This window comes from Salmo trutta, chromosome 4 (assembly GCF_901001165.1).
Source record: "Salmo trutta chromosome 4, fSalTru1.1, whole genome shotgun sequence".
NCBI lineage: Eukaryota > Metazoa > Chordata > Actinopteri > Salmoniformes > Salmonidae > Salmo > Salmo trutta.
In genome coordinates, this window is record NC_042960.1 from 37,118,038 (window position 1) to 37,262,216 (window position 144,179).

The following is a 144,179-nucleotide window of genomic DNA, read 5'->3' on the forward strand; positions in this document are numbered from 1 at the left end:
ATCAGTGACGTCACTCGCTCTGAGACTTGAAGTAGGGTTTCCCCTTGCGTTGCAAGGTCTGCGGATTTTGTGGCGCGATGGGTAACGATGCTTCGTGGGTGTCAGTTGTTGATGTGTGCAAGGGTCCCTGGTTCGAGCCCAGGTTGGGGCGAAGAGAGGGACGGAACCTAAACTGTTACATTTACCAAAAGGCATGTGGGAGACTCCCCAAACATATGGAAGAAGGTACTCTGGTCAGATGAGGCTAAAATTTAGCTTTTTGGCTATAAAGGAAAATGCTATGTCTGAAGCAAACCCAACACCTCCCATCACCCAGAGAGGTCCATCCCCACAGTGAAGCACGGTGGTGGCAGCTTCATGCTGTGGGCATGTTGTTCATCGGCAGGGACTGGGAAACTGGTCAGAATTGAAGAAATTATGGATGGCGCTAAATACAGGGAAATTCTTGAGGGAAACCTGTTTCAGAGATTTGAGTCTGGGACAGAGGTTCACCTTCCAGCAGGACAATGACCCTAAACATACTGCTAAAGCAACACTGTAGTGGTTTAAGGGGAAACATTTAAATGTCTTGGAATGGCCTACAAAATAGGAAAAAATAGGCAACAAAATAGGAAAAATGCCAAGGGAGGTGAATACATTTGCAAGCCACTGTATATGTGGTAGTGGTGGAGTAGGGACCTGAGGGCACACGGTCTGTGAATGTATTGCAGCTAATGGGGATCCATAATAAATACAATTACAAATACTCAAGCCATGGCCTGCTCATCATTGGCTGGATTTCAGTCAGGGTCAAACATCCCAAGCGATTAGCACCAATCAGATTCAGGCCACAACCCCCAGCTTTGCTGCTCAGCATGAAGATGACCTCTGGGCTTTGAGAGAGAGAGAGTGATGTCATGTAAAAACATGTGATCACAAAGACCCTTATACACTGAACAAAAACATAAACACAACATGTAAAGAGTTGATCCCATGTTTCATGAGCTGAAATAAAAGATCCCAGAAACGTTCCATACGCACAAAAAGCTTATTTTTCTAAAATATTTACCTTCCTGTTAGTGAGCATTTCTCCTTTTCCAAGATAATCCATCCACCTGACAGGTGTGGCATTTTAAGAAGATGATTAACTTCTTTGAGATAGAGGGCAGTATTTTCACGGCCGGATAAAAAATTTACCCGATTTAATCTGGTTACTACTCATGCCCACAAACTAGAATATGCATATAATTAGTAGATATGGATAGAAAACACTCTAAAGTTTCTAAAACTGTTTGAATGGTGTCTGTAAGTATAACAGAACTAATATGGCAGGCCAAAACCTGAGAAGATTCCATACAGGAAGTGCCCTGTCTGACAATTTGTTGTCCTTCTGTTGCATCTCTATCGACATTACAGCATCTGTGCTGTAAGGTGACACTTTCTAAGGCTTCCATTGGCTCTCTAAAGCCGCCAGAAAGTGGAATGGGGTGTCTGCTGTCTCTGGGCAAAGTACAGCAGCAGAGTTTGTAAGTGGTCAGCCTGGGGACAGTGAGACTGGAGATGCGCATTCACGAGACTTCTCAATTTTTTTCTTTCAGTCTTTGAATGAATATAACGTTGCCCGGTTGGAATATTATCACTATTTTACGAGAAAAATAGCATAAAAATTGATTTTAAACAGCGTTTGACATGCTTCTAAGTACGGTAATGGAATATTTTGAAATGTTTTGTCACGAAATGCGCTCGCGCGTTACCCTTCGGATAGTGACCTGAACGCACGAACAAAACGGAGGTATTTGGATATAACTATGGATTATTTGGAACCAAAACAACATTTGTTGTTGATGTAGAAGTCCTGGGAGTGCATTCTGACGAAGAACAGCAAAGGTAATCCAATTTTTCTAATAGTAATTCTGAGTTTAGGTGACCCCGAAGTTGGCGGATGTCAAAATAGCTAGCCGTGATGGTCGAGCTATGTACTCAGAATATTGCAAAATGTGCTTTCGCCGAAAAGCTATTTTAAAATCAGACATAGCGATTGCATAAAGGAGTTCTGTATCTATAATTCTTAAAATAATTGTTATGTATTTTGTCAACATTTATCATGAGTAATTTAGTAAATTCACTGGAAGTTTTTGGTGGGTATGCTAGTTCTGAACATCACATGCTAATGTAAAAAGCTGTTTTTTGATATAAATATGAACTTGATTGAACAAAACATGTATGTATTGTATAACATAATGTCCTAGGAGTGTCATCTGATGAAGATCATCAAAGGTTAGTGCTGCATTTAGGTTTTGGTTTATGTGACATATATGCTTGCTTGGAAAATGGCTGTGTGATTATCTGTGTCTATGTACTCTCCTAACATAATCTAATGTTTTGCTTTCGCTGTAAAGCCTTTTTGAAATCGGACAATGTGGTTAGATTAACAAGAGTCTTATCTTTAAAATTGTGTAAAATAGTTGATTGTTTGAGAAAATTGAATTGTGGTATTTTAGTTGGTTTTGTTTTTTGCACCGTGCGATGCTGTTGGCTAGGGGTTCCGCAGGCGGAACGGGGTTCCGCTAGCGGAACGTCTGTCCTCAACAGGTTAAACAGCATTATCATTTCACAGGTCCACCATGTGGTCCAAATGCCCTCACAACCGCAGACTACGTGTAACCACGCCAGCCCAGGACCTCCACATCCTGCTTCTTCACCTGCGGGATTGTCTGAGACCAGCCACCCGGACAGCTGATTAAACTGTGGGTTTGCAACCAAAGAATTTCTGCACAAACTCTCAGAAACGTCTCGGGGAAGCTCATCTGCATGCTCGTCGTCCTCAACAGGGTCTTGACCTGACTGTTGTTCTGTGTCGTAACAGATTTCAGTGGGCAAATGCTCACCTTCTATGGCCACTGGCACCCTGGAGAAGTGTGCTCTTCATGGATGAATCCCGGTTTTAACTGTACTGAGCAGTGGCAGACAGAGTGTATGGCGATATGTGTTTGCTGAAGTCAACGTTGTGAACAGAGTGCCCCATGGTGGCAGTGGGGTTATGGTATGGGCAGGCATAAGCTTCAGACAACGAACACAATTGCATTTTATTGATGGCAATTTGAGTGCCACGACGAGATCCTGAGGCTCGTTGTGCCATTCATCCGCAGCCATCACCTCATGTTTCAGCATGATAATGCACGGCCCAATGTTGCAAGGATCTGTACACAATTCCTGCTTAGTTGAAAATGTCCTTGTAATGTCCTTCCATGGCCTGCATACTCACTTGGCATGTAACCCATTGAGCATGTTTGGGATGCCATGGATTGACGGGTACCACAACGTGTTCCAGTTCCCACCAATGTCCAGCTTCTTTCCACAGCCATTGAAGTGGTGTGGGGCAACATTCCACAAGCCACAATCAACAGTCTGATGGGGCTTGAGGCTAATGGTGGTCACACTAGATAATGACTGATTTTCTGATCTACGGCCCTACCTTTTTTTTAAGGTATCTGTGACCAACAGATGCATATCTGTATTCCCAGTCATGCAAAATCCATAGATTAAGGCCTAATGAATTTATTTCAATTGACTGATTTCCTTATATGAACTATAACTCAGTAAAATCTTTGAAATTGTTGCATGTTGATTTTTACATTTTTGTTCAGTGTATATATGTGTGTGTGTATGTCTGTGTGGGTGTGTGCATGAGGTGCATGTGTGCTAAGGTGCAGAGAATCAGAGCAGGTGGTCAGTCCAGTTCAAGTGTTCAGCAGTTTGATGGCTTGTAGATAGAAACTGTCTCTGAGCCTGTTGGTATGAGACCTCATGCTCCGATACAGTCTGCTCGATGGTAAGGGAGAGAACAGCTCATGGCTGGGGTGTATGGGGTCCTTGATGATGCTGCGTGCCTTCCTCAGGCACCATTTCGAGTAGATGTCCTGGATGTGTGGAAGCATGGTCCCAGTGACGTAGATGTACATGTAATCTGATTTCCAAAAAAACTGTAACTGAAATCAGTTATGTTACCAGCAAAAATATTATAATCGGATTACAGATACTTTCGAAAAATGAGATGATTACTTCTTGGATTACTTTTCAGTTCAGAAAGGAGGTTTGCTAAAAAAAATACATTATGACACCTTTCTTTTTTCTCAACGACATTCAATTCAGCATTGAAAAAAGGCCCAATTTGAAAGTTGTTCCACCTGAGTGAGTCTGACCATAAGTCAGAGACCACTATGATGACACACCAAATGCGTTTTAGGGATGCTTTTTGTCTTCTAATGTCTCTTAAGGGGAAAGTTATCCAAAAGAAAGTAATCAGATTACATTACTGAATTTACAAAGGTTACATTACCGAAAGGCAAAAGGCCTCCTGCAGGGATGGGGCCTGGGATTAAAAATAAAAAATATTAATATAAATATATGACAAAACACACATCACGACAAGAGAGACAACACAACACTAAATAAAGAGAGACCTAAGACAAAAACATACCGTGGCAGCAACACATGACAACACAGCATGGTAGCAACACAACATGACAACAACACGGTAGCAACACAACATGGTAGCAGCACAAAACATGGTACAAACATTGTTGGGCACGGACAACAGCACAAAGGGCAGGAAGGTAGAGACAACAATTCATCACGCAAAGCAGCCACAACTGTCAGTAAGAGTGTCCATGATTGAGTCTTTGAATGAAGAGATTGAGCTAAAACTGCCCAGTTTGAGTGTTTGTTGCAGCTCGTTCCAGTCGCTAGCAGCAGCAAACTGAAAAGAGGAGTGACCCAGTGATGTGTGTGCTTTGGGGACCTTTAACAGAATGTGACTGGCAGAACAGGTGTTGTATGTAGAGGATGAGGGCTACAGTAGATATCTCAGATAGGGGGGAGTGAGGCCTAAGAGGGTTTAATAAATAAGCATCAAACAGTGGGCCTTGCGACGGGTATACAGAGATGACCAGTTTACAGAGGAGTATAGAGTGCAGTGATGTGTCCTATAAGGAGCATTGGTGGCAAATATGATGGCCGAATGGGAAATAACATCTCGCCGCTCGAGAGCACTCTTCTATAAATTATTTATCCGTAATTTAGCATGGGTAGGATGATCATCTGAATCAGGGTTAGTTTGGCAGCTGGGGTGAAAGAGGAGCAATTACGATAGAGGAAACCAAGTCTAGATTTAACTTTAGCCTGCAGCTTTGATATGTGCTGAGAGAAGGATAGTGTACCGTCTAGCCATACTCCCAAGTAATTGCGTGATGTGACTACCTCAAGCTCTAAACCCTCACAGGTAGTAATCACACCTGTGGGGAGAGGTGCATTCTTCTTACCAAACCACATGACCTTTGTTTTGGAGGTGTTCAGAACAAGGTTAAGAGTAGAGAAAGCTTGATGGACACAAGAAAGCTTTGTTGTAGAGCATTTAACACAAAATCCAGGGAGGGGCCAGCTGAGTATAAGACTGTATCATCTGCATATAAATGGATGAGAGAGCTTCCAACTGCCTGAGCTATGTTGTTGATGTAAATTGAGAAGAGTGTGGGGCCTAAGATTGAGCCTTGGGGTACTCCCTTGGTGACAGGCAGTGGCTGAGACAGCAGATTTTCTGACTTTATACACTACAGTCTTTAGAGAGGTAGTTAGCAAACCAGGCCAAAGAACCCTCAGAGACACCAATACTCCTTAGCCCACAAGAATGGAATGGACTACCGTATCAAAAGCTTTGGCCAAGTCAATACAAATAGCAGCACAATATTACTTAGAATCAAGGGCAATGGTGACATAATTGAGGACCATTAAGGTTTCAGTGACACATCCATAACCTGATTGGAAACCAGATTGCATACCAGAGAGAGTACTATAAACATCAAGAAAGCCTGTCATTTGATTATTGCAAAGTTTTTCTAACACTTTTGATGAACAGGGCACAATAGAATAGATTACACATGTTTTGACATGGTAATATTGAATGACAAGTTGAATGAGGCAGTTTTATTCAGCAGTTTTATCATGATCAATATTTTATCATTTGTCTAGCTGTCCCCTTTATGCCTTTATTGTTGACATCTGTTGTCTTAAACCACAATTCACAGAGTTGGAAAACCCTAATTAAGTAGCCTTGCACCGTTGCATGAGCCTTGGCTTGTGCGAGCCGAAACGGCTCATAGGAGCAGGAGCCTATCCCCTGTTTCCGTAGCGTGAGGCAGCTTGATGTACCTGTACACCCTCTGGACAGAATTCTAGTCTATCCCAGGACCTTAAAGGGGAACCTAACAGTCCCAAAATGCTTTACATGCCAGCCGTCAAGTTCTCAAGTTATTGGACTTTCAAGAAGCAAAGTGTCACTGGCCTCGTCATTTTGATGCAAAATGCCCTAACACATCATTAGGTTGGAATAAAAATGTGAAAATGATTTTTGTTTCTTTTTTACCATTTTAATTTAAAACAATCACAGTAAGGTACTTAATTGTAATCCAGAAATGATTTGCTATTGAGACCAAAACAGCAGCATTGGACCCTTAATTCTGACTGCTGAGCAGAGACGCATCAGGTCCATTTTTACAGTCTTTGGTATCACTCGGTTGGGGATCAAACTCCCAACCTTCTAATCTCTGGACACTAAGGCCACTGAGTTGGCCCTGGGAAATCCTAACAAAGACAGATTTCCCCTTTTACTAAATTGATTGCTAGCTTTAGATTATGTTACTCCAAGTGTAGAAAGCGTAAATATCTTCATCATCACGTTCATCTCTGTTCTTTGGCATCTGTACCACGCCTGTGTTAACCTGGAGTTAATTGTTCCAAGGGCCTGTGCAGATCTCCCATTCACACTGCTGATAAGAAACATAAGAGTTTCCATAAACTCTGCAAGGTTTTTCCATAGCCTCCTTTTTATCCTTTGTAAACCAGGACCAGGAAACATTGGGGCAGGGCAGAGATGGGTGAGGTGAAGTGAGGTCTAGGTAACCACTGGCCTGGCCTGCTGACAGTCTGTTGTGCGTCACAAATGGTACCTTTTTCGCTATATAGTGCTCAACTTTTGACCAGGGTCAATAGGACTCTGGTCAAAAGTTGTGCACTATGTAGGGAATAGGGTGCCATTTGGGATGTAACTTAAGGGTTTCCTAATCATTATGTGTTTTATCGTGGCCTGTCTGTCTCTCATGCAAGAGAGACAGATTTGGGCAGGTGAAAGGACAGGTGATAAGATCCAGGGTCACGGTCCTATTTTAGACACATCTGAGTCATTATCATTATCACTGACTGAGTCTATAGACTGTAACGTAAACTCACCCCATTCCGTACAAATGTGCGCAACCATGACATTCAAACGAGGCTGCAAATAAAACTAATGGGACTGTAGCGACTGTGTTGACTTCAAAATTGATTGACATGGTAATGGCTCTATAGTATTGGAGAAAAGTAGAAAAACTGACCCTTCGTTACATCGTGACGTGTCATGCCGTATCGTACAGCACGCATAAAGCAACTATTTCTGTCTTACAAACTCTCTCCACCAGGTGTAGCACTTCTCTCATCGTTTAAAAACAAGAAATGGACAGTCCCAAACTCGGTCTTGGGGCCTTCCCAGGGTGCAAATTTAGTTTTTTGCCCTAGCACTACACAGCTGATTCAAATAAACAACTCATCGTCAAACTTTCATTTTTTTAATTAGCTATGTAGTGCTAGGGAAAAAAACGAAATGTTCACCCTGGGAAGGCCCCAAGGAAACCCCGGATTAGACCATTGAATAACAACCATGGCAGAATGTAGGCGGTAACTTCATACACATACACCTATCAAAGGCCTTTCATGTGATATAACCATTCTGATCACCATTGCATGTCTTCACAATAGGACCAACTTTGGGAAACCATACTAAGCGACAGGGCCTCAATTGAAAAAGGAGTTCCCACAGGAGTTTGTAGCGAAGCGCAGAACTGACACCACATACTGCACGTCTCTGTAAACTACTACACAAGGCCCGTCTTGTTCTCTTATCCAACAACATCAAACTATTGATAGGCCTTTTCTTTTGCATGAACACCTTTACCGTTAAGACCCTTTTTTAAAACCATATGGCAAAGAGGCCCCTGTGTTGCCCAGTAATTCCCCACTCTGTATGACAATGTGCCATGGTCTGTCTATGCTACAGCACATTGCATGACTGATTACACCACACACAGTCAGAGGGAGGACCTGCTCTTAGAGGTGCATATCTATATTCTGATCTCTACTTACCCCTGAAGAGAGAACAAAGTGTACTAATAATATCACACAGTCACAGGGCAGGCGGCCAAACAACTTGAGCTGCAGGCAGGTGGTAAATAGCACAGTGTTTTCGGAATGAAGAACCTGCTTCCAGCCTCCACTAGCAAGGGTGGCAGGTAGCCTAGTGGTTAGAGAATTGGGCCTGTAACCAGAAGGTTGCTAGATCGATTCCCTGAGCTGACAAGGTAAAAATCTGTTGTTCTTCTCCTGAACAAGGCAGTTAACACACTGTTCCTAAGCAGTCATTGTAAATAAGAATTTGTTCTTAACTGACTTGCCTGATTCAATAAAAAAAATGGGTTGTTCAAAGAAAAATAGGTTCTTTTATGTTTTAGATAGAAATTGTGCACAAATATTTAATTTGAAAAGCCTGTTATATTAAATGATGTGCTCTTTAATATAGATCACATGGAGAATTCAATAAATCTTATTCTTAATCAAATCAAAGTTTATTTGTCACATGCACCGAATACAACAGGTAGACCTTACAGTGAAATGCTTACTTACAGGCCCTAACCAATAATGCAAAAAAGGTATTAGGTGAACAATAGGTAGGTAAAGAAATAAAACAACAGTGAAAAGACAGGCTAGATACAGTAGCGAGGCTATAAAAGTAGCGAGGCAACATACCGGTTAGTCAGGCTGATTGAGGTAGTATGTACATGTAGATATGGTTAAAGTGACTATGCATATACGATGAACAGAGAGTAGCAGTAGCATAAAAGAGGGGTTGGCGGGTGGTGGGTGGGACACAATGCAGATAGCCCGGTTAGCCAATGTGCGGGAGCACTGGTTGGTCGGCCCAATTGAGGTAGTATGTACATGAATGTATAATTAAAGTGACAATGCATATATGATCAACAGAGAGTAGCAGCAGCGTAAAAAGAGGGGTTGGGGGGGCACACAATGCAATTAGTCTGGGTAGCCATTTGATTACCTGTTCAGGAGTCTTATGGCTTGGGGTTAAAAACTGTTGAGAAGCTTTTTTGTTCTAGACTTGGCACTCTGGTACCGCTTGCCATGCGGTAGTAGAGAGAACAGTCTATGACTGGGGTGGCTGGGGTTTTTGACAATTTTTAGGGCCTTCCTCTGGGCCTTCCTCTTCCGCCTGGTGTAGAGGTCCTGGATGGCAGGCAGCTTAGCCCCAGTGATGTACTGGGCCGTACACACTACCCTCTGTGGTGCCTTGCGGTCAGAGGCCGAGCAATTGCCGTAGGCAGTGATGCAACCAGTCAGGCTGCTCTCGATGTTGCAGCTATAGAACCTTTTGAGGATCTCAGGACCCATGCCAAATCTTTTAAGTTTTCTGAGGGGGAATAGGCTTTGTCGTGTCCTCTTCACGTCTGTCTTGGTGTGTTTGGACCATTCTAGTTTGTTGTTGATATGGACACCAAGGAACTTGAAGCTCTCAACATGCTTCACTACAGCCCCGTCAATGAGAATGGGGGCGTGCTCGGTCCTCCTTTTCCTGTAGTCCACAATCATCTCCTTAGTCTTGGTTACGTTGAGGGATAGGTTGTTATTCTGGCACCACCCGGCCAGGTCTCTGACCTCCTCCCTATAGGCTGTCTCGTCATTGTTGGAGATGAGGCCTACCACTGTTGTGTCGTCTGCAAACTTAATTATGGTGTTGGAGTCGTGCCTGGCCATGGACTCTTGGGGGAACAGGGAGTACAGGAGGGGACTGAGCATGCACCCCTGGGGAGCTCCAGTGTTGAGGATCAGTGTGGCAGATGTGTTGCTACTTACACTCACCACCTGGGGGCGGCCCGTCAGGAAGTCCAGGATCCATTTGCAGAGGGAGGTGTTTAGTCCCATGATCCTTAGCTTAGTGATGAGCTTTGAGGGTACTATGGTGTTGAACGCTGAGCTGTAGTCAATGAATAGCATTCTCACATAAGTGTTCCAGTGTGGAGTGCAATAGAGATTGCATCATCTGTGGATCTGTTTGGGCGGTATGTAAATTGGAGTGGGTCTAGGGTTTCTGGGATAATGGTGTTGACGTCAGCCATTACCAACCTTTCAAAGCACTTAATGGCTACGGACATGAGTGCTACGGGTCGGTAGTCATTTAGGCAGGTTGCCTTAGTGTTCTTGGGCACAGGGACTATGGTGGTCTGCTTGAAACATGTTGGTATTACAGACAGACAGGGAGAGGTTGAAAATGTCAGGGAAGACACTTGCCAGTTGGTCAGCACATGCTCGGAGTAAACGTCCTGGTAATCCGTCTGGCCCAGTGGCCTTGTGAATGTTGACCTGTTTAAAGTTCTTACTCACATCGGCTGCAGAGAGCGTGATCACACAGTCATCCGGAACAGCTGATGCTCTCATGCATGTTTCAGTGTTGCTTGCCTCGAAGCAAGCATAGAAGTGATTTAGCTCATCTGGTATGCTCGTGTCACACGGGCAGCTCGCGGCTGTGCTATCCTTTGTAGTCCATAATAGTTTGCAAGCCCTGCCACATAAGACGGACGTCGGAGCCGGTGTAGTATGATTCAATCTTAGTCCTGTATTGACGTTTTGCCTGTTTGATGGTTCATAGCAGGTCATAGCAGGATTTCTTGTAAGCTTCCGGGTTAGAGTCCCACACCTTGAAAGCGGCAGCTCTACCCTTTTGATCTAATGACTCTGCCTCCTCACAGAAAAATCTGCAGAGCTGGGAAGATTGCACCCCCCCATATATAACATTGTATTGGTTGCAAGAATTTTGTATAGTAATTTAAATTGATAAATTTGTAGTTTTGAATCCGGCGTTGTGTTGCGTGTCAATTCATAAATCATGTGCCATGTCAATGTGTACATCAAAAATCTTTTCCAAACTATTTAGCAATTTATATGGCACAGCTGTCAATTTTTTGGTCCTTAAATTAAATTGGTATATGTTTTTATTTATCACACTTTTCTTTAACCATTTATGTTCTTTAATGCAGGGCCGACATACAAGTTCCTTACTTTTTCCCCTTCTACTTGCCTCTTCCATTTTTGTGGTAAAGCTGCAATTAGTTGGTTGTAATTTTGGGTAGAGCAGACATTTCCATATGTCTGTGTTAGCTGCATGTGTGACATAACTCCACCAGTCCTATTTATGATGTCGTTCACTAAAATTATAACTTTTTTAAACATTTCATCAAAAAATACGTTTTTTTTAAAATCAATTAGTATATTTGAGTTTAACCACAATATTTGTTGTATTATTTGTTCTGTCTTTTCAGGTGGATTAAACCGAAATTGCAACCAACTTTCTAAGGCTTGTTTAAAAAATAACTATATTTCCTTTTCAAACAACCGAAAGTGAGCAGTTGTAATCTGAATAAAGGGGAAAAGGCCATTCTTGAACATGGGGTGAGACATTCCTACCAATTTACTAGAGAACCAGTTTGGATTTAAGTATAACTTTTGTATGACTGATGCCTTTAGTGAGAGGTCTAATGCTTTAATATTTAATCATTTCTGCCCTCCGAATTCGTATTCGTTATATAAATAGGCCCTTTTAATTTTGTCTGGCTTGCCATTCCAAATAAAATTGAATATTTTTGTTCATATAATTTAAAAAGCAGGTCACTAGGTGTAGGCAAAACCATAAGCAAATAGGTAAACTGTGATATGACTAAAGAGTTAATCTGGGTGATTTTTCCACAAATAGACAGGTATTTTCCTTTCCATGATAGCAAGATATTATCTATTTTTGCTAACTTCTATAAAAATGTATTGGAGTGAGATCATTTCTTTCTTTTGGGATTTATATACCGAGTATGTCCACATCCCCGTCAGACCATTTTATTGGTAAACTACACGGTAATGTAAAATTTGCACTTTTTAGTGATTCAATACGTAATTTGGTTTTAATCCAGCGAGGTTAGCAAAAGTATCTAGATCCTCTATGAGGCTGTGGATGATTCTAATTGCGGTTTTAAAAGAAATCATGAATCATCAGTATTCAATGACACCTTCGTTTTTAAGCCATGGATTTCTAATCCCTTAATTTTATTGTTGGATCTAATTTTAACAGCTAACATTTCGATGCCGATAGTGGACAACCTTATTTTACTCCTCTAGATAGTTTAAAACTTTCTGAGATGTAGCCGTTATTTACTATTTTAAACCTGCTATACATAACTTTAACCCATTTTATAAGACATTCCCAAAAATTGAAATATTCTAGGCATTTATATATAAACTCCAGTCGAACTTTATCAAAAGCCTTTTCAAAATCAGCTATGAAAACCAGGCCTGGTATCCCCGATATTTCATAGTATTCTATTGTTTCCAGTACTTCTCTTATATTATCGCAAATGTATCATCCATGTAAAAAACCTGTCTGATTAGGATGAATAATATCTGACAATACTTTTTTAATTCTATGTGCCAAGCATTTAGCTATGATTTTTGCTTCACAACACTGATGTGTAAGAGGCCTCCATTTTTTTTTAAATGGACTGGATCTTTATATATACCACTTGGGTACTGTTTCAGTAAAAATTATATCAGACCTCCTTGTTGCATGTCCGATAATCTACCATTTATATAGGAGTGGTTAAAACATGCTAATAACGGTCCTCTGATTATATCAAAAAAGGTTTGGTATACTTCCACTGGTATGCCACCCAGCCCTGGACTTTTCCCAGCCTTAAATGCTTTAATTGCATCAAGAAGTTCCTCCTTTGTAATTTGGCCTACACATGAGTCTTTCTGTACAGATGTTAATTTGACATTAATATTAGGGAAAAAATCCATACAATTAGCTTCGGTCGGTTACTCCTTTTCTACAAACGACTGTGCAATTTATCTGCTTATTTTATCAGCATTGCTCCACGTAGACGCAAGAAAAAAATACTTACTTTCTAATTTGAAGCATTATGATGCCTAGACACCATTGACGCTCGCAGCCTGTCTGTTTTCTCTCATTCTCTCATGACCCTAAACATACTGCTAAAGTAACACTCGAGTAGTTTAAGGGGAAACATTTAAATGTCTTGGAATGGCCTAGTCAAAGCCCAGACCTCAATCTAATTGAGAATCTGTGGTATGACTTAAAGATTGCTGTACACCAGCGGAACCCATCCAACTTGAAGGAGCTGGAGCAGTTTTTCCTTGAAGAATGGGCAAAAATCCCATAGCTAGATGTGCCAAGCTTATAGAGACATACCCCAAGAGACTTGCAGCTGTAATTGTTGCAAAGGTGTCTCTACAAAGTATTGACTTGGGGGGGTGAATAGTTATGCACGTTCAAGTTTTCAGCTGTTTTGTCTTATTTCTTGTTTGTTTCACAAAAAAACATGTTTTGCATCTTCAAAGTGGTAGGCATGTTGTGTAAATCAAATGATACAAACCCCCCCAAAATCTATTTTAATTCCAGGTTGTAAGGTATAACAAAATAGAAAAAATGAGAAGGGGCATGAATACTTTCGCAAGCCACTGTATAGACGAGCTCGTTAAGAAGCAAAAATGTAAAGTTGCCTTTTTCTACAGAAACAGATTGTGCCTTTCTCTAAACAGTAGAAAGCAGATTATTCTGTCAACATTTTTATCTGTTCTTGATTATGGCGATATTATTTATCAAAGTGCAGCTGCTACTCTTTAACCTTTGGATGCCATCTACAATAGTGCCCTTCATTTTGTTACAGGTGACAGTTTGATACTCATCACTGCATCCTGTATCAAAAGGTTGGCTGGACTTTGCTATAGACTCGTGCTGTTATGATCAACCCTGTTCAAATCAAATGTGTTTATAAAGCCCTTTTTACATCAGCAGATGTCACAAAGTGCTGATATAGAAACTCAGCCTAAAAAGCAAGCAATGCAAATGTAGAAGCACGGCAGCTAGGAAAAACTCCCTAGAAAGGCAGGAACCTAGGAAGAAACCTAGAGAGCAACCAGGCTCTGAGGGTTGGCCAGTCCTCTTCTGACTTTATTTGCCACTTAATAGTCACTTACTATGGTGATTTTTATGAAGTTGAATATGTGGTCTTCATGATATAATGTTAAAATGAGGTGAAATCAAAAGTGACCAAGTAACAATTCTCAAAAGGCACTGAATTGGTGGAATAACCCAAATACATGGGAGAAACAAAGAAGCCAAATACGTTTTTATGATGAACCCAGATCTGCATTCAGTGTTTACTTAAAAGCCTTTTATTCCTATAGTAAGAACTAGTTATAAATATACAGTCACAAACCTTCCTTAATTAAACTAGGCCTATTGCAAATGTACAATATATGCCCCTTTCTATATTTCTATCTATCTAAATGCTCAATTTTGTCAGGAGAATGGTTAGGTGTATGTAAAGAAATACATATCAGGATAGGCAATACATTTTCATCAAGGTTGAAAAAAACTTTATTTCTTAAAGAGGTACAAAAATAGTGTCCATATGACCTTTTAGACATAACAATAACATCCATAAAAACAACATAAAAACAACATAAACCCGACACAAGTATGCAACGCAAGAATGCAATTAGCTATGCAGGAGGCAATCATATATATTCACTTTGAGTTCTGGGGCTGCACACGTTTGCATATTTTTGCTAAGGAACCACGCAGAATCACCATTTTGCTTAGCTAATTGTAGCTCTTGCATTGTGTACTTGTGTAGGGTATAAATTAGGGTTTAGAGCTACATCTAAAGGGAACAGATGTGTTTGGTCTCTGATACTGTGCCAGGGACTGGCACTCATCTCTCATATAAAAAGTTAGTGGATATACCTCTCTATGTATGTATGCGTGTGTATGCATGTGTGTCCATGTGTGTGCGTGTGTGACTTGCTTGGAAACATTCTTGCTCTTTCACAGAGAAAACAAAAGTAACATTTAAAAAAGCATACATGGCCATTTCATAAATAATAAATATCTGATATTTGTAAGAACAAGTGTATTACATGAAATACAATAAATAAATAATTTTGATGTAATAAATAATTTCCCTAATGTACAGTAAGGCGATAATGAGATGCATAGCATCTAACAGGGAAGTTCAGTTTGGACTTAATCAGTGAGTGAAAGCCAAGAAAGCCAAGATGGCGCCGGAGAAGAAGACTGACGTTTTACGTGTTCCTATCCAATTGAGTTTTTTTTTTTCTTTTTGTTGTTTGTAACTTCTTTTTTTACTCATTTTGCACATAATGTTGCTGCTACCGTCTCTTATGACCGAAAATAACTTCTGGACATCAGAACTGCGATTACTCAACACGAACTGGCAGAATTTTTTTTTTCCTTTAACGAGTCCGACGAGCCAGACGTGAATGACATACTGCTTTCCCAGGAACAGGCCCAGATCCCCATCATTTGCGCAAAGAGAAGGCTGAGAGAAAGGGGCCGGAGGGCGGGCTGCCTTCTGAGAATTCGTAGGTGATTGAATAAACCATCACTGCCTTCCATTCTACTAGCAAACGTGCACACTTTGAAAAATTAAATCGATGACCTACGTGGAAGATTAAACTACCAACGGGACATTCAAAACTGTAATATCTTATGCTTCATGGAGTCGTGGCTGAATGATGACATTATCAACATACAGCTGGCTGGCTATACGCTTTATTGGCAGGATAGAACAGCAGTGTCTGGTAAGACAAGGGGCGGCTGACTGTGTATTTTTGTAAATAACAGCTGGTGCACGATATCTAAGGAAGTCTCAAGGTTTTGCTCGCCTGAGGTAGAGTATCTCATAATAAGCTGTAGACCACACTATCTACCTAAAGCGTTTTCATCTGTATTTTTCGTAGCTGTCTACATACCACCACAGCCTGACGCTAGCACTAAGATGAGCTGTATTCCGCCATAAGCAAACAGGAAAATGCTCACCCAGAGGCGGCGTTCATAGTGGCTGGGGACTTTAATGCAGAGAAACTTAAATCGGTCTTACCAAATTTCTATCAGCATGTTAAATGTGCAACCAGAGGGAAAAAAACTCTGGACCACCTTTACTCCACTAACAGAGACGCATACAAAGCTCTCCCTCACCCTCTATTTGGTAAATCTGACCAAAATTCTATCCTCCTGATTCCTGCTTACAAGCAAAATTAAAGCAGGATGCACTAGTGACAATAAAAAAGTGGTCAGATGAAGCAGATGCTAAGCTACAGGACTGTTTTACTAGCACAGACTGGAATATGTTCAGGGATTCCTCCGATGGCATCGAGGAGTACATCACATCAGTCATTGGCTTCATCAATAAGTGCATCGGTGACATTGTCCCCACAGTGACCATACGTACATACCCAAACCAGAAGCCATGGATTACAGGGAACATCCGCACTGAGCTAAAGGCTAGAGCTGTCGCTTTCAAGGAGTGGGACTCTAACTCGGAAGCTTATAAGAAATCCCGCTATGCCCTCCGACTAACCAACAAACAGGCAAATCGTCAATACAGGACTAAGATCGAATCGTACCACACTGGCTCTGATGCTCGTCAGATGTGGCAGGGCTTGCAAACCATTACAAACTACAGAGGGAAGCACAGCCGACAGCTGCCCAGTGACATGAGCCTACCAGACGAGCTAAACTATTTCTGTGCTCGCTTCGAGGAAAATAACACTGAAACATGCATGAGAGCACCAGATGTTCCAGAAGACTGTGTGATCACGCTCTCCGCAGCCGATGTGAGTAAGACCTTTAAACAGGTCAACATTCACAAGGCCGCAGGGCCAGACGGATTACCAGGACGTGTACTGCGAGCATGCACTGACAAACTGGCAAGTATCTTCACTGATACTTTCAACCTCTCCCTGTCTGAGTCTGTAATACCAACATGTTTTAAGCAGACCACCATAGTCCCTGTGCCCAAGAACACTAAGGTAACCTGCCTAAATGACTACCAACCCGTAGCACTCACGTCTGTAGCCATGAAGTGCTTTGAAAGGCTGGTCATGGCTCTTATCAACACCATTATCCCAGAAACCCTAGACCCACTCCAATTTGCATACCGCCCTAAAAGATCCATATTTCTTATTCTTATTTTTTTAACTGCATTGTTGGTTAGGGGCTTGTAAGTAAGCATTTCAGTGTTGTATTCGGCTCATGGGGTGGCAGGGTAGCCTAGTGGTTAGAGTGTTGGACTAGTAACTGAAAGGTTGCAAGTTTTAATCCCCAAACTGACAAGGTACAAATCTGTCGTTCTGCCCCTGAACAAGGCAGTTAACCCACTGTTCCTATGCCATCATTGAAAATAAGAATTTGTTCTTAACTGACTTGCCTAGATAAATAAAGGTAAAAAAACACAAACCAGACATGAACTGAAGGCAGAATAAAGACTGGTAATTTTCTTTGTTCACACTTTGCCAGTCCCTAAATATAGTGCTGTGAACAATGAGAAAACACAAAATCTATGTGTTATGGTTGAAGCACATAGTTAAAATAGGATGGAAATCTCTCTCAGTACATGCTTTGGTGATGGGATCCGGGTAAAAAAAAAACAAGATTGAGACAGTGAATGACATCATGAAAAGAACAATAGCAGTGTATGGATACATCTTTCAATAGACTCTTGATTGTTTGTTACTGTGAATACAAACAAGTCTTGAAAGACTGATCATAACATTGCTATAATGAACGATAGTTCTCCAGATGATATCAAACTACAAAGAGATTGAGGAGATATATGTCTTTCCGCTAATGTAAAACATTACAGCATGGTCCTGAGAGAATGGTGCAGAACTATACAATGTACACAATGTTATACTACACACAGATGAAAATATAACCTTACTTTACGGAAATCTACTCTACAAGCTCCAACAGTTGAACAAAAATGCTTCACTTAAAAAAAGTAACACCACTTGATATAAATCAAAAATATAATGCAATATGTGTGATACATTACTATGCAAACCTTCGCCTTGTTTGTATATACCGTATCTACATGGCGTTTTATTTTCTCTACCATATGTCTCCATTTAATTGGTCAGGTGTGGAGAGGCAGCCAATCAGAAGACAATATGTACTTATGTATTACATTCAAATGTTCCTTTAACACAGCTGCAACAGAGTGGTGTAAATGAAAAGTTACATTTGTCCATCACATGGATAAACAATATGATATGAGATAGGATATATATCACAATAAAAAGCATTATAAGCACATTCAGAATAACAGTTGGCAATATGCTCAATTATCTTTGTAATCCAAAACCTTGAGTTGACTTCGGTGATATGCACATTCAGAGCTGAAAATAAACCATGTGTGTCAGGCAGCATGAGGTATGGCTGGTCCACGACTGACCTTGGCCCTGTGATGGCATCCTACAACACACTGTTTCTAGACATGTACAGTAAACAAGTTGGGCCAAGCTACAAACAAGTGCCTCAGATTCTGCAAGTCTTAATCTAGGTAGGTACAGTTGATACAGTTTTGGTATTGTTCTCAAGGCATGCATGAGTTCTGAGTTAGTAAAGTAAGAGTAGATGTGTGCTTAGTGACTGGAAATAACTGAATACCATGGTGTATGTCTATGTAATTTCATTCCCATAGCCTGTGTATAGAGACAGTGGGAGATGGGATTATATTGTTTTTTAATTATTTTCTACAAATTGCTCAAATCTACCTTGCTATGACATTAAGAAACCCTATTTGGATGAGCAGCCAATGAAGAAGTTAACATAAAAATGCATAAAGGTTATTTTGGTCTTATTAGAGAGCCTTCGAAACCAAACAACTTCACTTCTCACTTATACAGTCAGTTTCCCTGTAACACACAATGCTTCTCTTCTGGTTTAGAGTTATGGTCCAATGGTCCACAACTTTTGCAGATGAGGGCAGACACCAAGTGAGGTCCACCTTCTTATGGGGCATCTTGCTGTCAGCACAGGGAGTGAGTCATAGGGAGGAAGACTACTCCCAAAGCCATGTATTTAGAGAGTTGGGCCAATGCGGTTTCTGCATTTTGATGCATTTACATGACACTTCAACATTATATGGCAGCCATGTTAGCGCCACATTAACATTACATTGGGAATATTTAAACATTAATATGTAACTTAATGTCTAGAATGATAACAATATTCAAAATTCTAAAAGTTGGCCTAACTCTCTAAACATATGACTACTCCTAACCACCCCAGTCCCTGCCAAGGAGCTCCAGTCCTCTCCAGTCTCCAGAGCTGCGACTCCTGGGCTCTGACTGAGGATGCAGCTCCTCTGTTAGACATAGGGATTGACAGGAAAGGGGAAGGGAAAGGGGGATACCTAGTCAGTTGCACAACTGAATGCATTCAACCGAAATGTGTCATCCGCACTTCCTCTGAATCAGAGAGGTGCAGGGGGCTGCCTTAAATTGATATCCATGTCATCGGCGTCCGGGGAGCAGTTGTTGTTGAGGGCTAACTGCCATGCTCAAGGGCAGGGTGTATCTCTATTCTGCATCCGTGCTGTTTCCCGACCCAAGAATCCGGGTTTATCCAAAGTAGATCCACGTCAGGAGGAGAACCAAATTTTGGGCCAAGGCTTCGATCCAGGCTCTGATCCAGCCTTTTTACCCAACACGCACAGTGAAGGCATCTCAGAATCTTCTTCTCTTCACCCTAAAGCTTTTTTATGCATGTGTGTTCTGCAGGTAGTCTTCTTCTTACTCTCTGCCCATCACCCCACACAGCTACAGTTAGCTGCAGACAGCCACTTGATGGTTTGCCATATAGTCTGGGCATCCATGAAGGAGACAGTCTCATAGCGAGTGGGCCGGCAGCATGGGTGGGCACTCACTTTCCTGCCTGAGATACTTCCGTTTTCTGTCAGGGCCTTGAGGGCCAAGTCGTAGTTCTTACGGGAGCTCGAACACGTCCCCATACAGTACTTAAACAGGACGATCTCGTCTGAGTCAAAGCCCAGGCCTAGGTCTCTGACACGCATCTCCTTCTTCTCCATGCGGCAGTCCCGGCTGCTGTTCTTGGGCTTCTTGCGGGCGCCTCTTCGGGAGGGGTCGGGGTCTGTGGGCGAGCGTTGCCACCTGCCCGGGTAGCTCTTTCCATCATCCTCCAGACTGCGGTTCTCTACAGGAGAAAGGACATACAGTTGAAGTCGGAAGTTTACATACACCTCAGCCAAATACACTCAAACTCAGATTTTCACAATTCCTGACATTTAATCCTAGTAAAAATTCCCTGTCTTAAGTCAATTAGGATCACCACTTTATTTTAAGAATGTGAAATGTCAGAATAAGAGTAGAGGGAATGACTTATTTCAGCTTTTATTTCTTTCATCACATTCCCAGTGGGTCAGAAGTTTACATACACTCAATTAGTATTTGGTAGCATTGCCTTTAAATTGTTTAACTTGGGTCAAACATTTCAGGTTGCCTTCCACAAACTTCCCACAATAAGTTGGGTGAATTGTGGTCCATTCCTCCTGACAGAGCTGGTGTAACTGAATCAGGTTTGTAGGCCTCCTTGCTCGCACACGCTTTTTTAGTTCTGCCCACAAATGTTCTATGGGATTGAGGTCAGGGCTTTGTGATGGCCACTCCAATACCTTGACTTTGATGTCCTTAAGCCATTTTGCCACAACTTTGGAAGTATGCTTGGGGTCATTGTCAATTTGGAAGACTCATTTGCAACCAAGCTTTAACTTCCTGACAAATGTCTTGAGATGTTGCGTCAATATATCCAAATACTTGTCCTACCTCATGATGCCATCTATTTTGTGAAGTGCACCAGTTCCTCCTGCAGCAAAGCACCCCCACAACATGATGCTGTCACCCGCGTGCTTCATGGTTAGGATGGTGTTCTTCGGCTTACAAGCCTCCCACTTTTTCCTCTAGATGTAACGATGGTCATTATGGCCAAACAGTTCTATTTTTGTTTCATCAGACCAGAGGACATTTCTCCAAAAAGAACGATCTTTGTCCCCATGTGCCGTTGCAGACTGTAGTCTGACTTTTTTTATGGCGGTTTTGGAGCTGTGGCTTCTCCTTGCTGAGCGGCGTTTCGGGTTATGTCGATTTAGGACTCGTTTTACTGTGGATATAGATACTTTTGTACCTGTTTCCTCCAGCATCTTCACAAGGTCCTTTGATGTTGTTCTGGGATTGATTTGCACTTTTCACACCAAAGTACGTTAATCTCTAGGAGACAGAATGCATCTCCTTCCTGAGCGGTATGACAGCTGCGTGGTCCCATGGTGTTAATACTTGCGTACTATTGTTTGTACAGATGAACGTGGTACCTTCATGCGTTTGGAAATTGCTCCCAATGATGAACCAGACTTGTGGAGGTCTACAAAAATGTTCTGAGGTCTTGGCTGATTTCTTTTGATTTTTCCACGATGTCAAGCAAAGAGGCACTGTGTTTGTTTGAAGGTAGGCCTTGAAATACATCCACAGGTACACCTCCAATTGACTCAAATGACGTCAATTAGCCTATCAGAAGCTTCTATAGCCATGACATAATTTTCTGGAATTTTCCAAGCTGTTTAAAGGCACAGTCAACTTAGTATATGTAAACTTCTGACCCACTGGAATTGTGATACATTGAATTATAAGTGAAATCTGTCTGTAAACAATTGTTGGAAAAATGACTTGTGTCATGCACAAAGTAGATGTCCTAACCGACTTGCCAAAACTATAGTTTCTTAATAAGAAATTTATGGAGTGGTTGAAAAACGAGTTTTAATGACTCCAACCTAAGTGTATGTAAACTTCCGACTTCAACTGTATAAGAAAATCAAATGAATCATTATGATACACACTGTGCTCTTAACATATAGTGTTTTCAACTGGTACACAGCCCTATTTGGTAAAAGACAATTCCATATAATGGCAAGAACAGCTCAAATAAGCAAAGAGAAATGACAGTCCATCATTACTTTAAGACATGAAGGTCAGTCAATCCAGAACATTTCAATAATTTTTTAAGTTTCTTCAAGTGCAGCCGCAAAAACCATAAAGCGCTATGATGAAACTCGCTCTCATGAGGACCGCCACAGGAAAGGAAGACCCAGAGTTACCTCTGCTGCAGAGGATAAGTTCATTAGAACTAACTGCACTTCAGATTGCAGCACAAATAAATGCTTCACAGAGTTCAAGTAACAGACACATCTCAACAACTGTTCAGAAGAGACTGCGTGAATCAGGCCTTCATGGTCAAATTGCTGCAAAGAAACCACTACTAAAGAACACCAATAAGAAGAACAGACTTGCTTGGGCCAAGAAACATGAGAAATGGATAGTAGACTGGTGGAAATATGTCCTTTGGTCTAATGAGTCCAAATTTGAGATGTTTGGTTCCAGCCGCTTCATCTTTGTGAGAGGCAGAGTTGGTGAACAGATGATCTCCACATGTGTGGTTCCCATCGTGAAGTATGGAGGAGGTGTGATGGTGCTTTGCTGGTGACACTGTCGTGATTTATTTAGAATTTAAAGTACAAAACCAGCATGGCTACCACAGCATTCTGCAGCGATACGCCATCTGGTTTGTGCTTAGTGGGACAATCATTTGTTTTTCAACAGGACAATGACCCAAAACACACCTCCAGGCTGTGTAAGGGCTATTTGACCAAGGAGAGTGAGGGAGTGCTGAATGAAATGACTTGGCCTCCACAATCCCCCGACCTCAACTTAATTGAGATGGTTTGGGATGAGTTGGACCACAGAGTAAAGGAAAAGCAGCCAACATGTGCTCAGCATATGTGGGAACTCCTTCAAGACTGTTGCAAAAGCATTCCTCATGAAGCTGGTTGAGAGAATGCCAAGAGTGTGCAAAGCTGTTTCCAAGGCAAAGGGTGGCTACTTTGAAGAATCTAAAATCTAAAATATACCCTACCGTTCAAAAGTTTTAGAACACCTACTCATTCAAGGGTTTTTCTTTATTTTTACTATTTCTACTTTGTAGAAAAATAGTGAAGACATCAAAACTATGAAATAACACATATGGAATCATGTAGTAACCAAAAAATATATATCATACATTTTATGTATTTTATATTTCAAATTCTTCAAATAGCCACCCTTTGCCATGATGACAGCGTACTCTTTGCATTCTCTCAACCAGCTTCACCAGGAATGCTTTTCTTGAAGGAATTCCCACATATGCTTAGCGCTTGTTGGCTGCTTTTCCGACGAAAACCATCTCAATTTGGTTGAGGTCGGGGGATTGTGTGGCAGCGAAGTGAATATTACAATGACTAGCGATGAATGGTCCCGTGTGGCTCAGTTGGTAGAGCATGGTGTTTGCAACGCCAGGGTTGTGGGTTTGATTCCCATGGGGGACCAGTACTGAAAAAAAACAATTTATGAAATGTATGCATTCACTGGGTAAGAGCGTCTGCTAAACGACTAAAATGTAAATTAAATATTGAATCTTTCTTTGGAATCACATGTACTTAAAAGGGAATTTCGCCCTGGCTCTGCCACGGCATATGTGACACATTTCAGGAAACTAGGCATATGTTGCACTTCACTACTTCACAGGAGAAGCATTTGAACGTAAACATACATTTATTATCAAAATAGATTTTGTTGGCATAAATGCCTTCTGGAACATATGAACTTTCATGTGCCTTAATAAGAAACTTGTATTCCATCTGTAAACACACATACAATTCTTAAATTACGGGCCTAGTTGGTTTATCCATGGAAAAAGTGATTGGCTGAGATAATGGATGGGCTGGACATGCCAGGAGATATATTTTGGATTGGTCTGACATGTAGCATGCTTCTGGTTATAACGTAAGCTGCTCAGTATGTGTTGATAGTCCTTTCTACTGGGCCGTTTTTGAAATATATAACGTTAGCCATCGAGAACTACAAAAGTTTTTTTACTTTTCTCAACAACATTGATGCCCTGAATTTAGCAGGCGCTATCGACAGATCAGTTGGAAAAAGTAATTTGCTACTTTCTGCACACACCGCGGTCGGTGTGAACCGGAGTGACTTGACACAAACAAAATGGAGTTAAATGGTTCCAGCAGTATGTCGTGAAGCATTCATCCATGTATACGGGTAATAGTCTAACTCAATTTTCAGATATTATACATTTCTAATTTTGTCCGCAAACAATTTCATTGCAAGTTAAAGCGTACTGTTAGCTAGCTGGAAAACATTAACTTGCTGGCTCGCTAGCTAACATTACATGCATGATCTGTGTAGTAATATTATTTAAATCACAAATCCATTTGCGTTCTTAGTAATAGCCTAATGTTAGCTAGCTAACATTGAACCTGGTTGGTTAGCTTTAGCTACCTTGAGATTCATACTACACAGCTATGACAATGTTAGTAGTATGAGTTGGGATTATACAGGTTCATTGTCTAGCTAGCTAGCTAGCAAGCTACATGTCTAAACAAAACACTTCGCCAGATGATTACATGACCCATCAAGTTAGCCAGGTGTGTCTGGGGTTGATTATGCCATCTATTGTATTTCATGAACATGTGTACATGTCTAGTCAATAGTGACCCATCCACTTAGCTAGATGTGTCTGGGGGTTGGTTATAGCATTTCCTTCATATGACCCATCAATTTAGACAAGTGTGTCAGGTAAGCGTCATCTAATAATTATAAAATATCTATAAAATAATTTTATCTGGACACTTCCACTTTCATATTGCTACTATGCAAGTAACCATTTCACTGTATGTTTTACACCTTCTGTATCCTGTGCATGTGACAAATCAACTTTTAATTTTATTTGATATAGTGTGTGTTTACCAGAGACAGCAATGTGAAGAACAATATGACCTGCACCAAAGTCAGATTAGGATATAGGCCAAGGACAAGATAAAGTATATTTTTACAAGCATTTTTTTGTTATTGTAGTCTACTACTTTCACCACTTTTAGTCCTGAAATCTTTGGTTGTTTACTAAACGAATTACTCTGTTTAGCAAATGGCCTGTCATGTGTGCTCCCTCTCCGGCCTCTAGGTCACCAGGCTGCTTGTTATGGCGCACACCTGTCACCAGCGTTACGCACATAATGACACTCACCTGGACTCCATCACCTCCTTGATTACCTGCACTTTACATGTCACTCCCTTTGGTTTCTTCCCCTGTCGACATTGTTTCTGTTTCATGTTGGTGCGCTGTTCGTGTTTCTTGTTTTGTTCATTTATTTATTAAATGTATTCACTCCCTAAACTTGCTTCCCGACTCTCAGCGTTATATGGCCTGACATGTGAATCCTTCAATAGTTGGGTGGGGCTAAGGCTTAACAGGGTTTGCGCGACCCTGAATGGGTGTAGACAAAGAAGAGCTCTCCAGTAGGTGTACCAAAACATTCAAGGGCCATTTTGTCAAAAGTGGGGTTACAAGTTTATCAACTTTCAAAGCAGAATTACTTTCCCATTGTTCTTCAACTGTAGTGAATAATATACCAGTCTGTACTTTTATCCAATGTAAAAAACACCAGTTCCAATTTTGCTACATAAGACCGAATCGAGAAGGTCGGTCACATATAATCATTACTATATTAACAACATTATGTTTTTATCACAATTATCCAAACCTCAAGCTAGCACTAGCGCATTTTCATTTCACTGGTAGAATTGGGAGGTTTTGACTTCCTGTGTAGTCATATGCTCATAGTGAACCACAAAGTCCTGCATTCATATTGAATGCAGATACCGGCCGCTAAGGTAGATGGGGCGTGCCCACAAACATGGACGATGGCATTGTGTACTTCGAACGAACAACACAGAGCAATCTTAGAACTTCTGTTGGCAAGATTTCTTTTGACAATGTTTGCTTTTCACTAATGTTTGTCATCATGCCTATGTGGTGTTTTGTGCATGGCTGTGCTAATTACAAACAAGCGAGAAAATAAATTATCTATCATCGTTCTACCTACCAGAGATTTACCCAGATGCTGCCAGTGGTTTGCAGCTATCAAGAATGATGCGCCTTACGGTGACCAAATATTATCAGAGGAATTTTCAGGCTGAACTGATAGGGGAATCCATTTCGATGACACCTGAGAAGTGATGCGATAACATCCATTTTTTACTTCACAACAAAACAAAAGATTCTCAATTAGAGGTAATCTAACGTTAGCTACATAGCTAACTTACCTAAAAAGCTAGCTATCAATGTTGCAGTCCTGTATTAAATTCTGAAAGCCATCAACTGTCATTCCCTGATCTGTTTCACCTGTCTTTGTGCTTGTCTCCAGGTGTCACCAATCTTCCCCATTATCCCCAGTGTATTTATACCAGTATTCTCTGTTTGTCTGTTGCCAGTTCGTTTTGTTTTGTGAAACCTACCAGTGGTTTTCCCCTCGCTCCTGTCTGTTCTAGTTCCTGTTTTCTAATTTCTCCCAGTTTTGATCATTCTGCCTGTCCTGACCCTGAGCCTGCCTGCCGTTCTGTACCTTGCCACACCACACTGTATTATTGACCCCTGACTGCTCTGACCCTGAGACTGCCTGCCGTTCTAGACCTTTTGCACCCTATCTGGATTACTGACCTCTGCCTGCCATTGACCTGTCGTTTTGCCTGCCCCATACTAGTAATACACTTTTGTTACTTCGACACTGTCTGCATTTGGGTCTTACCTGAAACATGATAGCACGAACTGGCCATGATTGACCCAGCAGACTCAGACCAGCTCCGCAATGCCATCTCCTCTCAAGGAGCCACCATTGGAAGGCACAAGGAGTTTCTTCGTGATCTTATGGAAGGGTGCCAGACCTTGGTCAAACGCCATAACCAAGTGTTGCTTGTCATGGTGAAGCGTCCACATTGCTGGAGCAATTCCGCGGGTTGTCTGTTAGGCAGCCTACCATGACGGTAACCTCCCAGCCCCTCAGTAACCCGTCTGTTAGCAGCGCCGCCTCCCCGGTTTCCTGGGAAGCCTGCTTACCTCTCCGGAATGCTTCGATGGAGAGTCGGGCACCTGTCTGGCGTTTCTCGCTCAGTGTTCACTCATCATCGAGCTGCAGCCCTCCTCCTTCCCCTCGGCACCACTCTAAGATAGCGTACCTCCTCACGCTGATGTCTGGAAAGGCTCTCGTCTGGGCTACAGCCGTATGGGAACAATTGTCAGTCGTATGCTTTTGTCTGGAGGAGTTTGTGGCAGAGGTAAAGAAGGTTTTTGATGCTTCATTGTCCAGGAGAGAGGCTGCCCGGAAGTTACTCCAGCTTCGGCAAGACTCCCGCATTGTGGCAGCCTATGCGGTGGATTTCCACACGTCGGCAGCTGAGAGTGCCTGGAAACCGAAAGCGCTGTTCGACATGTTCCTTCACGAAGTATCGGAGGAAGTAAAGGACGAACTTGCAGTCCGAGAACTACCGACGGATCTCGACTCGCTCATCACCTTGACCATTCAGATCGATGGGCGACTACGGGAACGAAGGAAGTCCCCAAGGGCTCCATTGCAGAGAGAACCTGAGGCTACCCGAGTCCCAGAGAGTCTCCGAAGACTGCAGATTCACCTCTTCCCAAGCCTTTGCCACTAGGCAGAGCTAGGCTGTCTCCAGCTGAACAGCTATACAGGCTTCACAGACTACTGGTCATTTCGTCTTCACCTGTCCACTAAAAGACCAAGCTCACCGGTAGGAGCGAGTACTCTGGTGGGCCATACGGATAACTTTTTTTTCTCTCCCCTTACTCGTACCGCTTTTCATGCAATTTTGCTATGGGGGAACCAGTTGAAATCTCTGGGGCCGATGAGAGCTTCATGGACGCTACCCTGGTTTCTGAGCTGGACATCCCCACTCAGCCCCTCTCCATTCCCATGGACGTTAGAGCACTGGACGGGCACTCTATAGGCCAGATCACCCACAATAACACCCCCCATCAACCTACATGTGTCAGGGAACCACAGCAAGACGATCCAATTCCTGCTCATTAAGTCTCCTCAGGTTCCCGTGGTATTGGGATTCTCCTGGCTCCAGCGACACAATCCTCTCATTGACTGGTCTGCTGGTGCCATCAAGGGCTGGAGCCCATTCTGCCACGCCCATTGCCTGAAGTCAGCGCAGCCTGCCCCAGAACGTCTTCCTGGGGGCTCGGAAGTTGCCCCGGACCTCTCCGCCATTCCCGCAGAGTACCAGGACCTCCGGGAGGTGTTAAGTAAGGCCTGGACCACTTCACTTCTGCCGCACCGACCATATGACTGCGGGATTGACCTTCTCCCAGACACCACTCCGCCCCGGGGACGACTGTACTCTCTGTCGGGTCCGGAGACCAAGGCTATGGAGACCTACATTGAGGCCTCCTTAGCTGCAGGGTTCATCCGTCCTTCTGCCTCCCCCACCGGTGCAAGGTTCTTCTTTGTGGAGAAGAAGGACAAATCACTGCGCTCATGCATCAACAACCGCGGTCTCAACGACATCACGGTGAAGAACCGCTACCCGCTACCCCTCATCTCCTCGGCCTTCGAGCCACTCCAGGGGGCCACCGTGTTCTCCAAGCTGGACCTAAGGAACGCCTACCACCTGGTGCAGACACGGGAAGGGGACCAGTGGAAGACTGCCTTCAACAAGGCCAGCGGTCACTACAAGTATCTGGTCATGCCATTTGACCTTACCAATGCCCCTGCTGTGTTCAAGGCTCTGGTTAATGATGTTCTCCACGGCAGCTGCAACAATTCTTGGGATTCGCAACCTTTTATTGTCACTTTATCCTGGGTTACAGCACCCTGGCTTCCCCCCTGTCTGCATTCACCTCTCCCAAGGTTCCGTTCATGTGGTCCCCAGCTGCTGACCGGGCGTTCAGGGATCTCAAACACCGCTTCACCACAGCTCCCATCTTGGTTCATCCTGACCCGTCCCGCCAGTTCGTGGTGAAGGCCGATGCTTCGGATGTCGGAGTGGGGGCTGTCCTGTCCCAGCGTTCTGCCCTGGACCTCAAGTTACATCCCTGTGCCTTCTTCTCCCACCGCCGCAATGCCACAGAGAGGAACTACGATGTGGGGAATTGTGAGCTTATCACTCATTTTGTTGTAGATGGTACAGAATCTGATTCCACCAACATGCGCTTCCAACCCATAGCTCTGCAAAAGGTGAAGGTAAGTTGGCAAAAATATTTACAAGCTGATGGCTAAGATAGCTCAATTTACAGTAAGCATGGTATAAACATGAATTGGGTAGTGTTGTGTTTGTGTTATGGGGTTACAGGGGGTTAAAGGTAGCCTGAGGACCACAGTGTACTTTCCTGACCATGTAATCAATTTAGTCTACCCCTCTTCCCTTTTTTACCTTTTGTCTTTGTAAAACTCAGGTTATCTGGAATCATTCCACAGTGCCCTGCTGAAAAATACCCCTTCTTTAGCCCCCCAGCCATTCACTTTATTGACTTATCTTTCCTCTCAAAAGCAGCTCCCAATGTTCTCTCATTGTCCCGAAACAATTCACTTCCACAAAAAGTGTAAAACTCTAACACCACAACCTTGTCTATCCAGAAGATGTGCAGCACCAGCACAAAGAGTCTCAGCTTCCCCAGCCCACCATGCCAAACACCATTGTCAGTGTACCAAAGCCGGATAAATTACTATGGATGGTTTACACAGGCAGCCCAATTCTGATATTTTTTAAAATAATGGGTCTTGTGACCAATCAGATCAGTTCTGAAAAAGAGCTGATTTGATGAATACCAATTAGTGGGGAAAATATCAGCATTGGGTTGCCTATGTAAACACAGCTAGTGTGGCTCAGCATAAGACCATATAGAACAGGGGTCGCCAACCCTGTTTCTGGAGAGCTACCCTCCTGTAGGTTTTTGCTGCAATCCCAGTTGTAACTAACGTGGGTCATCTTATCAACCAGCTAATTATTAAAATAAGGTGTGCCAGATTAGGGTTGGAATGTAACCTACAGGACGGTAGCTTTCCAGGAACAGGGTTGGAGAGCCCTGATGTAGAACCACTATAAAATAAATATGGATATTTTCTATCAATCTTCTTTCTATAAGCTGCACAGGGCTCTGTAGCATCAAACATATGCGAGACATTCAAGTATCCAAAGAAACTATTTCATGCTAACTCAAGATAACTGGTATTCAACAAGAATGTTATATATGGTAAAAGTAACATACAGAAAAGATTGTATGAACAGTGTAGTGCAGTTCAGTGTGTCCGAGTGTGTCTCAGGTGTAGAGACACACAAGTGCAGAGAACTGTAGCTACAGATTGTTACACCAGATAATGTGATTTACTCAAAGATTTTTGATCGAGACAGGTGGGTGTCCACCCCAAAGTGCTGCATGTCATGATGACAGAGACCTCTCTCGATCAATAACAGAAGACTTGAAATAGACAAGACGGCAGCATACACATTGTTGGATAACTTCATGGAGCAAAAAAAGGTTTTGTTTAGAAAAACTGAGCATTTTCTAAATTCAAACTGACCCTCTGCAACAGGACACTGACATTTTATGAGACATTTCCCCAAAACGAGGACGAAGACAGCATCGCTAAGGTTGGTTAAAAATTCTCTGCGCTACACCAAACAGTACCTATCCTGTAACTCACAGTAATGGATACCAAAAATATTTGGTTAAATCACATAATCTGGTGTAACAATCTTTAGCTAAGAGAACTGGTGTTCATGAGGAAATTGGCATTCACAAATAAACAGAGTAAGAAAATCCAGTAAGATCAGTGTAGTAACGTTCAGGGAATACTTGTAAAGCTGTGGGATGAGTGTTGTCATGATCAAACTGCCATTCAGCTCCTGATGAGTTATCTGCTTGAAATCCAGCATAATGTCAATACAGTTCACAGGATACCATTCTGCTACAATGACACACGCAGGCAAATTAATTCTGTATCTAGAATCCACGGTATTGTCTGCAAGACAACAAAAAAAATATTGTAGATTGAATGACAGTTGAACTGTGTCAGCATAGCATCAAGATTAGGGTAGACTAGTTGAACATACATACTGTACATGTGCACAGGCACAGAGATTACATTTAGAACAATATTTAGCCTAATATGAATAAATATGGCATAACCCTCAATCTTTGCACAGTGACCAGACCGTACAAATATACCTAGGTAGGTAGGCAGACAGTATCTACCTGCAGCCATATCTATCAGGCATGCTTAGGCAAATAGTTTTATAGTAAAACCAGCTTCAGTTTTAGAGATTTGCAATAGTAAATTGTTGTATTATTGTTTCTCCTCACTGTTTGCTTGTAAGCCTAGCTAGATAGCTTTCTGGATATACAACACTTGTTATTTATATATGTTTGGAATCCTATCTTGCATCATGACTATAATTTTGTGAGATTTAAATGCATCCATGATCATAATCATAACCGACGTCAGCCCTTGTCAATTATGTTACATAGCTAGCTAGTAAAATTATTTACAGTTGCTGATGTTACACATTTGCTAACAAGTTACAAATGCGAGGCGTGGCACATAACAAGTTAGCAGGCACCAGGCTAATGTTAGCCAACTTCAGTCATAGGCTAATGTTTGCTGGTAAACCTAGCTTTAGTTGGCTGGTTGTAATGTTGTAGCTTGCTGTTTAGTAGCCATATGTACGACTTAAAAGAGAAAAGGTTTTACATTTGAGATACAAAAGATCTCCAATTGTAAAACCTCTTCTATTTTTTATCTATCCATCTCTTTGTTTCGAATCCTTTTCGCTATATTCCGGTTGAAACATGTATGGTTGAATGTCACCATGTAGCTAATAGAACATAAAAACATGTTCTATGGTCAAATTCCTGTTGGTGAGACGAATCACTTAAAGCCATTGCGTCTGTTCAGTTTTTTCAGTTTTGCCCGGAAAAGGATTGTGTCCACCTTTTCAAAAAAAGCCTGCTTTGGGGTGGGATGAGGGCCAGAGCACGAAGCACTGCCCAACACAAGTTGTAGTCTTTCAGAGACTGGAAAAAATGTGTCTGCTTGCATATGTAGCAATGATTCCGCTGGTAGGAATATCGCTGAAATACATCCAATGGCTCTATCGAACAAGGACAACCATTTTTTATTTTTTTTATTTTTTTGTATTTAACCTTTATTTAATCAGGTAGGCTAGTTGAGAACAAGTTCTCATTTACAACTGCGATCTGACCAAGATTAAGCAAAGCAGTGCGACAAAAACAAACAACACAGAATTACACATAAACAAACGTACAGTCAATAACACAATAGATAGAAAAAAATCTATGTACAGTGTGTGCAAATGTAGAAGAGTAGGGAGGTAGGCAATAAATAGGCCATAGAGGCGAAATAATTACAATTTAGCATTAACACTGGAGTGATAGATGTACAGATGATGTGCAAGTAGAGGTACTGGGGTACAAAATAGCAAGAGGGTAAGTAATAATATGGGGATGAGGTAGTTGGGTGTGCTATTTACAGATTTGCTGTGTACAGGTACAGTGATCAGTAAGCTGCTCTGACAGCTGATGCTTAAAGTTAGAGAGGGAGATTTAAGATTCCAGCTTCAGTGATTTTTTGCAATTCGATCCAGTCATTGGCAGCAGAGAACTGTAAGGAACCATATCTACATGCACAAAAACATATAGTACTATCTGTCTAACATAGAGCCTTCGCAAAATGCCACAAAACAGGACTACATTTACTTTTAGATCTTAACCCCCCCATCAACACACTGAAAGCCGTTATAGGGTGTATCGTTCAGCACAGACCTACCTTACTCCTAGACAATTATGTGTGAAATACATCTCACTGTCTGAGAAATGCCTCACCAGTACATGGTCTCAACCTATCAATAATGATCGTAACTTATATTAAAAATATTGGGTAGAAAATGTCCCATTATACCTACAAGGTATTGAACTGTACCATGTGAGTTCATGTGTGTACCTGTGAAGTGTACCTTTCAGTTTTTTGAACCTCAGGGAACAACACTGTACCCTAACCATACCCATACCCATAGCAAGATGGCACCGACAGAGATGGTCGCCTCTCTTTGAGTCCTTAGGAAACTATGCAGTATTTCGTTTTTATTTCTTACATTGTTAGCCCAGAAAATCTTAAGTGTTATTACATACAGCCGGGAAGAACTATTGGACATAAGAGCGACGTCAACTTTCCAACAATACGAACTGGAATACGACTTTCCCGAAGCGGATCCTTTGTTCGGACCACCACCCAGGATATTGGATCTAATCCCAGAGGCCGACCCAAAACAACGTTGCCGCAGAAGAGGTAGACGGAGCAGCCTCCTGGTCAGACTTCGAAGATGTGCACACCACCCACCGCTTCCGAGTATATTATTCGCTGATTTCCAGTCTCTAGACAACAAGGTGGATGAAATTAGGGCAAGAGTTGCCTTCCAGAGAGACATCAGAGATTGTAACATTCTCTGTTTCACAGAAACATGGTTCTTTCGGGATACGTTGTCGGAGTTGGTACAGCCACCGGGTTTCTTCATGCGTCGTGCCAACAGAAATAAACATCTCTCTGGGAAGAAGAAGGGCGGGGGTGTATGCTTTATGATTAACAACTCATGGTGTAATCATAATAACATACCGGAACTCAAGTCCTTCTGTTCACCTGACCTAGAATTCCTTACAATCAAATGCCAACCATATTATCTCCCAAGAGAATTCTCATCGATTATTGTCACAGCTGTGTATATCCCCCCTGAAGCAGATACCACGACGGCCCTCAGGGAACTTCACTGAGCTCTATGTAAACTGGAAACCATATATTCTGAGGCTGCATTTATTGTAGCTGGGGATTTTAACAAAGCAAATTTGAGAACAAGGCTACCTAAATTCTATCAGCGTATTGATTGCAGCACTCCCGCGGGCAATACACTGGACCACTGCTACTCTAACTTCCGTGATGCATACAAAGCCCCCCCCCCCGCCCTCCCTTCAGCAAATCTGACCATAACTCAATTTTTCTCCTACTGTCCTTCAGGCAGAAACTCAAACAGGATGTACCCGTGACTAAAACCATTCAGCGCTGGTTTGACCAATCGGAATCCAGGCTTCAAGAATGTTTTGATGACGCGGACTGGGACATGTTCCAGGCAGCCTCAGAGAATAACATTGATTTACATGCTGACTTCGTGAGTGAGTTTATAAGGAAGTGCATTGGAGATGTTGTACCCACTGTGACTATTAAAGCATACCCTAACCAGAAATTGTGGGTAGATGGCGGCATTCGCACAAAACTGAAATCACGAACCACCGAATTTAACCATGGATAGATGACCGTGAATATGGCCGAATAGAAACAGTGTAGTTATTCCCTCTGCAAGGCAATCAAACAAGCCAAATGTCGGTATAGGGACAAAGTGGAGTCGCAATTCAACAGCTCAGACACGAGCCGTATGTGGCAGGGTCTACAGGTATTTACAGATTACAAAAAGAAAACCAACCACGTCACAGACACCGACGTATTGCTCCCAGAAAAACGAAACACCTTTGCCTGCTTTAAGGATAATACAGTGCCACCGACACGGCCCACTACCAAGGACCGCGGTGCCCCCCCCCTTTCCTTCTCCGAGGCTGACGTAAGACATTTAAACGTGTTAACCCATCATATTTTCACGAGCTCATGTTGTCACATGTAGTTTTTTGGTATCACATGTTGATATTTTGCATCCCCATGTTGTCACATTTAATTCCCGAGATCGTGTTTTCACATGCTCACATGTTATCACGTTAACTTCACAAGATCACATGTGATCACGTAAAATGAATATGGTTTTTCCATAAGGGTGGTTAAAGCAACCATAACATTCTTTTGGAGAGATTGGAAACCCAAATTGGTCTACATGGACAAGTTCTGGCCTGGTTTAGATCTTATCTGTCGGAAAGATATCAGTTTGTCTCTGTGAATGGTTTGTCCTCTGACAAATCAATTGTAAATTTCGGTGTTCCTCAAGGTTCCGTTTTAGGACCACTATGGTTTTCACTATATATTTTACCTCTTGGGGATGTCATTCGAAAACATAATGTTAAATTTCACTGCTATGCGGACGACACACAGCTGTACATTTCAATGAAACATGGTGAAGCTCCAAAATTGCCCTCGCTAGAAGCCTGTGTTTCAGACATAAGGAAGTGGATGGCTGCAAACTTTCTACTTTTAAACTCGGACAAAACAGAGATGCTTGTTCTAGGTCCCAAGAAACAAAGAGATCTTCTGTTGAATCTGACAATTAATCTGGATGGTTGTACAGTCGTCTCAAATAAAACTGTGAAGGACCTCGACGTTACTCTGGACCCTGATCTCTCTTTTGAAGAACATATCAAGACTGTTTCAAGGACAGCTTTTTTCCATCTACGTAACATTGCAAAAATCAGAAACCTTCTGTCCAAAAATGACGCAGAAAAATTAATCCATGCTTTTGTTACTTCTAGGCTGGACTACTGCAATGCTCTACTTTCCGGCTACCCGGATAAAGCACTAAACAAACTTCAGTTAGTGCTAAATACGGCTGCTAGAATCCTGACTAGAACCCAAAAATTTGATCATATTACTCCAGTGCTAGCCTCCCTACACTGGCTTCCTGTTAAGGCAAGGGCTGATTTCAAGGTTTTACTGCTAACCTACAAAGCATTACATGGGCTTGCTCCTACCTATCTTTCCGATTTGGTCCTGCCGTACATACCTACACGTACGCTACGGTCACAAGACGCAGGCCTCCTAATTGTCCCTAGAATTTCTAAGCAAACGGCTGGAGGTAGGGCTTTCTCCTATAGAGCTCCATTTTTATGGAATGGTCTGCCTACCCATGTGAGAGACGCAGACTCAGTCTCAACCTTTAAGTCTTTACTGAAGACTTATCTCTTCAGTAGGTCCTATGATTAAGTATAGTCTGGCCCAGGAGTGTGAAGGTGAACGGAAAGGCTGGAGCAACGAACCGCCCTTGCTGTCTCTGCCTTGCCGGTTCCCCTCTTTCCACTGGGATTCTCTGCCTCTAACCCTATTACAGGGGCTGAGTCACTGACTTACTGGTGTTCTTCCGTGCGTCACTTGAGTGGGTTGAGTCACTGACGTGGTCTTCCTGTCTGGGTTGGCGCCCCCCCCTTGGGTTGTGCCATGGCGGAGATCTTTGTGGGCTATACTCGGCCTTGTCTTCGGACGGTAAGTTGGTGGTTGTAGACATCCCTCTAGTGGTGTGGGAGCTGTGCTTTGGCAAAGTGGGTGGGGTTATATCCTGCCTGTTTGGCCCTGTCCGGGGGTATCATCGGATGGGGCCACAGTGTCTTCTGATCCCTCCTGTCTCAGCCTCCAGTATTTATGCTGCAGTAGTTTATGTGTCGGGGGGCTAGGGTCAGTCTGTTACATCTGGAGTATTCTCTTGTCTTATCCGGTGTCCTGTGTGAATTTAAATATGCCCTCTCTAATTCTCTCTTTCTCTCTTTCTTTCTTTCTCTCGGAGGACCTGAGCCCTAGGACCATGTCTCGGGACTACCTGGCATGATGACTCCTTGCTGTCCCCAGTCCACCTGTCCATGCTGCTGCTCCAGTTCCCACTGTTCTGCCTGAGGCTACGGAACCCTGACCTGTTCACCGGACGTGCTTGTTGCACCCTCGACAACTACTATGATTATTATTATTTGACCATGCTGGTCATTTATGAACATTTTAACATCTTGACCATGTTCTGTTATAATATCCACCCGGCACAGCCAGAAGAGGACCACCCTTCATAGCCTGGTTCCTCTCTAGGTTTCTTCCTAGGTTTTTGGCCTTTCTAGGGAGTTTTTCATAGGGAGTTTTTCCTAGCCACCGTGCTTCTTTCACATGCATTGCTTGCTGTTTGGGGTTTTAGGCTGGGTTTCTGTACAGCACTTTGAGATTTCAGCTGATATACGAAGGGCTATATAAATAAATTTGATTTGATTTGATTTGATTTAATTCACTCTGCAAATGGCAGAGTGAATTTTTGCACGTGAACGTACAATTGGAGGGGGAGCAGTGAGGGGATGATTTGGGATTCAGTCAGAGGCTCTCCTCCCTCCTCGATCATCTGTGTGTGTGTGTGGTGTGTGTGTGTGTGTGGTGTGTGTGTGTGTGTGTGTGTGTGTGTGTGTGTGTGTGTGTGTGTGTGTGTGTGTGTGTGTGTGTGTGTGTGTGTGTGTGTGTGTGTGTGTGTGTGTGTGTGTGTGTGTGTGTGTGTGTGTGTGTGTGTGTGTGTGTGGTAGCTAGAGCAGAGCATGTGTGGCTAAATTGAAAGCAGATAGGTGCTGGTGTTGAAACTGGGAGTGAAATTTATTTTGTTATCAGCTGAATGGTGCAAAGTGTACTGTCACTATGTAGGGTGATTACCACCGGAGGAGAGGTGGGAGAGTAGGAATGGCTGGCAGGCTGGTCTCCAAAAGGAGGAGAATTAATGTTGCTCTGTGTGAGTTATTGGAAATATTTCAGCTCTAATTCGTTCCATAAACTTCCTGAATCCTATCAGTATGTATGATGGCATGAACACGTTGAAGGTTTTTACTTTACAGGTATAACATAGCACAGGCATTAGAGCTATTTCAACATTCATCTGAACTGAACATAGTTTTGCCCTACACTATTGAAGCTTTGTACAGTAGGTCAACTCCTTAATATGCTCATATGTTTTGGGTAATGGGTTTTCTTTAAGGGGAGAATGCTTTCTTTCAGTAAATGAGTTGATGGATGGAGAGTTACAGCAACCCGCTTGTTAGTTCCTATGCCGGCGCCAGAACGAATCAGTTGGACGGGCCTTTGATATTCATAGGTGGGCATGTTTTTTCACAGAACCTCTTATGTTTGCACGCACTTGTATGATTTTTATTTTTATTTTTCATGGGTGTTATTGTAAAGACCATACGCAGCTTGTGAGTTTCAAGTTTGGGGAAGCTTCCAATTTATCCTATCATTTCTACTAATCTGCAGGAAAATTATGATTATTTATATGTCCATTTTCGTGAAACAGTTTCATTTCAATAATTACGTTTTTGTTTCTCAAAATCAGTGTCACATGTTAATCATAAAAATCTGAAGTAAAATTATACAAATCTAAAAGTAAAAATTCAGCTAAGAATTGAGCACCAGCCTCTGCCATATGGAGGTGGTGATACACTGGGGACTATTGGTGGCTAAAGAAATGAGCGCATAGAACTCAGAGAGAGCCTATAGGCAAATGCAGCAGTTGGCCTATAACTTAAATCATCAACTAAAGTAAAGCATACTGAACAAAAATATAAACGCAACATGCAACAATTTCAAAGATTTTACTGAGTTACAGTTCATATAAGGAAATCAGTCAATTTAAATCAATTGATTAGGCCTTAATCTATGGATTTCAAATGACTGGGCAGGGGCGCAGTCATGGGTGTGCCTGGCAAGGCATAGGCCCACCCACGTGGGGGCCAGGCCTACTCACTGGGAAGCCAGACCCAGCCAATCAGAATGAGTTTTTCCCTACAAAAGGGCTTTATTACAGACATAAATACTCCTCAGTTTCATCAGCTGTCCGGGTGGCTGGTCTCCGACAATCCCTCAGCTGAAGAAGCCGGATATGTGGAGGTCCTGGGCTGGCGTGGTTACAAGTGGTCTGCGGTTGTGAGGCCGGTTGGACGTACTGCCAAATTCTCTAAAATGACGTGAGAGGTGACTTATGGTAGAGAAATTAACATTTAATTATCTGGCAATAGCTCTGGTGGATATTCCTGAAGTCAGCATGTCAATTGCACACTCCCTCAAAACTTGAGACATCTGTGGCATTGTGTTGTGTGACAAAACTGCACATTTTAAAGTGACCTTTTATTGCCCCCAGCACAAGATGCATCTCTGTAATGGTCATGCTGTTTAATTAGCTTCTTGATATGCCACACCTGTCAGGTGGATAGATTATCTTGGCCAAGGAGAAATGCTCACTAACAGGGATGTAAACAAATGTGTGCAATTTTGTTTTGAAAAATAAGCTTTTTGTGCGTATGAAAATGTATGCGATTTTTTTTTTCAGCTCATGAAACATAAGACCAACACTTAACATGTTGCGTTTCTATTTTTAATAGGAATTTGAGAGAAAAGCCTAAAGCCGACAAAAATAAAAACCGTAGAGCATATCCTAATTAATATTCTGGTTCTTTCAATCACATTCATCTCTCTACTCCGGATGTTTGCCTCCCTTTCTATCTGTCTTGACTTAAGCTATTGCTAGTAAAGTGCAACGTATCAAATCATCAACTGGATCTGGCCAAAGCTGGTGCTAGAGAACTTGCAACATAGTATCAACTAGCATATTCCGGGCCCTCAGAGTTTCCCGCATCAGTGAGCTCGAGACAGAGAGCTGTTTTTTATGCCGTTTCCACTGGATATATGGGATCATCAAATCATGATATTTTGTTCTTTCACACCGAGGCTTGGTGATTATCGAGACCAGAAGTGTTGGAAAGACTTTTCAAATCCTGAGGAAGTATAATTTGCAATGGATGTTAAAAAAAACAGACTTCGTTTACAATGTGTGCGGTGAAGAAAGAATTATTGAGAAGCTCAGTACATGTGATAGTTAAGACAATCATACATTGCCAAATAGGTACTTTCCCACATTTGTATGCAGCAGGCCAGGTAGGCCTATTTCTATGCGTGTTCAGGCATGCGTGTTCCCTCAACGTTATCAGGACAGAGAAACCAGACACAAGCTCATTGCTCATAGAGCATTCCAAACAAAAGTCAATTGAAAGATTTACAAAACTCGTAATGGTTATGACATAATCCCAAACTTGTTTCTCACAAGTGTAGCACATTGTGAACTCGGCAAACAATGTAAATTACTGTAATTAATAATTGCAGTAGTTTTAACAGAAATGTATGTAACCAAATGAAGAAGGATTATCAGTACATTTACTAGGCCTACTGCTGTACACATTCTGGAGAGCTGAGTGCATGCATTCTGGAGAGAGACACGTCATACACACCTAATTCTTCTTGTTAAAACATTTAAAATTATACCCAAGACACATTATCTTCACACATATTTTAGATGCTTTTCACTGACAGATGCAACTCAATCAGCTAGACAGCCACGCGTGCTGCCCAAATTGCGGGATTCCCAAATATGGATAATCCTACAAACTCGTGATTAGAAACGGTGGCAGGTAGCCTTGTGGTTAGCGCGTTGGCCCACTAACCAAAAGGTTGCTAGATTGAATCCCCGAGCTGACAAGGTGTAAATCTTTCCTTCTGCCCCTGAACAAGGCAGTTAACCCACTGTTCCTAGGCTGTCATTGTAAATAAGAAGTTGTTCTTAACTGACTTGTCTAGTTAAATAAAGGTAAAAAAAATTAACAATCCATATTAAAAAGGCTGATGATCCTCCGGTAATGTATTTTGAAAGTTTTTTTTTTTTAAACAGGAGTAATTATATAATTTTGACAAATCATACATTTACTTTAGGGGAAGCCAGCATCCTAACAGTGCACTGTGCACCAGCCAACTTGCGTTCCAATTTGCAAGAGATTGAAACCAGAGATTTGTATATAATGACGAGATGCCCACCGCCGCCCTTACAATGGGAGTCGGTGTCCCAAAGGCGGGAAGGCAGAATATAAGTTTAGGTCTGCATATTATGTCCATAGAAATGCATTGGGCTTATTCTGGACAGATTTTGGTAAGAGTTAGCCCTCTCGCTTAGCCTCTTCCTCACTGCTAAAACTCTTTCACTGGAGAAAGCAGAACAGCACCCCTCTGTCTTACTATATGAAGCCCATGTATCTGATGCTGTCTGTACAGAAATAGTATGACATGCCATACTCTTTTGGTCCAGAGAGAATCAGATACATGGTCTATACATACAGAGACAGAGGGGCGCTGTTTCTCTTGCTTTATCTGAGATCGATGCGTCTTTCTGTTGGCGTGCGTCTCGGACAAATAAATGATCAATATTTCAATATTTTATTTGGACGGGCAAGGAGATACGGTAGGGCGGGCCAGGCCCCCTAAGGCCCGCCCATAACACCGGCCATGGTCAGTTTATGTCTTGTTGTTGAAGAAATCAAAAGAATATGAATTTTAATAAAAATGTTCCTCAGGCAAAACAAGAACAAGGGAGCTGGTAGTCAAATCATTCCACATCTAGCCATGTTAAAACATGCTACAAGTGTTTTTAAAAATGTCATACAATTATCGAAGTATTCCACAAGGTTTAGGGAATCACTTCTAACGCAATTATAGTAATTGCGCAGTCAGTAAAGAGGAAAGAACAATGTAAAGAAAAGATTTGTACACATATATCTAGAAAGTATCTTGGCGTCTGAGTTACTCCTGTTTGTTTTCAACAGAGGTCAGTGGAGATCCACCCACCCAGCCCCAGGACATAATATCTACAGCAACATGACAGCATGACACGGAGTACATAAGAGTGATTATTTTTATCCCTGTAGTATGTGGGAGAGCACGCTTTATTGCTCCACTGACTAAGGCCGTGTCCTGCTGTTGCGATGAAAACTACCAGGCATACTTCCAGAAGTTCTATGAGTCATAAGAGTAGTGCACCCTATTCCTTATGTAGTGCACTATTTTGACCAGGGTCCATAGCGAGTCCCAGAAGGGCTCTGGTCAAAAGTAGTGCACTATATAGGTAATAGGGTGCCATATGGAAGAGATTCCCAAAAAATGTTGTTTCAGAGACCCCTTTTGTGATAGAAAATTCATCCGGGACCCCCTCATAGTATCAGAACACAAGTCCTACTTTAGAGTGCAATAAAAATAGCATACAATCAGTTGTACTATGACTTCTGCAGTGCATGGCTGGACTAATCAAGTCTCGGGCCCTGGGAAAGGGTACATTTTAAAGGCTCCACTCTTGGCATCAGAGAGAACATTTAGCATTTTTAAAGCTATTTTTCTGCAATTCTACACATTTTCTACACAGAGAGAAAATGTTGCAGTTGTATTGCTAATTTTGTACAATTCTACATATTTTGCCATGGGGCTGAGAGAAAATCTCTGTGCGCCTCCCAAATGTTGTAACAATGCGGAGGGCGCCGTACTGTATAGCTCCCCATTGACATGATTGGTTGATGGTAAGTTGGGCCGGGAGATCCAGTATAACACAAACTCACTTCCTTGACAACTTCCTTCACAACAGCTCTGCGAAGCGAAGAGCAAGAAGTACAAATGCCTGACTTCTGCTAAGGCCGTATCGAAGTAAATGCTGTACAGCCACTGTAGAAGTCTGATTTACCATGAAGAGCCTTTTAGAGTTAAGAACGTCAATTGTGGATTAGTAATATTACATATTACATCCTCTCAACTTTTTACACAAATCCCTTGTCCAAAATCCATTTAATCTGTTGTTGCTAGCAATGGTCATAATTATTTTTTTTATTTTTTTTATTGATTTTTTAAACAGAGTTTTTCATTTTGAGATCTGGTTGCAGACCCCATGCAGTACCTTCATGGACCCCACTTTGGGAACTTCTGCCATATGGGACAAAAGTGCCGCCTTTAGAGTTTTGGGTGCCCTAAGTGAGATTTGGTCGGGGCCCCGCCCACATCGCATTCAAAATGTTCTAGTGCAATTTTTCACATTTTGCCTTGGGGAGGAGAAAATGTTGCAGTTTTAAAGCCAATTTTCTTAAATTCTACCCATTTTGTCATGCCATGTTCATATTATACTGTATCTGTGTGAGAGTGACTAACAAAATCAATCGGGGCCCCCTGTCGGTAATTTGGTGATGATTAGGCCTACTACAAGGTTTAGATAGCTGGCTAGACTACCTTACCTAGCAATCAAAAACATTTTAGCTGACATGGGCTAATTAACTGACTGACACATAAGAAGTGGAAAACTGCTGATGCACTACCACATTTTGAAATTGCACCTTCTACTTTTCTACTCTCAACTGTAGGTTGAGACACCGACTGAGTTCCATTTTTTTTGGGGGGGGGGGGCCCTAGCAGCCACGGGGCCCTAAGAGCAGCACGTAGTCTGCGTATCGGAAGAGGTGACTCTGTGGGACACAGAGTCTCTTATTTTATGGCCATTACAAATCAGGGTTTTATCTTTGGATTTATGAATCATTGTTCTCAAAGAGACAGCTTGACTGCTCCAAAACAGATTAGGAAGGATGAGGAATAAGAACAAGAACGCCCTTCCCAATCTAATAAAAACCCAGCGGACCTTGCAGGGCAAGGCTGGGTATGTACTGTTAGATGGCTCCCACGCAGCAGCCAGAAACCTTGATATACTGTAATGTTACATGTTTTCCCATGGTGAACTGGGGGATACTTTGGCTGCATGACAAATAACACCCTATTCCCATACAGTGCACTTATTTTGAGCAGGACCCATTGCCTTTATGTGATGTGGTTTATGTGACAGCATCCAGTATGGAGGTCATGAAGAGTTCTGAGGAAGTACTAACCAAACAGACTGGGCCAGGAGGCCTGGCCATGGCCGTCCCTGTTCTCTCCCAGCTCGTGGATCTCTGAGTAGTGGTCTGGGAGCCAGGCCCCAGCAGTGGTGGTCCTCTCCTGGGCTCGGAGACGCTCAGTGTGGGCCTCCTTGAGGTCCTCCTCAGAGAACACCCCCTCTACCAGGGTTAGCAGAAAGGCCACTACCCACAGCACTATCTGGGAGGGAGTGGAAAAAAGTACATGTCACAACACCATTAGAGTTTACTACACCCATTACAACTCAGAGCATCATCTGGGAGGGCCAGGTGGAGAGTACATGTCCCTAAACCATTAGAGTTTAATACACCCATTACAACACAGAGCATCATCTGGGAGGGCCAAGTGGAGAGTACATGTCCCTAAACCATTAGAGTTTAATACACCCATTACAACTCAGAGCATCATCTGGGAGGGCTAGGTGGAGAGTGCATGTCTCTAAACCATTAGAGTTTAATACACCCATTACAACACAGAGCATCATCTGGGAGGGCCAAGTGGAGAGTACATGTCCCTAAACCATTAGAGTTTAATACACCCATTACAACTCAGAGCATCATCTGGGAGGGCCAGGTGGAGAGTACATGTCCCTAAACCATTAGAGTTTAATACACCCATTACAACACAGAGCATCATCTGGGAGGGCCAGGTGGAGAGTACATGTCCCTAAACCATTAGAGTTTAATACACCCATTACAACACAGAGCATCATCTGGGAGGGCCAGGTGGAGACTACATGTCACTCCACCATTAAAGTTAGTTAGTTACTATACCTATTACAAAACATTCACCTGAAGCATAATATAGGACAGACAGGGATACAGTATGTCACTACTGCAATTACTACAGTTACTACAGCCATTTCAACATACTCAATATAACTGAATTGATAAGCACAGAAAAGGCAGAGAAATATAGAAATGACAGAAACTATGTTAAATAAATAAACATTGTAAAATAAACAACATAGAGCAGACAAATTAAACGTAGCATACGTAAACATATAAACATAAACACAGAATCGTACTGTAAACACAAAAACAGACATAAAACTGTGGCTACAAAACATAAAAAAGGACACAGACATAACAACCACTGCTGGTGATAATGAAATGTTACCACAAGCAAAACAACTAACAGCAAGAGCAAGACTCAATCTAACATTTTGAGAAATAGATACCTTGTATATTGATTTATCTGGCTTGCAAGTCACAGAAGGCATGCAAATACTTTTTAATGAGCCCCTACATGTCCCCCCCCCAAAAAAAAATAAAAAAAATAACTGCACTTGTCTTCTCCTACTAGCAATGACTGCTGATAACTTCTTTATTGGGGAAAAATGTACTTACTACCACTGTGATGTGTGGCTGTCTCACCTAGCTATCTTAAGGTGAATGCACTAACTGTAAGTCACTCTGGATAAATTACTAAAATGTAATTGTAATGTTATCTCTGTGACAGCAGGCAACAACCCCAATAATGTTGCGTTGTTGGTTACGGAACACATCTCTCCTGTTATCATACTGTTGTTTACTTGACTCCTTGTATGCCCATCAATATTTGTCCCTTTGGGATGAATACAGTTTATTGAATTGAATTGAGTTGGTTAGAGAATACATCTCTGTAGGCCTGCCCTGCCTGTGGTCAATTTGCATTTGATTTGGTTATTGTATGTTACATAATCCCTGTGAGGTTGTGGGACTCCAAGCTGTTTTAGGTAAGGTGATCCAGATCCCTATCCTTACTGTCCCATCACCACCAGCCCCCAGCACCCTAGTCTGACATAGAGGCACTCCCTCCCTGGTCAGGCCTCTCTAACCAGGCCCAGGGCCCTCTGAAAGAGACCTGGGTTCAAATACTATTTTAAATCATTTTAAATCATTTAGCTGTGCTTGATTGAACATACCTGTTGCAATGGTACATATTGTAATGTCCCAAAAGTGAAAACCAAGCCTACCTGGCACTCCAGGAAGGCTAAACCAACAGCTCAAAAATATTTCAAATAGTATTTGAACCCAGGTCTGCTGGACAACCCACTGACAGGCCTGTGGGCCGGCTGTGGCCAACACATCGCCTCTGTAATTACTTAATTGACAGCCGACACCCCTCCAGGGCCAAGCGGGGGTAATGTTTTAGAGGCACTTATAAAATGAGTTTCACTGGAGGCAGCAGCATATGTCTGCTAGGCCAGCCAAAGGCCCAGATCAGTGTAGTGGAAACTGACAAGGCTGAAACATATACCTTTACAGCCATACTCTAAACCGGCTGCCAACAAGCAAGCAAACCCTCTGCCCCGCTTTTCATTATTTAATTGAGGAGGTTTTAGACACGTTACTTAATGTTGAGATTTTAAGGTGTCGTGTTGTTGTTTGTTTGTTTTTGTTGTTGTTGTTAAAATGGTAAACTCACCTTCCAGTTCCTCTGGTGGTATTGGGCAGTTGACAGTTCCTGCCTCCTCCACATCTTTCCATCTGTAAAAAAGAAACTGTGTCTGTTGAACAATCGCTACATACTTCTCTCTACATTCCTCTCCCTCGTTGTACTGTAGGCTTACAGTCGTGAGACTAACTACAACGTATTTTAAAATACTTCACAGGTATAGATTTGAATCCAGAACGAACGTGGAAGCAACATATTAAAGTAGCATGTTGATAAGCTAGCTTTCCCAAATGACACCCTATTCCCTATATAGTGGACTACTTTTGACTAGCGCCCTATTGGCCCTGGTCAAAAGTAGTGCACTACTTAAGGAATAGAGTGCTGTTTGGGAAGCAAACAAGAACAGCGGTTATTGGTGTGGAAGTGAAGAGTGGTGAATTAATGGATTCCTTGTTTCCCTTAGTAGGAGCACCTCATCCCATGCTGCAGGCACTTTACAGCGTCAAGGTTCATAGCCAGAGATAGAGAGGAGGTGTCAGGTGGAGTTGCCAGATGAGAGGTGAAAAAGAGGCCGGCTGTCAACCTCAACACACTTGTGACAGTCTGTCAAGGAGAGGAGCAGGAACCATGCCACAGGGCTGGGCAGGACTGGTTTCTATCTCATCCAACCAGACCATAAAGACAGTACATGATGCGCCTCACTGAGGGTTGAGGGTTGAGGCTTGAGATAGTGAAACGAGTCGCGGTTGAACAAGGAAAATATCAACTAGCTGTTTTTTCTATACACCGGCAGGACAGAACTGCAGCGTCAGGTAGACTCAAGAGGGGTGGTGTGTGTCTCTTTCTTAACAACAGCCGGTGTGCGATCTCTAATATTAAGAACGTTTCGAGGTTCTGCTTACCTGAGTTAGAATAGCTCACGATAAGATGTAGACCATACTATTTACCAATCTGTATTTTTCGTAGCCGTCTATTTCCACCACAAACAGCCCCTGGCACTAAGACCGCACTCAACGAGCTGTATAGGGTCAAAAGCAAACAAGAAAATGCTTAGCCTGAGGTGGCGCTCCTTGTGGCCAGTGATTTTAATGCAGGAAACTGAAATCCGTTTTACCTCATTTCTACCAGCATCTTACCTGTGCAAACAGAGGCAAACAAACTCTAGATCACCTTTACACCACACACATACAAATCTCTCCCTCACCCTCCATTTGGCAAATCTGACCATAACTCTATCCTCCTGATTCCTGCATACAAGCAAAAACTCTAACAAGAAGTACCAGTGACACGCTTAATACGGAAGTGGTCCAATGAAGCGGATGCTAAGCTACAGGACTGTCTGGCTAGCACCAACTAAAATATCCAATGGCATTGCGGAGTTTACCACATCAGTCACTGGATTCATTAATAAGTGCATCGACGTCCCCACAGTGACCATACGTACAGTTGAAGTTTGACGTTTACATACACCTTAGCCAAATACATTTAAACTCAGTTTTTCACAATTCCTGACATTTAATCTTAGTAAATATTCCCTGTCTTAGTTCAGTTAGAATCACCACTTTATTTTATGAATGTGAAATTTCAGAATAATAGTAAAGAGAATGATTTATTTCAGCTTTTATTTCTTTCATCACATTCCCAGTGGGTCAGAAGTTAACATACATTCAATTAGTATTTGGTAGCATTGCCTTTAAATTGTTTAACTTGGGTCAAACATTTCAGGTAGCCTTCCATAAGCTTCCCACAATAAGTTGGGTAAATTGTCGCCCATTGCTCATGGCAGAGCTGGTGTAACTGAGTCAGGTTTGTAGGCCTCCTTGCTCACACACGCTTTTTCAGTTCTGCCAACAAATTTTCTATAAGAGTGAGGTCAGGACTTTGTGATGGCCACTCCAATACCTTGACTTTGTTGTCCGTAAACCATTTTGCCACAACTTTGGAAGTATGCTTGGGGTCATTGTCAATTTGGAAGACCCATTTGCGACCAAGCTTTAACTTCCTGACTGATGTCTTGAGATGTTGCTTCACTATAGCCAAATAGATGGCATCCCCATGATGCCATCTATTTTGTGAAGTGCACCAGTCCCTCCTGCAGCAAAGCACCCCCACAACATGATGCTGCCACCCCCGTTCTTCACGGTTGGGATGGTGTTCTTCGGCTTGCAAGCCTCCCCATTTCTCCTCCAAACATAACGATGGTCATTATGGCCAAACAGTTCTATTTTTGTTTAATCAGACGAGAGGACATTTCTCCAAAAAGTCCCCATGTGCAGTTGCAAACTGTAGTCTGGCTTTTTTTATGGCAGTTTTAGAGAAGTGGCTTCTTCCTTGCTGAGCGGCCTTTCAGGTTATGTTGATATAGGACTCGTTTTACTGTGGATATAGATACTTTTGTACCTGTTTCCTCCAGCATATTCACAAGGTCCTTTGCTGTTGGGATTTGAATTGATTTGCACTTTTTGCACCATAGTGCGTTCATCTCTAGGAGACAGAACGCGTCTCCTTCCTGAGCGGTATGACGGCTGCGTGGTCCCATGGTGTTTATACTTGCGTACTATTGTTTGTACAGATGAACATGGTACCTTCAGGCGTTTGGAAATCGCTCCCAAGGATGAACCAGATTTGTGGAGGTCTACAATTTTTTTCTGAGGTCTTGGCTGATTTATTTTGATTTTCCCATGATGTCAAGCAAAGAGGCACTGAGTTTGAAGGTAGGCCTTAAAATACATCCACAGGTACACCTCCAATTGACTCAAATTACCTTAATTAGCCTATCAGAAGCATGTTAAGCCATGACATAATTTTCTGGAATTTTCCAAGCTGTTTAAAGGCACAGTCAACTTATGTAGGTAAACTTCTTACCCACTGGAATTGTGATACAGTGAATTATAAGTGAAATAATCCCGCTGTACATAATTGTTGTGTCATACACAAAGTAGATATCCCAACCGACTTGCCAAAACTATAGTTTGTTAACAAGAAATTTGTGGAGTGGTTGAAAAACAAGTTTTAATGACTCCAACCTAAGTGTATGTAAACTTCCGACTTCAAATGTACATATCCCAACCAGAAACCATGGATTACAGGCAACATCAGCACTCAGCCAAAGCTGCTGCTTTCAACGAGTGGGACATTAATCCGGACGTTTCTAAGAAATCCCGCTAAGCCCTCCGCTAAACCATCAAACAAGCAATGTGTCAATACAGGTCTAAGATCGAATCCTACTACACCGGCTCTGACACTCGTCCGATGTGGCAGGGCTTGCAAATTATCACAGTTTACAAAGGGAAACCCAGCCACAAACTGTCAAGTGATGCAAGCCTACCAGATGAGCTAAATGCCTTCTATGCTCGTTTGAGGAAAGCAACACTGAACCATTCATGAGAACACCAGCTGTCATAGACGACTGTGTGATCATACTCTCTATAGCTGATGTATGACCTATAAATAGTTAAACATTCACAAGGCCGCCGGGCCAGACGGATTACCAGGACGCATACTCAGAACATGCGCTGACCAGCTTGCAAGTACATTTACTAAGATTTTCAACCTCTTCCTGATCCAGTCTGTAATACCTACATGTTTCAAGCAGACCACCATAGTCCATGTGCCCAAGAATGCCAAGGTAACCTGTCTAAATGACTATTGCCCAATAGCACTCACATCTGTAGCAATGAAATGCTTTGAAAGGTTGGTCATGGCTCATATCAACACCATCATCCCAGACCCTGGACCCACTCCAATTCAGATCCACAGATTGTGCAATCTCTATTGCACTCCATACTGCCCTTTACCACCTGGAAAAAAGGAACACCTACATGACAATGTTGTTCATTGACTACAGCTCAGCATTCAACACCATAGCGCCTTCCAAGCTCATCACTATGGACCCTAGAACTGAACACCTCCCTCTGCAACTGGATCCTGGACTTTCTGATGGGCCGTGGAGAGGGTAGGCAACAACACATCCGCCACACTGATTCTCAACACGGGGGCCCCTCAGGGATTTGTGCTTAGTCCCCTCCTGTACTCCTTGTTCACTCACGCCTGCTTGGCCGCCCACCACTACATCACCATCACAAAGTTTGCAGACGACACGATGGTGGTAGGTCTGATCACCGACGATGATGAGACAGCCTATAGGGAGGTCAGAGACCTGTCAGGTCAACAACCTCTCCTTCAACGTCAGCAAAGACAAAGGAGCTGATAGTGGACTACAGGAAACAGAGGGCCGTGCACTCCCCCTTTCAGATCGATGGGGCTGTAGAGGAGCGGGTCGAGAGCTTCAAGTTCCTCAGTGTCCACATCACTAAGGACCTATCATGGTCCAAACACACCAACACAGTCGTGAAGAGGGCACGACAATGCCTCTTCCCTCCAATGCTCAAAAGGTTATACAGCTGCACCATTGAGAGCATCCTGACGCTACAGAGGGTAGTGCGTATGGCCTAGAACATCCCTGGGACCGAGCTGCCTGACATCCAGGGCCTCCATACCAGGCAGTGTCAGAGGAAGGCCGTAAAAATTGCTAAAGACTCCAGCCACCCAAGTCAGACTGTTATGGAGGCCCTGCCAAGTCTAGGACCAAAAGTCTCCTGAACAGCTTCCACCCCCAAGCCATAAGATGCTGAACGATTAATCAAATTTCTACCCACACTATTTTCATTGACCCCCTTTTTATTTTTTTACTGGCTCTCTGCACACTCACCGGACTCTACCCACACACTCACACATACTACACTGACACTCTAACACACACATACACACACACACACACACATGCAGATTGACGCCACACACACACACACAAACACACACACACACACACACACACACACACACACACACACACACACACACACACACACACACACACACACACACACACACACACACACACACACACACACACACACTAACTTTAACACTCTTTCACTCTCTTCACATGCGCTGCTGCTGCTCTGTTTATTATCTATCCTGATTGCCTAGTCACTTTTACCCCTACCTACATGTACATATTACCTCAATTACCTCAATCACCTTGTACCCCTGCACATTGACTCGGTACCAGTACTCCTTATATTGTATATAGCCTCGTTATTGTTATTTTATTGTGTTACTATTTTTCCAAATTGTTCTTTCTTTTTGAAAGTAAAGATTCACCCATTTTAAATGTTATCTTGTTTTTGTGTATCTTTGAGCAATGTTCTATCGATTCCCTGGGTAATTTCATCTGAGCTATTGCCATTCAACCAGGCAGAAATTCGTCCGGTATGACGTAGCATTAAGATAAAGCCGCTCTCACTACATTGCAAGTTAATAGGAATATGACTTTTAGACCGTGAAAACGTCTATCATATATGTCAGATTTAAATACTGCCCAATGACTTAACGTGGAAAGTTATCTTCTCTCGATAATATATTTGCGATATTCCTACCTCAAGAAATGTGTAATTTAACAGAGGGTCTAACACATTTCTCCTATTTGTCTGCCTTTCCAGGGTACATTGCATGGTGCCATTCCGAATGTCAGACTCCACTCTGTGCGGCACAACGATCTGCAGGCTGAACATGGTGGGATTGTAGACACCTAAATTGACAGTGCAGTTTGTTTAGCCAATTTTACAGCTAACTAGCTACTTCACATGCTGATATAACAATCTTTTAGCGCTTTTCATAAAAAGAGGCCAAGTCTTTGAGTGTATGGATCCTCCAAAGATGGAAAAGGACAGTTCATGGCTTGATCAGAGGAAGATGGTCAGGGAGATGGTTGATGAAGAGTCTGGTGACGATCATGTAAAGGTCTACTCTGGGAACCAGCCTGAGTCGTGTAGCTACTGGATCTCCTCCTTCACAATGTATGGCACCCACTTAGGTGATGCCTCAGCAGCTCTGGGCGCCAGAGAGCTCACCACATACAGTTCAGAGTAGTAGTCAGTCGTCCTCACTACGAACCTTCTGCCTCAGTACTGCATTCCTTTAGTGCATCTCCCATTCCTCTCAAGCATCAGGTAACTTTCAGGTGATATTCAAGTGACTCTTCAGGTGGTAACACTCTTCAGGTGATATTGACTTTGGTATTATTGTGTGTAGCTACGTTTGCTAGCTAGCTAGATAGCCAGCCAGTCCATAGAAAGAGCATTGCATTGTGGATTTTGTAGTTGACTTGAGCTACAAAAGATTTCCACAACCAAAAATATTGTTCTCACATATTATAGGAATGCGAGGTTTTGGGTGGATTTTTCCTTTAACTCTGCATTGTTGGGAAAGGGCTCGTAAGTAAGGATTTCATGGTAAAGTCTACACCTGTTGTATTCGGCGCATGTGACTAATAACATTTAATTTGATTTGAAATGGTTGAGATGCACCTTGCATTCGAGTCCAATGTCATCTCTCTCAACTCTTATTGTCTGGGAGAGAACTCTTGTTAATTTTACAGCTTTCGTTGCTCAGAACAAGATATGTCTGGAGCAAGTTCTGAGCAGACAGTCATTCCTGCATACAGCCTCTCTGTTCAAAACAATGAGGTCCTGGATAGGACTCACTCAAAAAATATTCTTAAAGGTAGACTCAGCAATATGACGTAGATGCAGAAAGTAAACAGCATAGTAGGTCTAATTCCACAACAACTAAAAGCGTTGAAGCGCGAGGCTCAACTTCTCTGCTGTTTTGGTCCCGTGGCTACAATTCTCTAACAGCGTGAAGCGAACCCGTGCACATATGCCAATATTATGTGAGAGCGAAGTCTTGCATGTCGCTAATCTCAATATCTGCGGTGCTGCTCGTGGCAACGTTATTTCGTTGAGTCTACCTTTAAATCTCAATGCAACAGACCTTGTAAAATAGGATTAATTGCTTTACCATATAATGGCTTAAAAGGGTCCTTGATTTAAACGTCAATGTGTTTTATCAATAAAACAACTGGTGAGGTCGACTTGAATTTCAATCTCACTTTATGTCCTTTAATCTGATAACAGAATATGGTACTGTAAATTACAGACAGTACTTAGACCATGAAGACTCAAAGTTCACACTTAACACATCATTTATATGTGATATCCCAGAAAGGCAGATACAAAGGTAACAGCCATAAAGAATCTTAACGAGCTCCTTTCTGCCTCCAAAGATGATATAAATAACCAAATAAGTCAACAATAATGTCCTATCGGCTTTATCTCAGTCTTTTAATATCCCTGTTCTATGACTGTAAGTTTCTAAAAATATCCCTGACTGGCCTTCCCTGGCAGACAAAGTCTTGACACAGTGCTTCCTGCTTGCAGGTTGGATGACAGGAATGTCATGAGAAGTAGTACAAAGGTTAGGAGAAGACCCGGCTCCCATTACACAACACCAGTTAGCCTAGACAGCCAGTCCACCACAACCCTTACCCAGGGAATCAGGTAATCAATAGCCTATTATACCCAGTAAACTGGGATACTATTATTCAAATCAAATCAAACTTTATTTGTCACATGCGCCGAATACAACAGGTGCAGACCTTACAGTGAAATGCTTATTTACAAGCCCTAACCAACAATACAGTTTTTAAAAAATACCCCCCAAAAATTAAAAAAATAAGAAAAAGAAATAAAAGTAACAAATAATGTATCACATGATTACAACCACAAGATACAACCAACTAGCATGGAGTAGAAAAGGACTCTCTAGAGCAGGGTTTCTCAAACTCGGTCCTGGGGCGGCCCCCCTCGGTACGCGTTTTGAATTAGCTGTGTAGTGCTAGGGCAAAAAACAAAACGTGCCGTAAGAACCAAGTTTGGGAAACCTGCTCTAGCGGAAGGAAACCATGACTAGGGCCTAGATTCAATCAGACTAAGCGTTAACCGGTGACCCCAGACAGGTGCAATAGTGAACGTTTTGGCGGTGTTGGAGGTAGAACTGTGTTGGAGCCATCAAATCGTTGAGCAGCTAATCTTGCGATCATTGTCACCATCGCGTGTTAGAAGTTCAGAACGATAAAGTTTAGGACACATAGAAATAATTACATTCAAATTTAAAAAGCATTAAAATAAATATTCAGGATTTCTATCATCCTAATGGAGGTGTAGATTACATCTCACATTCCAGTGTTCAAACTTGTAAACAAGGCTACATGGGATTTATCTTAATGTGACTCCGTGCAGCCAATGGCAATGTCTGCTTGAGGTATAATGCCAGGAGCCGCTTGTGGATTTGACAGCTCTAACGTAGTTCCACCTCCGACACCTTCAAAACAACCGCTATACGGATGTTGGCTAAAGCGGGTCTGATTGAATAGAGCCCTGGGACAAACAAGAGGAAGTATCTGTCCCAAATAGCACCATATTCCCTATATAGTGCACTACTTTTGACCAGAACCCTATGGACACTGGTCAAAAGTAGTGTACTCTTAAGAGAAAAGCCAAGCTTTTCAGTCATCGTAACACTGCATACTTATTCATGGTGGTTAAGTGTTGGACTAGAACACCCTGGCCTAAAAAGTGAGCCTAATAACTGTAGAAGGTTACAGTCAAGTGTGTGTGTGCATAACTGGGGTCATTGTGCTGCTAACAGCTTAGCTTCCTCCACTTACCGACTGCCGCACACTGGGCTCAAACTAGTAATCCTCTGCTTCGCAACACACGTGACCGCCCTCCTTGACAACATTCCAACGGGTTGAGCCACCAAAAAGGTAAAAATTGGATGGCTCCATCCGCAACATTTCATGCTAGCTTTGAATTGAGCTTAAGGTACGCACGCATTACACGTGTGTGGGTGCATGTCTGTGTGTGCGCGTATGCATGTGTTTGTCTGTGTCTGTGTTTGTATGTCTATGAGTCTCCTTCTGAGTGTATGCACGAGCCATGAGGTCATTGTGAATTGTCTTTGCCCACAACCAGTACCAACGTCAGGACATGCTTGTAGCATTCTACACCAAAGAAAATGTACACATGCTTTGATGAGAGCAGAGAGAGAAGAGCTCTTCAACCACATATGGGCACCATGAGCAAAGCCAGCCATCCGAGACCCAGTGTGCATCCTAAATGGCACCTTATTCCCTTTATAGTGCACTACTTTTGACCAGAGCCCTATGAGCCCTATTTACATTTTAGTCATTTAGCAGACGCTCTTAATGCCGATTTATGCTTGATCCGGCAATGCGGTCTGGAGGCTCCGTACAGAGGGTGTGACGCAATTGCAGAGGCCAAATTGAGCTCCGTGCGGCGATGCAGTGCGCCTCCCAAATGTTGTAACAATACAGAGGGCTCCGTATTGCTCCGCATTGACATGATTGGTTGATGGTAGGTGGAGGCGGGAGGTCCTGTATAAACACAAATTCACTTCCTTGATAACTTCCTTCACAAGAGCTGACTTCTGCCCTGACTTCTGCAGAGGCCCTATTGCTGTAAATGACTGTACGGCCAATGCAGACGCCAGATTGACCATGCAGAGCCTTTTATCCAGAGCGACTAGGGATAAGTGCCTTGCTCAAGGGCACATCAACAGATTTTAACCTAGTCAGCTCGGGGAGTGGAACCAACAGCCTTGCCGTTACTGGCCCAACGCTCTCTATCTCTATGCACTTTGAGATTAGCTCATAATAAAAAGCACTTTACAAATGTAATAAATTATTATAAAATGTAGTGCACTATAAAAGGAATAGGGAGCCCTTTGGGATGCAGATCCCAGCTCCTTCATAAGCTTGAGCTTTGAGTGGCTGGCCACAGGCATTAAGAGTAGAGAATAATAACCCTGTATGGAGGTCAAGACAGGGTTGGAATGTTGCACCGTGGCCCAACAACGCTTCACACCCTCAGATCCATCACAGTATTGTACGAGGATAAAGGAGAGAGACAAACTAAACCATGACACAGTGAAATCTTGCAGAGTCAAGGATTGCCAGCGTGCAGGGAGTCATGCAACCTGGCACACACTCAGGCATACTTGCACGCATATACACATATGCACGCAGACACACACACACACACACACAAAGAAAACAAACCTGTAAAAGGGGAGGCTTAACAACCCACATGGATTTGATTGGCTTTAATGTTCCACTTCCAGCTGCTACTGCTTACACATCCGTAGCTCATCTGCCCATCACTCTGTCACTTGGTATAGTCTACCTCAAATCCATTCAGACAGATATTACCTCTTAGAGTACCTCTTGGTTCACAATCTTTTTTTCCTTCTTTTTTTTTACTATTTGTTTTTTTAATTGTTTTTCTACAAAACTCAGTCAAGTTTAATCTCACACAGTGTCATCATACAGTACATCCTTAATCGTGGAGATGGATAGATATAAATTCCTAGGCACAATGAAATGATAGCACGTACACTATCCCAAAATGGTGTCACAAGATCACAGCACATGTAATGGGGTTCCTTGGTGCTTTTTGCATCTCCAACAGAGATGTGACATTTCTGGGTGCATTATATGCATTCTGGTAAGAGTGTAGTAAGTCCTATGAATTATCTTAAATTGCAATAGTTTATGTTTTAGGTTGTAGGAGCAGGTATGAACATTTTCACATATCTGTGACCAATGGTTCTCTTCGATGCCTTCCTTTAGATCGGTTTCCATTTTTTTCCTTGTAGTTTGTGAATCATCAGGTAGTGTTTCAATCAACCCTTGATATGACTTGGTAATCAACGTCTTTAGAATAGCAGCTTCTTTGAGTATTTTTTCTATGCTAGATGCCTTAAATGAATCTAGATTCTGTTGAAGCGATTTAATAACGTTTCTGAGTTGTACAAATTTAAAGAAATTGGCCTTGGATATTCCAAATATTTCTTGTAATTGATTGAATGATAGTAGAGATACATCATACTGTAGTACACATGTTCTGTAATAGTGCCTGTGTGTAGCTGGTGTAGAGGAGTCGGGCGCAGGACAGCAGATATGAGTAATAAACGTAATTTACTCAAATATTCACAAATACAACACAATAAATCGAGCCCACAATAACGGACCGTATTACAAACAAACAATCACTCACAAACAACCACGGGGGAACAGAGGGTTAAATAATGAACAAGTAATTGGGGGATTGAAACCAGGTGTGTAAGACAAGGACAAAACAAATGGAAAATGAAAAGTGGATCGGCGATGGCTAGAAGGCCGGTGACGTCGCCCGGCGAACGCCGCCCGAACAAGGAGAGGGACCGACTTCGGCGGAAGTCGTGACATGTTCAAAATTCATGATGCCACTTTGGAATCAGAACTTAAAGGTGTTATCATTAAACGTTGGAGGTAAAGTGTGGTTCTTCCAAAAAGGGGTGCCTGGCGATATTGGTTCTTTCCACCTCATGAATGTATGTACATTTTCCCAAATATGAATGGAATTGAGAATCATTGATTGTCTGTTTTTTTCTTCAATGCTTTGGACCCTAAATAGTGGATCAATTTTAGATCATCCGATATTGCACTTGTGGCTTCACTACCCCTCCATGCACAATGATAGTCTGCTGTCCATTGTTTAAGTGAACATAGTTGTGTAGCCCAGTAATAGATCTTCGTATGAGGTAGTCCAAGACCTCCACCTCAATTACATTGTACCCCTGCACATCGACTCGGGACTACCCTTGTATACTGTATATCCAGGTTATTGCTACTCATTGTGTATCTATTACTACTTTTATTATTAGGTGTTTTACTTTTCTACTATTCTCTTTTTTCTTTCTCTCTGCATTGTTCGGAAATGTCACGGCTGTCTGAAGGAGCGGACCGAAATGCAGCGTGTTCGTAGTTCCACATATTTATTAAACCTGAAACTGAATGCAATACACTTAAATATACACAAACAACAAACCGTGACACAAAGAGGAAAACACACTACTCAAAAGATAATAACCCACAAACAGGAAGAGGAAAAACCCCTACTTAAATATGATCTCTAATCAGAGGCAATGAGGATCAGCTGCCTCCAATTAGAGATCAACCCCAAACAATCCCAACATAGAAATAGACAAACTAGAACTTAAACATAGAAATAGAAAACATAGAACAACCCAAAGCAGGAATGTGGATGCTCATCTTGTATATTTATTTAAATAACAAGAACACCAAAAAAAAAAACGAACTCACGAACAACGAAACAGTCTTGTCAGGCACACTCAGCAAAACAAGAAACAATCTCCCACAAACACCAAACCAAACACATACCCATATATAGGACGCTCAATCAGAGGCAACGAGAAAGCACCTGCCTCCAATTGAGAGTCCAACCCCCCATTAACCTAAACATAGAACTACAACTAACTAACTAAACATAGAAATACGTTAACAAAGAACAGTGCCCAAAAACCCCGGAAAACATAAATCAAATACCCTTCTACAAAAACACCACCCCGAACCACATAAAACAAATACCCTCTGCCACGTCCTGACCAAACTACAATAACAAATAACCCTTATACTGGTCAGGACGTGACACAGACAGCAAGGTTTATACAAATCTCCACTGTTGAAAACCAAATGCTAGTCTAAAAGAAATGGGAAATAAGGTCTAGATGCTTTTTATAGTGGAGATCAAGTTTATACATTTCCTGGCAGGGTTGATGAGACAGTGGATTGCTCAGTGAGATGGAACAAAGTAAATAGGCATTTCAATATCATAGATTTAGCTGGTGGTAACTTGTGAAATTGACACCGGCTGGAATGCGTTTGTTTTAACCAATCAGCATTCAGGATTAGACCCACCCGTTGTATGAAGTAAAATCTAATCTGCATACAATGATATCACATGTTGATCTCCACCAATCTCTATATACTGGATTGAGCCATGAGTTCTAATTATTGATGCTAGGGGTTCTGTGGCTAAAGAAAATAAATAACTAGACAATGGGCATCCTGTCTTGTCCCTCTTGATAAATTAAATGATTCCGAAATCTGTCCATTTGTTCATATACAATGGCTTGCGAAAGTATTCACCCCCTTGGCATTTTTCCTATTTTGTTGCCTTGCAACCTGGAATTAAAATGCATTTTTGGGGGGTTTGTATCACTTGATTTACACAACATGCCTACCACTTTGAAGATGCTAAATATTTGTATTGTGAAACAAACAAGAAATAAGACAAAAAAACTGAAAACTTGAGCGTGCATAACTATTCACACCCACAAAGTCAATACTTTGTAGAGATACCTTTTATTTGAACTATTTTCATAGTTCCTTACACATGATGATACATTTGTGTGTACCCCTTTAAGAGCTTCCCGCAAATCCATGCTATAATTTTTGGGGGAGTTAGTAGTTTTCTGCAATGCAAATGTGTAACCACGAACACAAAGCCATGTTCCGTTTGTTTCTATGGCAGATGCTAAACCCTATCACTTGCCTGTGCGAATAGTTCTCACAGGCAAAGTGAAATTATACAAATTACTTTGCTCAAATGATACAAATTTAGCAACCGCCTGAAAAAGACTGTTTAAGAGGAACTGGGAGAGAGAATGCTTGGTGGAATTAATGATTGACTGAATGATTGATCGAATGAATGAATGAAAATGACTCAAATCAGAACAAAAATATTTTACCCTACTGAAGGTAAAAGATAGCTAACTTAATTAACTTGTATCGTTTCACTGACAAAATACACTATAAAAACAAAAGTAAACTCAGAAAAAAAAGAATCGTCCCTTTTTCAGGACCCTGTCTTTCAAAGATAATTCATAAAAATCCAAATAACTTCACAGATATTCATTATAAAGGGTTTAAACACTGTTTCCCATGCTTGTTCAATGAACCATAAACAATTAATGAACATGCACCGGTGGAACGGTCGTTAAGACACTAACAGCTTACAGACGGTAGGCAATTAAGGTCACAGTTATGAAAACTTAGGACACTAAAGAAGTCTTTCTACTGACTCTGAAAAACACCAAAAGATTGGATATCCAGGGTCCCTGCTCATCTGCGTGAACGTGCCTTAGGCATGCTGCAAGGAAGCATGAGGACTGCAGATGTGGCCATGGCAATAAATTGCAATGTTCGTACTGTGAGACGCCTAAGACAGCGCTACAGGGAGGCAGGATGGACAGCTGATCGTCCTCACAGTGGCAGACCACGTGTAACAACACCTGCACAGGATCGGTACATCCGAACATCACACCTGCGGGACAGGTACAGCATAGCAACAACAACTGCCCGAGTTACACCAGGAATGCACAATCCCTCCATCAGTGCTCAAACTGTCCGCAATAGGCTGAGAAAGGCTGGACAGAGGGCTTGTAGGCCCATTGTAAGGCAGGTCCTCACCAGACATCACTGGCGGTTTTGTCTCACCAGGGTTGATGGTCGGATTCACGTTTATCGTCGAAGGAATGAGTGTTACACCGAGGCCTGTACTCCGGAGCGGGATCGATTTGGAGGTGGAGGGGCCGTCATGGTCTGGGGCGGTGTGTCACAGCATCATCGGACTGAGCTTGTTGTCTTTGCAGGCATTCTCAATGCTGTGCATTACAGAAAGACATCCTGTTCCCTCATGTGGTACCCTTCCTACAGGCTCATCCTGACATGACCCTTCAGCATGACAATGCCACCAGCCATACTACTCGTTCTGTACGTGATTTCCTGCAAGACGGGAATGTCAGTGTTCTGCCATGGCCAGCGAAGAGCCCGGATCTCAATCCCATTGAGCACGTCTGGGACCTGTTGGATCAGAGGGTGAGGGCTAAGGCCATTCCCCCCAGAAATGTCTGGGAACTTGCAGGTGGCTTGGTGGAAGAGTGGGGTAACATCTCACAGCAAGACCTGGCAAATCTGGTGCAGTCCATGAGGAGGAGATGCACTGCAGTACTTAATGCAGCTGGTGGCCACACCAGATACTGACTGTTACTTTTGATTTTGACCACCCCTTTGTTCAGGGACACATTATTCCATTTCTGTTAGTCACGTCTGTATAACGTGTTCAATGTATGTCTCAGTTGTTGAATCTTGTTATGTTCTTACAAATATTTACCCATGTTAAGTTTGCTGAAAATAAGTGCAGTTGACAGTAAGAGGACATTTCTTTTTTTGCTGAGTTGATGTGGATATCCTTTCAAATTAGTGGACTTGGCTATTTCAGCCACACCCATTGCTGACAGGTGTATAAAAATCGAGCACATAGACAAACATTGGCAGTAGAATGGCTTTACTGAAGACCTCGCGGCACCGTCATGGAATGCCACCTTTCCAACAATTCAGTTCATCAAACTTCTGCCGTGCTATAGCTGCCCCGATCAACTGTAAGTCCTGTTATTGTGAAGTGGAAATGTCTAGGAGCAACCACGGCTCAGCCGTGAAGTTTTAGGTCACACAAGCTCACAGAACTGGACCGCCAAGTGCAGAAGCACAAAAAATCGTCTGTCCTCGGTTGCAACACTACCGAGTTCCAAACTGCCTCTAGAAGCAACGTCAGCACAATAACTGTTCATCGGGATCTTAATGAAATGGGTTTCCATGGCCGAGCAGCCGCACACAAGCCTAAGATCACCAGGTGCAATGCCAAGCATTGGCTGGAGTGGTGTAAAGCTCGCCGCCATTGGACTCTGGAACAGTGGAAACACGTTCTCTGGAGTGATGTATCATGCTTCACCATCTGGCAGTCTGACAGACAAATCTGTGTTTGGCCAGAAGAACGTTACCTGCCCCAATGCATAGTGCCAACTGTAAAGTTTGCTGGTGGAGGAATAATGGTCTGGGGCTAGGCCCCTTAGTTCCAGTGAAGGGAAATCTTAACACTACAGCATACAATGACATTCTATCTAGACAATTCTGTGCTTCCAACTTTGTGGCAACAGTTTGAGAAAGGTCCTTTCCTGTTTGCCCCGTGCACAAAGCAAAGTCCATACAGAAATGGTTTGTTGAGATCGGTGTGGAAGAACTTGGCTGGCCTGCACAGAACCCTGACCTCAACCCCATCGAACACCGTTGGGATGAATTGGAATGCCAAATGTGAGCCAGGTCTAATCGCCCAACATCAGTGTCCAACTTCACTAATGCTATGGTGGGTGAACGGAAGCAAGTCCCAGCAGCAATGTTCCAACATCTAGCGGAAAGACTTCCCAGAAGAGTGGCGTCTGTTATAGCAACAAAGGGGGAACCAACTCCATATTAATGGCCATGATTTTGGAATGAGATGTTCGACGAGCATGTAGTGTATGTCCATGTGTTTACAGTTAATAGAGAGAGACAATGTGAAGTATGCTTACAACAGCAATGGGGAATGTGATGTTGCGTCACTAGACTGCTTCCCTGGAACCCAGATCTGTTTGTGCTGTCTTGGCAATTACTATGTTCATTGTCGTGTCAAACATGAAGGATGTGGCTATACAGCACCAACAGATCTGTGACCAGGCTGCTAGGAAGTTTTTTTTTACTCATCCTCCACTATTTATCATCACAACTATAATGATGAGTGACTAGTGACTAATCATCATGGGTTTCCACCACAGATACACATCACATAGAATTGAACTCTCTCCTGTGTGGGGAGTGAAACATCACTAATATATGCTTCTGATATGGTATGGTAGGTAGGAAATCAGTCAATTGAAAGAAATTCATTAGACCCTAATCATTGGATTTCACATGACTGGGAATACAGATACTCATCTGTTGGTCACAGATACCTTTAAAAAAAAGGTGGGGTTGTGGATCAGAAACCCATTCAGTATCTGGTGTGACCACCATTTGCCTCATGCAGTGTGACATCTCCTTTGCATTAAGTTGATCAGGCTGTTGATTGTGGTCTGTGGAATGTGGTGCCACTCCTCTTCAATGGCTGTACAAAGTTTCTGGATATTGGCGGGAACTCGAACACGCTGTCGTACACGTCGATCAAGAGCATCCCAAACATGCTCAATGGGTGACATGTCTGGTGTGTATGCAGGCCATGGAAGAACTGGGACATTTTCAGCTTCTAGGAATTGTGTACAGATCCTTGCGACATAGGGCCGTGCATGATCATGCTGAAACATGAGGTGATGGCGGCAGATGAAGGACACAAGAATGGGCCTCAGGATCTCGTCACAGTATCTCTGTGCATTCAAATTGCCATTGATACTGTCATGACTTTCTCCTGGGTGAGGATCAAAGGTGCCAGATAAGCTTGGCAAATGGCTGACAGATAGCCAGACCCACCCTCACTCCCACAGGAGAGGAGAGGGGGAGTTGGGCCGGTTTTGACACCTTAACATCCGGTCATAAATTGTGTGCCGCAAAAGGGTATTTCCTGCCCTGCAGTATTGGGAAAGGAATGTGCTGTGTGTAGAGAGAGACTCTCGCCGCAAAAACTTTTTTCTCAAAAAGTGAACATTGGAACATTATTTCTGACATCCAAATGTTTAGAATGGTCAGTGGCGCTCTAAAGAATTATCATGTCATATGGTTTATTATTTTGTGATGTCATTAAGGATGGTATAACGAAATAACTGTAACTCAGAATGTGTACACATTCTATTTCCCAAGTTAACATCTAAATGTTCTATAAAATATAGGATTAAGTATGAGAGTATTTTGGTGAAGATATGAATGTGATTTTAGTCTTCTAATGAGAAAATAGTTTTTCTTATAAACTTTTGTCCAGTCAATAACCACACCCCAAGGGAGTACAGACATTGTGTCAGCGTGATGGAATGACCCCTTTTTACCCAGGGATAAAAGCCTTGGTAACAAAATATTCATTCAGACCAGAAAACGTGAGACGGTAGTCCACACTTTTTAAATGGTGAGACCAGCAGACGGACAGAGTGAGCTGGACGTTACAAATGGTTGAAATGCTAAGACTCAACACGAGATGAGAAGATAACCTCACCTTTCAGACCAGAAAAGCATGGAGCATTGGCCACATGTTGAAATGGTTAGAAACTCTGAAACTCTCAACACGAGTGAAGAAGATGAAGACTAGACCAGAACATTTGACATCTGCAGCTGTGTATGTAAAGGGATCTAGAACTTGGCTATCTACCCGAGAAAGGAAGGAGAAGATCCCATCTCAGACACTTACTGGTGCACCTGAAGAAACATCCAATACAAGCCAGAATAACTAAGAAGGACATTGTGACCTCTGGTGGACAACCAGAGCCTTACATCCATCCAGCCCCTTCCTCATAGAAGGAAGAGAGATGACAAACAAAGACACGTAATTACATTGCATTTACTACCCAAACGGGCAGCAGTTCCTGAGAAAAGTATTATTATTACTTTGAGAGTAGTTTCCAAATGTACGATAAGTTTGACTCTGTCTCTCCCTCTCTTTATCTACCCTTCTCTCGCCATATGTCTAACAAGCTGCCATATCTTGTCTGTCCACTAGGGACTTTTGTCTCATGTAAGTGTGTATGTGTATTCTGTGTTATTATGTAGTTAGTTAGTAAATAAATTATTTAATCAATTTGTGTAGTACTGAATAATCAGAAAGGCTGGGGTTCTTGCGGATTCAAGAGGCCTGCAACGTTCAGAATAAAACTGATATGAGGTAATGATTAATATGTGACTGTTATCAATATATCATTTATATATATATCTTCGAGTTTAATTCAGGAGATGGTAGCTCATTAAATAACTTCTTCCATGGTGCCCCAAATTCCTAATGAGTTAATTGTTACATGATTAATTTAATCGAGTAATAATTAAACATAGTTAGTTGATTCAATAAATAACAGTCATCACATTAATGATAGTCACATCACGACAATACAATGCTATAGTGTTCGTTGTCCATAGCTTATGCCTGACCATACCATAACCCAATCACCACCATGGGGCACTCTGTTCACAACATTGACATCAGCAAACCGCTCACCACATAACGCCATCTGCCTGGTATAGATGAAACCGGGATTCATCCGTGAAGAGCACACTTCTCCAGCATGCCAGTGGCAGTCGAAGGTGAGCATTTGCCCACTGAAGTCAGTTACGATCCCAAACTGCAGTCAGATCTAGATCCTGGTGAGGACGACGAGCATGCAGATGAGCTTCCCTGAGACAGTTCCTGACAGTTTGTGCAGAAATTCTTTGGTTTTGAAAATCCACAGTTTCATCACCTGTCCGGGTGGCTGGTCTCAGATGATCCAGCAATTGAAGAAGCCGGATGTGGTAGTTCTGGCTGGCATGGTTACCTGTGGTCGGTTGTGAGGCCAGTTGGGCATATTGAAAAATTCTCTAAAACTACATTGGAGGTGGCTAATGGTAGAAAAGTGAACATTAAATTCTCTGGCAACAGCTCTGGTGGACATTCGTGCAGTCAGCATGCCAATTGCACGCTCCTTCAAAACTTGAGATATATGTGGCATTGTGTTGTGTGACAAAACTGCACATTTTAGAGGGGCATTTTATTGTCCGCGGCACAAGGTGGACCTGTATAATGATCATGCTGTCTAATCAGGTTCTTCATATTCCACACCTGTCAGTTGGATGGATTATCTTGGAATGTAAACACATCTGTGTGCATGGGACCAACACTTTGCATGTTGCATTTATATTTTTGTTCAGTTCATAAAGAATATAGGCAAATCCTTTCCAGATCCAATATAGGTTCAAAACTTGTGTAGCCTTCCCCAGTTTGGGGCTATGTTAAATGATATCTAGAAATGTCACTAGAGTGCATAGGCCTGCAGTCTACGCATATTACGCACTCTTCAGAATAGGAAAATGGTAACACTATCAGGCAGCACATGATTTAAAGATGATTTTTATTTTATTTAACTAGGCATGTCAGTTAAGAAAAAAATTATATTTACAATGACGGCCTATCCCGGCCAAACTCTCCCCTAACCTGAACGATGCTGGGCCAATTGTTCGCTGCCCTATGGGACTCCTGATCACAGCTGGTTGTGATACAGCCCGGGACCAAACCCGGATCAGTAGTGACACCGGTGCAGTGCCTTAGACTGCTGCGCCACTCAGGATCCCCGGGGACATGTCAAAACAGGCCTAGTCCCTGGGACTCAACCAAAGAGGGACACAGCCTGGCTGCCTGGACTGAGCCATCATGGAGGTCCAGTTTCCTTTCAGACTGTGAAAAATAGAACCACTAAACATACCTGAGGACCTGTTGGCTCAAGGGAGAAAAAAAGAAGAACAATACTGCAGCTACCTCACTTTTTTAACAGTAAAGTATTTGTCCTCCAAGAGCTGACAGGTGATGTTACTTTTGACCATGAGAGTTGACCAATGGAGTAGCTGTTCAGTTTACGTGCCATGGTCACAAACAGTAACACTTGTTTTGCATGTTACAATCTGTCTAAAATAAGTCTTGAAATACGGTGAAATTCTTCATTAGGCAATGGGTACTTAGTCACATCATCTATAACCTAAACAGAAGTCTGAGTAACACTAATGATGTTTGACAGGACTCCTGTTGACCAGATCTGCAACAAATACTTTACACACCCTAACAACTAAAGTGGCTTACAGTTCAATCGGGATTTAAAGCATATTAAGCACACTATTCTACCGTGGGCACTGCTGTATTTACACTATACATTTACAATCCTAGAAATCTGATTCTTCAAACAAAAATAACCTGTCAGAAACCCTTCTACTTCAAATGAAGCACATTTAGTTACATTAACATAATAAGCATCACTACCTTTGAACAATATACAGAAGTCACCCATGCACTTAGTTCCTGTACTGAAGTTACAAGATGGAAGGTTCTGGAAGGTACTGAAGGTTCCAGAAACGACCCTTTCATGTCAACACTACTTGAGCAATGGCAAAACAAGTGTCATAGTAGGACGTGAGGGTATGGTGGCATATCATGCCTTATTCAGCGTGACAGCCCTGCATTCATTAAGGCATTTAATTAGCATGCAGCAAGTGTTCACAGATGGATGCCTATATCCCTGGTTACAGTGACTTGTTTCACTAGAATAAGTTTAATATCAACACTACAGTATATAAGTATGTAATAAAGAAGGAAAATTATTACTAAAAGAGCCTTTATCCAGATCCCCTTTAACCTTCAGAGAGTAATCACCTTCATCCATTTATCCAGCTTATAATACTGTAATACACAGCAGGTTACAGTCTAGATAACTCTCCACTGAGGAGAAAGTCAAAGCTACTGTGGCTAGGGCGCTATTCGATCAGATCCGCTTTAGTGATATAGTGTTGGTTTTGAAGGTGTCGGAGGTGGAACTACATTAGAGCTGTCAAATACACAAATGGCTCCTGGCATTATACCTAAAGCAGACATTGCCATTGGCTGCACAGAGTCACATTAATAACAGAAATCCCTTGCAGCCTTGTTTACAAGTTCGAATCCTGAAATGTGAGATGTAATCTAAACCTCCATTAGGATGATAGAAATCTTCATTATTTAGTTTAATGACTTTTCAATTTGACCATAATTATTTTTTATATAGCCTACACTTTCTCGTTCTGAACTTCCAACTCGAGTGGTGCAGGTGTGGCTTGATGACAATGATGGCAAGAGCAGCTGCTCACCGATTTTGATGGCTCCAATGCAGCTCCAGCTCCGACACTGCCAAAACATCAGCTATGCGGGTGTCTGCTATCGCTGGTCTGATTGAATTTAGGCCTAATATGGAATTCAGACCACCAACCGTCCAAACAAAACACTATTCCACTTCCTTAAAGGCGCAATTTGGACTTATAAATGAATGATATGTACCCATTGATTCTTGATGAATTTCACTTATAAAGTCTCATGACCTTAGTTCAACTGTCGTACCCCTTCAGAATCCAAAATATAAGCTTGTTCTACTCCAATGTTTTTACACAAAGTAAATGTAAACAAATACTATTTAGCCTCAAAACATGGTTACAACTATAATTTGATATCATGGATGGGCAGTCCTTGCAGCCGTTAGCTCTGTCTATGAATTTGAGAGTGGTTACATTTCTCCAGCCCCATCACTCAGCTTTTAACTGAAACAGGGGTGGGGAATACACTTTTTTTTTGTTTTAACTGCAGATTGGCCCCTTTAACAGTACACTTCCGAAACAACACTATATTTGGATTAAATGTATGTTTACGTGTGTATTACATTTAAGTTAATTAGCAGAAACTCTTATCCAGAGCGACTTACAGGAGCAAATAGGGTTAAGTGCCTTGCTCAAGGGCACAGCAACAGATTTTTCACCTGGGATTCAATGCTCTTAACCGCTAGGCTACCTGGCCTACTATGATATCTTAAAGAGTTGTATGTGTGCGCGTGGGTGGGTGCATACGTGTGTGCATGTGTGCATGTGTGTGTGTGGAGCAGCAAACAGAGCCAATGCCCGCCCACACAACCCAGCGGCCTGGCGGACCCACTCCGAGCCTCTTGATGGATGAGTCCCTGTCTGGAAGACATTTTATAAATTTGGCTTTTACAAATTAAGTGGAGGCTGTTTGCATTCCCAGCATGCTCCTTCCGTGTGAGCGTGACTTGTGTGGAGCAGATGTTCAGCAGGGCTAATAGTGAGGCTGTGAGGCTGCAACTGCGCTTTGAGTCTACTGTGTAAAAAAAATCCTGCAATTCTTACAATAAATTACTAGCAGCTCAGAAGCCAGTAAATTACTGTAGATTTATAGGACCTGTACTGAAACACATATTTACAGCATATTAGTGGAACACCTGACTACAGCAACATGCTTTATTTCTAGAATGTACAGTGCATTACTGGAAGGAAAGTGGAGAGTGAACAGTTGCAGAATTACAATGCAGGCAACTAGTGCAAAAGACGGGCGGTATTTCTGTTACATGTATTTGATATAGGTATTTCAATAGTTTCAATGCTTATTTTGTCATTTGTATTTCACTGCCATGAACTACAATTCATGTAGAGTATTTTGTAACAGTTTAATTAGAATGTGTGTATTTTGTATTCTCTAATACAAAAATAAACTTGAAAGTACCCGCTGAACTACAACAACATTCTCGGTAACGGTATGACTGTGATTTGTTTTTGTTTATCTACCTTAGTTTAATGCACTGACTGTAAGTCAAAATACAAATAATTTGAGGGCCAAGCTCATTAGAATAGTACCCAGCATTATGATTGAAAGAGTTCATTTTTACATTTACGTTTTGGTCATTTAGCAGAAGTTCTCATCCAGCGTGACTTACATTCAGTGAGTGAAACTAAGGTTGATAAAAAAAATACACATATCAATCATAACAAGTAAAACGTTTCTGTAACCATTACTGAGAATGTTGTTGTATTTAAGGATACATTGTTCTTCAAGGTACTTTGTATTGGTAACAAGATACCTTTTGATGTATACTTGCCCATCTCGGGCTAGTGACAAGTACACTATTTTAATATTAACAATGGATTGGTGCAAGCAGGTTGGCTGCTAGGTATTTGTATATTAAAGCATATTCATCAATATTTGGTGTTTTCTATCACTTGCAGAGGCCTTAAAAAGGCTTCTAAATTGGTAGTGACTACAGGGCAAAACCGATCAAAGGGACATGGCTAAACCCTTAAAGGTTTGAGACTTGCAACCACTCTGATCTGTCTCCTACACACATTATATTTTTAGGAAACTACTACCACATTTCAGTTAAACTGGTACAGCACTCTCACTAACGGGTGCAACAAATAAAGCCTCTTACAAGGCATGCCTTAAAATATTTTAATGAAACAACAATACCATGCACCCACTAGTGTTCAAAAGGTTTTTGGTGTTCCAAAAATACGGTATAGCACTGTATTCTGTGGAGTGGTACTAAATTACAGTAAAACTGGCAGCACAGTAGCCACTAAATTACTGTAGATTTACAGGAAAAGGTTTTTAGAGTCCAAACACAAGTTATGATACGGTATTCTGTGGGGTATTGCATTATCACTAGAGTGTGCAATAACTATAGCCTCTTACAAGGCATGCTTTGAAATATGTCAACGAGTCAGAGATATTTTCCCACAATGCACCATAATTCACAGTAATACAGTACACTACTGTAAAATTGTATTGTAACATTTTACAGCAGTGTAGCCGAATGCCATTGAGCCCATAATGCATTGATCTTTACAGCACTGCAAGATAATTTGCTCCAGCCTCAAGTAACTGTCGATAACATTCACTGTCTGCATCTATTTTATGTTACTTTTCATTATTTCTAATGCAATTTTCAGCTTGGTTTCATTCACATGTCCAGTGAAAAATAGTTAACATTAAAATCAGGGGTGCAACTTTGGTTTTAGAAGTGGGGGGGACATAATTATATATATTTTAATTTATCCAGTCAGATAAACACTCCAAACAGCCTACCTGGCCGCTCGGAGGCGTCCGCATGGTCCTAAAGCACATCGTTGTCTCGTTTTGTATCACATTCCCATGATAAAACTGGGGATGGACAAAAATTTAATTTCAGTACCATACCGTAGTACATGATTAACATGAAAATTGCAAAGGTGCACCAATGAACATCCACACCAATGAAACTGTCTCTTTAGAACTAAAATACTGCCCGGAGCCAGTGGCGTGTGTTCATGGATGCCAAGGGAAGGCAGGCTTCCCCAAATATTTGACCAATGAGAATAATAAAATCATTTATCTTTCGTCTCTCTGTGTTTTCATAATTTTCCGTCAATTCACAAGTGGCTGAATCTCACCGGACAAATAATCTGAGTGAGGAAAACAGCACCCCTCTGTCTCAGTATGTGTAGCCCATGTATCTGATGCTGTCTGGAACAAAATAGTATAACATGTTTCAGCTGTAGAATTTGATTGATTGTCTGCCTGAATTTGGCTTCCCTTGATTAAGAAATTATAAAATAATTAGCCAATCAGCGTTGAGCTGAGCTGAACTGTGGGTTGTCCTGGTGCAGCAAAACGCCCCCCAAGGGAAGCCAATTTGGATTTGAGTTCAGACCATTTAAATCACTTCCTATGCAAAATGTAATTTCCAAAAAACTTGTCTGTTTCTGGTCAACTTGTGTTGATGTCCTGCAGTAGCTAGCTTGCTAAATCGGCCCTTTCTTAAGCCACAGATGGAAATGGGGATTTGGACTTGTGGTTTTGACTTAATTCTCTGTACAGTCCAATGATTATTACACCGATTCTGATCTAACCATAAATTAATATATTGTGCCACTGGCCTGAGATGATTGATGTTCAATATGTAGCCTAGATGTAGCCTAGTATAGTCGTGACCGAAAGTTTTGAGAATGACACAAATTTACATTTTCACAAAGTTTGCTGCATCAGTGTCTTTAGATATTTTTGTCAGATGTTACTATGGAATACTGAAGTATAATTACAAGCATTTCATAAGTGTCAAAGGCTTTTATTGACAATTACATGAAGTTGATGCAAAGAGTCAATATTTGCAGTGTTGACCCTTCTTTTTCAAGACCTCTGCAATCCGCCCTGGCATGCTGTCAATTAACTTCTGGGCCATATCCTGACTGATGGCAGCCCATTCTTGCATAATCAATGCTTGGAGTTTGTCAGAATTTGTTTTTTTTTGTTTGTCCACCCTCCTCTTGAGGATTGACCACAAGTTCTCAATGGGATTAAGGTCTGGGGAGTTTCCTAGTCATGAACCCAAAATATCGATGTTTTGTTCCCCGAGCCACTTAGTTATCACTTTTGCCTTATGGCAAGTTGCTCCATCATGCTGGAAAAGGCATTGTTCATCACCAAACTGTTCCTGGATGGTTGGGAGAAGTTGCTCTCGGAGGATGTGTTGGTACCATTCTTTATTCGTGGCTGTGTTCTTAAGCAAGATTGTGAGTGAGCCCACTCCCTTGGCTGAGAAGCAACCCCACACATGAATGGTCTCAGAATGCTTTACTGTTGGCATGACACAGGACTGATTGTAGCGCTCCTGACAAGCTTTTTTCCGGATGCCCGAAACAATCGGAAAGGGGATTCATCAGAGAAAATGACTTTACCCCAGTCCTCAGCAGTCCAATCCCTGTACCTTTTGCAGAATATCAGTCTGTCCCTGATGTTTTTCCTGGAGAGAAGTGGCTTCTTTGCTGCCCTTCTTGACACCAGGCCATCCTCCAAAAGTCTTCGCCTCACTGTGCGTGCAGATGCACTCACACCTGCCTGCTGCCATTCCTGAGCAAGCTCTGTACTGGTGGTGCCTCGATCCCGCAGCTGAATGAACTTTAGGAGACGATCCTGGCGCTTGCTGGACTTTCTTGGGCGCCCTGAAGCCTTCTTCACAACAATTGAACCACTCTCCTTGAAGTTCTTGATGATCTGATAAATGGTTGATTTAGGTGCAATCTTACTGGCAGCAATATCCTTGCCTGTGAAGCCCTTTTTGTGCACAATGATGACGACACGTGTTTCATTTGAAGGTAACCATGTTTGACAGAGGAAGAACAATGATTCCAAGCACCACCCTCCTTTGAAGCTTCCAGTCTGTTATTCAAACTTAATCAGCATGACAAAGTGATCTCCAGCCTTGTCCTCATCAACACTCACACCTGTGTTAACGAGAGAATCACTGACATGATGTCAGCTGGTCCTTTCGTGGCAGTGCTGAAATGCAGTGGAAATGTTTTGGGGGGATTCAGTTCATTTGCATGGCAAAGACGGACTTTGCAATTAATTGCAATTCATCTGATCACTCTTCATAACATCCTGGAGTATATGCAATTTGCCATCATACAAACTGAGGCAGCAGACTTTGTGAAAATGTATATTTGTGTCATTCTCAAACCTTTTGGTCACGACTGTAGGCTCACGTTAAAAAGCTAGCTAGCTAGCTAACTTAGCTGGTTCATTGTTGCCCATGTGAGGAACATAGTAGGATTTGTTTTACTTGGCACACACACGCACACACACAGAAATCAGTACCATGGGTAGCCACATGATATTTAGCAACATTGATTGGACTAAATCGTTTTTGGTGTCTTTAAGTTTGTTTTCAGTGTATTAAACAAAGCATATATTGCCTTGTTGATTTGATGATGTTTAAATGTTTTAGTTGAAATGGTGCTGAAATAGCGGGGGCAGTACTACTGTTGTTAAACTGTTGAAAACATTAACTTGCTTGACCATGCTTCAGGTGATATAACTGCTTGTTACATGCAATATTGGCTTTGTGGACTTCATCGGAAAGATGTTGCTCTCATGTTTTGTGCTATATGTGTAGTTGAATTTTTCAGCCATTGTGTGCCTGTTGTCTTTTTGTTGTCACCGCCTTATTGTATATCACAGTGGTGTATTAACGAATGGGTTATAGAGTAAACAACGCAACTATTACAACATAATGTAGGTTTTAATACGGATTTTTTACTGGTTTGGCTTGGCTTCCTCAGTGATTTTATCCATGAACCGCTACTGTCCGGAGCTAAACAATTTAATCACACAAGTAGCAGGTGTATTGTCGCCCTCTTTGGAGAACGCTTAAGAGGCGTTGACTTCAATATTACCACACAGACTGACATGTGTGATCAGGAAAATAAAGTGACCAGTCACCCGATGATGGAAAAAACAAACGGCCTGAAATCACAATTTATCTGTGCGCCAGTAGGTCCCGCTCGCGCTCTAAGAAATATCACTCCATGATCCGCATTTACTCATAGTGTGGCTGAGATGTACATTTTACTATCCAACTGCGTAATCAAATAAAACGATTGACTTTCCAGGTATTTAACATATCTTTCTTTTACACTGCTTTCTTGTTATAAGTTCTCTGCATTTCAAATGAGAAGATAAATATATTTCATTAATTGTATGCTCCCAAGTGAATACATGCTTTAAAAACACAAATATGCAGACAGAAAAGGCACAGCTAACATTTGTATCGAATGGAATTAAAGTTTGATTGTTTGTTATCAATAACTTTATTATGATTATTGTTATTGCTATTATTATTATTAGACTGTTACTAATATTGTCATTATTATGACCACCTTAATCATTCGTTGTAGTAATAGTAATATATAATCAATAACAATTATTATGATAAGTAGAAGAAGTAGGATTAGTATTTCTGCTATCATTGGTTTTCTCAGAGTAAGTCTGATAGCAATACAAACGAATATAGGTTACATTGAATTACATGTAATTACATGCACATTTGGCATAAAGTCAAGTGATCATTACAGAGCACGGTAGAAAGGAGTCCAATTCAAGCCGTGCTGAAGTTTGAACATGACTGCAATAACTCAGCTGCACTTACTGACATATTCTATATAGTATAGGCTATATTAACTTTGTTTGCTTGTGTAGGCCCATTATATAACCTACAACATGAACCTTTGTTGTAAGCAAAAACAAAATACATTTGAATAAACATTGATTATTATACAACTATCCCACAAAACAACAGTGTTTTTTTACATGCTTACCTTTACCGACTCTGACAAGCTCCCCAATCATGGACGTGTGTGTGAGCAGAAAAATCTAAACGTTATAAAAATAAAAAAAAACATCTAAATGCAATGGCACTTTACCCCCTAGAAAGCTTTCTCTGGATACCTCTCTTCTAAACATGGCATAGTAGCACAATCACAGTTTCAATCCAAAAATATGCGGCCACATTTTTTCTCAAAAACGTCCACATAGCCAGGCTATAAGAGTTCTAAACTTCACTTGACCCTGGGATTCTGTATGTTCCACAATCGGCAAAAATGCGCACGAGATGCGTTATGAACCGAACGCGTCACAGGTCTCGTTCTCATTGAGTAGAAAACGTCTCCCTCTTTCTTCAATGCAAACTGCAGATGTTAGTGTTACATTGTAGCTCCAAATACAGATGTGAGTTGGCTCAGCTTTTTTAAAGCATGGGGTGTCAAATTCCACCATCTATCACATGTTCCCACACACAACACACAGGTTGCTTTCTGTGACATGACACTCAACCTACAAAAGCTTATAATAAGGCCTACTTACTGATTTTTGTTCCTTCTTTTAATGTAACTTGATTAACATTAACTTGATTCCTTATGTAGTTCTTTGACCCGAAAGTTGACCCGGTTCAGTTAGAACGTCTGACGCGTTAGTAGGTCTCCAAAGGCTCGCGCCCAACTGGCGGTGTCTATTAACTGCGCATGTTAAATGAGCGCTTCAAGGCAACAGATAGGAGTTACACCCCTTTTATTAGCGCCAAATGCTTTCACACTGCTGCTGAGCTCAGCCCTAGGGCATTAACTTTACACACTGCACTGCAGTACTTGTATAATGTGTCATCTCATGAAAAAAACTATAGACCTAAATTACCTCCAACCATCATAATTTGCCACCCATAAAAATGTGTAATTGTTCAACTGTCTTCTCGTTTTGCCTGTTGAATGACCTTTGTGATATTTCGACATATCAGTATTTGATTGACTTGAAAGAGGTTGTATTTCAAGTGGTTTTCAGGGCAAGTACTTATCAATACCCAGACTTCTATCTGACAACAATTGACCCAAAGCTTTAAGAAAGGGACTTTGTTTTGAAAGAGGTTGTATTTCAAGTGGTTTTCAGGGCAATTACTTGCTTGATGTGTAATCAATACTCAGACCTTTCTATCTGACCACAATTGACCTAAACCTTGTTGTTTCTGAGATAAGGCCATTCAAACCAGCAGTCACACACTTGATAAAACAAATCTCAGTAATGAGCCTGGTTACTTCCCAAATGGCAGTGCACTGTGGGCCATGGTCAAAAGTAGAGCACTAAATAGACAAAAACACTCAGAAAAAATGGTTCCAAAAGGGTTCTTTGTGGAGGGATAGAGTTCTACCAAAAACCATTTTGATCTGAATAACCCTGAATAACCCTAATCCCATGTTAGTAATTATACAATGTATTGCACCCCTTGGGATGTTGCTTCCAGTTTAGAGGATTGAGGTAGTCTCAATATTCAATATTTTGTACCCTGGCAGTCATTCTGAATACAGGTTGCAGGTGACAAAAAAATTCCACTTGTTGGATATCCTAACTCTGGCTGGATTCCAATAGGAATTACACATCACTTTGCAAGCCAGCATAATGTGACTTGCAGGCCTGATGTGGCCTGTAAACTAGAGATGGAGAACCGAGGCTTTCTGAAGGAGGCTTGGGCACTTTCATGAAATTGTGCCGATAAACGGTTTATTACTCCGCGCTTCATTATCTGTTCACAATACAAATTTGTGACATCTGCTGGTCAGCAATAAATAGCATTGTGTGATTATCAGATCTAAAACAATTTTCTCTACTCTTTTCATCAAAACTCAGTGTACAGGGGTAAGTCATTGGCATTTAATAGCCTATAATCATATATAATACCAGAATCACATCATGCTTCCCTTTTTTGCCTTCAAGTTTAAAACATTTCAAAAACACAATTTATGGCATTATTTAGCATGCTTAAGAGAAGCTTATATTATACTAATTAAAACAAATTATTTTAACAACAGTGCAGAAAGTGCCCTCACCCCCTCCCTATAGGCTGTCTCGTCGTTGTTGGTGATCAAGCCTACTATTGTTGTGTCGTCTGCAAACTTGATGATTGAGTTGGAGGCGTGCATGGCCATGCAGTCATGGGTGAACAGGGAGTACAGGAGGGGGCTGAGCACGCACCCTTGTGGGTCCTCAGTGTTGAGGATCAGCGAAGTGGAGATGTTCTTTCCTACCTTCACCACCTGGGGGCGGCCCTCAGGAAGTCTAGGACCCAATCGCACAGGGCGGGGTTGAGACCCAGGCCTCAAGCTTAATGATGAGCTGGAGGGTACTATGGTGTTGAATGCTGAGCTGTAGTCAATGAACAGCATTCTTACATAGGTATTCCTCTTGTACAGATGGGATAGGGTAGTGTGCAGTGTGATGGCAATTGGATCATCTGTGGACCTATTGGGGCGGTATGCAAATTGCAGTGGGTCTAGGGTGACAGGTAAAGGTGGAAGTGATATGACCCTTGGCTAGTCTCTCAAAGCACTTCATGATGACAGAAGTGAGTGCTACAGGGCGATAGTCATTCAGTTCAGTTACTTTTGCCTTCTTGGGTACAGGAACAATGGTAGCCATCTTGAAGCATGTGGGGACAGCAGACTGGGATAGGGAGAGATTGAATATGTCCGTAAACACACCAGCCAGCTGGTCTGCGCATGCTCTGAAGACGCGGCTAAGGATGTCGTCTGGGCCGGCAGCCCAGGGGTTCTACCAAGAACCATTTTATCATCTAAAGTTTCTTGCTAGAATCCTCCATGAAGGGTTCTACCGAGAACCATTTCATCTTTGGAGGGTTCTTCCTAGAACCGTCTATGAATGGTTCCACCAGCCTTATTAGCATTTCAAATAAAATTCTTTATGACAATAATAACATATATCATAAGTCCTTTCACTCCTAACACAGTGGTGTTAGGAAACGCCTGGTTTAAAGTAGTGATGTTACGTTTGATACCGGAGCTCATAGGCATGCATCGAAATCTCGAAGCAGCTAACTTCGAAGCAGTGTGACGATGCGTGAATCACTTTATCAGAAGGATGTCATCGATGACGTCCGAAACCTCGTTTGATTACGTGCTTTTTTCTCAGATTCCAAGCTGCTTTCAAACACCAACCTCTACCGGACACTGTACTTACAAATATAGATAGGTTTTTGTACCAAAAGCTTTTTTTGATTGGTAGAGTGGAACTATGGAACATTCAGGGACGTGAGGGTATAGGAAGAACCCTCCAAAGATTAAATGGTTCTCGGTAGAACCCTTCATATAGGATTCCAGAAAGAACCTTTAGATGATAAAATGGTTATTGGTAGAACCCTACATAGTGAATTTTAGGCAGAACCCTTCATATAGGGTTCTAAGAATAACAATATACTGGGGGTTCTATGAATAATTCTACATAGAGGGTTCTAGGTAGAACACTTTGCAAAGGGTTCTAACTAGCACCAAAAAGGGTTGTCCTATGGGGAGAAACCGAAGAACCCTATATGGTTCTATTTAGCACCTTTTTTTCTAACAGTGTAGTGTGCCATTAGGGACGCAAGCTTTCATGGCCAAAGTTCCCGAAAGCGACTGGGGTGCAATCTAAATCTCAAGCTTTAGAGGAGTTATCAAGATTGGCCTGTAATCAAACCCATCCGACTGACTACAGGGTCAGCCAGCTCTAAACTCTAAATGTCCTTCCCAAATGGCAATCTATTTCCTATGTTGTGCACTGCTTTTGACCAGGAATCATAGAACTCTGGTCAAAAGTAGTGCGCTATATAGGGAATAGGGAGCCATTTGGAACACAGACTTTTCCAGATTGTGGATCTCTCCTCCACCCCTAGCACGTAGCCATAGCATCGCCGAACAGCAGATTAAAGCCCCACAGAGGGTTGCCTTCTTTGGGCATCAGTGGAAGGCTGACTGGCTCAATGGATGCTGCTGGTGCTTGACCCTGCCACCCTCCACTGATCAAGCAGTGCCTAGCCTGGGAGGCTGTCTGACGGTGAGAGACCAGCCGCTGTGCCAGCCTACCTGGAGCTAGGGCTGGGAGACAGGACAGGAGGCTCACAGGGGCACTGAGGAGTGACTCCAGGTCGCACTGTCGCACTGCTGACTCTGGGGCCAGGTCGTTATTCATGACTGCTCAGTGAACAACATCAGCAGGACCAAAACAACCACAACCAAAAATGTATAAAACCTGAATTTGAGTCAGTATCCTCACTGTGTTTTGGGTTACGAGTCACAGGTGACTGTGGAGGGGTTGGACAGGGGCAGAAGGCATCCCTGGACTTTGAGTCTTTGACAAGTTTTGTAGTCTATAGAGCCATGAGAAGCTAGTTGACCCCTGGACTGTGACCAGTGGCGGTGAGTAGTGTTGTGGTCTAAAGGTATGAGGTCCTGGCAGCAGACTGTTGTGGTCCAAAAGCATCAGGACATAATTGCCTCCTGGACTGTTCTTGTGTAGTGGTTTAGAGGTACTGTATGAGGACCTTGTTGACCTCTGTTCATAGGGAGAATATTAATGAGGTCCTCCAGCAGGAATAACACACTCCTCACAGCCAGACAGGCACCCAGGAGACCACACTGCCAGTCCCTGACTTATAGCAGAAAGCCTTGTCCTGCCCAGCCCACACAGGCCCTCCCTGCTCTGGCCTGGCGTAGATGCTAAGCAAACATGGGCCCACATGCTCTGTCTCTGGAGCTCCAGACACTTGGCTAGCCCACCGCCACAAGCCCATCCCCCATCCACCACTTTCAGAAGTTCAGATCTCCTTCACCATATTCCCCAAGCCTCTCTCTGCTATAGCCTCCTACTGTAAGCGCAACCGGCTGATTAAATTCACATGTATTTCTACCGCGGACCAATGACCATGAATTAATGTTCTCAGTGCTTTCCAGGCTGCACAAGTGGACTTCCCTGTGGATAAAATTAACTTTCCTTCCCTCTCTACAGGAAAGATGGCTGAACCCTTCAAAAATGAATTGATGACTGAAATAATTGTATTTGAAATAGCCATTTAAACTCAATTTGGCCTCTGTCAGAGTGATGTATTTTCAGTCATATAGAATTCAGTTGGAACAACAGAGAGCTCATTGACTGCGTCCCAAATGTCACCCTGTTCCCTATATTTAGGGAATAGGTTGCCATTTGGGACACCGCCATTGACTGTTAGGATGGATAATAGAAGGGAAATCGGATCCCGGGCTAGCAGTATGTGCACAAACCGAAACCTGGGTATGTCTTTAAATGGGGAGAGAGTTATTTGATGTAGTTTTCTATTTTGTTTTTCAACTTTATTGATCCAGAGTGCTTTTTTATGCATTTAAGTGAATTACAGTATTGCAACACAGCAGAGATGTAGGCTATATTTCTCACGAAGCAGAAACTGTTTGTTTAGAGCAAAGTGAAATACAAACGGTTCCACATTGCCAAACCACACATGTACGTTCTGATAAGGCATGCTCACACTGTACTTAAGAGCCTCCTTAGCCCTGGGCTAAGGGAGAGTTTAGCCTGGGGCTAAGCGAGTGTTCACACTTGCACATTTTAAGTGGGCTAGCACCAACCTTAGCCCAGGGCTAGCTGGCCGTGAGACGGAGCAGGGTTAACACCGACTTTTTGGGGCTAGCCTCAGAAACACGGTGCCCAAATAGCCAGTGTGAAACGGGGTCAAGAACAACTCATAGAATTTTCACTGTCCAATCACAAAAGCTGCACTTTCACTTCATTTGCATATGCTTGTGATGGTTGTGATGCAATCTGCACGCTATTTTAATAAGTACATTTATACTATTTCATCCATCTATCTGAGGACAAAAACCTGACAAAAAAACAAATACTTTCATCTGTGCTAAAGTATTGGTTGCTGTGGCTAACTGTGCTGTGGGTAATGTCTTCTCACTTAGCTAGCCAACTGAAGCCACACACTCTACAGCTGGAAGGGCAGCAAATGCTAAATTTTCATCTGTTTTCATAGCTTTTTTATTTACATTTAATTGGATATAGCAATCCATGATAATAATATTTTTGCATGATTTTGCCTGGATCAGAAAAGTTGATGTGCTGCCTGTGCACAGCATTCTCTGTACATGGGCGACACCACATTTCAAAAGTGAAACATTGTTTCCGAGGTCGGACAGGCAGAAAGCAAGGTTTATACAAACCATCATTATTGGAAATAAAATGCTAGGTTAGAAGCAAGAGGAAATAATGGCATATTACTTATAACATTGGTCGTGTGCCAGAGATAGAATGTTGGTTGCATGTGTGTTTGTCCGTTAGACCAGGGCTTTGGAATACACGTGTGAATCCTAAAGCTTAGCCCAGAGTTAACGAATACCTGTGTGAACACAGGATAAACTAACCCAGGGCCAGTCTTAGCCTGGGGCTAAGATAGCCTGGGGCTAAGAACAATGCAGTGTGAAAAGGCCTATAAAGAGGTCACAGTAGCTGCATCAATAGGTTAATTATACAGTATCTTCCAACTATAGCTTTATAGTCACCAACCGTCCTTCCAGTCTAAAATCATCACAAGTTATCACTCTGTGAATCCAAAACAGAATTGACCCTGATTAACCTGTGCCCTATAAGTCAAGCCCCCTGTTGTGGTTGGCCTGTGAATCCATCCACCCACCCACCTATTCCAATGGGGTTTCTGTCTATGAGGAAACTCGTAATCTTGGCATCTGAGTAAGGCTCACAATGGCACTGGAGGACTGGATTTAGAGAATTAGATAAAGGTTGATTCATCTGATATCTCGTTCGACCTGGGGTCTACTGGTCCTGTGGTGAGGTAAGGTCAGGGGTCAGACAGTTTTTGCATGGCCCGGCATGGTCCCCCTGGATCTCCTGCTGTTCAAAGCTACCAGGTTCCTCAGCTCTCCTGCTGATTCACAGCATCCAGGTATTGTGAATGACTTGGTGGCAGAGGATTCCTCCCAGGCTTAGGATGCCTATATCCGGGGAACACTGGTCTGGTCTGGTCTGCACAGGGTATCGTTACAGCCCACTGTTACCCAGACTGGAGACTTCTATTCAGATGCCATCTCTAGTTGAGAACCTGTTAATTATAGACTGGTTTCCGCACTGATTCTACTATAACAGAATGCCCTTGTAAAACCCTGTGGGGTAGAGTACAGAACACAGCAAGCATACACAAATATATGCCTATTACAATGTTGTATTGAGGGAGAGAGATTGAGGAGAGTGAGAAAAGTCTCAGTGGATAGGCTCCTGATTCTGTAGTCAGCACCTCTCTCTTTCTCTTTCCTAACTCACCTGTGGCCCAGAGGGATCTGTAAGGAACTACTAGATGTAGTGATTCCACTCCACTGAGCTAGGAACACAGTGAACCACTCAGTCTATTTCTGGAGAGCATACTAAACGTGACGATATCTCTAAAGCATCAGGCGACCTGAGAAAACAAGCAGTTGATCAGCGTTGTAAAAGAGGATTGCTGAAGAAACCTGGTCCACATTACATTACAACTTGTTCCAGAGCACATCACGTTCTATAATCTATTCCGTCAGTGTCTGACATACATTAAACATTATAATTGGAAAAGAGAACTTGTAGTGACCAGACCACCTGTTTCTCTGTCTTCTGTCCCTACTGCAGATGTGAAATGTACATGTCAGGGTTCCCCAACTGGCAGCCCAAGGGCCAAATCTGGCCTGCCAGCAATATGATTTGGCCCCCCAAAGCCCACCAAATGAATTATCAATATTTTTTGCATAAAAACAAAATTCATTATAAAAACATCTCGGACCCAAGATGCAAAAAGTCCCAAATGCAATGTCCCAAGAAGGAAGTTAGCCTGCCTGAATAATGCAAAAGTTACATTTGATCTTAATTCAAGAGGAAAAATAATGCAGGAGACAGTCAACTAATAAAGCAAGCAGCGGACCATTATGTGGTGCTGAAATGTAAAGCTGCAAATGCAGCACAATCAATAGGAGGTGAACAGCAGCTGGTGATGCAAATATAGCTAACTTCTTATGCAAGTGGCACACAGCAACAGATGGAGAACAATTACACCAGATGAATAACTCATTTTAAGAATAATCTTCATTTTAATTTGACTTTACAAACAAAAAGAGGGCTTAATTGGAGTAAATTTTTTACGAGCCTAAGGCTATATAAAATAACTTAACTGGTTGAGATAGGCTATGTGTCTTAGCAGTATCTTTCACAAGAAAGAAAATATGGTCTAATAGAAGTGGGATTTTTTTATTAAGCCTACTCACAATTGCAACTGGTCAAAAATGTAACAACCGACATAAACAATGATTTAAAGAAAAAAGGTAATGTCTGTGTCTGAATGTCTGTATCGGTAGTCTCGGAATAGCCTGCTCCTGTAATGACAGAATAAACAGAAAATACTATCAGCATGACACCTCCAGTGAGGGAAAAAAAGTATTTAATCCCCTGCTGATTTTGTACGTTTGCCCACTGACAAAGAAATGATCAGTCTATAGTTTTAATGGTAGGTTTATTTGAACAGTGAGAGACAGAATAACAACAAAAATATCCAGAAAAACGCATGTCAAAAAGTTTATAATTTGATTCGCATTTTAATGAGGGAAATAAGTATTTGACCCCCTCTCAATCAGAAAGATTTCTGGCTCCCAGGTGTCTTTTATACAGGTAATGAGCTGAGATTAGGAGCACACTCTTAAAGGGAGTGCTCCTATTCTCAGTTTGTTACCTGTATAAAAGACACTTGTCCACAGAAGCAATCAATCAATCAGATTCCAAACTCTCCACCATGGCCAAGACCAAAGAGCTCTCCAAGGATGTCAGGGACAAGATTGTAGACCTACACAAGGCTGGACTGGGCTATAAGACCATCGCCAAGCAGCTTGGTGACAAGGTGACAACAGTTGGTGCGATTATTCGCAAATGGAAGAAACACAAAAGAACTGTCAATCTCCCTTGGCCTGGGGCTCCATGCAAGATCTCACCTCGTGGAGTTGCAATGATCATGAGAACGGTGAGGAATCAGCACAGAACTACACGGGAGGATCTTGTCAATGATCACAAGGCAGCTGGGACCATAGTCACCAAGAAAACAATTGGTAACACACTACGCCGTGAAGGACTGAAATCCTGCAGCGCCCGCAAGGTCCCCCTGCTCAAGAAAGCACATATACATGCCCGTCTGAAGTTTGCCAATGAACATCTGAATGATTCAGAGGACAACTGGGTGAAAGTGTTGTGGTTAGATGAGACCAAAATGGAGCTCTTTGGCATCAACTCAACTCACCGTGTTTGGAGGAGGAGGAATGCTGCCTATGACCCATCCCCACTGTCAAACATGGAGGTGGAAACATTATGCTTTGGGGGTGTTTTTCTGCTAAGGGGACAGGACAACTTCACCGCATCAAAGGGACGATGGACGGGGCCATGTACCGTCAAATCTTGGGTGAGAATCTCCTTCCCTCAGCCAGGGCATTGAAAATAGGTCGTGGATGGGTATTACAGCATGACAATGACCCAAAACACACGGCCAAGGCAACAAAGGAGTGGCTCAAGAAGAAGCACATTAAGGTCCTGGAGTGGCCTAGCCAGTCTCCAGACCTTAATCCCATAGAACATCTGTGGAGGGAGCTGAAGATTCGAGTTGCCAAACGTCAGCCTCGAAACCTTAATGACTTGGAGAAGATCTGCAAAGAGGAGTGGGACAAAATCCCTCCTGAGATGTGTGCAAACCTGGTGGTCAACTACAAGAAACGTCTGACCTCTGTGATTGCCAACAAGGGTTTTGCCACCAAGTACTAAGTCATGTTTTGCAGAGGGGTCAAAAACTTATTTCCCTCATTAAAATGCAAATCATTTTATAACATTTTTGACATGCGTTTTTCTGGATTTTTTTGTTGTTATTCTGTCTCCCACTGTTCAAATAAACCTACCATTAAAATTATATCCTAATCATTTCCCGTCCTGACCAGTAAAAGGGGTTAATTTTCATTGTAGTTTGGTCAGGGCGTGGCAGGGGGTGTTTGTTTTGTGTGTTTCGGAGTTTTTGATTTATGTTCTATATTTTCTATTTCTATGTTTAATTCTAGTTTTCTAATTCTATGTTGTGTTTTTCAATGACCTCCAATTAGAAGCAGCTGGTTGTCGTTGTCTCTAATTGGAGGCCATATTTAAGTGTGTTTGTTTTCACTTGTGTTTGTGGGTGGTTGTTTCCGGTATAGTCTGTTCCCCTTACTGGACTGATTTTGTAGTTTTTTGTTTGTTTGTTTAAGTGTGTTTTCTTTAACCTGTTTGGGATAGGGGGCAGTATTTGCACAGCCGGATAAAAAACGTACCCAATTTAATCTGGTTACTACTCCTGCCCAGTAACTAGAATATGCATATAATTGATTCGGATAGAAAACACCCTAAAGTTTCTAAAACTGTTTGAATGGTGTCTGTGAGTATAACAGAACTCATTTGGCAGGCAAAAACCTGAGAAGGTTTCATGCAGGAAGTGGCCTGTCTGACAAGGTGTTGTTGTTCTTGCTTCTGTTTATTGAAGAGTCAGGATCTTAGCTGTAACGTGACACTTCCTACGGCTCCAATAGGCTCTCAGAGCCCGGGAAAAACCTGAACGATGTCGAGGCAGCCCCAGGCTGAAACACATAATCGCCTTTGCCAAGTGGCCGATCAGAGGACAAAGGGCTTAGGCGCGTGCCCGAGTCGACCCAGTGATATATTTTCTTTCGACTGTTTACCTAATTGCAGATTCCCGGTCGGAATATTATCGCTTTTTTACGAGAAAAATTGCATAAAAATTGATTTTAAACAGCGGTTGACATGCTTCGAAGTACGGTAATGAAATATTTAGAAATCTTTTGTCATTGGGATAGTGTCTAGAACGCACGAACAAAACGTCTCTGTTGGAACATAACTATGGATTATTTTGGACCAAACCTACATTTGTTATTGAAGTAGAAGTCCTGGGAGTGCATTCTGACGAAGAACAGGAAAGGTAATCAAACTTTTGTAATAGTAAATCTGACTTTGGTGAAGGCTAAACTTGGTGGGTGTCTAAATAGCTAGCCCTGTGATGCCGGGCTATCTACTTAGAATATTGCAAAATGTGCTTTCACCGAAAAGCTATTTTAAAATCGGACATATCGAGTGCATAGAGGAGTAATGTATCTATAATTCTTAAAATAATTGTTATGCTTTTTGTGAACGTTTATCGTGAGTAATTTAGTAAATTGTTAGTAAATACGCCGGAAGTTTGCGGGGGGTATGCTAGTTCTGAACGTCACATGCTAATGTAAAAAGCTGGTTTTTGATATAAATATGAACTTGATTGAACAAAACATGCATGTATTGTATAACATAATGTCCTAGGTGTGTCATCTGATGAAGATCATCAAAGGTTAGTGCTGCATTTAGCTGTCTTCTGGGTTTTTGTGACATTATATGCTAGCTTGAAAAATGGGTGTCTGATTATTTCTGACTGGGTACTCTGCTGACATAATCTAATGTTTTGCTTTCGTTGTAAAGCCTTTTTGAAATCGGACAGTGTGGTTAGATTAACGAGAGTCTTGTCTTTAAATAGCTGTAAAATAGTCATATGTTTGAGAAATTGAAGTAATAGCATTTCAAAGGTATTTGAAAATCGCGCCACAGGATTCAACTGGCTGTTATGTAGGTGGGAAGAATTCGTCTGCCGGTCAAGTAAAGAAGATGATCAATACACCCGCTGCGTTTTGGTCCACTTAATACGACGCCTATGACAGATAATTTCTTTGTCAGTGGGCAAACGTACAAAATCAGCAGGGGATCAAATACTTTTTTCCCTCACTGTAAATATCTCTGGATAAGCACTCACAATAATGTTAGTATTTTTAATAATAAGTTACTTACTTAATGGGAAAGTTGCACTTCCCTTCATTCACGATCTTGTGGATGTCGGGTGAGAAGGATGTGATTTTGATGTGCAGACAGTCCTCAATTGAGTTATGTGAAAGCCAGTTCCTGTCATGAGTCTTGATTGTGTTCATAGAGGAAAAGGAGGACTCGTAGTATCGTAAGTATCACAAGTCGATCCAAACATTGTTAGCACATAAAATGCAAGTTTCTTTATTGTGCTGTATTCCTCTGAGCATGCCACCCAAAACGCACACAAGGACTCAGCACTCCTGAGCGCATCCCTGATTTGGCTCAATGTCTGGAATTCAATCAGCTCAGTTTGAATTGCGGCCTTATCCAGGGAGGGTATCGTTTTCTTAGCAAGGGAGGAAAATTCTCCACCTGGGCAGACTGTGAGAGGATCACGTACAAAGACAATGATATCCTTGGGCATACTGTAGTCTTCAAATCTGGTGGAGAAGTTGTCCCTCAGCTGCTTGATGATATCTTCCATCACCTCTGTGACAATGCTGCGGCCTGGTCATTCTGCCTGTCGTTTCTTCGTTCTGCTGAAGTGCAGTAGCTTTCCAAATGACAAGTCCAAATCTGGGCTGTACCCCTCCCAGTCCACCAGGTACTGAAGCTGATCCCCATGACATCAGGAGTCCAGTAGAGACCTGACAGCATAGCCAAGGATCCCATCGATGTCCAGGGGAGGCGGAGGGGTGTCGCGGGGGATGGCATCAGCCAGAGGACCAGGAAACACTGGCCTAAGGAGGGAAACACGAAAAGAGGGTGAGATCGGGTAGTTGGTCGGGAGTTGTAAACAGTAAATTACCTCATTGACCCTCCGGAAGACTTTGAAGGGCCCCACAAACCGGGGGCTCAGCTTCCGGCAGAGGGGCAGGCAGGGCGTGAGGTTCCTGGTGGAGAGCCAGACGCGATCACCAGGGTAGAACACGGGAGCCTCACTGCGGTGGCAGCCTGCCTGATCCTTCTGATGGCAAATGGAACCACTTGTCCACTGCAGGGGCCTCGGTCTGGCTCAGACTCCATGGAGCCAGGGTCGGTTGATATCCCAAGATGCACTGGAAGGGAGTCAGCCCGGTGGAGGAGTAATGAAGTGAGTTCTGGCCGTACTCCATCCAGGGAAGGAACCGGGCCCATTCCCCTGTCGGTCCTGGCTGTGACTCCTTAGGAACCTCCCCAGCTCCTGGTTGGTCCTCTCCATCTCCACGTTGGACTGAGGACACAGTCAGAGACGATGTCCTCCGGAAGGCCATAGTGCCGGAAGACCTGCTGGAACAGTGCATCAGCGACCTGGAGAGAGGTAGGGAGACCAGAGAGAGGGATAAAACGTCAGGATTTGGAGAATCTGTCCACAATAACCATAACAGTGGTGAAACCATCAGACTGTGGGAGACCGGTAACAAAGTCTACAGACAGATGGGACTAAGGCCACTGAGGCACAGGAAGTGGAAGTAGTTTCCCTGCTGGAGCGTGCCAGGGAGGTTTGGTTTGGGCACATATGGAGCAGGAGTTGACATAGCGGGTGATCTCCTGCACCAAGGTGGGCCACCAGTATTTATTGGAGAGGGATTGGATAGTGCGGGTGATACCTGGGTGTCCAGTGGCGAGGGATGTGTGTGCCCAGGTTCTCGGCAGATCTCTTACCCCTGTTGGAACATCGATGCATTCTGGAGGGCAGGTAGCAGGAGCGGTTTCCCACTCCAGAACCTGGTGGATTTCCACATCTACATCCCAAAACACAGGGCCAACGATACAGGAGGACTGATGGATGGGCTGGAGGGCACTTACAGGACTCTCAACCGGCATGGAACCACAAGGTATGGGAAAGCAGGTCTTCCGGCATCATGGACCCCAGGAGGTGGTTTTAATCCTCGACCAGGAGATGGTAGGGTTATGACGTTGGAGCCAAGGGAGGCCGAGGATGACTTTGTGTACGGGTGCAGTGATGATGAGGAAGGGAAGGCTTTCCTGGTGCATAGGTACCACAGTGAGGGTGAGCGGTGCTGTAATGTGCGTGATTGTGCCGGATCACAATGGTCGCTGATTCAGGGCTTGCACCGGAAAAGGAAAGGAGAGTTACGAAGTTATGTTCAGGGAGGAGGCGAGGGCCTGGTTGATGAAATTCCCGCGGCACCGGCGTCCACTAGAGCTGTAGAGACAACACCTGAGGGACAGCCAGCCAGTGAAATGGGAACCAAAAAAAGGGTTTGGCGGAACACGATGATGAATACTCATGCCCGTCCTGGGAGACGGAAGATCACGCGGCCGCCCCTCTGCCCTAGTGGACTCTGGGTTGGGACGCACCGGACACCACTTAAGCTGGTGCCCCTAGTGGCCAAAATAGTGATAGAGCCCCAGCAGTCTCCGGCGACGCCGCTCTGCCTGGGAGAGGTATGTTGCTCCTATCTCCACGGGTTCAGGCTCTGCCTCAGGACAGCCAAAGGAGGGAGGCGAGTGGCGAGGTGGGCACCGTGGCTCCCGAAGAAGGATATCCAGACGGATGGCCATCGCGATGAGTGGATAGGTTGTCATCACGACACGCCACCTCTGTCCCGACACGCCCTTTCTCTCTGGAAGAGAGTGCGGATCGCAGGCTCATTCCATCCGCTGGAGGCTGCCACAGTACAAAAGGTGAGGGCGTACTTCGCAGCAGTTTGGGCACCCTGCTGGAGTTGGAGAAGTCGCTCCCCTCCCTCGCTGGCCTCTGGAGGATGGTTGAAGACCGCTCTGAACAGAGCCATGAACCTCTTATAGGAACCCACCTCCTCCTCTCCTCTCTCCCAGACAGCCGTAGCCCACTCCAACGCCCGTCCGGTTAGCAGGGAAATGACAGTGGCAACCTTGGGCCTCTCGGTGGTGGGGGCTCCTGTCTGATGGGCGAAATAGAGGGAGCACTGGAGTAGGAAGCCACAGCATTTCGATGAAGTACCGTCATACTTCTCTGGAAGGGACAGTAGGGCATCGCTGACCTGGGCAGATGGCTGGGTAGGCTGGGAGACTGGCTCACTGTGATGACCAGTGGTACTAATCAGATGTGTTAAAAATGTTGTTCAATTTGTAGTGTCGGCCCATTAATTGTGCTAGTATTATTTGCTAATTATGTTCTGGCCCGCCGGCTATTAGCTCAGAAACAATTGGGCCTGAGGCCAAACCTAGTTGACGCACCCCTTGTATGCGTTTGTGTGTCCATGCTTATGGGTCTCTCAAAATCCCCGAGGTTTGTTAACATCCCACTCTTCTCTGGACCACGGCTGAGTGAGTGCTGGCTTGGTGATGCTGTTTCACAGAGTAAAATGTGTAATAACATTTATTCAATTAACATTATACCTAGGGAGTGAGAAGTAGACCAAATCCTCTTAGCCTGAGCTGGAGACAAGATGACCCAAGATGACATGAAAAACTCCAGCTGTGAAACGATACGTCATAGAGAGGGGGAATAAAAAAGGAGAAAAAGAGAGAAGAAAGGAGCAACATTGGTAACACTTTACTTGACACCCAGTGTCATAACACACTATGACACGGTCATAATCATGTCATAACAGCTAACATAATTTGTCATAACCTGTTATATATAATATGGTCCCTGTCATGACCTGTTGGGACATATATTGCATTATTTTATGGCTGGTTATGACATCTACATAAAAGTGTAAAAAACCCACAAAACCTACCATGGTAGTTATTTTATGGCTGGTTATGACACCTACATAAGAGTTTCAAAGCCCACATAACCTACCACACATGGTAAAACATTCCATTACACCATAGCCGACATGTCAACAGTATGTTTAAAAAAAATAACAAAATATTGACCATATTCAATTATCATTGTAATCGTGCACACATTCATATCAGATATGCACCTATCCCAGTGCTCTGTTGCTGCTGACTGGGATGAATGCAGGAGCAGATTTCAGGAGCAGGACAAGACCGAGGACTGATATAAGGGCATGTATGTGATATGCTTATCTCATCTTTTCTTATATGATTATGATTGTCATAATGCATCTTGACGGTGTCATAAAGTGTATTTCCTTAGTCCAAGTAAAGTGACACAGGTTCTCAGCTCTGTAGATTTTGCTGTGAAGAGACAGAATCACTTGATCATTTATTTTTATTGCCCCTATGTAGATTGTTTCTGGTCACAGGTTCAGAAATTGAAAAAAAATCACAACATTTACTTAACATTATCCTTACAAATAGCAGTGTTGGGTGATTTGGAACACCATAGTCAATCAATCAATAATATAATAATACTTGTAGGAGAGGTTTTCATCTTTAGCTCACAATCTGTGGATACTATGTGAATAGAAAGATTCATAATGAATGTATGTAAAACATCACAGCACAAATGAAAAATATATGGTACATGGAAACCAAATGAGGGTGGTCTATGGTGATAGTTGGGATGGGCTGAGAGTGGCTGAGGAGTGGGATTAAAGAGTTTATGTTTGGTAATGTATTATTGTTATGTGATTGCTGTATATAAAAGTACCATGCATATCAAATGTGACCCATTTCAGGAAACTAGGCGTATGTTGCGGGTCACTACTTCACAGGAGATATGTTTGAATGTAAACTTTTGTTTTTAATCAAAATGCGTTTTTTTTTGGCAGAAATGCCTTTTCGAACACATTAACTTTCATGTGACTTGACAACAAACGTGTATGCCATCTGTAAATGGCATATATGAGTGTGCAAAGCTGTCAACAAGGCAAAGGGTGCCTACTTTGAAGAATTTCAAATATAAAATATATTTTGATTTGTTTAACACATTTTTGGTTACTACACGATTCCATATGTGTTATTTCATAGTTTTGATGTCTTCACTATTATTCTACAATGTAGAAAATAGTAAAAATAAAGAAAAACCCTTGACTGAGTAGGTGTGTCCACACTTTTGACTGGTACTGTAGGTACAGTATATGTAGCTGAAAAGCTGTAAAAACAAAATAAGATATGTGTCCTCCGAAGAGGGGGGTGGGGATAAAAAAATATGTATCAAAAAATGACACAGGATGATCATTATGCTTCATGACAGTGCCATAAAGTGTATTTTCTACAAGTTGTTTAAAAAATATGACGAGAAAAACACGACCGCAAAGAATTCATTACAACATCAAAGGATTTAAGAAACAAACTTTCAAACGAAAGAAAACGTATTGGCAGGGAAAAAAGTCATTTGAATAAATGTTGGTTTTGACACTCTTATGTAGGTGTCATGACCAGCTATAGAATAACGCAATATATGTCACAACAGGTGTAAATATATGGGTCATGACAGTGTTATCACCATATTATAACAGGTTATGACATATTATGACATGTTTATTACCATAACATGTTATGACATTGGGAATCAAGTAAAGTGTTACCGCCAAATGTTTTTCATCTGCAAGTGTCTTCCGTTTTCGAGTAAATATTTTTATAGGTCAGCATTGTAGCAGCCATGATGCAGAGTCAGTAGCAATAGGTTGTGGAACCTGAGATTGCACAGACACACTCTGCTGGAGAACAGTGCATGGGCGGACCAAAACCCTGTCTCGCTCAGGGTTTAATTAAAACTAAATGATGTGACCCACCAACAAGAACCAGGGCTTGTATTTCAGGTCAGACAGAAGATGAAGAAAAATAAGATCAAAAGACTTGGGAGCAACAACTGAACCCAGCCTGGCCTTTTCTGCTGGTGGTGGTATGTGAGAGCTGTTCCCTGGTGTCCCCTTCCCAGCCATATCCATGTTGTCACTCAGATCAGAGGCCACCTAGATAGAGTAGAGAAGACCAGACCACCTGTCTGTGTGCACTCTACCAAGCCCCCCCCCCCAACCCTAACCTTAACCCTAACTCCTAACCCTAATTGGAACCCTAAACCTAACCCCTGAGCCTAAAATAGCCTTTTTCTTGTGGGGACCAGCAAAATGTCCCCACTTGTCTGAATTTTCCGTGTTTTACTATCCTTGTGAGGACATCTGGTCCCCACAAGGATAGTAAAACCAAACACACACAAAACATGTCCAGGTCAACGACCCAGCTCTTTAAATAGTGTCCACCTGCATGTTGTGTCCATAGCAGAGCTGTCTCTGATCTCACACACTTTCTAAATCTGTGTACTATTTACTGCAGATGCTACAAGTGTATTAAAAACAACAGAGGGTCAGACTGCCAGCCCTCTCAGTTACACACGGATAGATTGAACTTAAATCCCTTTTTATGCACTTCTCTCTCTACAAGTATTCTGACCATGAACTTAAGCATGGGTAAATGCATGTGCCAGCCAGGTATTCAGTTAGGGTGGAAATCACAGAAATTGAGGTGTGGCAGAGGTGTGTCTACAGATAAGCCATATTCTGACCTTGACTTAAATCCCTCATAATTCCACTACCTTTATGTGCGAGGAAACCATGAATAAGGTTGAGCGAACCTGTCCATTCCAAGTGGAAAAACTAGGCCTAATTATTTTTTTCTGATAGAAATAATACCATTCTCCCTGTAATGTATTTATAAATTGATAGGAGTTATCTAGGTAAATGAGTAATCCGTATGGAGAAGGGGATTGTAAATTCAAATAGCAATTGTTTTAGATTATGTTTCATTCTGATTGCTGGAGATGAATGCAGTGGCAATTTTTGCATGTACATCTCGGTGGGGCAAACTCTGCCAAAATATTTTACATGCATGCCAGCAAAGCCACAACACAACACTAAACAATACATTAATTGCACTATAACGTGGCAAACACTGCCCACAAACTGTTATGGCCTACATAAAGCTATCACAACAGCAGAGCTTTCTTTTCAGCACCATGAGTGAATCCTTACCACTGCTACACCTGGCTATCAGCAGATCCATGTCTGGCAGCAAAACAGTTAATTGAGCCTCATTTACTGCCTTTTTAAAAAACATAGCTGATATGGTTGACTTGCTTAAACAAATGTGGTTTCTACTGACAATTGAGATGTTGAAACTATGGCATAAGGGGATGACGTGCGGATAAGAGGCAATTAAGACATTAATGATCGAGCTACAGTGGGACGGACGTAGTCAATATAACTATTTGTTCAGCACTTTTGAAATGTACAGCGACAGAATTCAGAACATGGGCCGTTCTTACAGTACTCTCCCTGTACACAAAGTCAGATCCGTAGGATAAATAAAGGGGGCATATGAGCAGACAATGAAAGCTCTTACAATATTCGATGATGACAATTCACTAACACCGCCAACTAACAGCTAACAGTTTACTACACAACATACACTTAGTATTACTTTCTTAGCTACAGTATACTGTACATATCTCCCTGGTATATTCCATAATTTATGCAACTGCATACAATACATTTTTGGACTCAACTTGTTGTGCTGTGCTCACTTTAACAGGAAGGAGGTGCGGCGGTCCTTCGTGGGCAAATTTTGTCATCAAAATCTGTCATTTTCTGGATTTATGGTGCTTTCAAGACAACTGGAAACTCTGAAAAAAACAAGGTTGAAACATGCCATCAGTGATCTTCAGGTCGGAGCTTTAAAAAGAGGCTTGGAATTCCGAGTTGGATGACCTTTCAAAAGTTATTTTCCCAGAGCAAATTTTTACAGTTCCCAGTTGTCTTGAACTCACTGAAGTCTGAGATTTCTCAGTTCCGAGTTTCCATTTGTTTTGAATCAGGCATGATGGATATACAGCATAGCCAATGTAGATGGAAAAGAGACACAAACCCAGACTTACACCACACACCCACTACACTGAATAGCAGGGTAGTGGTTGCTACCAAACCACTCATTGTTGAATTTGCGATTTCCAACTTGGTGTGTAATGTTTATGTCTAAAGGCCGATGAGCACCGATACACTTTATCTTTAATTTCTCTTCATCATTTCTGACAAGGATTGCAAAGGCGTTGCCAGTAGATTGTGGACTTGATTCATGATGATGAATGCTAGCTAAGATTTTGAAAGAATGATGTTGACATGAACAGTCCAATCAATATAACATGATTTGACGTCATTTTATCTGTGGCCAATGACTTTGAGCCTTCTTGGATGGCTACTTCTAATGCAACTTTATGGCAGCACCCAAGGGGCTAGAATTGTCAGTGACAGAACACTGAGCCAATCACGGCGCAACTAGAGAACATTATCAACCCCTACGCTCCGTATTTTTCCTGCTGGCTGCCCGACCACCACGGTAAGCATGGAGCTAGGCTGAAACACCTGCATTTAGGAGCTGCCTTACGAAAGAAAGCAAAAAAGAGACCATGTTTGTATGCGGCTTCATTAACTCAGATGAACTTTTCACTGTTTGCAAACTGATATGTGACACATATTAGACACAAAACAGCTAAACAGGTGGGGCTCAAAGAGGTGGGCTTTGCCCCACCTGCCTTGAATGACGGGTTGCCAGTGGACGAATGTGAAACCAGTCATGTAATCAAAAAGAAAAGCATGTCAACATGACAGGTATTTCTGCCCCTTTCCCACAGTGAAGTATAAAATGCTATGACCTTGTGCATAATATAAATTGTATGGACTTTTAACTTGCAGTGATGAAACTTGGAGACACAAGACAAATGGGTAGGCTAAGTGATGACGATGCAAAGCATCGCAAAATGACAGTCACACCAACTTGAACCTTTGGGCAGTCTTGAAAGTTGTAGTTATATGTCCCAACTTTCTCTGTTTCCTACTATTTCAATCACCTTAGATATTAGCCAATACTATAAATGTCAATGTGGTAATTACTCAAAGCTTTTGAGGAAACCCATTACACTTACAGTGCCTTCAGAAAGTATTCATACCCATGAACTTATTCCACATGTTGTTGTGTTACAGCCTGAATTCAAAATGGATTAAATTGATAATGATTCTCACCCATTGACACAATACCCAATAACGACAAAGTGAAAACATGTTTCTAGAAGAAAAAAATGAAATGTATTGAAAATGAAATAGAAACATATCTAATTTACATACAGTACCAGTCAAAAGTTTGGATAAACCAGCTCATTCAAGGGTATTTATTTATTTTTTACTATCTTCTATATTGTAGAATAATAGTGAAGACATCAAAACTATGAAATAACACATACGGAATCATGTAGAAACCTAAAAAGTGTTAAACAAATCAAAATATATTTTATATTTGAGATTCTTCAAAGTAGCCACCCTTTGCCTTGATGACAGCTTTGCACACTTGGCATTCTCTCAGCCAGCTTCATGAGGTAGTCACCTGGAATGCATTTCAATTAACAGGTGTGCCTTGTTAAAATGTATTTCCTTAATGTATTTGAGCCAATCAGTTGTGTTGTGACAAGGTAGGGGTGGTAAACAGAAGATAGCCCTATTTGGTAAAAGACCAAGTCCATATTGTGGCAAGAACAGCTCAAATAAGCAAAGAGAAATGACGGTCGGTCATTACTTTAAGACATGAAGGTCAGTCAATGCGGAAAATGTTTAGAACTTTGAAAGTTTCTTAAAGTGCAGTCGCAAAAACCATCAAGCGCTACGATGAAACTGGCTCTCATGAGGACTGCCACAGGAATGGAAGACCCAGAGTTACCTCTGCTGCAGAGGATAAGTGAATTAGAGCTAACTGCTTCTCAGATTGCAGCCCAAATAAATGCTTCACAGAGTTCAAGTAACATACACATCAACTGTTCAGAGGAGATTGCATGAATCAGGTCTTCATGGTCGAATTGCTGCAAAGAAACCACTACTAAAGGACACCAATAAGAAGAAGAGACTTGCTTGGGCCAAGAAACACGAGCAATGGACAATAGACCGGTGGAAAACTGTCCTTTGGTCTGATGAGTCCATATTTGAGATTTTTGGTTCCAACCACCGTGTTGGAACCAATGAGACGCAGAGTAGGTGAACGGATGATCTACGTGGTTCCCACCGTGAAGCATGGAGAAGGAGGTGTGATGGTGCTTTGCTGGTGACACTGTCAGTGATGTATTTCGAATTCAAGGCACACTTAACCAGCATGGCTACCACAGCATTCTGCAGCAATATGCCATCCCATCTGGTTTGCGCTTAGTGGGACTATCATTTGTTTTTCAACAGGACAATGACCCAACACACACCACATAAAACAGCAAATTAAAAACATTGACAGGTCAGAGAATCTGCCTTGAAATCCTGCATCAATGATTTAAAAACACCATTGGGACAAATTCTTCCAGATTAAAAGCATTATGTAAGGCGTTCCAAGCCGATGGCGCAGAGTACATAAAAGCCCTTTTACCAAATTCTGTTCAGACATGAAGAGTACCCACCACATTTCTAAACAATAAAAATGCCCCCCCCCCCCCCAAAAAAATGGTGGTAAACCCAAAATGGCTTTATAAATAAAAGTATACCAGTGACTGAGCCTACGATTGACTAGGTGTCAATTGATCTCAAACACTGAGTGGAAGCATTCATATCTAAAATACCCCCATAGTCTAGTATAGGCATAAAGGTAGCTGATACTAGCCTCCTTCTGGCTTCAAAAGAAAAACAGGCCATATTCCTAAAATAAAATCCCAACTTCAGTTTCAATTTTTTTGTAAGTTGTTGAATACGCAACTTAAAAGAGAGGCCATCATCAATTACAATTCCAAGATATTTATATGAGGTTACAGTCTCAATCTCATTACCCTGACAGATAGTAATATGTGAAAGGTTCAGAGGTCTATTTCTTGCTTTAGAAAACACCATTAGTTTAGTTTTGTCAGTATTGAGGATAAGCCTCAATTGACACAAGGTATGTTGAACAGTATAAAAAGCAGTTTGCAAGTTCTGGAAATCTTTTGTGAGACGAGGGACAACAATAAATAACAGTATCATCAGCATAAAAGTAAAGTTGCGCATTTTGCACATTTTTGTCTAAAATATTTATACAAATAGTGAATAAGAGGGGACCAAGTACAGAGCCCTGGGGCCCACCATTAAAAACAGACAATTTAACAGACATGAGCCCATCAAATTGAGTGCACTGAGTTCTATCAGACAGATAGTAAGCAAACCATGCAACTGCATGCTCCGAAAGACCTACGCTCAATAATCTCTGCCTCAGTATAGCATGATCAACTGTATCAAAAGTCTTAGAGAGATCAATAAAAAGTGAGACACAATGCTGTTTTTGTCAAGGGCTTCAGTGAAATAATTTAAAACCTTCATGGCTGCTGTAATTGTGCTATGCTTCTTCCTGAAGCCCGATTTGTACGTTGATAAAATAGAGTTAGTATATAAAAACTATTTTAGCTGTTCACTAACAAGGGTTTGAAGTATTTTCACCAGGGGTGACAGCTTGAGATTGGCCTATAATTATTTAAAAGAGTTGGATCTCCCCCTTTAAAAAGTGGTATTTTTTCATTACATTCCAGGATTCAATTGAACAGATATGTAAGTGGTTCAGCTATGAAATGAGCTGTCAGTTTTAAAAAGCAGGGATCAAGAAGATCAGGACCTACAGGCTTTCTCTGATCTAAGGATTTCAGGGCTTTATGTACCTCCTGCAAAATGGCAAAAAGCTAAAAGTTTGACCAGCTCTCACTGGTTCATGCACACAGGGTTGTACAGAGACAGAGGATACTCAAACAGCCTACCAGATGATACAAAGTGCTCATTGAAACAATTCAGCATTTCAGTTTTGTCATATACAGCAACAGAGTCCTTCAAAACACATGACGGTAATTCATTAACATTACTGTTACCAGACATAGACTTAATAGCCTTCCAAAACCTTCTAGGGTCATTCAGGTTATAGGTGATAACAGACATAAAATATTCGGACTTGGCCTTCCCGAGAAGAAAATAACACCTGTTTTGTAGCTGCCTAAAATGAAGCCAATCAGCATCAGAACATGATTTCCTTGCTTTAGCCCAGGCTAGATTACGTTTTTGAATAATACAAGACAGCTCAGAAGAAATCCATGGATTATCCCACCCATTAACCTCTCTGGGGTATGTGGGACGCTAGTCTCCACTGGAGACTGTCAACATTTCTTGTTCTTGACCTTTTCCACACAAATATCCTACTAGAATCCACCCAGGAAAGCACCAGACCTGGGTTCAAACACTATTCAAAATCATTCCAAACACTTTATCTGTGCTTGATTGAGCTTGCCTGGCTTAATGGATGAATATAAGAGACAAAACTGCAACAGCCACCTACCTGGCATTCCAGGCAGGATAGAGCAAACTCTGAAAGACTTTGAAAGGTTTCGAATACAAGTTGAATCCAGCTCAAAGCACAAAGATGACTCAGATCCATCAGTTACATTGAACATGTTTACCTGCACACTCCTATAAACATCTACTGTTTGTTGATGCCACCTATGAGAAGGGGAATAGTTTACAGCTCTCAAAAGTGGGACAAGAAAAAGCTGAGATGATCTTTCTGATAAGGTGTATCCACTACTGGAACACATGGATGGGTGGGTGGAGAACATATAAATACAAACATACTATATCTAAACAACATGGCATTAGAAAACAACACTGTTAGACCTTGCTGTTTTGCAATATTAAATAGATGCTTTGTAAATGCCTAAAAAAGTTTTCTAGGGAAGACAATAGATTTTATATTCAATTAAACAATAAAAAAAACATATTTCATTATCTCTCTCCAGTTGTATGCATTTCATGTAATTACAAGGGACAGAGTCAGGCGATACAGTTTATTAGAATCTGTTTTATTTCGTTTGTCAAACCATGATGCATTACAATCCATAGTGTAGTGACTGTGTATGAGCGATGAGAAATACATAATACATAAGTGCTTTGACTTCCGCATACACAATTTTTGTAATTTTATCAGTAACTTACTGTATTAACAGTATAATACTGTATAAACTGAATACAGTAGATTATCATAGAATGCACCGTAAAATACCATACATTTGGGTTACAGCACACTGTAAGACCTTTCTGTAATTTAAACAGTAAAACACTGTACAATGCACAGTAAAATGCTGAAAAATGTGTTTTACAGTATTAATTATGGCGCATTGTAGAAAATGTTTTGGGTGGGAAAGAGTCTCTGGCTCCTTAACATATTTTAAGGTGTGCCTTGTAAGAGGCTATACTGTATTTGTTGCACCCGTGAGTGAGAATGCTGTACCCCCACAGAATGCGTTAATATACTGTATTTCAGGAATTCTACAACCCTTGTCCTGAAACTCTACAGTACCTTACTGGCTAATTGCTGCCAGTAATCAACTGTAATTCAGAACACAGTACCAATACTGCATCTTTGGAGCACCAAAAACCTTTTGAACACTAAATCAAATCAAATCAAAGTTTATTTGTCACGTGCGCTGAATACAACAGTGAAATGCTTACTTACAGGCTCTAACCAATAGTGCAATAAAATGTATTAGGTGAAGAATAGGTAGGTAAAGAAATAAAACAACAGTCAAAAGACAGGCTAGATACAGTAGCGAGGCTATAAAAGTAGCGAGGCTACATACAGACACCGGTTAGTCAAGCTGATTGAGGTAGTATGTACATGTAGATATGGTTAAAGTGACTATGCATATATGATGAACAGAGAGTAGCAGTAGTGTAAAAGAGGGGTTGGCGGGTTGTGGGTGGGACACAATGCAGATAGCCCGGTTAGCCAATGTGCGGGAGCACTGGTTGGTCGGCCCAATTGAGGTAGTATGTACATGAATGTATAGTTAAAGTGACAATGCATATATGATAAACAGAGAGTAGCAGCAGCGTAAAAAGAGGGGTTGGGGGGGGGGCACACAATGCAAATAGTCCGGGTAGCCATTTGACTACCTTTTCAGGAGTCTTATGGCTTGGGGGAAAAAACTGTTGAGAAGCCTTTTTGTCCTAGACCTGTCATTCTGGTACCGCTTGCCATGCGGTAGTAGAGAGAACAGTCTATGACTGGGGTAGCAAGGGTCTTTGACAATTTTTAGGGCATTCCTCTGACACCGCCTGGTGTAGAGGTCCTGGAAGGCAGGCAGCTTAGCCCCAGTGATGTACTGGGCTGTAGGCACTACCCTCTGTAGTGGCTTGCGGTCAGAGGCCAAGCAGTTGCCGTACCAGGCAGTGATGCAACCAGTCAGGATGCTCTCGATGTTGCAGCTGTAGAACCTTTTGAGGATCTCAGGACCTATGCCAAATCTTTTTAGTTTCCTGAGGGGGAATAGGCTTTGTCGTGCCCTCTTCACGACTGTCTTGGTGTGTTTGGACCATTCTAGTTTGTTGTTGATGTGGACACCAAGGAACTTGCAGCTCTCAACCTGCTCCACTACAGCCCCGTCGATGAGAATGGGTGCGTGCTCGGTCCTCCTTTTCCTGAAGTCCACAATCATCTCCTTTGTCTTGATTACGTTGAGGGATAGGTTGTTATTCTGGCACCACCCGGCCAGGTCTCTGACTTCCTCCCTATAGGCCGTCTCGTCGTTGATCAGGCCTACCACTGCTGTGTCGCCTGCAAACTTAATTATGGTGTTGGAGTCGTGGCTGGCCATGCAATCATGGGTGAACAGGGAGTACAGGAGGGGACCGAGCACGCACCCCTGGGGAGCTCCAGTGTTGAGGATCAGCGTGGCAGATGTGTTGCTACCTACCCTCACCACCTGGCGGTGGCCCATCAGGAAGTCCAGGATCCAGTTGCAGAGGGAGGTGGTGCATTGTGGAGAAATATTGTGGGAGGAAAGAATCGCTGGCTCAGTGACACATTTTAAGTGCCGATATTTGCTGCACCCGTTAGAGTCCTGTACCAATTTAAGTTATATTTGGTAGTAATTCCTTAACAATTAAATGCATATAGGAAAGAGATTGGAGTGGGATTGGGTCTTAAACTTTTTAATTGTTTTTTAATTACTTAACCATGTCCATTTGCTGTGTTTTGCCCTTTAATCACAGCCAGTTTGGAAGCCTTTGTTTAATCCTCTAGAAGTGTAAGCGATCTAAAACACCTGGTATTCATTAATACGCTGTAATATGCACTTTTACTGTATTGTACTGTTTTATTGCTCTGGCATCACGTTACTGTGAATATCTCAGTATTGTATTGGCACTATCCAGAGATAGTCAGAAATTTCTTGTTGTAATTACAATTATTTTGAAGACCAATATTTCCTTATCTACAACAGCCTTGGTTGAATGCACTGACTGAATAATGGCGCCGGAGGGGATGGCTGCTGTTTTACAGGCTCCTAACCAACTGTGCTATTTTGCGTGTTTTTTCACATTGTTTGTAACTTATTTTGTACATAATGTTGTTGCTACTGTCTCTTATGACTGAAAAGAGCTTCTGGATATCAGAACAGTGGTTAATCACCTCGAACTGGACAAAGATATTTTCTTTAATGAGTCCAACACAAAGGATATACTGCTTCTCCGAGACCAGGCACAAATCCCTGTCATTCGTGTGAAGAAAATACATAAATACAGGGGTCGGAGATCAGGGTGCCTTGTGAGAATTTGTTGGCGAGTGGGTAACCCTCTTCTACCATCCGTTCTATTGGCCAACTTGCAATGACTGGAGAATAAACTGGACGATCTCCGTTCGAGACTATCCTACCAACAGGACATTAAAAACTGTAATATTTTATGTTTCACGAGTCGTGGCTGAATGACGACACAGATAATATACAGTTGGCTGGGTTTTCCAGGCATCGGCAGGACAGAACAGCTACATCTGGTAAGACGAGGGGTGGGGTTATGTGTGTATTTGTCAATAACAGCTGGTGCGCGATGTCTAATATTAAGGAAATCTCAAGGTATTGCTCACCTGAGGTAGAGTACCTCATGATAAGCTGTAAACCACATTATCTACCAAGAGAGTTTTCATCTATGTTTTTCGTAGCTGTCTATTTACCACCCCAAACCAATGCTGGCACTAAGACTGCACTCAATGAGCTGTATAAGGCCATAAGCAAACAAGAAAATGCTCATCCAGAAGCGGCGCTCCTAGTGGCCGGGGACTTTATGACAGTTAATCTTAAATCCATTTTACCTAATTTCTATCAGCATGTCACGTACAACCAGAGAAAAACAACTCTAGACCACCTTTACTCCACACACAGAGACATACAAAGCTCTTCCTCGCCCTCCATTTAGCAAATCTGACCATAATTCTCTCCTCCTGATTCCTGCTTACAAGCAAAAACTAAAGCAGGAAGTACCAGTGACTCGCTCAATACGGAGGTGGTCAGATGACGCGAATGCTACGCTACAGGACTATTTTGCTAGCACAGACTGGAATATGTTTCTGGATTCATCCAATGGTATTGAATACCATCTCAGTCACCGACTTCATCAATAAGAGCATCGATGATGTCGTCCCCACAGTGACTGTATGTACATATCCCAACCAGAAGCCATTGATTCTGCACCGAGTTAAAGGCTAGAGCTGCCGCTTTCAAGGAGCGGGACACTAATCCGGACGCTTATAAGAATCCCTCTATGCCCTCAGACAAACCTTCAAACAGCTAAAACATCAATCCTACTACACCGGCTTTAACGCTCGTCAGATGTGGCAGGGCTTGCAAACTATTACGGACTACAAAGGGAAACCCAGCTGCGAGCTGCCCAGTGACGTGAGCCTACCAGATGAGCTAAATGCCTTTTATGCTCACTTCGAGGCAAGCAACACTGAAGCATGCATGAGAGCACCAGCTGTTCCAGACGACTGTGCGATCACATTCTCCGTAGCCGATATGAGCAAGACTTTTAAATAGGTCAACATTCACAAGGCTGCTGGGCCAGACGGATGACCAGGACGTGTACTGCGAGCATGCGCGGAGAAACTGGCAAGTGTCTTCACTTACATTTTCAACCTCTCCCTGACTGAGTCTATAATACCTACATGTTTCAAGCAAACCACCATAGTCCCTGTGCCCAAAAAAGCGAAGGTAACCTGCCTAAATGACTACCACCCCATAGCACTCACATCGGTAGCCATGAAGTGCTTTGAAAGGCTGGTCATGGCTCACATCAACACCATTATCCCAGAAACCTTAGACCCACTACAATTCACATACCACCCCAACAGATCCACAGATGATGCAATCTCAATCGCACTCCACACTGCCCTTTCCCACCTGGACAAAAGGAACACCTATGTGAGAATGCTGTTCATAGATTACAGCTCAGCGTTCAACAAAATAGTGATGTTAGTGATAACATTGAGAAGAGCAAGAAGCAGATGGGAAGTAAAGGAAGAGGGTCCTTGGTAACTATGATGTCCAAAACAACAGCAAATAAAGTAATTGAAGTCATCAGAATGTTGATTCAGCAGACAATTGCTGTTGAAGTGAGAAAGGCAGGGATGTTCTCAATACAAATGGACACAACACAGGATTTAACATCCAAAGACCAGTGTGCAGTAGTTCTGCGATATGTCACTGATGTTGTCCACGAGAGACTCATTGCGGTCATTGACTGAGTCATTGTGGACCTTGTGAAACAGTCCCTTGAGAAGAAGGACATAGATATCAAACAGTGTGTTGGTAATGCAACAGACGGAGCAGCTAATATGCAGGGACAATACAGGGGCTTCTCTGCATCGGTCACAGGAGAGTCTCCTAACCTAGTACACATATAGTGTTACTCACATGTCCTCAACCTTGTGCTAACTGACACCACTGGGGTTGTTGTGGCAAGTGAATCCCTTTTCTCACTACTGAATGACATTGCAGTGTTCGTTCGAGATTCCTACAAACGTATGAAGCTATGGGAGGAAACCAGTGAGGACAGGAGACAGACGGCTTGATGTAATTGGTGAAACACGCTGGTGGGCTAAAGACGAGGGCTTGAGGAAAGTATTTGGAAGCTTTGCAAAGCCTGACCGTGCACTTTACATGGATGGGGTCATCACTATGGAAAGAATTGAAAAGAATGTAACCATAAAACCTGCAAGGCCCAAGGGTACAAGGATGCTCTCCTAAAGTATGAAACCATACTTACAGCTGAGGTTTTTCTCAGGATTTTTGAGCAGACGTCCCCTCTCTCTAAATACTTCCAATCAAGTGGCATGCATATCGTAACAGCACAGCACTTGGTGACGGGAACGGAGGATAACCTGAGAATGTGTGCCCGAGACTTTGAGGGTGTGAAGAGGGCAGCAGACGACTTTGTTGAGTGGGCCAATGGCATTCTGGAGGAGCAGCAGGACTGTGATGCCGAAGCTCGGACTTCTCTCCCAGAGAAGAGAACAAAAAAAAAGAAGAGAAAACCAGGTGAGTTGGCAGAAGACGAGCCCATTACTAATGCAGACATGGATTACAAAATCAAGATCCACAATGTGGTACTGGACACTGTTGTTGAAAGTATTCACCGCCGTTATGCAGCAAATGCAGTGCTGTGTGCAGATGTCTCCTGCATGAATCCGAAGCATTTTCTCAGATCAGAGAGGCCTTCCAAAGACAGCCATGAAGGAGCTCAGCAAATGCTTACTGGAATTTGATGAACATGCCACTGTTGAGGCATTGCATGCTGAACTGATCAACCTTGCACAACAGTGGGAAAGACTGAAACAGTCAGCATTGGAAGAGTACAACACCAGAGCCACCGCCAGTGATGAATCAGGGGAAGGCTTTGAGGATCCTGATCAAAGTGTGGACTTGGTGAGCAGAAGTTGTTCCACATGTAAAACTGCCCGATATGCAGCTATCACATCATTGGTTTGGGCTACAAGTTCCTCCTCAACCTATCCATCATTCAGGTGGCTTGTGAGACGACATTCTCCACCCTGAAATCCTTGAAGAACCGCCTAAGAACCTCCCTCACTCAAGAGAACCTTAAAGCGTTCCTTTTGATGGCAACAGAGAAGGAGAATATTATGGGACTTGACAAAGATGACATTATTGACAAGATGGCAGAGAGCAGTGAGTTACTGCACCGCCTGCAGTTTACTAGTGGTAATTACTCACTGGTTACTCTGAAGTAGCTATGCTATGACTCTTCCTTAACAGGCTGACAAGGGTGAAAGAACATTTGCTGTGAGGTAAAGCTTTTGTATAGAGGCTTGTTTTTTGGACTTTTGTATTATACTTGCAGTTATGTAGTTAATGTTCAATTTCATTGACTCAGTGTATAGATGTGTTTATTTTTGTGCTGTTTTCTTTATGGACACCAGTGAGTGAACATTGTAGTGTACATTATTTTGTATAGGAGTGCTTTTTCGACTTTTGTATTATACTTACTTACATTGTTGTAGCTTATGGTTTTTGATACTTTTGATATGCTTGATGTTTGAATATAAAGATAACCATTTGAGCTAACTCTGTATATCTCATTCTCTTTTTAAAAAGTATAGGCAAACTTTTTTGTGTGTCTAGCCTTTTGTATGTGCTATGATTAGTGTATTCCTAGTGAGTTTTTGAGGGTGCACCCAGAGTCATAGCATACCTTGAAAACTCAGTGTTCAGATAGGCTACTTGTTGGTCAGTCCCAAATGTTTGTATTTTGTAATGTGGATAACTTTCTTCCCAGATGAACATAGTGGCCAAATGTATAACTAGTTTGGAACCCGTTACTTCAACAAATAGGTTTAGCCTACAAAATTAGCGGTCTGGTGGTTTGCGTGAACAGGGTGGCCTGGGATGGAGTCAAATTCCCGGCATGAATTATTGTTTCAGTCCATCCCTGGCCAACACCTTTTCCCCCTCAGGAGACTGAAAGGATTTAGCATGGGTCCCCAGATACTTAAAAAGTTCTACAGCTGCACCATTGAGAGCATCCTGACCGGTTGCATCACCGCCTGGTATGGCAACTGCTCCGACCACAAGGCGCAACAGAGGGCAGTGCGTACGGCACAGTGCATCACTGGGGCCAAGCTTCCTGACATCCAAGACCTATTTACTAAGCAGTGTCAGAGAAAATTGTCGAAGACTCCAGTAACCCAAGTCATAGACTGTTCTTTCTGCTACTGCATGGCAAGCGGTACCGGAGCGCCATGTCTAGGTCCAAAAGGCTCCTTAACACCTTCTACCCCCAAGCCATAAGACTGCTGAACAATTAATCAAATGGCCACACGGACTGTTTTTACACTGCTGCTACTCGCAGTTTATTATCACTTTACCCCTACATGTACAAATTACCTCGACTAACCTGTACCTCCGCACATACCGGTACCCCCTGTATATAACCTCGTTATTGTTATTTTATTGTGTAACATTTTATTTAATTTTTTACTTTAGTTGATTTAGTAAATCTATTTTTTAACTCAATTTCTTGAACTGCATTGTTGTTTAAAGGCTTGTAAGTAAGCATTTCACGGTAAGGTCTACACCTGTTGAATTCGGCGCATGTGACAAATAACATTTGATTTCATTTGACCAAAAGGTAAATATCAAAAGGAGAACTTGCAAAGAACACTGCGTAATATGTCACAGCATGGGTAATTCCAGTAATATACTCTAAATTAAATTACAGTAACATTTTTGGTAGTGTAAAATGCATTACAGTAGCAGTACTGTAAAATAAATTACAGTAAATTATTGGCCACTTTCTTCCAGTAAGTTACTGTAATCCATTTTACAGTAATGCATTTTACGCTACCAAAAATGTAGAAAATAAGACAATATGTAGTTGAACAGAGAATGGCGGTTAAGACACCACATATTATTACTTAAAACATTTCTATTATTTTGGGCAAAAACAAAGTAAATTATAACGTTCATACAACAACTGACAGTAGTCAGTAGTAACACTGAGTATGTTTGCGGGCCATGCAGAGGCCTGACATAAAGGATGCATCCCAAATGACACCCTATTCCCTATAGGGCTGCAGGTAGCCTAGCAGTTAAGAGCGTTCAGGTCGCTGATTCAAATCCCCTAGCCAACTAGATAAAAATTGTGCCTTTGAGCAAGGCACTTAACCCTAATTGCTCCTGTAAGTCGGACTGGATAAGATTGTCTGTTTAATGACGTATAGGCTCCTGGCTAAAAGTAGTACAGTACATAGGCAATAGGACAGGGCTCTCCAACCCTGTTCCTGGAGAGCCACCCTCCTGTTTGTTTTTTTCTCCAACTAACCTGATTCAGTTTATCAGCCAGCTAATTATTAGAATCAGGTGTACTAGATTAGTGTTAAAGCGAAAACCTACAGGATGGTAGCTCCCCAGAAACAGAGTTGGAGAGCCCTGTAATAGGGTGTCATTTGGGACTCAGGCAAAGATAACAGCATTAAGACCAGAGTAACAGTGTGAAACGTGATCCAGGACAGTTCAGTGTTTGGGAACCACATTGATGGACTTGAGATCACACAAAGCCCAGAGAGAACAGTAAAATAAAATACAGGCTCTTACAAATAATATATGTTTATCCAGAGAGGGGATTGATTGTTCACTCCTCTTCTTTGCATTGAAAAAAAGACAAGAGTAGAACAAAGTAATCTCTAAAGGTAAATAATTGTAATGCATCTTAAAAGGGGGAAGGAAGGAAGTTGTGGAGGGCTTCTAAAAGCCATGAGCATCTCTGCTTCCTGATACAGTAGAAGCAGAATATGTATGCGCATTATTTTCTACCCTGACGTAAACCATCCTATAATGATGAAGCCCAGATAAAGAGGGCACCGCAGCCATTACGAGATTTGAAAATAAATAACAGTTTAAGAACAGTAACAACCGTTTCTGCGATGCATATGTGGTGACAATATATTCAAGTATACTGTATGAGCAGAGGTATGCACTTCCTCCTCCTCCAAAGATATTCTCAGTCCATCTTTTCATAATACTGTATTGAGTCAGCAGTTTTAAGTTCCTCGGTGTCCACATCAGCCTTGTGGTCGTGAATGGAGCGATTCCTGTACCAGGCCGTAATACAACCGGTCAGGGCACTCTCGATGGTGCATCGGTAGTATTTAGAGAGGACCCAGGGTGACATGCCAAATTTCTCCGATACAACCATGCTCCGATACGGTATCGGAGCATGAAGTCTGATACCAACAGGCTCAGTGACAATTTGCATCTACCAGCCATCAGACTGCGGAACACTTGAACTTGACTGACCACCTGCTCGGATTCTCGGCACCTTAGCGCGCACACACACACACACACACACACACACACACACACACACACACACACACACACACACACACACACACACACACACACACACACACACACACACACACACACACACACACACACCACAAATGCTGCTACCAGACTCTTATTACGATTGCTAAATGCTGCACAATTTAAACACTTGCCCCCAAATCCCCTCTTCCCCAAAACACACAGGTAAATACTGGACTATAAATTGTGCCTTCCTGTATTATATTTATACAAAAAAATAATATTCTATTCAACTGAGCCATTTACTTTATGTTCATATTCTTATAATTTATTATTTATTATTGTTGTTGCACTGTCGAGAAGCATTTAGTTGGACGGTGTATACCATGTTTATCCCATACATATGACTAATAAAACTTAAAACTATTGTCACACTGCAGCAAATCATGAAATAGAACAGTATAGCTCCGTGTTCTACAGAGTTCAAGAGTATTCTAAAGTGTTGTGTATAGTTCTATCTCGCCAATGAAGTCCAGTGAAGATGCCATCTACCACATTTATCTTCTGTCAGAGATAGGAAAGCTTCAGAACCCTTCACCAGCCAGCTGTCCTGAAAACAGTATGCCTCGGCCAGCGGTGAAGGTTAGGTTGAGGGGAACGGAGCAGGACTTCACAATGCTGCCCCTGTGTTTCTCCTCCATATCTCTCTGCGATCTGGGATTGGCTGGATGTTGTCATCAGCACCCTGAGCCACAGATCCCATGGGTCAAGTCCTGTATAACCCCGGCCTTCACCAGCTTAATCAGGAACTCCTTCTCTTTAGAAATGTTATGAGTCCAGGACTGCGAACAGGAGACAGGGAGGGAGGAGAGGAAAGGTGGGGAGAGAGGGAGGACGGAGAGATAGAAAGGACAGAGGGGTAGAGGGCAGGAGATGCAGAGGAAACAATTAGGTACTTTACAGGAGATGGAGGTAAAAAGTAACATTCTTTGAAAATGGAGGCAGGGAGGATGACAAAGCTGCTGCGTCCACATACTATTACTTTACTTTCAACTTTTGATCATAGAAATTTTCTCAGCGGAGGCAAAGGCGAGAGGTACAATAGAAGACCGAAAGTAAACAGACCGTTGAGGTTGACAGAGACACTATTGTGTCTTTTTAAAAGGAGCTTTCTACACTTACGGAGCTGCCCCTTTAAATACAGCGGACGAGAGAGAGACAATACCACATGACCGTACAATGGTTTTCACTAAACGTTGTGGCTAAACCATTTTAAGGTGGGCCGTTGGATGCAAAAGATAAGAGAAAGAGATAACGGATGTATTATTATGGCTTCACGAGCGAAATGTGAAAGCCATTCACTGCTCGAAACAGCGACGTCCATAGTGAAAGATCTGATGTTGGAGATGCCGGTACATGACGGTAAATGATGATGGGAAAACTAGTGTCATTGCAGGCATGTTCAAAACCTTTTATTAGTATCAACCACGACCACATCCTTTACAGGAACAACCTATCCCATACTTGCCTCTACTGAAACCAATAGCTGTTTTCAAACAGTTGAAAGGCAATAGCTATCGTGTATCTGGTCTAAAACATCACCCTTTACATAACTATCCTATATAACTGCCATACATTTTTTAAAATTTTCCTTAGGAGAAGATGTCTGCAGGTCTCTGATGAAAAATTAGACCTAATAAACAATGTGGAGCAGTAAACATTGGGTGTGCGGGAGTTCTCTTTTTTATAATAAAGCTATCTACAGAACCATGCTTAAAAGAGTGTGTACTGTTGGCTAGACTGGCAATCTCAGGTAGAGTTGGTTCACATACACAATCCATGTCTCAATTGTCTCAAGGCTTAAAAATCCTTCTCTAACCTGTTTCCTCCCCTTCATCTATACTGATTGAAGTAGATATAACAGGTGACATCAATAAGGGATCATACTCTATACATACAAAAGTATGTGGACACCCCTTCAATTTCTGCAATTTCAGCCACACCCGTTGCTGACAGGTGTATAAAATCGAACACACAGCCACACAATCTCCATAGACAAACATTGGCAGCAGAATGGCCTTACTGAAACGCTCAGTGACTTTCAACGTGGCACCATCATAGGATGCGACCTTCCCAACAAGCCAGTTTGTCAAATGTCTGCCCTGCTAGAGCTGCCCCAGTCAACTGTAAGTGATGTTATTGTGAAGTGGAAACGTCTAGGAGCAACAACGGCTCAGCCGTGAAGTGGTAGGCCACACAAGCTCTCTTCTCTTCCCTTTTATCTGATTGAAGAAGTGACATCAATAAAGGATCATATCTTCCACCCGGATTCACCTGGTCAGTCTATGTCATGGAAAGAGCAGGTGTTCATAAAGTTTTGTACTCTCAGTGTAAGTGATATTTGTTGTGTCGTGATTTGGCTGTCCCCATAGGGGAACCCTTTTTGGTTCTAGGTAGAACCCTTTTGCGTTCCAGGTACAACCCTTTTGGGTTCCGCGTAGAACTCTCTGTAGAAAGGGTTTTACATGGAACCCAAAAGGGTTCTACCTGGAAACAAAAGAGATCTACTGGGAACCAAAAAGTGTTATTCAAAGGGTTATTATATGGGGGCAGCCTAAGAATCCCTTTCGGTTCAAGATATCACCTTTTGGTCTAATAGTGCAGTGAATCCCTTAGGTATCATTAGAAAGAGCATATGATAAGTGTTTGAACAGTCTTAGCTGTTCAGTACATAGCTGTGTGTGATTGCTCCATTCAGAGGCAGGATAGCCTGTTGGACCGAGCGGTTCTACTGGCACAGACCCAAAGGTCTTTGAGTGTGAGGCCCAGCGTTCATCTTGGAATGACAGCTTCACACGGGCCCTGGGTCACCCACAGAGAGAATACTGTACTACCACAGCTCTCAATTATACATGGCAGGGGGGTGGGAGTGGTGCTGAGATGGGTTTGTGCCACTGCAAACTAAAACACAAGTTAACACAATGAGAGTGCACACTGACATCTGGTTCAAAACAAATCAAATTGTATTGGTTACATTCACCAAATTTAACTGGTGTAGACTTTACATGGAAATGCAGAATACAAAAATAAAAATATTTGCTAAATAAAAAAGAAATAGTAACACAATTAAAACAATAACGAGGTAATATACAAGGAGTACCAGTATCGAGTCAATGTGCAGGGGTACTAGGTAGTTTAGTTAATTGAGGTAATACCGAGAAATTGCCAAGAAACTGAAGATCTTGTATAACGCTAGGTAGCAAAGAAAAAGCCATATCTCAGACTGGCCAATAAAAATAAAATATTAAGATGGGCAAAAGAACACAGACACTGGACAGAGGAACTCTGCCTAGAAGCCCAGCATCCCGGAGTCACCTCTTCACTGTTGACGTTGAGACTGGTGTTTTGCGGGGATTATTTAATGAAGCTGCCAGTTGAGGACTTGTGAGGTGTCTGTTTTTCAAACTAGACACTCTAATGTACTTGTCCTGTTGCTCAGTTGTGCACCGGGGCCTCCCACTCCTCTTTCTATTCTGGTTAGAGCCAGTTTGCGCTGTTCTGTGAAGGGAGTAGTACACAGCATTGTACGAGATCTTCCGTTTCTTGGCAATTTGACGCATTGGAATAGCCTTCATTTCTCGGAACAAGAATAGACTGATGAGTTTCAGATAAAAGTTATTTGTTTCTGTCCATTTTGAGCCTGTAATCAAACCCACAAATGCTGATGCTTCAGATACTCAACTAGTCTAAAGGCCAGTTTTATTGATTCTTTAATCAGTACAACATTTTTCAGCTGTGCTAACATAATTGCAAAAGGGTTTTCTAATGATCAACTAGCCTTTTAAAATGATAAACTTGGATTAGCTAACACAATGTGCCATTGGAACACAGGAGTGATGGTTGCTGATAATGGGCCTCTGTACGCCTATGTAGATATTCCATAAAAAAATCAGCCGTTTCCAGCTACAATAGTCATTTACAACATTAACAATGTCTACACTGTATTTCTGATCAATTTGATATTATTTTAATGAACAAAAAATGTGCTTTTCTTTCAAAAACAAGGAAATTTCAAAGTGACCTCAAACTTTTGAAAGGTAATGTACATGTAGGTAGGGGTAAAAGTGACTAGGCAATCAGGATATATAATAAACAGACTAGCAGCAGCGTATGTGAAGATTGTGAAAGTGGGTCTATGTGTGGCATCAATATGCAAGTGTGTGTATGTGAGAGTATGTAGTGTGTGTGTGTGGGGGGGGGGGGTTGGAGTGTGTGGAGTGTTAGTGTTGTGGGAATGTGTGGGCAGAGTCTAGTGAGTGTGCAGATCCAGTGCAAGGGTGTCAGTGCAAAACAATTAAGATAAAGAATTCAATAATAAAGGGGGTCAACGTAAATAGTCTGGGTAGCCATTTGATTAACTGTACATCAGTCTTATGGCTTGGGGTTAGAAGCTGTTCAGGTACCTTTTGGTCCCAGACTTGGCGCTCCGGTACCGTTTGCCATGCGGTAGCAGAGAGAACAGTCAATTACTTGGGTGGCTGGAGTCTTTGACAATTTTTAGGGCCTTGCTCTGACACTGCCTGTTATAGAGGTCCTGGCATTGTTGTGCCCTCTTCATGACTGTGTTGGTTTGTTTGGATGATGATAGGTCCTTAGTGATGTGGACACTCCACTACACCCCCTTCGATGTGAATGGGGGCGTGTTCAGCCCTCCATTTCCTGTAGTCCACGAAAAGCATATTTGTCTTGCCCATATTGAGGGAGTGGTCTGCCAGGTTTCTGACCTCCTTGCTATAGGCTGTTTCATCAGCCTCAGTGATCAGGCCTACCACTGTCGTGTTGTCGGCAAACTTAATGATGGTGTTGGAGTCATGCACGGCCACACAGTTGTGGGTGAACAGGGACTACACGAGGGGAATCAGCACGCACCCTTGAAGGGCCCCCCTCACCAACTAGGGGCGGCCCATCAGGAAGTCCAGGATCCAGTTGCAGAAGGAGATGTTCAGTCCCAGGTTCCTTAGCTTAGCGATGAGCTTGGAGGGCACTATGTTGTTGAATGCTGAGCTGTAATCAATGAACAGCATTCTCACGCATGTGTTGATTTTGTCCAGGTGGGAAAGAGCAATGTGGAGTGCAATAGAGATTGCATCATCTGTTGATCTGTTGGGGCGGTATGCGAATTTGAGTGGGTCCAGGGTTTCTGGGATGCTGGTGTTGATGTGAGCCATGACTAGCCGTATAAAGCATTTCATGGCTACAGATGTGAATGCTATGGGGCAGTAGGTCATTTAGACAGGTTACCTTGGCATTCTTAGGCACAGGGACTATGGAGACTATTTGCTTAACCTGTTTGGGATAGGGGGCAGTATTTTCACGGCCAGATAAAAAAACGTACCCGATTTAATCTGGTTACTACTCCTGCCCAGAAACTAGAATATGCATATAATTAGTAGATTTGGATAGAAAACACTCTAAAGTTTCTAAAACTGTTTGAATGGTGTCTGTGAGTATAACAGAACTCATATGGCAGGTCAAAACCTGAGAAGATTCTATACAGGAAGTGCCCTGTCTGACAATTTGTTCTCCTTCTAGGGCATCTCTATCAAAAATACAGCATCTCTGCTGTAACGTGACATTTTCTAAGGCTTTCAATCGCTCTCAGAAGGCGCCAAAAAGTGGAATGAGAGCTCTCCAGTCTCTGGGCGAAAAACAGCAGGGGCTTTTGTGAGTGGTCCTTCTGAGAACAATGACACTGGAGCGCGCGTGCACGAGACGACTCCATGTTTTACTTTCAGTGTTTGAACGAATACAACGTCGCCCGGTTGGAATATTATCGCTATTTTACGAGAAAAATAGCATAAACATTTATTTTAAACAGCGTTTGACATGCTTCGAAGTACGGTAATGGAATATTTAGAATTTTTTTGTCGCGAAATGCGCCGGCGCGTCACCTACTGTTTTGCTTTCGCTCTAAAGCCTTTTTGAAATCGGACAATGTGGTTAGATAAAGGAGAGTTGTCTTTAAAATGGTGTAAAATAGTCATATGTTTGAGAAATTGAAGTTATAGCATTTTTGAGGTATTTGTATTTTGCGCCGCGCTATACGATTGGATATTGGTGAGGCGTTCCGCTAGTGGAACGTCTGTCCCTAATTAAAAAATGTAGGTAAACTACATGACCAAAAGTATGTGGACAACTGCTCGTCTCGTTCCAAAGTCATGGGCGTTAATATGGAGCTGGTCCCCCCCCCCTTTGCAGTTATAACAGCCTCCACTCATCTGGGAAGACTTTCCACTAGATGTTGGAACATTGCTGCAGGGACTAACTTCCATTCAGCCACAAGAGCATTAGTGAGGTCGAGCACTGATGTTGGGGAGATTAGGCCTGGCTCGCAGTTGGCATTCCAATTCATTCCAAAGGTGTTCGATGGGGTTGAGGTCAGGGCTCTGTGCAGACCAGTAAAGTTCTTCCACAACGATCTCGACAAACCATTTCTGTATGGACCTCGCTTTTTGCACAGGGGCATTGTCCTGCTGAAACAGGAAAGGGCCTTCACCAAACTGTTGCCACAAAGTTGGAAGCACAGAATCGTCTAGAATGTCATTGTTTGCTGTAACGTTAAGATTTCCCTCCACCAAACCCAGATTCGTCGGTCCGACTGCCAGATGGTAGAGCGTGATTCATCACTACAGAGAATGTGTTTCCACTACTCCAGAGTCCAATTGGCGGCTAGTTTTACACCACTCCGGCTGACGCTTGGCATTGCACAAGGTGATCTTAGGCTTGTGTGCGGCTGCTCGGCCATGGAAACCCATTTTATTAAGCTCCCGATGAACAGTTATTGAGCTGACTTTGCTTCCAGAGGAAGTTTGAAACTCGGTAGTGAGTGTTGCAACCGAGGACAGACAATTCTTACGCACTACATGCTTCAGCACTCTGCGGTCCTGTTCTGTGAGCTTATATGGACTACCATTTCACAGCTGAGCCGTTGTTGCTCCTAGACATTTCCACTTCACAAGAACAGCACTTACAGTTGACTGGGGCAGCTCTAGCAGGGCAGACATTTGATGAACTGACTTGTTGGAAAGGTGGCATCCTATGATGGTGCCATATTGAAATTAACTGAGCTATTCAGTAATGCCATTCAACTGCCAATGTTTGTCTAAGGTGATTGCTTGGCCGTGTTATACACTTGTCAGCAACAGGTGTGGCTGAAATAGCGGAATCCACTAATTCAAAGGGATGTCCACATACACTATATATACAAGAGTATTACAGACTGGGTCAGAGAGAGGTTGAAAATGTCATTGAAGACACTTGCCAGCTGGTCAGCGCATACTCCGAGTACGTGTCCTGGTAATCCATCTGGCCCTGTGGCCTTGTGAATGTTAACCTGTTTAAAGGTCTCACTCACAACGGTTATGGAGAGCATGATCATACAGTCGTCCTGAACAGCTGGGGCTCTCACACATGCTTCAATGTTGTTTGCCTCGAAGCGAGCATAGAAGGCATTTAGCTCATCTGGTAGCCTTCCATCACTGGGCAGCTCTCAGATTGGTTTCCCTTTGTAGTCTGTGATAGTTTGCAAGCCCTGCTACATCCGACAAGCATCAGAGCCGGTGTAGAAGGATTAGATCTTAGTCCTGAATTGATGCTTTGCCTGTTTACTGTGTACTTAACCAGCAGACAGATGGCCCCTGTAGACACAGGGACTTGTCTGTCTGTGTCCCTATTCCCTATAGTGCCCAATTTGTTTTAGGGCTATGGTCTGAAGTTGTGCACTATTAAGGGAATAGGGTGCCATTTGGGACACACTCACTGTGGTGCTTGTGGTAGTGTTCCCTCTTTAGAACTCAGCACCCACAGGCTCCTATACACTTGACTTTCTTTACACATCCTACTTCATATCCTACTCCACATCTCGCCTCTCGTTTGGTGGTGGGAACAGGGAAGTAACATGATGAATATAAGAGAGTAACCACTAGACTCATCATGACAGAAAGGTTTGTGTAAACTTCCACTGGGGAGAAGTAAACTATCAAAGCTAAACAGACAGGATGTTGGTGGGCAGGGGAGACAGGGACACACGCTTAGCAGGGAATGCTAACACAGAATCACCGGCTGGCTGTAAGGTTCATAGCTGTGGACTTTGAGTGGGCAGATGGATGGGTGGATGTTACTGGTATGTTCCAGTAACTAAGGGTTCAGAGAACAGCCGATACCACAGCAACACAGTCAAGTGACCTGTAGGACTCATCATCAAAGAGATCCCCCGCAATGTTGACTTTTTGTCTCTTTCAGACCAACCGAACTCTTTCATAAGCTAACCCTTTCACAACTTTACCCTTTCACAACCTAACTCTTTCAGAACCTAACCCTCTCAGAACTCTTTCATAAACGAAACCTTTACAAACTAACCCTTTCACAACCTAACCCTAACACTTAGAAATAAAGGTACTATCTAGAACTTAAAATGTACTTCTGCTGTCTCCATAAGAGAACCATTTAAAGAACCATTTTTGGTTTTAGGTAGGACCCTTTCCACAAAGGGGTTCTCCTATGGGGACCGCCAAAGATGCCTTTTGGAACCCTTCTGGACTGAGGGATTCTAAAGTGAAAAAGAGTGGCACTAACTGGCGGTGGACTCCAATAGAGGTGCTGGTTTAACATGTTGGTACAACTGTTCTCTGTTAGAAGGCGGATAATGACAAGTAGGAGACAGATGTACAGAACACGCTTTATTCCACATTCAAGACAGACAGGCACACACACAGCGATAGGAATTGGACTGATGGTAGTAGTGAAAGGGTTAGTGGATGTCTAGGAAAAGACAAGAGAGTAAGAATCAGACAATGTACAACTGTTATAGCTACAAAGGCAGTAATAACAATAATAACAATGTAATTGTAATGCTACTGTAGTAATAGCAGTGCTAATAACTACATCATTGTAAAGTGGCAAGCAATATATTGGCTAATAGCACACAATGAACAGAACAGGCTACAGTATGTACAAAGGAATAGCAGTAGCATGAGCAGTACTAGTACGTTAGCAATATTGGCTACACGGAGAGGCTAGTAGGACCCAGCTAATGTAGCACACAATATGACAGTATACATGTAGCACACTATGTTAGGCAATACCAGGCTAGTAGTACGGGACAGTATATACAGAGGCAGGATAGCATGCTAGGCTAGTAGACCACAGGCTCTGGGACATGGCAGACAACGTAAAAGCTATACAGTTAGCGCGCGAGCAAGGCTAATAGATAGCATTAGCATGCAAGGATGTAAACGTGTAGACAATAACAAGGCCATGGGGGCAGGCATCTTGGGAGAGGCCAGGACGTGATGATGTTATAGGCCGGCCATCTTGGGTGAGTGTGAGACACAATAGGCTGGCAGCCATCTTGGCTCATAGAGTGTAATGGGGAAAGATTTTACCTCATAGCCTGAACATGAAAAGTACCCCTGAACTATGCCATAAGGGCCAGATAAGCAGGACTAGTGTGGCTAGTACACAGGCCTGAGATAGTAACATTTAACCCTCAAATGAATAAGCACACGGTAGTAATTACACAGTAGTTACACAGTCCAAAGGAACTATTATATACAGAGGCAGAATATACACATGAACCCTAATAAAGTCCACTTACATGGTCAGTGACACACTAACACACGGTTGCACAGTCCAGGGTGGAGGCTTGTCCTCATAGAAAGGATCCAGTGGTGAGCTTTGTTGAGGTGGTGCAAAGTTCTTCCGACCTGTTGTCTTTCTGCACCCCTGCAGTAAAAGGCTACAAAGCTTGTCTCTTCAGTATCAGAGATAGGGAGAAAGTTTGAATGTCTGAGGGTTTAATGATAAAGGTTAGAGGGTTTTGAACATAAAGGCTACAGGTATAAATGACGCACTTCATGAATGAATCACTGGAACCTAGGATGACATAATGATCTTTATAGTCTTCTATAAATGGGGCGGTAGGTAGCCTGGCGGGTAGGAGCATTGGGTAGGTACCCGAAAGGTTGCTGGATCGAGTCCCCGAGCCGACATGGTAAAAATGTGTTGTTCTGCCCTTGAGCAAGGCAGTTAACCTTTGTAGGTTTACTGCCGAGGTAGACTACCATCACCCGCCTCAGCTTGACCCCATTGTCCAGTGGCAGAGACCACTTCACACCTCTGTGTTAGGGACCAGGTTGCTCAGGTACTCAGTCAGTTGAACTGGTCAGCCAATCACAGACCCTATCAGGTGGGGTAACATTCCTGCCTGGTTTGAATGGTCTGCTGGCTCCAAGCAGCAAGATTTTGATTGTTGTGTATTCTAGTTTCAAGTGCTACACGATCTAACCAGCGGGGGTGACAAACAAACTCTTTGGCTTGTTTCCATTCATCCACATGGCTGCTGGCTGCGCATTGCTACCACCGGAAATGTTTGTTTTTGCTTTTGTAAGGACACAAAAAAAGAGGCAGTGGGAGAACCTATTTAAGTAAGTAAATACATTTTGAAAAATGTTAAAACAGTCAAATTAGTAGGCCACTTTGTAGGCTAACTCAATTGAGCTGCTAGCTAGCTAACTTTACACACTGTTTAGCTAAGTTAATTAAATGTAATCAGCTAGCTAACTTTCTTTTCACTAGCTATCTTGATGTAATCATTGTAAATTAAAAATACAGTCTCCAAATGCACTTGTAGAAAACAGCCATGGAATTACTGACAAGTGTTACTCCCCTTTCCCGGGACGGCTAAAAAAGCCCTCCCCAGCGCCCTTCCTTCAGCAAATCAGATCACGCCTCCATTCTGCTCCTGCCTTCCTATAGGCAGAAACTTAAACAGGAAGTATCCATGGTAAGGACTGTTCAACGTTGGTCTGACCAATCAGAATCTATGCTTCAAGATGCATGTTGATATGTTCTGAGTTGACTTTGAGAATAACACTGACTCAGTGACTGAGTTTATCAGATCAAATCAAATCAAGCTTAATTGTTTTTACCAACCGAGGCAAGGAAACCTCTCGAACCAGCTAAGGTATGGGAGCCCGACGAGCCAGCTGAGGCGTCCCTGGTTCCTACGGCAGCGGCACCCGGGCCCGGCATCACCAACAAAACAGAAAACAAAAACCTCCCTGAAGCTTCAAATATTGGTGTCAGCATTCCGTAAGGGCAGACGCTGGAGACGAGAAGCAAGTACAGGGAGAGAACATTTAATGAAACACGGACAGGAACAGAATACAGACAGCGTCTGGACAGGGGAAAACAAAACGACAATAATGCTGACACAGGGAACCAACTGAGGAACAGACAGATATAGAGGGGCCAGGTGTCCAGGTGTGTCCAGGTGACAGGTGTGCGTAATGATAGGAAGCATGGCACCAGAGAGGAGGAGAGGGAGCAGGCGTAACAGAATGACACAAACTGAACAACTAAAAAGTACCCGAAGGAAAAGAAAAGCTAAAAAGATGTGTCCACAGTCCACATATGTCCAGAGTTTTGGCCTCCCTCAGGTTCTCTAGCAGGCTATTCCAGAAGGTGGGGGCATAATAACTAAAGGCTGCCTCTCCATGCCTCTTGGTCCTAGGCTTTGGGATTGTTAAAAGGCCAGTGACAGAGGACCTGAGGGACCTACTGGTTACATAACTTAAAAGCATGTCTGACACGTACAGGGGTGCACAATCATGGATTGGTTTAAAAACCAATAGAAGAATTCTATTGTTCTACCTTGTAATTAATTGCATCCACCTGGTGTTCCAGGTCTAAATCAGTCCCTCATTAGAGGGGAACAATGAAAAAAAGAACCAGAGTTGAGTTTGAGGGAGATATACAGTACAGTTGCTCTATGTGGCCTATCACCCTGTATAAGCTAGATACTAATCACAGCTAAGCTTTTAGGTCAAAAATATGCTGTTTTTATTAAAGTGTTGTTATAATGGTGAGAGAAATTAAACTAGCTAGTAGCTAACGGTAGCTAGCTAGTTATACCTTACAAGGTTAGCTGACTTTTCTCAAAACAAAACTCATTGTAGCTAGCTACATCTTGTCCCTCATGCTAGCTTGCACAGCCAAATTTCACTCCAGAAATGTCCAAATTACATTCATATGGCCAGCATTTGAGACAATTTCTCCCCTCTTGCTGCAGCTTTAGCTCATCTTGAATGACAGTGAAATGCTGTGTGAACCAGCATGCTGCAAATGTTCTAGAATGTTTGTCACCAATGCTTGTTTGTTAAAAACATTTTGTCCACATGCACTTTTGCTCATACAGCACTAATCTGGTGAGCACCTTTCGAGTTCCGCCAAGCAAGGCATTTGATGGGTTTGACTTGTTGTGAGGCGTCACTGATTTACACTGGATTCCCACCCATCTTTAGCTGATTTCTTCCATGAAACTTCCCCAGGCTTCCCGTACTAGGGAAGCCTGGTTTGCGACGAGGCTAACCTAACCCTGGCTTTCATAACCTAACTTAGGAGACTAACACATGCGTCCTAAATGGCAGCCAATTCCCAATGGACCCTGGTCAAATGTAGTGCACTATATAGGCACTATAGGGAATAGGGTGCCATTTGTTACGCAGGGTGAGTGAGTGCATGAAAAGCAGATCAGAGGCTTTCTAGATATAGCCAAACATACACCAGACACCTGTTCACTACACAGTAAAGTCTCTAGAAAGAATAACTCAGGTTTAATTGGAAATAGTTTACAATTACGGTGCAAATTATGGTTCAAATATTCAGGTCAGTTTGTCTGTAAATTTCCCTCTTGTTTAACAAGACATTTATAAATGTTTTTCTTAATGAAGCTATTTTGACATTGGCACCAAACTAAGCCATCAGTTCTTCTCACTTTGATGCTGTGTGGACTGTGTGCGTGTGAACATGTAGTTGAGAGGTGAGTTGCTGGGTAAGGATGACACAACCATTATCCATAGTTAACTATCAGACTGACAACATATATTACACATGCCACTCTTTCAGCTTCCATTATTTCAACAGGACTGCTAGAAATCTTAACAAACCTTCTGCTATACAGTAGGTCAGTGTGACCTCATGGTCAGATGAATGCATTGTATACAAAATAGATGACATATTTATTTTCATGTTTCCATGATGTATGTAAGTGTGCATGTGTGTGTGTGTTTGTGTGTCAAGGCCCCCTGTGACCCTTTAAGGGGTCGACAGAGAATACGTAGACGGGGCAAATGGCTGTTGTCAGTGTCAGGTCACTTGTACCTGTTTGATGGCCGCCATCCTGATCTTCTCGTAGTAGTGTAGGGGGGCGTGGGGGGTACTCATGTCATAACCAAATCCAGCCACGGCTACCTCATCACAGTTATGGAGGGCCATTGTTATGGCAACAGTCCCCAGTGTCGGAATATTCTGGAAAACACAGAAGAGAAGACAAATGTTCCCTGAAACAGGACAGTGAGTAAAGTAGACTACTAAAACTACTGGAGTTTAATAGCACATGGGGTAACAAAGAAGAAATGTAAAAATGTTTAAAAAAAGGTTACCAAAACAGAAGTAATGGAACTATTTGAAAGACTTTAGTCACAGCTGAGTCAAGATTCGAAAAGATGGCGCCGACAGACATGGTCATCCAGTTCCTAGCTCCTTGCCAACTTTGCAGTATTTCGTTTTTTTGTGTGTTATTTCTTACATTATTTGCTCAGAACATTTCTTGCATTATTACCTACAGCCGAAAATAACTTTTGGATATTAGATTGCCCGGTCACTCACCATAATTTAAATCATGAATTAGACTTTCCTGAATTGGCGCCTTTGTTCGTACCTCCCAAGACATTTCCACTCATCACAGGGGCTGCTCCAAGACGCCCTCGAAGCAGAAGAGGAATACGGAGTGGGCTTTAATTTGCATACCATCCACAGCCTCCAAGTATATTACTCACTAATGTTTAGCCCATGGACAATAAAGTAGACAAGCTCAGGACGAGGATCTCCTTCCAGAGAGACATCAGGGGCAGTAACATCATCTGTTTCACGGAATCATGGCTCTCTCCGGATATACTGTCCCCATCCATACAGCCATCTGAGTTCTCTGTAACATCCCTTGAACAGTAAGAAAGAACTCTCTGGGAAAAAGAAAGTCAGAGGTGTATGTTTCATGATTAACTACTCGTGTGATTGTGGTAACGTACAGGAACTCAAGTCCTTTTGTTCTCCCGATCTGGAATACCTCACTATCAAATGGCGACCACATTACCTCCCGAGAGAATAATTTTCGGTCATCATCACGGCCATCTATATTCCTCCTTAAGCCAACACCGCGACTGCACTCAAGGAACTACACTGGACTTTGTGCAAACTGGAAACCGCATATCCCGAGGCCGCATTTAAGAACGAGCAATACTCAATATAAATATACACTGAATGTACAAAACATTAGGAACACCTTCCTAATATTGTGTTGCACCCCATTTTACCCTCAGAACAGCCTCGATTTGTCAAAGGCATGGACTGCAAGGCATCAAAATTGTTCCACAGGGATGCTGGCCCATGTTGACTCCAATGCCTCCAACAGTTGTGTCTAGTTTGGCTGGATGTCCTTTGGGTGGTGGACCATTCTTGATACACACGGGAAACTGTTGAGCGTGAAAAACTCAGCAGCATTGCAGTTCTTGACACACTCAAACTGGTGCCCCTGGTACCTACTACCATACCCCTTTCAAAGGCACTTAAATATTTTGTCTTGCCCATTCACCCTCTGAATGGCACACATGCACAATCCATGTCTCAATTGTCTCAAGGCTTAAAAAACCTTCTTTAACCTGTTTCCTCCCCTTCATCTAAACTGAAATGGATTTAACCGTTGACATCAATAAGCTTTCACCTAGATTCATCGCTTAAATGTGTTACTCACATCAGCCACGTAGAACAAGCGCTCAGTCTCTACTTGCGACTCCACTTTGTCTCTGTAGTGACGATTTGCCGAAGGGAGGGAGGCGGCGGGCCTTGTAGACGTCCCAGAAGGGGGAGTAGCAATGGTTAAGAATTCTTAATGAGCGAGTGGCGCAGGCGATGTGTTGATAAAATTTAAGTAGCGTTTTCCTCAGATTTGTTTTATTAAAGTCCCCAGCTACATTAACCTCTCTGCCTGCCATATGAGTTCTGTTATACTCACACACACCATTCAAACAGTTTTAGAAACTTTAGGGTGTTTTCTATCCAAAGCTAATAATTATATGCATATTCTAGTTTCTGGGCAGGAGTAGTAACCAGATTAAATCGGGTACGTTTTTTATCCAGCCGTGCAAATACTGCCCCCTATCTCCAACAGGTTAATTCCTTTCTTTTTATTTTTGGGATTTGTATTGTTTGTATTGTTAGGTATTATTGAACTGTTGGAGCTAGGAACATGAGCATTTCACTAAACCCGCGATAACATCTGCAAAATATGTGTATGCGACCAATAAAACTTGATTTGATTGAGGAAACAATGTCAATATATTTTGTTAAACCTGTTAGGGATAGGGGGCCCAGAGTAAACTGCCTGCTACTCGGGCCCAGAGTCAAATATTTGCATATTATTAGTAGATTTTGATAGAAAACACTCTGAAGTTTCTAAAACTGTTTGAATGATGTCTGTGAGTATAACATAACTCATATGGCAGGCAAAAACCTGAGAAAAATCCAACCAGGAAGTGGGAAATCTGAGACTAGTAGTTTTTCTATCTAATCCCTATCCAAACTACAGTGTCTGTGGGGTCATATTGCACTTCCTAAGGCTTCCACTAGATGTCAACAGTCTTTAGAACCTTGTTTCATACTTCTACTGTTACTGGGCAGAGAATAAGAGCCCAGTCAACCAGTGGACTGCCTGAGACCAAGGAGTTGTTTACTGCGCCGGCACGCCGGCGCGCCGCTCCTTCTTTTTCCTCTGTAATGAATACGCTATTGTCCGGTTGGAATATTATCGAATATTTATGTTAAAAAGACCCTAAGGATTGATTGTAAACATCGTTTGACATATTTCTATGAACGGTAATGGAATATTTTGACTTTTCGTCTCTGGTTTTGCGCTCGCGCAATTTGCCTTTGGATAGTGATCAGAACGCTCGAACAAAAGGAGGTATTTGGACATAAATATGGAGTTTGCCGAACAAAAATAACATTTCTTGTGGGAGTCCTGGGAGTGCATTCCGACGAAGATCAGCAAAGGTAAGTGAAGATCTATTTCTGAGTTTAGTTGACACCAGAACTTGGCGGGTAACTGTATAGCTTGCTTTGATGGCTGAGCTCTGTACTCAGAATATTGAACAATGTGCTTTCGCCGTAAAGCTATTTTGAAATCTGACACAGCGGTTGCATTAAGTAGAAGTGTATATATAATTCTTTCAATAACTGTTGTAAAGTTTATCAACGTTTATGATGAGTATTTTTGTAAATTGATGTGCTCATTCACTGGAAGTTTTGGGAGGCAATACATTTTCTGAACATCACGCGCCAATGTAAAATGGGGTTTTTGGATATAAATATGAACTTTATCGAACAAAACATACATGTATTGTGTAACATTGAGTCCTGGGAGTGTCATCTGATGAAGATCGTCAAAGGTTAGTGATTAATTTTAGCTGTATTTCTGGTTTTTGTGATGCCTCTCCTTGCTTGGAAAATGGCTGTGTGGTTTTTCTTGTCAAGTTGATGTCCTAACATAATCTAATGTTATGCTTTCGCCATAAAGCCTTTTTGAAATCGGACAATGTGGTTGGATTAACGAGAAGATTATTTTTAAAATGGTGTATAATAGTTGTATGTTTGAGAAAATTGAATTATGAGATTCTTGCTGTTTTGTATTTCGCGCCCTGCTATTACATTGGCTGTTGGCGAGGGGTTCCGCTAGCGGAATTCCTGTCCATAACAGGTTTTAACAGAGTTACTGGTGGTGGGAAACAGTGCCCCCCCCCCCCCAACATCTCGCTCTCTCTCCCTTTTTTGCTCACTCTCTCTGTTCGGCCTGAAATCCTATTAAAGATAGCTGGACGCCCAGGTAGGACAAAGTGAATTTATCAGCTGGCTGCTGGTGTCTGAGGGAGCAGTTGCTGTAGGTTTATCTGTGGTGCTGAAGGTGTCTGCACTCACTGACAGAGCCAACCACCTCTGTCCAGCCTACAGTCCTTGCTCCCTCCATGGCTCGGAGCCATGCCTCTATAGGTGTGGATGTTGCAACAGGGAAGCGCATCTTCTTTAGCAGCTACGGCAAAGCTACTGATTGATAAGAAGGGCCAACCAACTCTAGCCTCCACATCTCCAGCCCAGGTCCATGCTTCCCAAGTCCTTGCTCCCACCGTGGCTCTCAACCGCATCTCTCTACTAAGTGTGGACTTTACGAGGATGTTACTAAAAGCTACTACTATCGGGCACCTGGAGGGTCTGCTGTGTGTCTACAGTGTGTTAGGGTAGTATGTTAGGGCTGACCTGGTCTGCTGTGTGTCAGGGCTGACCTGTCCTGATAGGAGCAGGCACACAGACAAGGAGAGAACATGAACCAGTGCAGCCCAGCCCGGCCATTAACGCATGCTTATGTGTGAAACAGCTGAGGGTTTTTTCTTTATATTTCATTTCTTAGAATGTAATTTAACTACCTTGAGTATCCTGATAACACATATTCTGTAGGCTATTTATGTAAATTACTAGTTGTTAGCTGTATAAAACCAGAGCCTGATTCTTGTGGTTGATGGCATTATGTTTTGATCAGTTAGATTCCCAGTCTCTCACCCCTCTCCCCATCTGTCCCTTGTTGTGTGGCAGGCCAATGAACCTGAAGGCAGCCTCTTGGATGAAGTAAGGGTTGAGGATCCTCATCTCACTGGGCTCCCTGGGAACATGACGGGCCACAGACTTCCAGAACCCATCTGTATTACGCTATGTGAGAGAGAGTGAGAGTGAGAGAGAGGTTAATTTGAATAATAGCATTAAAAATGGTAATAACAAATTAAGACATCAGTAATAGATGTACCACTTGCTTTAACAATGTAATGTCTCTCTGTTGGTGGTCTCCAACAGCACAAGTCATCCAGCTTTTAGACCTGACCATCAATTACAAGGGAGCTAATAATTTCAAATACTTTGAGCTTTTGCTTTAGCCTGCTTGGAATGCCAGATGGGCAGGATTTTACATTTTGGGACTATTCTATTGGTTCATTAAATCAGCCAAGCATAATCAAACACAGATGATGTATTTGAAATTATTTCAGTTTCATATTTGAACCAAGGTCTGCTTCTCATGTTCTTCTGCCTGATGATTAGTCATTCATTCTTCTCTTCAGCTGAGAAACTGGCAAAGTGAGAGCTGATGCTTAGCAGTTGGTCAGTGAATTTTAACACACGTCACCTGTACAAATAAATCACAGTGATTCCTTTGATATTTCCAAATAAATAGTGACTAAAATATGGCCAAGTGGCTTTGAGGTGGTTTGGCTGTGTGCCCAGGACAAGCTCAGACACAACCCACCTCTCTGTCAGACCGGTTCAGAATAAAGGGCCTTTCTGATTCTGATGGGGCAACAACATCACAGCAAGGGACACATAAAGCCAGCCCCCCCCCCCCTCCCCACCACCACCCTAGGGAAACCAAAAACATATGGTCTCAGGTTTCACCTCTTTGTTCGGAGGGTGAAAAGTGATGGAAGATGACACCTACTATTTCCATCTATTACACAAGATGGCGCCGGAGGAGATAGCCACCGTTTTACGGTCTCCTAACCAATTGTGCTATTATGTGTTTTTCTTCGCGATATTTGTAAATTATTTTTTACATAATGTTTCTGCAACCATATCTTAAGGCACAAAAGAGCTTCTGGATATCAGGACAGCGATCACTCACCTCGGATTAGACAAAGATTTTTTCAACAACAAGCAGGACACACGATATTCTCCAAACACCCCACAGGGCAGACATCCCAATTATTCGCAAAAGGAAGCGACGCAGAGGACGAAGAGCCGGATGCCTCGTCCGGACCCGCAGAAGGCCAGTAGGAAAGCAGCCGTTACCGTCAATATTACTAGCAAACGTGCAATCATTGGACAATAAACTAGACGAGGTACGATCACGAATATCCTACCAACGGGACATCAAAAACTGTACTATCCAATGTTTCACGGAATTGTGGCTGAATGACGACATGGATATTCAGCTAGCGGGATATACGCTGCACCGGCAGGATAGAACAGCACACTCCGGTAAGACGAGAGGGGGGGGGGGGGGCGGTCTGTGCATATTTGTAAACAACAGCTGGTGCACGAAATCTAAGGAAGTCTCTAGATTTTGCTCGCCTGAAGTAGAGTATATTGTGATAAATTGCAGGCCACACTACTTGCCTAGAGAGTTCTCAGCTATACTTTTCGTGGCTGTTTATTTACCACCACAGACCTGGATCTTTTGTTTGGATTTCCCGAGGCAGCCCCATTCATCCCAGATGTTCCACCAGAGGGAGGAGAGCTCGGGTTCTAGTCAGGCTGCGAGCAAACCATCCACCGCTTCCGAGTATGTTACTCGCTAAAATATTCAGTCCCTGGACAATAAAGTAGATGAGCTCAGGGCTAGGATCTCCTTTCAGAGAGACATAAGGGACTGGAACATACTCTGTTTTACGGAATCAAGGCTCTCTCCGTATATATTGTCCCCATCCACACAGCCAACAAAGTTCTCTTTACATCGCGCTGACAGGAAGAAAGAACTCTTTGGAAAAAACTAAGGTGGGAGGTATGTCTCATGATTAACAACTCATGGTGTGATTGTGGTAATGTACAGGAAATCAAGTCCTTTTGTTCTCCCGATCTGGAATATCTCACCATCAAATGCCGACAACATTAACTCCCAAGATAATTTTCTTTGGATATTGTCACTACCCTGTATATTTCTCCCCCAAGCCGACACCGCGATGGCTCACAAGGAACTACACTGGACTTTGTGCAAATTGGAAACCGCATATCCTGAGGCCGCATTTATTGTAGCTGGGGACTTTAATAAAGGAAATCTGAGGCAAAAAAAATCTACCAACACATCTCCTGTGCTACACATTGTTACTCTCCCTTCTGGGAAGGCTACAAGACCCTTGCCTGCTCCACCCTTCGGCAAATCAGATCACACCTCCACCTTACCCAACTTCCTTGACGAAATACAATTTGCATACCGACCCTACAGATCCATAGATAAGGCTGTTACGGTGACCATATTACCGCCACACCGGCAGTCACTAGTCATGACCTCAGTTAAATTCCATGGGACCGTTTAGTCACCGTAACTAGGCTTCTCCTAACTCTAATGCTCCTGATGGTCATTAGTAGCCTACCAAACTTGCTAACTGCCTGGTACTCAGCACTCTATTGTCCCTCTAACCACTCTGACATCAATGCAAATGTGATCAAAAATCAAATCATGTTGAGCAACATTTCTATAGCCTATGCAATTCCGTGAGAAAACAGAGTTTTGATGGCCTCTGTTAAAAAGAGGAGGAACCCATCAGCTTTCTATAGGCTAGGCATACTTTCTTGATATTAAACACTTTGCTTCTCTTTACAACAGCAGTATAGCCTTCCTGGCTGTCATAAAAATTAACCATTGGGAAAAGTGTCCTCAATTCGCTATTTGCATAGATTACAATTCCCCCCCGTCCCTGTTTCGAGACAGTTGCAGGATAATGATCCATTCTAAATCAAAACAAATTTCACACATATATTATTTAGTATATGTAAAGACAATATTAAATCAAGAATAGTCTAATGGGTGACAATATTAGCCTATAACTTGTGAATGATAAATTATCACTTGTGTATGATGCCCAGCTTAAGGCAAGAAACAACGCATGCCTTTTTGCTGTGAATTCAAATCATACTCGCACTCGCATATAGGCCTATATGTTTTGATAAGTTTTGTATCACAACTAAAGTGGCCAAATAATTTAAGATTAAGCACATTAATCTGCTTTACAACTGGCGTAGAGCCTAATAATAAAGCATTATATGCATAATAGCATTTGCGATTACTTTTGAGAATAGTGTTTTCCCGCTAATTGATTGCATTTTGGAACATTCGTGCTTATACAGCGGTTCTTCTTTTAAAAGTTGCGTCGTACTGCAGCACAGCTTGCGGACTGCCGCATAATTCTATGGCACCTTATTTAAGTGTCAGCCATTGTTGCCATTAATGCTAGTTTGACCACCAGAGGGCATATTTGAGAAGCATTTGACAGTTTTTAATATTGGCTGTACTAGAGAATTTAAAACCTTTTTTGTAAGAACATAGTATATGGGATTGATTTTAAGAAATGTAGCTTAATTTGATTAATATTATGTTGTTTCTATTCCAAGAAAAATGTAAAAACAAAACCCTCAGGGTTTCCATTAGGAAAATATGTCGCTGTACAACATGACCGGTCAGGAGTAGGCTACTAAGAGCAAAATAATCCTAACATTTCCACACCCTAATTGTAGGCTAACCAATACCCAAACGAAGATTCTGTGAAAATAAAAATCTATCAAGACCAGTCCTCAAGCTTGTCTCTAAGCAGCACGAAACGGTGCTGAAATAGTTGACCACACGCGGGTAGGCTATTGCTTCAAATCCTACTATAACAATTGGATGACTTTGGGTGTCATGGTGAATAATCCAATAGTAATTGGTAGGACACATAAAAGGAAACATCAAAGAGTTTACCGGAGTCTCTAAATGAAAATTCTGGCAGATCAATAAAATGTCATTGTACAGTAGTAGACCTAATTAAATTCTAAATTAATATCTAACGGCTTTTATACAATTATAATGCAGGGTTAATAATGAATGATTATATTTGTAGGGGTTGATGCATTTTTTGGTTGGGGCAAATCAGGTTTTAGAGTGCTAAAGCATCGAATACATTGCAAGTTTGCCCATTTTGGCCTTCAGGCTACACTTTACAATAGGACTCAACTCTTACTGACCACACGCATCTACAGTGGTACAAATATATTATTGAATTCATTAAAAAAAACTGTTTTAAAATGCATATGTTTATTAAGTAGTCTTGCTTGTCTCAGAGCAGCTCGAAATGGTGCTGAAATAGTTGACCACACGCGGGTAGGCTATTGCTTCAAATCCTATTATAACAATTGGATGACTTTGGGTGTTCCAGTAAGCAACATTTTGTTGCCTTCATTAGCCTACTTTATTCCAATATTTTTGTCATTCAGTGATATTCATTCCCATAGTAATTTGTTATGGATCCATCCAGATGACGTTAGAAAACAATGCATTTGGTGGACTCGGTAAGAGTCTATTGTCCTGCTGTCAGTGTCCATGTATAGGTGATGAGGAAAAGGAGTCAATCGCAGGACACCGAACTGAGTAAAACATAAGTCATTTACTCAAATAAAAATTCAGCATACAAAATCCACTCAGGAAAAACAAGAACTACAAACACAACGAACAGTACCAACAATAAAACAATAACGCACAAAACATCACGATGACCAGAGGGTTTAAATAGGGAAGTAATCATAAAAATGGGAACCAGGTGTGAACAATCAAGACATAACCAATCGACAAAGAAACATGGATCAGTGGCAGCTAGAAAGCCGGTGACGATGACCGCAGAACACCGCCCGAACAAGGAGAAGCACCAACTTAGGCGGAAGTCGTGACACCTGCTGATAGCCCATCGAGGGTACATGGCTTATTTTGTATTCTTAAAATAACTCCAGGCCTAATAATGCTAAAAATAATGCTTAAATAAATCAACTGCTGGTCTTTACTGTATGCTGCACATTTTTACATTGTATTCTATTTCCAGCAAGACTGTTCAAGCCATCGACTCACTGATGGTTGAAGATGATGAATGATCGGCAAAAGCAATCAACATCGCTCTAATCACAGTCAGAACAAAAATGGCGCCGGAGAAGTTGGCTGACGTTTTACGTGCTCCTAACTGACTGTGCTATTTTGTTAGTTTTTGTTGCGTTGTTTGTCACATATTTCTTTACTTATTTTGTACATAATGTTGCTGCTACAGTCTTTTATGACCGAAAAGGACTTCTGGATATCAGAACAGCGATTACTCACCTTGAACTGGAAGAAGCTTTTTCCTTTAAATAGCTGTAAAATAGTCATATGTTTGAAAAGTGGAAGTTTTCGGATTTTAGAGGAGTTTGTATTTCGCGCCCCGCCCATCATTGGATATTGGAGCAGACGTTCCGCTAGCGGAACGTGTAGATGTAAGAGGTTAATGAGTCCGACAAGCCTGATGAGAAGGATACAGTGCTTTCCTGGGAACAGACTGAAATCCCCGTCATTTCAGTGAAGAAAATACAGAGAAAAAGGGGGCGGAGGTCGGGCTGCCTTCTGAGAATTCGTAGGCGAGCGAGTAAACTCCCACTGCCATCCGTTCTATTGGCCAACGTGCAATCATTGGAAGATAAAATCGACTAACTACGATCAAGATTATCCTACCAACAGGACATTAAAAACTGTAATATCTTATGTTTCACTGAGTCATGGCTGAACAACGACACAGATAAAATGGAGCTGGCGGGATTTTCCATGCACCGGCAGAACAGAGAAGTTGCGTCTGGTAAGACGAGGGGTGGGGGTGTCTGACCATTATTCTATCCTCCTGAATGCTGCTTACAAGCAAAAACTAAAGCAGGAAGTACCAGTGACTCGCTAAATATGAAGTGGTCAGATGATGGGGATGCTACGCTACAGGACTGTTTTACTAGCACAGACTGGAATATGTTCCGGGATTCATCCAATGGCATTGAGGAGTATACCACCTCAGTCATCGGCTTCATCAATAAGTGCACAACCAACGTCATCCCCACAGTGACTGTACGTACATATCCCAACCATAAGCCATGGATTACAGGCAACAACCGCGTCAAGCTAAATGCAAGAGCTGCCGCTTTCAAGGAGCGGGACACTAATCCGGATGCTTATGAGAAATCCCACTATGCCCTCAGACAAACCATCAAACAAGCAAAGAGTCAACACAGGATTAAGATTGAATCCTACAACACCGGCTCTGACGCTCATCGGATGTGGCAGGGCTTGAAAACTATTACGGACTACAAAGGGAAAGCCAGACGTGAGCTGCCCAGTGACGCGAGCCTACCAGACGAGCTAAATGCCTTTTATGCTCGCTTCGAGGCAAACAACACTGAAGCATGCACGAGAGCACCAACTGTTCTGGACGAATGTGTGATAACGCTCTCGGTAGACGATGTGAGCAAGACCTTTAAACTGGTCAACATTCACAAAGCCGCGGGGCCAGACGGATTACCAGGACGTGTACTCAAAGTATGCACGGACCAACTGGCAAATGTCTTCACTTACATTTTCAACCTCTCCCTGACCGAGTCTGTAATACCTACATGTTTCAAGCACCCCAACCATATTCCCTGTCCCCAAGGAAGCGAAGGTAACCTGCCTAAATGATTACCGCCCCGTAGCACTCATGTCGGTAGCCATGAAGTGCTTTGAAAGGCTGGTCATTGCTCACATCAACAGCATCCTCCCGGATACCCTAAACCCACTCCAATTCGCATACTGCCCCAACAGATCCACTGATGACGCAATCTCAATCGCACTCTACACTGCCCTTTCCCACCTGGACAAAAGGAACACCTATGTGAGAATGCTGTTCATTGACTACCGCTCAACGTTCAACACCATACTGCCCACGAAGCTCATCACTAAGCTAAGGACCCTGGGACTAAACACCTCTCTCTGCAACTGGATCCTGGACCTGACGGGCCATCCCCAGTTGGTAAGGGTAGGCAACGACACATCTGCCACGCTGATCCTCAACACTGGGGCCCCTCAGGGGTGTGTACTTAGTCCCCTCCTGTACTCCCTGTTCACCCACGACTGAGTGGCCAAACACGACTCCCACACCATCATTAACTTTGCTGACGACACAACAGTAGTAGGCCTGATCACCGACAACAATGAGAATTCCTATGGGGAGGAGGTCAGAGACCTGGCAGTGTGGTGCCAGGACAACATCCTCTCCTTCAATGTGAGCAAGACAAAGGAGCTGATATTGGACTACAGGAAAAGGCGGGCCGAACAGGCCCCCATCAACATCGACGGGGCTGTAGTGGAGCGGGTCGAGAGTTTCAAGTTCCTTGGTGTCCACATTACCAACAAACTATCAAGGTCCAAACACACCAAAACAGTCGTGAAGAGGGCACGACAACACCTTTTCCACCTCAGAAGACTGAAGATGTGGCATGGGTCCTCAGATCCTCAAAATGTTGTACAGATGCACCATCGAGAGCATCCTGACTGGTTGCATCACCGCCTGGTATGGCAACTGTTCTGCATCTGACCGTAAGGCACTACAGAGGGTAGTGCGTACGGCCCAGTACATCACTGGGGCAAAGCTTCCTGCCATCCAGGACCTTTATACTAGGTGGTGTCAGAGGAAAGCCCAAAAAATTGGCGGAATCGGTATCGGAGCGCCAAGTCTAGGACCAAAAGGCTCCTTAACAGGTTCTAACCCCAAACCACAAGACTAAATAAATAAAATGGCCACTGGACTATTTACATTGACACCACCCCCATTTGTTTACTACACTGCTGCTACTCACTGTTTATTATCTATGCATAGTCACTTCACCCCTACCTATATGTTCAAATTACCTCAACTAACCTGTACCCACACACATTGACTCGGTACCGGTACCCTCTGTATGTAGCCTCGTTATTGTTATTTTATTGTTACTTTTTGTTCTTTTTTACTTTAGTTTATTCGGTAAATATTTTTTAAACTCTTTCTTGAACTCCACTGTTGGTTAAGGGCTTGTAAGTAAGCATTTCCCGGTAAGATCTACACATGTTGTATTCGGCGCATGTGACAAATAAAGTTTGATTTGACTCCAATCAAGTTGTAGAAACTTCTCAAGGATGATCAATGGAAACAGGATGCACCTGAGCTAAATTTCGAGTCTCATAGCAAAGGGTCTGAATACTTATGTAAATAAGGTATTAAAAAAAATAATAATTATACATTTGCAAACATTTCTAAAAACCTGTTTTCGCTTTGTCATTATGGGATATTGTGTATAGACTGATGATGGGAAAAAAACAATTTAATACATTTTACAATAAGGATGTAATGTAACAAAATGTTGAAAAAGTCAATGGGTTTGAATACTTTCCGAATGCACTGTATGTATTGGTGTAATGATGTTATATGATATACTGTTTTATTTTATTGTATGATATGCCTAATGTGTCTGCACCCCAGGAAGAGTACGGGATCCAACAATACATACAAATACCCACCTGTCTGTCTGTCACTGTGTGAATAGTGATCCAGACTCACAGGACCACCCCGGTGATATGCCTATCATCCATCCATCCATCCATCCGTCTGTCTATGGGCATTGGGCAGGCCAGGTGAGCCCAGATCTGAGATACTGTTGCTCTCTGATGTGCATCAGACCCCTGAATCCCATAGCCTGTCAGCCTCCAACCCTGGCCCCCCAAACCCTCTGAACCCCACACACCCTGACCCACCTCCTGCTCTAAGTGATCAGAGCATCGACAAGGACAGGAGGGAGTCTGTCTCTGGAGCCCCTATAGATGTTCATATCCATGCAATTTATGCCTACATCAGATACAATACTATACGATTTGACTCTGACCCATCCTTCTGTAAAGATGGGAGAATGAAGAGAGGAAGGGAGAATAAGGTATGTTGTTATTTTGAAAGTAGGAATGTGTTGTATGTGTTCTATTCCCATTCAACCATGAAGGAATGACCACAGTGACTGTAACCAGAGCTAGACATTTTTCTTCTCAGAGACCAAAACCATGTCAGTCACAGCCCTCTACAAAGCAACCTTAAAATGTCATAGCCCTCTATACTAAAAAGCAACATTGGAATGCTGCTCTGAAACTATGGATTAAAATGTACTGTATGGTTATTATTACATTCACAATAATTTACAAGCAGGGATTACCCCTTACAAGCAGGGATTACCCCTTAAAGCAGAGTTATACCCCTTAAATGAAGACAGAGAAATTCCACAAGGACAATGACACCTCCCAATCCCATTCTGTGTCCCCACTTGCTTCAAGATGTCCACCATTGTTTCTGAACCCAAGAAAGCGAAGTTAACTGAACTAAATGACTATCGCCCTGTAGAACTCACTTCTGTCATCATGAAGTGCTTTGAGAGGCTAGTTAGGAACATATCACCTCCACCTTACCGACACGCTAAACACACTACAATTGGCATACTGACCCAACAGATCCACGGATGACGCAATCACCATCGCATTGCACACTGCTCTATCCCATCTGGACAAGAGGAACACCTATGTAAGAATGTTGTTCATCGACTACAGCTCAGCCTTCAACACCATAGTGCCCTCCAAGCTAATCACTAAGCGCGGGGCTCTGGGTCTGAACCCTGCCCTGTGAAACTAGGTCCTGGATTTCCTGACAGGCCGACCCCAGGTGGTGAAGGTAGGCAACAACACCACCCCTACACTGATCCTCAACAGGGAGCCCAACATGGGCGCGTGCTCAGCCCCCTCCTGTACTCCCTGTTCACTCATGACTGCATGGCTACGCACGTCTCCAACTCAATCATCAAGTTTGCAGATGACACAACAGTGGTAGGCTTGATTACCAACAATGATGAGACAGCCTACAGGGAGGAGGTGAGGGCCCTGGTGGAGTGGTACCGGGAAAATAAACTCTCCCTCAAACTTGAAAGTGTATTCCAGGGTTTCTTCTAGATCAAAAAGTGGCTTAGCTAGTGGGTGTGGAAGGGGGCATGGCAATGGATGTCGTCGGCCAATTGGCATGGCTGAATTTTAGAGAACATTTTAGAGGCTCCCATCTTGGCGGTGTAGAGAAAATGTTCCAGATTTAAAGCAAATTTCCTGCGTTTCTACATATTCTGCCATGGAGCTGAGAGAAAATGTTGCAGTTTTAACACAAATTTCCTGCAATTTTATGCATTTGCCATGGATAAGGCTGTGTTCTTTTGCTCAAACATAATAACAAAATACATACTGCTAAATTCATTGTTTTGGGAATTTTCATTTCTCCCAGACTGTTTAGCTTTTATTTTGGTGATAAAAATATCTAGATACATTATCTTTCTACATGTTGTATATCTGTTTTGGTCGTTTAAGTTTACACTGAAAACGGTTTTCCATCCCAAAAATGTATTTTGTTTCTTACATTGTTTGGACTGAGGCGGCCCAAAAAAATACATACATATTCTTCATACAATTCAGTATGGTATAATGGTACAAATGGTATAATGAGATAAATATGAATTCTCCAGTCACAACAAGTGCGGAGTTCCAAAGTCAGATTATAAGGCTACTATTATCTAGTATTATCCAATTGAGGTAAACAGTGTGGTAAAGATGGGTATAAACAGGTAAGTGACAAAATAATGAAACACCAACATAAAGTGTATTAATACGACATTGGGCCACCATGGGCCAGAACAGCTTTAATGCACCTTCACATAGATTCTACAAGTGTCTGGAACTCTATTAGAGGAATGCGACACCATTCTTCTATGAGAAATTCCATGATTTGGTGTTTTGTTGATGGTGGTGGAGAACAATGTCTCAAGGTCCGCTCCAGAATTTCCCGTAAGTGTTCAAAAGCGGAGGTGCATAAAGATGGCGGCCAGCATGCACTTACCACAAATTCCAAGTTCGCAAAATTCATTAAAAAATGTGTATGGTCATTAGCAGAGTATACATGATCCCAATTTTTGCTTTAAGATGCTGGCAATTTGAAAAAACAAAAAAGTAGACTCTGCTGATTTATTGGCACATTAAAACATATCGTGCTCCCTAGTGTAGTTTAAAAACTCAGTGGATAGTGAAAATGTCAAGAACTTTGAAAGTTTCTTCAAGTGCAGTCGCAAAACTATCAAGCACTATGATGAAACTGGCTCTCATCAGGACCGCCACAGTAAAAGAAGACCCAGAGTTACCTCTGCTGCAGAGGATAAGTTCATTGGAGTTACCAGGCTCAGAAATTGCAGCCCAAATACATGCTTCAGAGTTCAAGTAACAGACACATCTCAAAATCAACTGTTCAGAGGAGAATGCGTGAATCAGGCCTTCATGGTAGAACTGCTTCAAAGAAACCACTACTAAAGGACACAAAGAAGAAGAAGAGACTTGCTTGGGCCGAGAAACACGAGCAATCAATATTAGACCGGTGGAAAACTGTCCTTTGGTCTGATGAGTCCAAATTTGAGATTTCTGGTTCTAACCGCCGTGTCTTTGTGAGATGCAGAGTAGGTGAACGGATAATCTCCGCATGTGTGGTTGCTACCGTGAAGCATGGAGAAGGAGGTGTGATGGTGCTTTGCTGGGGTCACTGTTGGTGATTTATTTATAATTCAAGGCACACTTAACCAGCATGGCTACCACAGCATTCTGCAGCGATACTCCATCCCATCTGGTTTGCGCTTAGTGCGACTATCATTTGTTTTTCAACAGGACAATGACCCAACACACCTCCAGGCTGGGTAAGGGCTATTTTACCAAGTAGGAGAGTGATGGAGTGCTGCATCAGATGACCTGGCCTCCACAATCACCCGACAATGTAGAAAATAGTAAAAATAAAGAAAAACCCTTGAATGAGTAGGTGTCCAAACTTTTGACTGGTACTGTATATGTTTTGATAAAGTTTGAATAACAACTAAAGTAGCCAAATAACTTCTTAAAATGAAGCACATTAATCTGCTTTACAAAGGGTGTAGAGCCTAACTGGCATACATAAGCACTGCCTGAGATTCAAGTTTGGGGAAGATAATTTTCACAATGAAAACTGATTTAAAAGAAAGTTTGCATTCAATTTCAATGCTAAATGCATTAACTCCAGTAACAGGAATTTGCCCAATTATAATACAACTCAAGTTTTAAAATTCTAAAGTCCAATTTCATTCCAATGATGTTTATATTTTCCAATTCAATTCCAATTCAGACAGTCTGAATTCCAATTCAATTCCAAATCCATTCCGGGGTTGATTTTCTTTTACAATTCAAATTCAGACAATTTAAATCCAATTCAATTCCAATAAAAAAAATACGATTGCTGCAATTCCAATTGAATTCCAAGTAAATTCTCCACTTCCTGCTTGAATTACACAATTGAATTTGAAATTAAATTGGAATTGACCCCAACCCTGATGTTCTCATGACATGGCTTTAACGTTTTCTCCATGAATTGGGACTCAATTGGAACTTTACCTAATGTTGTAGGAACGGTCACTCTTTGCTGGATTACCACTTACCAGCCTCTCTTTAAAGATCATGGACCGCAGCCATTTGAAGTCGAGAGCTTTGAAGGCAGAGAGAACGAAGAGGGAGTCCTGTTCGTAGCGTTCAGTCTTCTGGATGGCTCCCTCTGGGTAGGTGATACGCATAGTGGTCCGGGAGCCCACATCTTTCTCATAGCCACTCACTGGGGCCTCGTTCAACCTGCAACACACACAGGTCAACTGGTGTTGGGAATCTATAAACATAGGGTTCTCACAATCATTGGCTCTTACTCAATTTGTCTTTCCTCAATTCCTCGCATCCTCTCTCTTCGCCTCCTTCTCAAAACATATTGGACAAGGTCAGAGAACTTCAGATGTTCTCCTCTGGTGCTTTTGAGAAGGAGGCGAGGATAGAGGATGTAAGGAATCTAGGAAAGATTATTTAAGAACCCTGGAGTTGAGGTGCCTTTTAAAACTGACCTTGCAATCACGTTGTACTCGTCAATCCTTGCACCCATAGACTTGTTGGTCAGAATAGCACCATTTCCCATGATGATGCACTTTTTACAACTTAGACTAGAAGAGCAGGAAAAGAACAGCAGAAAAACACAATTTCTGTGAGGTTTGTGAAGAGAGGAAAATGACAAGTACTGCACAGTGATTTATTCTGATATTATGTGTAGTTGTGCAATTGCTATCAGGTACCCTGACAGCATTATGTAGTAGAGAATGTGACCTCTATTACATTCCAGGTGGAAAATTAAACACATTCCCAATTTCCTTAGTTGATGATATCAGGTCGGCAAATAATGGTTGCGGAAAGAACCAAGCCCTTAACAAGACAGAACCCTGGAAAATCAGCAATGTTATCGGGATTGGTAGAACTTATATGGTCGTTTTCGCATGACAACGACCATACATTGGAAAATCAGCACAAACAGATTTGGGACCAGGCTAGAATATTTCTGAGTACGCCGAGAGTTTGCATACTGGAGGTTAGTTTCTGAATGTCTTTGAGAAGCAGGCATGACCCTTTAAATACCCCAAGATGCCCCCTGGTGTTGTTGTGGTAGAGGTGTGAAATACCTGTCCAGCTCATCTTCCAGACCAAAGCTCTTTGTGGCTGTCAGAATATTATCTATGATCTTTTCTGAGGAGAGAAGAGAAGATTTTTAAACAAGCACATTCTCCAGGCAGCAATCCTTGGACCCCAGGGAATGAGATTACATCAGGTTTCCCCAAGGATAATGCCCCCACTATGTCAAAGATAATAAAACAAAAAACACTATAGTAAATACTACAGTAATATCCGCAAAAACACTACAGTAATTACTATAGTATTTACAACCGTTTTTAATAAAGTAATACTACAGTATTTATACTGTGACTCGTTTCAGGAAACTAGGTATATGTCACGCATCACTTCACAGGAGAGCCATTTGAATGTAAACTTTTGTTTTATCAAAATGATTTTTTTGGCAGAAATACTTCCTGGAACATGTGAAATTTCATGTGCCTTAATAACAAACTTGTATGCCATCTGTAAATACGAATACATTTGTTAAATTACGAGCCTAGCTGGTTCAGCCACCGAAAAATGCAGGAACCTTCCCGCTAGTCAAGATTGGCTGAGATAATGAGTGGGCTGGACATGCCGAGAGATGAGTTCGGATTTGTCTGCCATGTAGCACGCTTCTGTCTATAACATGAGCTGGTCAGTATGTGTAGCTAATCCTTTCTAACGCTGCTTTTTTGAACAATATCATGTAGTAAAATTGTAAAAAGCGAAGTGTTGCTCTCAGGTGGAATTAGAGTATGATAGCTAAGGAGACAGAAAATAGAAAATTCTGCCGTTTGATTGGAAATATGCAGAGGGAGTCGAAAAGAGAACACACAGAAGGCTATTGTATAAAACACCTGTCTCCGGACTACTTCAAATATAGGGCAACCATGGCATCTGTGACAGAGAGAAGTGTCTATCCATGTATACAGGTAAGATAGTCTAGCTAGCTACAGTTGAAGTCGGAAGTTAACATACACCTTAGCCAAAAACATTTAAACTCAGTTTTTCACAAAAAAAGTTTACATACAGTCATTTAGTATTTGGTAAAATTGCCTTTAAATTGTTTAACTTGGGTCAAACGTTTCAGGTAGCCTTCCACAAGCTTCCCATAATAAGTTGGGTGAATTTTGGCCCATTCTAGTGTAACTGAGTCAGGTTTATAGGCCTCCCTGCTCGCACACGCTTTTTCAGTTCTGCCCACAAATTGTCTATAGGATTGAGGTCAGGGCTTTGTGATGGCCACTCCATTACCTTGACTTTGTTGTTCTTAAGCCATTTTGCCACAACTTTGGAAGTATGCTTGGGGTCATTGTCCATCCAGACCCATTTGCGACCAAGCTTTACCTTCCTGACTGATGTCTTGAGATGCTGCTTCAATGTATCCACATAATTTTCCTCCCTTATGATGCCATCTATTTTGTGAAGTGCACCAGTCCCTCCTGCAGCAAAGAACACCATCCCAACCGTGAAGCACGGGGGTGGCAGTATCATGCTGTGGGGGACAGCATGATACTGCCACCCCCGTGCTTCACGGTTGGGATGGTGTTCTTCGGCTTGCTAGCCTCCTCCTTTTTCCTCCAAACTTAACGATGGTCATTATGGCCAAACAGTTCTATTTTTGTTTCATCAGACCAGAGAACATTTCTCCAAAAAGTACGATCTTTTGGAGCAGTGGCTTCTTCCTTGCTGAGCTGCCATTCAGGTTATGTCGATATAGGACTTGTTTTACTGTGGATATAGATACTTTTGTACCCGTTTCCTCCAGCATCTTCACAAGGTCCTTTGATGTTGTTCTGGGATTGATTTGCACTTTCCGCACCAAGGTACATTCATCTCCAGGAGACAGAACGCGTCTCCTTCCTGAGTGGTATGATGGCTGCGTGGTCCCATGGTGTTAATACTTGCGTACAATTGTTTGTACAGATGAATGTGGTACCTTCCGGCATTTGGAAATTGCTCCCAAGGATGAACCAGACTTGTGGAGGTCTTGGCTGATTTCTTTTGATTTTCTCATGATGTCAAGCAAAGAGGCACTGAGTTTGAAGATAGGCCTTGAAATACATCCACAGGTACACCTCCAATTGACTCAAATGATGTCAATTAGCCTATCAGAGGCTTCTAAAGCCATGACATCATTTTCTGGAATTTTCCAAGCTGTTTAAAGCCACAGTCAACTTAGTGTATGTAAACTTCTGACCCACTGGAATTGTGATACAGTGAATTATAAGTGAAATAATCTGTCTGTAAAGAAAAATTACTTGTGTCATGCACAAAGTAGATGTCCTAACCGACTTGCCAAAACTATAGTTTGTTAACAAGAAATTTGTGGAGTGGTTGAAAAACAAGTTTTAATGACTCCAATCTAAGTGTATGTAAACTTCTGACTTCAACTGTACATTTTCATATATTACACATTTCAAATTTTGTCAAAGTCGTTTATTTTGTCAAAGTTGTTTATTTAAAGCTTACTGTTAGCTAGCTAGCTAACGTTACGTGTATAATGTGTGTTACTTTAGTAATATTATTTGTATCTCAGATCCATTTGCATTGCTAATTATAGCCTAATGTTAGCTAGCTAGCTAACATTGAAACTGGTTGGTTAGCTACCTGCAGATTCATGCAGGGTAGTAACGATATGAGTTGAGATTATGGTTCATTGTTTAGCTAGCTACATGTTTAAACAAAAGACTCCACTATGCAAGTAACCATTTTAATAGAATCTTCATGATGTCACTGTGACAACTGTCGATAGACGTAGCTGGTAAATTCGCTCTTGCTATCTACTCCGATTTCAGAGCACTCTTGTCTGAGTGTGCCAGAGTGCAGAATAAGTGAGTAACTACAGTAAACAAATGCTCTCACTACCTCACTTTGTTTCTTGTCCTTACACACTGCTGGCCTTTATGTAAGTAAGTCGCTCTGGATAAGAGCGTCTGCTAAATGACGTAAATGTAAATGTAAATGTATGCTTCCCTTAAACTGAGATGCCCATCGTCTGCCTGTTCAACAGCTCTTGCTGTCAGTTATAGTAGGAATACATTATTTTAGAGGAAGGAAAAACTTAAGTACTGTTTCCTAGTCCTTACTTTCGCTGGGTCTTTCCACTATTTACATAGCCAGTTATTCTAGCAAGGCCTAGGGAGTAACTATGAAGTACAATTTCCTATAGTAACTATGAAGTACAATTTCCAGACTGAGATGCTCCTGTCTGCACAACAACACTAGCTAGGCCTATTTATATAGCCAGTTATTCTAAGAAGATATAAAGTGTAGAGAAAGGAATGACTGCAATCCGGATGTTTTCTATGCAATTGACAAGGGTAAATACACTTGGCCTATAATTCAGGAGATCAAGTTTAAATTAACAGTAATTGCCTAAACAATTGTGAGAGCTGAATCGCTGGACCATTTGTCACGAGATGAAAGTCCACATGATTTGACTGTATACTGTAGGCCTAGGCCAAGTAGGCTACTTGCGTGCTATTCATGATTATTGACATAAAACTAAATTGCCAGAGCATTAAATTGCTTTAGGCACTTGTGTTCAATTCTCAGATGCAATGGAGATCATAAAAACCATGACCCAAAGATGACCCATTTTAGCAAAATATGTTTTTCAGTTACCATACTTTTTGAACATAATTATTACTGTAATTTTGTCATGAGGCATTTAAAAAAAAATATGGAATCAGCCCATTGTGAAAACAATATAGCCTATAGCAGTGTTTCTTAATGCTGGTCCAGGGGACACAACGGGTGCACATTTTAGTTTTTGCCCTAGCACTAAACACACAATTTCACTAGTCAAAAGTTTGATGATGAGTTGATAAGTAGAACAATGCAAAAACAAAAATGTGCACCCTTTTGGGTCCCCAGACCCTGGATTAGAAAACATTGACCTACAGTATGACACATGATTTTGAAAAAAATGACACATCCCGTGACACAATCTACTATAGTATAATTAAGGATCACTCAGAGGCAGTCAAAAGCATTGATGTAGAGACAGTCTCAGCTCTGTCCAAAATGACTCGCATATCTGCATTGTGACTAACACTGGAGAGATAGGGAGGGAGAGGGCTGCATTATAAATGGTACCCTTCTCCCTATATAGTGCAATTTGGGATGCAACCAGGGAGAAGAGTTGTTGACTACTGTGGTGATATCCTAGATATAAACAGACAAGATCAATCAGGCCGGATGGGAATCATTTGAAAGGATTGTCTCTCCTTCCAGCCAAACCACACAGCTGATATCAGATGAGGGCTAGACTACCATAGCACCATCTGCAAGGGAGAGGCACCTAGGCTAGGCACACCCCTGAAACAGCCCAATGTCTGACAATGAAGAACTCCAGTTCTGCCAACCAATCATTAACAAGACAAAGGCTTACAGTATGACCTTAATAATCTATGTTCAGGCAGAAGTGGAAACCACATGTTTAGTGTGATCCCTCAAACTGCCCTACTACCAAGTCACAGAACAGAAAACACCCAGAATGTGTTGGTTAGTTGGGAGAGTAGAGGGTGTTGGTTGGGCTTCCTGGTTCTGATCAGCTATGAGGATGAGGGCAGACAGTCAGGCCACAAATAGCTTACTAATTATTACTGATTAATAGGTCTCTCTTACAGAAGAGATTATTTCAATAACCTGTATAAATAAAGGTTAAATGAAATAAAACTGATTAGATGATGCTGTGTTGAAGACAGGGTAGTGGCTGACTACATACTGTAGCTAATCATTCCACAACTAACATGTGTTTGGGTGGGAGACTTGTGGCGTGAGGAACAAAGGTGTGGGGCTGAGACTGGGCTTTCCAATCAGGGCCTGAGACTGGTAGGCAGAAGGATCTGACAGTGGTCCTGTAGTGTATTGGTGTTGCT

General features: G+C 42.4%; 2 protein-coding genes and 1 long non-coding RNA gene across 8 annotated transcripts in view; all 3 read right to left on the bottom strand.

Annotated features, from left to right (window-relative positions):
• Window positions 1-18,756: 18,756 nt before the first annotated feature.
• LOC115192311 (glial cell line-derived neurotrophic factor-like) lies at window positions 18,757-75,011 on the bottom strand. Its single transcript, XM_029750651.1, has 4 exons — window positions 74,095-75,011; window positions 45,885-45,946; window positions 43,448-43,655; window positions 18,757-20,221 (listed from the first exon to the last, which is right to left on the bottom strand). Exons 1-4 carry the CDS (start codon window positions 74,123-74,125, stop codon window positions 19,815-19,817), a joined length of 708 nt encoding a protein of 235 aa, XP_029606511.1. The 5' UTR covers window positions 74,126-75,011; the 3' UTR covers window positions 18,757-19,814.
• Window positions 75,012-82,198: 7,187 nt separating this feature from the next.
• Window positions 82,199-87,300, bottom strand: LOC115191534 (uncharacterized). Its single transcript, XR_003877727.1, has 2 exons — window positions 86,015-87,300; window positions 82,199-82,500 (listed from the first exon to the last, which is right to left on the bottom strand). It is a non-coding gene; the product is annotated as an uncharacterized LOC115191534 (long non-coding RNA).
• Window positions 87,301-89,321: 2,021 nt separating this feature from the next.
• LOC115192312 (CMP-N-acetylneuraminate-beta-1,4-galactoside alpha-2,3-sialyltransferase-like) overlaps window positions 89,322-144,179 on the bottom strand; it is a 101,096-nt gene continuing 46,238 nt past the window's right edge. For 2 of the 6 annotated variants that reach the window (XM_029750653.1, XM_029750652.1), the window contains exons 7-12: window positions 139,320-139,383; window positions 138,714-138,809; window positions 138,267-138,453; window positions 125,721-125,867; window positions 121,218-121,364; window positions 106,576-108,838 (exon numbers count right to left, since the gene is read on the bottom strand). In XM_029750653.1, coding sequence (XP_029606513.1) covers window positions 108,734-108,838; window positions 121,218-121,364; window positions 125,721-125,867; window positions 138,267-138,453; window positions 138,714-138,809; window positions 139,320-139,383 — 746 coding nt within the window. In that variant the 3' untranslated portion in view covers window positions 106,576-108,733. Of the gene's footprint in view, window positions 89,436-106,575; window positions 108,839-116,281; window positions 117,793-121,217; window positions 121,365-125,720; window positions 125,868-138,266; window positions 138,454-138,713; window positions 138,810-139,319; window positions 139,384-144,179 lie in introns of those variants that run through there. The other 4 variants (XM_029750655.1, XM_029750657.1, XM_029750656.1 and 1 more) reach the window with 4 other exon arrangements.

Coding starts and splice junctions, on each gene's coding strand:
- LOC115192311 (XM_029750651.1), bottom strand. CDS start 74,125: ATGATTGGGGAGCTTGTCAGAGTCGGTAAAG. Junction 45,947..74,094: donor GCTTGTCAGAGTCGGTAAAG/GTAAGCATGTAA, acceptor TCTTTTTTACAG/ATGGAAAGATGTGGAGGAGG. Junction 20,222..43,447: donor CTCCTGGCCCAGTCTGTTTG/GTTAGTACTTCC, acceptor TTTCTCCTGTAG/AGAACCGCAGTCTGGAGGAT.